At 42.7% G+C, this 142,177-nt stretch overlaps 6 protein-coding genes, 1 non-coding gene and 2 pseudogenes across 16 annotated transcripts; 5 read left to right on the forward strand and 4 right to left on the reverse strand.

The window, feature by feature from the left end:
• Positions 1 to 809: 809 nt before the first annotated feature.
• Positions 810 to 52,334, forward strand: POLE2 (DNA polymerase epsilon 2, accessory subunit). Of its 5 annotated transcripts, XM_050796906.1 has the most exons (19): positions 1,600 to 1,762; positions 6,209 to 6,309; positions 10,202 to 10,277; positions 15,557 to 15,634; positions 15,771 to 15,864; positions 20,366 to 20,440; positions 23,576 to 23,659; positions 24,824 to 24,880; positions 25,313 to 25,361; positions 26,566 to 26,638; positions 38,717 to 38,889; positions 39,445 to 39,534; positions 39,702 to 39,756; positions 40,648 to 40,707; positions 40,795 to 40,872; positions 43,603 to 43,711; positions 44,539 to 44,715; positions 47,950 to 48,017; positions 52,220 to 52,334. In XM_050796906.1, exons 1-19 carry the CDS (start codon positions 1,695 to 1,697, stop codon positions 52,236 to 52,238), a joined length of 1,584 nt encoding a protein of 527 aa, XP_050652863.1. In that variant the 5' UTR covers positions 1,600 to 1,694; the 3' UTR covers positions 52,239 to 52,334. The 5 variants fall into 5 exon arrangements, with proteins under 5 accessions (XP_050652865.1, XP_050652863.1, XP_050652866.1 ...); XM_050796908.1 differs by lacking the exon at positions 15,557 to 15,634 and having other exon boundaries at positions 810 to 1,762; XM_050796909.1 differs by lacking the exon at positions 23,576 to 23,659 and having other exon boundaries at positions 1,690 to 1,762.
• Positions 5,235 to 5,356, reverse strand: LOC126960445 (U6atac minor spliceosomal RNA). The gene has a single exon (XR_007727991.1). It is a non-coding gene; the product is annotated as a U6atac minor spliceosomal RNA (small nuclear RNA).
• On the reverse strand, positions 11,975 to 12,986 carry LOC126958529 (serine/threonine-protein kinase 16-like; annotated as a pseudogene).
• An 8,868-nt stretch (positions 52,335 to 61,202) lies between the features above and the next one.
• Positions 61,203 to 70,382, forward strand: DNAAF2 (dynein axonemal assembly factor 2). Of its 3 annotated transcripts, XM_050796877.1 has the most exons (3): positions 61,203 to 63,216; positions 68,028 to 68,171; positions 69,526 to 70,382. In XM_050796877.1, exons 1-3 carry the CDS (start codon positions 61,330 to 61,332, stop codon positions 70,030 to 70,032), a joined length of 2,538 nt encoding a protein of 845 aa, XP_050652834.1. In that variant the 5' UTR covers positions 61,203 to 61,329; the 3' UTR covers positions 70,033 to 70,382. The 3 variants fall into 3 exon arrangements, with proteins under 3 accessions (XP_050652834.1, XP_050652835.1, XP_050652836.1); XM_050796878.1 differs by lacking the exon at positions 68,028 to 68,171; XM_050796879.1 differs by lacking the exon at positions 68,028 to 68,171 and having other exon boundaries at positions 62,641 to 62,758.
• A 2,033-nt stretch (positions 70,383 to 72,415) lies between these two features.
• Positions 72,416 to 75,292, reverse strand: MGAT2 (alpha-1,6-mannosyl-glycoprotein 2-beta-N-acetylglucosaminyltransferase). Its single transcript, XM_050796914.1, has one exon. The coding sequence runs from the start codon at positions 74,634 to 74,636 to the stop codon at positions 73,293 to 73,295; it is 1,344 nt and encodes a 447-aa protein (XP_050652871.1). The 5' UTR covers positions 74,637 to 75,292; the 3' UTR covers positions 72,416 to 73,292.
• Positions 75,284 to 77,194, forward strand: RPL36AL (ribosomal protein L36a like). The gene is made up of 2 exons (XM_050796955.1): positions 75,284 to 75,327; positions 76,745 to 77,194. Exon 2 carries the CDS (start codon positions 76,779 to 76,781, stop codon positions 77,097 to 77,099), a length of 321 nt encoding a protein of 106 aa, XP_050652912.1. The 5' UTR covers positions 75,284 to 75,327; positions 76,745 to 76,778; the 3' UTR covers positions 77,100 to 77,194.
• A 4,049-nt stretch (positions 77,195 to 81,243) lies between these two features.
• LRR1 (leucine rich repeat protein 1) lies at positions 81,244 to 95,659 on the reverse strand. Of its 2 annotated transcripts, XM_050796921.1 has the most exons (4): positions 95,064 to 95,659; positions 93,412 to 93,510; positions 87,088 to 87,809; positions 81,244 to 81,656 (listed from the first exon to the last, which is right to left on the reverse strand). In XM_050796921.1, exons 1-4 carry the CDS (start codon positions 95,244 to 95,246, stop codon positions 81,416 to 81,418), a joined length of 1,245 nt encoding a protein of 414 aa, XP_050652878.1. In that variant the 5' UTR covers positions 95,247 to 95,659; the 3' UTR covers positions 81,244 to 81,415. The 2 variants fall into 2 exon arrangements, with proteins under 2 accessions (XP_050652878.1, XP_050652879.1); XM_050796922.1 differs by lacking the exon at positions 87,088 to 87,809.
• A 13,293-nt stretch (positions 95,660 to 108,952) lies between these two features.
• RPS29 (ribosomal protein S29) lies at positions 108,953 to 118,419 on the forward strand. Of its 3 annotated transcripts, none has more exons than XM_050796953.1 (3): positions 108,953 to 109,073; positions 109,309 to 109,408; positions 117,878 to 118,419. In XM_050796953.1, exons 1-3 carry the CDS (start codon positions 109,012 to 109,014, stop codon positions 117,905 to 117,907), a joined length of 192 nt encoding a protein of 63 aa, XP_050652910.1. In that variant the 5' UTR covers positions 108,953 to 109,011; the 3' UTR covers positions 117,908 to 118,419. The 3 variants fall into 3 exon arrangements, with proteins under 3 accessions (XP_050652910.1, XP_050652911.1, XP_050652909.1); XM_050796954.1 differs by lacking the exon at positions 117,878 to 118,419 and adding an exon at positions 111,649 to 111,856; XM_050796952.1 differs by lacking the exon at positions 117,878 to 118,419 and adding an exon at positions 109,981 to 111,748.
• Positions 117,911 to 118,419, forward strand: LOC126958543 (60S ribosomal protein L32-like; annotated as a pseudogene).
• Positions 118,420 to 142,177: the final 23,758 nt, after the last annotated feature.

The raw sequence follows: 142,177 nt of genomic DNA on the forward strand, positions 1-142,177 counted from the left end.
CCATACCCGGCTAATTTTTTTGTATTTTTGTAGAGATGGGGTTTCTCCATGTTGGTCAGGCTGGTCTCAAACTCCCGACCTCAGATGATCCTCCCACCTCGGCCTCCCAAAGTGCTGGGATTACAGGCGTGAACCACTGCGCCGGGCTTTTTTTGTTTTTGAGATAGAGTCTTGCTTTGTTGTCCAGGCTGGAGTGGTGGCATGATCTCGGCTCACTGCACCCTCCGCCCCCAAGGCTCAAGAGATTCTCCTGCCTCAGCCTCTCAGGAGCTGGGATTACAAGCACGCGCCACCACATCTGGCTAATTTTTGTGTTTTTTTGTATTTTCTTTTTTTGGTAGAGACGGGCTTTCACGATGTTGTCCCGGTTGTTCTCGAACTCTTGGCCTCAAGTGATCTGCCAGCGTCGGCCTCCCAAAGTTCTGGGATTACAGATGTGAGCCACTGCGCCCGGGCCCAGAGGTTTTTTAAAATGCAAAAACTAATACATATATTTTTGTTTCCCTTCCTTCATTAAACTGCGCTTTTTTAAAAAAGAAAAAAAAACCGTATACGTTGGAGGTCACTTTATATTGGTACTGCGAAATCATCCTCGTTTTATTTTTATTTTTTTATTTTTATTTTTTGAGACGGAGTCTCGCTCTGTCGCCCAGGCTGGAGTGCAGTGGCCGTTTCTCAGCTCACTGCAAGCTCTGCCTCCCGGGTTCACGCCATTCTCCTGCCTCAGCCTCCCGAGTAGCTGGGACTATAGGCGCCTGCCACCTCGCCCGGCTAGGTTTTTGTATTTTTTAGTAGAGACGGGGGTTTCACCGTGTTAGCCAGGATGGTCTCGATCTCCTGACCTCGTTATCCGCCCATCTCGGCCTCCCAAAGTGCTGGGATTACAGGCGTGAGCCACCGCGCCCGGCCTCATCCTCATGTTTTATAGGCCGCGTGTTTACTTATAAGTACTCCATGGTTTAGTCAACTCATTGGAGCAAGCGTTTTAAAGTGTGGCGGATTGACAGTCCACTTGGAATCAGAATACCTGAGTTCAGATCCTGACTCCACCACTTAACTCGTCGTTTCATCTTGAGCAAGTCCTTTACCATTTTTGTGTCTCAGTTTTCTCATCTGTAAAATGAGGCTGTTGTGGAAAAGACAGCACACAGCTCACCGGGCTGTCATGAGCAACACATCAATTCATACATTTAAAGTGCTTATGACAGTGCATGGCGCATACGAAGCCCTCAAGTTAAATAAAAATGGGGTAGGTGGGAGCGATGAAGATTTATAACAGCTTCCAGTAAATGTCGAGGCACAGTATTTCCAGAGCTTGTGCGAAGTAGGGAACCCAACAGCTCTCACGGCCTTCAAAGAAGGGGGATCCTGGGTCCGGGAAGCTCGGCCGCAGTCGTGGAATGTCTAGGGCAGCGGTGAGAGCGCTGTGGCTGGCTCAACGCAGCCCGACACCAGGGAAGACGCTCTGGCCCTCAATTTCCCGGCAGCAAAGGAGCGCGAGGTGATCTCCACTTTCAGCCTACTCGGTCCGGGGTTGCAAACTGCTAGGTGTGAGTGGCTGCGGCGCAGGGAGCCGGGACCAAGCAGGGATCGTAACAGGGTCGAGCGCGACCCAGGACAGGTCCGGAGGCGGAGCTGGGCCGGGGCTCGCCCGGGAAGGGGCGGAGCTGCGGCGGTGGCGCCAAATCGCGAATATGGCGCCGGAGCGGTTGCGGAGCCGGGCGCTCTCTGCCTTTAAGTTGCGGGGCTTGCTACTCCGGGGGTGAGTGGGCTTGGGCAGCTTGAGGGGCGAGAGGGAAGAGCTGGGGCCCGGCTGCCTCGTGCGGCAGCGGGACGCACCGCGGCGGCTCCCCGCGCGCGGAGAGGGGGCTTGATCTTAAATGACAGAGTTCTAAGAAGCGGCCGGGCGTGGTGGTTCACGCCAGTAATCCCACCACTTTGGGAGGTCGAGGCGGGCGGATCACGAGGTCAGGAGATCGAGACCATCCTGGCCAACGTGGTGAAGCCCCGTCTCTACTAAAAATACAAAAATTAGCTGGGCGTGGTGGCGCGCGCTTGTAGTCCCAGTTACTCGGGAGGCTGAGGCAGGAGAATCGCTTGAACCCAGGAGGAGGAGGTTGCGGTGAGCCGATATCGCGCGACTGCACTCCATCCTGGCGACAGAGAGAAACTCCATTAAAAAAAAAAAAAGTTCTAAGATCTTGAGGCTGCCGTGCCTTCTTTGGTTTCACCGACCCGTGCAAGGAGTTTAATGTTTCTTCTAGGCGGGCCCGGGCTCTTTTCACGTGTCAAACTGAGCCCGAGAAGCGGCAACCTGTCTATGGCAGCCGGTTATCAGCGTTGGTGACCCGGTCAGCTCTCAGGCTCCGGGGAAGGTTGCTGAGACATCAGATGAGAGACCCAAAACAGCCCGCTCGCACGTCTGCAGTTGCCAATTTATGTGAAAGTCAGGTTTCCTGGACATATCTGTGTTTCTGAGGACCTATAGAACATATTAACCTTTCCAAGATTTTTCTCATTAAATCTGTTACGTGTTTTAGAGTTCTCTGTGTGTGTGTGTGTGTGTGTGTGTGTGTGTGTGTGTATTTTTTTTTTTTTTTTTTTTTGAGACATGGTCTCACTGTCGCCGAAGCTGGAGGGCAGTGATGCGAACTTGACTTACTGCAGCCTCAACCTCCTGGGCTCAAGTAGCTGGGACTACAGGCGTGGGCCACCATACCTGGCTAATTTTTGTTGTATTTTTTGTAGAGACGGGGTCTGGCTATGTTGCCTAGCCTGGTCTTGAACTCCTGAGCTCAAGTAATCCTCCCGCTGTGGCCTCCCAGAATGCTGGAATTACAGGTGTGAACCACCGTGCCTGGCCTAGAACACAATATTTTATACATATTTAAATACCTGCTGAACTGGATATACCTCATTGTATCTGTTTTTATTGCTCTCGTGTGTGTAGATTTTTTGTTGGTTTTTGTGAGTTTTATGGGACTTTTAACTGTACTTTGGGTTAGTAATGGATATACCTTGGGGGAAAATAATGAGTTTTGTTCAATTGGTCCTTGACATTTTGAAAGCATGAGCAACTGATGAATTAACTTTCTTTTCACTTAGAATTTGACCTAATATTAAGCTTTTGTTCATTAATTATTTCAGTCATAAGTATACTTAAATCTGTTAGCTGCAAAGCACTGTGCTAGGGCAAGGGGGTGCAAGAGAGAGCAAGAGCTTTGTAGGGGGCAGATAGTGTATTCTATTGCTGCATGACAAATTACCCCACAACTTAGAGGCTAAAACAGTACACATTTATTATCTCACATTTTCTGTGGGTTAGGAATTCAGGTGTGGCTTCGTTGGGTCCTCAACTTCAGGGTCTTTTCACAAGGTTGCAGTCAAGATGGATCATCTCAAATGTTGACCAGGCAGCATTCGCTTCAAGCTCATTCAGTTGTTGGCAGGATTCAGTTCCTGATTGCCTTGCAGGCTGTTGGCTGGAGGCTACCCTCAGTCGCTTGCCATGTGTGCCCCCGACATGGCTTCATCAAGAGAGAGAGTCCGCTAGTAACTCTGAAGTAACCTAATCAAGGAAGTGACATCTTGTTATTTTTAAATTTTTTCTTTTCACTTTTAAATTTTACTTTCAAAATTACAATACAGTAAGTTTTTCTATCCCTTTTGCTATATTCTATTTTTAGAAACAAGTTACTAGGTCCAGCCCACACTTAAGGGCAGGGGATTACATAGGTGTAACTACTAGGAGTAATGGATTATTGGGGGCCATCTTAGAAGTCTGTCTACCATGGATATTAAATGACTATTTCACAGTTATTTAATCTCAATTGTGAAAGGGATTTCAGGAAAGAAGTGCTATGAGAGTGTATAATAACGTGTATAAACTGCTGTAGAGTCAGGGAAAAACTTCACTTCAGAAGTGGTTTGGGCTGACTGTTAAAGAATGAGCAGGACTTGGCCAGGTGTGGTGGTTCATGCCTGTAATCCCAGCACTTTGGGAGGCTGAGGCGGGTGGATCATGAGGTCAGGAATTCGAGACCAACCTGGACAACAAAGTGAAACCCCATCTCTACTAAAAATACAAAAATTAGCCGGGCCTGGTGTTGCGTGCCTGTAATCTCAGCTACTCAGGAGGCTGAGGCAGGAGAATAGCTTGAACCCGGGAGGTGGAGGTTGCAGTGAGCCGAGATTGCGCCACTGCACTTCAGCCTGAGTGAGAGAGCAAGACTCTATCTCAAAAAAGAAAGAAAAAAAAAAAAAAAAAAAAAAGAACAGGACCTGACTAGGTGGAGAGAAAAGTGGGAGAAAATGGCCATGTAAAGACCCCGAAGCAGGAGGAGAGTGCCAGGAAGGCCAGGGACATGGTATGAGCTTAATGGGATTTGGCAGGGGCAAGATCTTGTATGGCTTTGCAGGTTTTGGTCTATGCTAAGAACTGTCCCAAGATGTACCCAAAATGTATATGATTTTAGGGACTCAGTGATCAAATATTTATGGACCACTTTCAAGTGTATTTAGAACCCTGTGGAAGGATGGCACAGACTTCTAAGTTACAGTTTTAAAGTTATCTATAATAACTCAGTTCTCAGTTATCTATAATAAATTGGAGAGATGCAACACCTACACACAAAACAACTAATAAGCAACCCAACATATAGAACAATTAGTGTGATGAGTATAACAATAATATGTGAAATGTTAAGTTGTGTGCTACAAATACAGAATGGCATGTAATTAGCTAATTGTTTAATTCGGTAATCAGCAATAATATTGATGTGAGGTGTAAAGTTGTGTGCTGCAAATACAGAATGGCATGTAATGGCATGTAACTAGTTAATACTGTTCATTCTGATCATTATTGGGATTTAAGTCAGGAATTAATGTGATTTTATTTTATTTTATTTATTTATTTATTTTTTGAGACGGAGCCTCTCTCTGTCGCCCGGGTTGGAGTGCAGTGGCGCGATCTCTGCTCACTGTAAGCTCCGCCTCTCGGGTTCACGCCATTCTCTCGCCTCAGCCTCCGAGTAGCTGGGACTACAGGCGCCTGCCACCACGCCCAGCTAATTTTGTTTTTGTATTTTTAGTAGAGATGGGGTTTCACCGTGTTAGCCAGGATGGTCTCGATATCCTAACCTTGTGATCTGCCCACCTCGGCCTCCCAAAGTGCTGGGATTACAGGCGTGAGCCACTGCACGCCCAGCTGTGATTTTTTTTTTTTTTTTTTTTTTAATGATGGTCAGACTCATCCATGAAGCAGGTGGCAGTGCCTTAACAATATGCGTATTGTCAGGCCCGAGGGCCTCTTCCATCTTTGTCAAAGGGAGTGCCAACCTCTCTTTTCATATAACACAAATTCATGTGATTTTAATGAGTGTTGTTTCTATGATTATATTCAGATGTCATAGTTTTTTTAAGCCTTTTTCTTTTTTTGAGATGGAGTCTCGCTCTGTCGCCCAGGCTGGAGTGCAGTGGCACGATCTCGGCTCACTGCAAGCTCCGCCTCCCAGATTCACGGCATTCTCCTGCCTCAGCCTCCCGAGTGTCTGGGACTACAGGTGCCTGCCACCATGCCCGGCTAATTTTTTTGTATTTTTAGTAGAGATGGGGTTTCATCGTGTGTTAGCCAGGATGGTCTCCATCTCCTGACCTCGTGATCTGCCCGCCTTGGCCTCCCAAAGTGCGGGGATTACAGGCGTGAGCCACGGCACACGGCCAAGCCTATTTTTTTGTCTTATTTTATAATTGAAAACAGTGATTACTGGAATTTACTTTGAACAAGTGCATTATCAAATTAAATATATGAGTGTCTGTTATGTTCAGGATATGGTGCTTGACATTGAAACAGATGGACTCTTGCCTTAAATGTAGGGTAGTAAGTAGTACAAGGCTAATGTGATATATCAGATCTAAGGTATATGTAAATATGATTTTTAACAATTTCAGAAGAAAGGGAAGATTGCAGCAGGTAGAGCTGGTCTAGGAAGGCTTTTTAGAGGAACGATGTGATTTGAGGCTTTATGTTAGCAAGATATAGGAGGATGATTTTGTTCAGAAAGCACAGGAAAGATGAGTGCTATTTGAAGAGAGAAGTTAGTGTTCTTCCTTTCAGTGCCAGGTTGATGAGTGTTTGCCACTTTTTGGCAGAAAACTTTTAGCCTTTAATTACTAATGACCTGCCTCATTTTTTCTTTCCTTTTCTTAGTGAAGCTATTAAGTACCTCACAGAAGCTCTGCAGTCTATCAGTGAATTAGAGCTTGACGATAAACTGGAAAAGATAATTGATGCAGTTGAAAAGCAACCCTGTAAGTAATATTTTCTGATAACTCCTAAATTGTTAATATAGTTCTGCATCTTCAGTTAGATGTATAGATTTATAGTGAAGTTGAGGCTTCAGTATTAAGATGTCCCAGTGTTATAAGATGTATGCATGGTAGCATTTCTTCCCAAGGGGTAATACCTTTAGTTTATTTTAATTTTTTTTCTTTCTTTTTTGGGACGGAATCTCGCTCTGTTGCCCAGGCTGGAGTGCAACGGCGCTATCTCGACTCACTGCAACCCCTACCTCCCAGGTTCAAGCAATTCTCCTGTCTCAGCCTCCTGATTAGGTGGGATTACAGGCACACACCTCCATGTTGGGCTAATTTTTTGTATTTTAGTAGAGATGGGATTTCACTGTGTTGTTCAGCCTGGTCTCGAACTCCTGGGCTCACGCAGTCCACCTGCCTCAGCCTCCCAAAGTGCTAGGATTACAGGTGGGAGCCACCATGCCCGGCCTTCTTTTTTATTTTAACTGTTGAAGACATCCAAACCTTTAATTTAGTTGGAACCTCAAGATATTCCCCAAGGGCCCTTTTATAGTTCCTCTCCCCCAGTGGAGGTGTCACCACCGTGTTTCCTGCACTTGGCTTCTGATTTTGATCTGGTCCTTTACAGTCACTTTGTCTCTCCTAGTGGCTATTACCATGTCATATTTAAGTGAGGTACTCCTAAATGTTTGGGAGGAAAAAAGAGTGAAGTAAGCAGAGCTGCCATCTCTTCTTAATTTCTTCAGGGATTTTTTTTTTTTTTTAATAGAATGGCTAGTCATTTTAACTTAATTTTGTAAGTCTAAGTTAAAGGGCAGAGATAGTAACTTTTCAATAAAAAGCAATTCTACTAATGCACTGATAATGAATATACTAAACAGAGTTGGAAAGCATTTTACTGAAAGCAAACTATAGAAAATAGACTTTTTTTTTTTTTCCGAGGAGTCTTACACTGTCACCCAGGCTGGAGTGCAGTGGTGCAATTTCGGCTCACTGCAACCTCTGTCTCCTGGGTTCAAACGATTCTCCCGCCTCAGCCTCCCGAGTAGCTGGGATTACAGGTGTGCACCAATACACCTGGCTAATTTTTGTATTTTTAGTAGAGACAAGGTTTCACCATGTTGACCAGGCTGGTCTCGAACTGCTGACTTCAGGTGATCTCCCGCCTCAGCCTCCCAAAGTGCTGGGATTACAGGCGTGAGCCACCGCGCCCGGCGAAAACAGACATTTGTACAAAATTATATAATGCTTGTGATAAGTGGGGCCAGACATGGTGGCTCACACCTGTAATCCCAGCACTTTGGGAGACCGAGGCTGGTGGGAATGCCTGAGGTCAGGAGTTCAAGATCAGCCTGGCCAACATGGCAAACCCTGTCTCTACTGAAAATACAAAAATTAGCCAGACATGGTGGCAGGCGCCTATAATCCCAGCTCCTTGGGAGGCTGAGGCAGGAGAATCGCTGGAACCTGGGAGGCAGAGGTTGCAGTGAGCTGAGATTATGCCACTGCACTCCAGACCGGGTGACAGAATGAGATTCCGTCTAAAAAAAAAAAAAAAAAAGAATAAGTGGATTTCAAGAAAAGCACATTCTATAAAAGATGGTCGTTTTTTTCTTGAGTATACCAAAGTTATGAAACATAAGGTGACCCAGGAAGGTAGAGGTTTGGGAATTCCTTCAAGGCATTTCCTTTCTACACAGTGCTTCCTTCTTCTCCTTTTTTTTTTTTTTTTTTTTTTTTAGTAAGAGGGGGACAGTTTCACTCTGTCACCTAGGCTGGAGTGCAGTGGCACGATCTCGGTTCACTACAACCTCTGCCTCCTGGGTTCAAGTGATTTTCCTGGCCCAGCCTCCTAAATAGCTGGGACTACAGGTGCACGCCACCACACCCGTCTAATTTTTATATTTTTAGTAGAGACAAGGTTTCACCATATTGGTCAGGCTGGTCTTGAACTCCTGACCTCAGGTAATCCACCCACCTTGGCCCCCCAGAGTGCTGGGATTACAGGCGTGAGCCACCACGCCCGGCCCCTCCACTCCTTCTTCGTGTCCTTTTTTGGAAATTCACATCTGTTGAAACATGCCCAAAGGAGCTAGAATGGGACCACCAATACATGAACTAAACCTCTGTTCCACTGTTTTATAATTTGCAGTCCATTTCAGCCGTATACCTGGGGGAGTTTTCTGAGAGACCTCTCTATTCAACCTGTCAGTAAAACTGTATCAGCATGTTTCCTCCTGCCACTGCCACACTGCCATAGGGATTCAGGGACCTTTTTGTTAAATACTTAATACCACAAGCATGGGCATGGAAAGAAGAAATGCTCTTGCCCTCGGGAAAAAAGTCTGATATTTATAGCACCCTAAGGATAGAAGCGGGTATGGCTCACTCTCCACTTGATCTTGGTAGCCAAAAGGCTGAGAAGTGCTGAGTTCACTCTTAATGTTATATAGATGCTAGTCTCTTCAATTATATAGGAAGAAACATACTCCGTGATATAGGATAAATGGTTCTTATATCTCATTTTCATTCCTAAAGGCAGAATTTTACATATACCTTTGCTTGAAAATTCCTTTACATAAATTTAGAAAATGATACTTGTCTCACGCCTGTAATCTCAGCACTTTGGGAGGCCGAGGCAGGCAGATCACGAGGTCAGGAGATCGAGACCATCCTGGCTAACACGGTGAAACCCCTTCTCTCCTAAAAATACAAAAAATTAGCCGGGTGTGGTGGCGGGCGCCTGTAGTCCCAGCTACTTGGGAGGCTGAGGCAGGAGAATGGCGTGAACCCGGGAGGTGGAGCTTGCAATGAGCCAAGATCGCGCCACTGCACTCCTGCCTGGGTGACAGAGTAAGACTCCGTCTCAAAAAAAAAAAAAAGAAAAAGAAAATGATACTTGTCTCTGTGTACATTGATTTAAGATGGCACATGGTATTTTGCTTGACAGCATATCAAAGTGATTAAAAGAGCCCACTCTGGAATCAGACCTGGGTTTTTGTTGCTCTCTATCTCTTCTAGTTTTTGGGCAAAATTTTCAACCTCTTAAAGTTGTATTTTCCCTATCTATAAGATATGGGCATTTTAACATCAGTCTTACAGGACGTCTACCTAATGGAATAATGCTTGTAAATAAAGTACTGAGCATGGTGCCCCACATTTACTCAGTGCTTAATAAGTGGTAGCTGCTATTGTTATTATTGTTACTATCATGCTCATTGAAACTGAGCAGTTACAACGATAAAGTTATACTAATGTAACCTTATTAAAAGTGAGAGCTTAGGGAATTTTTTTTTTTTTTTTTTTGAGATCATGCCAGTGGCATGATCACAGCTCACTGCAGCCTCCACCTCCCTGGGCTCAGGTGATCCTCCCACCTTGGCCTCCTGAGTATCTGGGACTATAGGCGTGTGCCAACCCACCCAGCTAAGTTTTGTATTTTTTGTAGAGATGGGGTTTCACCACATTGCCTGGGCTGGTCTCAAACTCCTGGGCTCAAGCCATCCTCCTGCCTCAGCCTCCCAAAGTGTTAGGATTATAGGTATGAGCCACCGACCCTGGCTCAGAAATGTTCTTATAACTAAACAGGGTTTAGGAAATTAAGGCATTTGATTATATATTAAGGTATTGTAACTTTGAGTGTGGAAAACTTTGCAGTGAGCTGAGATTATGCTACCGCACTCCAGACTGGGAGTCTGGAGTGGAAAATTAAGGTATTTGAGATAAGGCTTTTGTTATTGTTCTGACCTAACACTTTTTTCCTCCAAAAACTGTATAATGAGAATCCCAGTATTAATATTTGCAAATTATTTTTGGGAAAAGAGCTGTCTGTGGAAAGAACTAATTTTTTTTTTGTTTTTAAAATTTGACTCTGCAATTCTCTTTTCAGTGTCATCAAGCATGATTGAACGATCTGTGGTGGAAGCAGCAGTCCAGGAATGCAGTCAGTCTGTTGATGAAACTATGTATGTGGGTACAGTTAACTTTATTCCTCATTGGAGGTGTTATTGAGCACTTAGTTTTAATTATTGTCTTGGAAAATTATTAGTGATCAACATTTCCACAGTGGTTGCTGTTGTTATTTCTGTATGTCTTTTTAAATAATGGCTTTCTTTGCAAACCTCATTATTAAATGATTCATCTTTACTGGTTTCTCCTAGGATTTGAAGTTACAATGTTGCTGTACCATTCATTACTAACTTTTGCTGCCTACCCAGCCAGTGGATCTGACTTTTTATTCTGTATGCTACAAATGAGTTGAATTGAAATGAATATTCAGAAGTATAGTTTACTTTGCTCTTAGGAAAGTACCATGCCCAGAGAAGTTCAGCAACTTTACTTGGTCACATGGTGAATGGCAAATGAGAGTAGGACCTCAGTTTTGTGACTCTACTATCTCATGTTTTTAGGTTTAAGAATTTATATGGCAGTAATTCTTCTGGGTTTTATTTCTGTGAATATCCCTCTTGATATGATACTTCTATCCAAATTCATGGCATTTTATTATGAATTGCCATGGAAAACACTGGGGAAAATGGGCTGAGAGACAGTTTTAACTTTGCCACTTCTTTCCTATTTGGGGTAATGGAGGTGACTGAAAGGAGTCATTATCTTTATTTTAGTCAGAAGTTGTAATCCTCTCCGTGTCAGAACTTATAACTGCTAAATAAATAAAGAAATACAGAAATTGAGGATTTTTAATTTTACCCTTGCAAACTCATTTAAAATACTAGTGTGACCAGGCACAGTGGCTCACGCCTATAATCCCAGCACTTTGGGAGGCCAAGGTGGTTGGATCACTTGAGGTCAGGAGTTCAAGACCAGCCTGGCCAATATGGTGAAACCCCGTCTCTACTAAAAATACAAAAATTAGCCGGGCAGTAGTGGGATGCACCTGTAATCCCAGGTACTTGGGAGGCTGAGACAGGAGAATCACTTGAGCCTGGGAGGTGGAGGTTGCAGTGAGCTGAGATCATGCCACTACAGTCCAGTCTGGGTGACAGAGTGAGACCCTGTCTCAAAAAATAAAATAAAATAAATACTAGAGTATAATGAATGTTCCTAAAGCAATCAATAGAAATTCAAAACGATTGTATTAAAGTTTAAGGATTATTATCCTAAAATAGACATTACTCATTGTTTACCCTAAAGTTACCTGTTATTTATTTATTTACTTACTTTCCCCCACATCAATCTGCATTCACTTTATTCTTCTGTTTATACATTCTCCTGCTCCCAGATTTGGAGGCAGAACATAATAATATGAGCTCAACAGTCCTGCACAGAGCCATGTACCATATCCCATCAGTTTTCCTTTTCCCAACCCCTGTCTCACCCCCACTCAGTAAAGCCCCTTGTCCAGGTGTTGCTCTTGGGGGTAAGAAAGCAGAAAATCAGGCTGGGCGCAGTGGCTCATGCTTGTAATCCCAGCACTTTGGGAGGCTGAGGTGGGCAGATCACCTGAGGTCAGGAGTTCGAGACCAGCCTGGCCAACATACAGTGAAACCGCATCTCTACTAAAAAATACAAAAATTAGCTGGGCATGGTGGTGTATGCCTGTAGTCTCAGCTATTTGGGAAGTTGAGGCAGGAGAATCACTTGAACCCGGGAGGCGGAGATTGCAGTGAGCCAAGATCGTGCCACTCTGCTCCAGCCTGGATGACAGACGAAAAAGAAAAAGAAAAAAAAAGAAAGAATGGGTAGAGAGTCCAGTGAGGGATGGGAGCCTCTTTCCAAGGCACAAGGGGCTACCTCCTCAACATGGCCACTGCTTTGTTCAGATTTGGGTAGTGTGCTGGCCAGGAGCTGGGGGCTGCAGTACCTCCAGCTGATTGAGGAGGCAAGCATTGTGAGGCTGCTGCAGCAGGTCCACAGTGATCACTGAGGCCAGGAGCTGCCACACTCCTGAAGAATGCATGGGGCTTTGTGGGATGCTGTGTTGGTTCTGCACAGCAAGGGCCACACTGTCACGTTTCCTGAACACCATTTCATAAGGGCCTTCCTCAAACATTGTGGCATGTATCACACAGCCCAGAGACCAGACACCAGTCTATTCATCAATGACACAGTGACTGCTCAGGGAAGAGCTCTAGGGCTCAGTAGGAGATGGTGTACTGGGTCGCCTAGTCCTGCAGGGTCAGGGCCTGGTGGGAGACCTTCACTCGAGGCATGCTTGATTCATGGCATCCAAGTCTATTAAAACTGGCTGCCCCTCATCTCCAAGCAAGATCCTGGTGGGCTTCAGGTCCCTGTGGGCCTAACCCTTGGCATGAATGGCCTCATGGCTGCTGTAGATACCCAGCAGCAGCTGAAAGATTTGATCATAAGTGAGGAAGTTGCCATCGTCCTTCGGCCTTTCTCTCCATTCCACAGTATACCTCTCTTAAAGAACGGAAGCAGCAGCCAGGCCTCATGCTCAGCACCCTGCTCCCTCAGACAGTAAGCCGTGAGGTAAAGGATTGAAGAGGCGATGCATGTTCGCTTCTTGGCTGGGCCTCCTCCTGGTCCTGCTGCTTGTGACGCAGGATTCACTTCAGGGCGTAGAAGTCTCCATCCTGTAACCTCTCCACTAGGTCCACAGAGCTGAACCCACCCTCCCCCAGGTTCTGGATGAAGAAATAGCTATTGTCAATGATGACATTTCCCTAAGAGAAGGCACACAGTGTGTGGCCCATGATGTCTCAGTCATCCTCCTCAAGGACTGTCTGAGGCTGCCAAAGGGCTGGTCCAGGGTGAGTGGGCTCTTCCAGAAAATGCACTACGTGCCCAGGGATCATGATTCTCATCAAGAGTAAACAGGTCCTAGTGACGCCAGTTCTAACAAGGATGGGGTCAGGTGCCCTAAAGCCTCAGGACACATAGCAACTACCAGGCTGCTTCCTCCAACCCCAGCCCACCTTTGGGCAGCCCCTGCTCCCACACCTGCCAGGCCTCAAAGGCAGGGCACAGTTTCAGAGGAGGTGCGAGCCTCAGGCCTATCCCTGGCCTCAGTGTGCAGTGCCAGGGTCAGCCAGCCCGCACTCCTCACTGACCTGGCTCGGCTATTTCTGTCAGGCTGTTTATATGTTACAGCCAACCCACATGGAGGTCCAGTGGGGACTGAACGGTAAAGGATTTTTGTACCTTCAGTTGTCAGAATCATTATATCATACCACAATAGAGGCTCTTGTTCTCATAGATGAAGAGAAGGCATGAGAAGTTCAATAACTTACTCAGACTGATCCACCAGAAAATAGTGGAGCAGTGTCTGGAGTCTAGAGTTTCCTCAAGTTCACTGATTCTCAGCTACTCCATACCTGTTACCTCTAGGGTAGCATTAACCTTTTTTGATCATTTTCAATTTGGGAGATAAACATATAATTTTAGGAAAGATTTTTAGGTTGGGATATTTATACAATAGTGCTGTGGAAATTTTTAACTTCTTTTAAACATGGTTGTATTATTAAAAGTGTCTGAAATTAAATATTTTTTTTTGGTTTTCCATCTCTAACACTATATACATATTGTATAAGTCTGAAAGATATGGCCAGAATTGGGGGGGGGGGGTTCTTTTTTTCATTGTATAACTTTTCCTGGGACACTTTTACATAACATTTTAGATTTGGCAGGATGCGGTGGCTCATGCCTGTAATCCTAGCACTTTGGGAGGCCAAAGCAAGCAGATGATGAGGTCAGGAGTTTAAGACCAGCCTGGCCAACACAGTGAAATCTCATCTCTACTAAAAATACAAAAATTAGCTGGGCGTGGTGGAGGGCACCTGTAATCCCAGCTACTTGGGAGGCTGAGGCAGGAGAATCGCTTGAACCCGGGAGGCAGAGGTTGCAGTGAGCCGAGATTGTACCACTGCACTCCAGCCTGGGTGACAGAAGTAGACTCCATCTCAGACAAACAAGCAAACAACAAACAAAAAAAATTTTAGATTTTTAAAATTGTTGGGGTTGGGCATGGTGGCTCATGACTGTAATTCCAGCACTTTGGGAGGCTGAGGCAGGCAGATCACTTGAGGTTAGGAGTTTGAGACCAGCCTGGCCACTATGGCAAAACTCTTTCTCTACTAAAAATACAAAAATTAGCTGGGTGTGGTGGCACATGCCTGTAATCCCAGCTACTTGAGAGGCGGGAGAATTGCTTGAGGCCAGGACGAAGAGGTTGCAGTGAGCCAAGATCACACCCCAGCCTGGGCATCAGAGTGAGACTGTCTCAAAAAACAAAACAAAAACAAAAAAATAAAAATTGTTCGAACTTAATCATATCCTTTAATAATACTGTAGCTCATGGCCGGGCACGGTGGCTCATGCCTATATTCCAGCACTTTGGGAGGCTGAGGCAGGCGGATCACCTGAGGTTGGGAGTTAGTGACCAGCCTGACCAACATGAAGAAACCCTGCCTTTGTTAGAAATACAAAATTAGCCGGGCGTGGTGGTGCATGCCTTAATCCCACCTACTCGGGAGGCTGAGGCAGCAGAATCTCTTGAACCCTGGAGGCGGAGGTTGTGATGAGCCAAGATCGAGACATTGTACTCCAGCCTGGGCAACAAGAACGAAACTCCGTCTCAAACAAAAACAAAAACACTGTAGCTCGTAAAAGTAGAGATTTCTTTAAGATGTGACTATTGTTTATATAATTGTTCTTTTTCAACAGATGAAATTCTTAACTGGAAGTTAACTTGATTAATTTTTTTTTCTTGTGAGTTTTGGCAATGCTTTCTTGTCCCTTGAGATGAAAATGCACAAGCTAAACCCCATAGTATTTTTGACACTATAAGAAATTGTGGGCCAGGCATGGTGGCTCACATCTGTAATCCCAGCACTTTGGGAGGCCGAGGTGAGTGGATCTCCTGAGGTCAGGAGTTCGAGACCAGCCTGACCAACATGGAGAAACCCCGTCTCTACTAAAAATACAAAATTAGCTGGACATGGTGGTGCATGCCTGTGATCCCAGCTACTGCGTGCCTGTGATCCCAGCTACTTGGGAGACTGAGGCAGGAGAATCACTTGAACCCGGGAGGCAGAGGTTGCAGTGAGCCAATATCACGCCATTGCACTCTAGCCTGGGTAACAATAGTGAAACTCTGTCTTAAAAAAAAAAAAAAAAGAAAGAAAAAGAGAAAGAAATTGTGTGCCTGGCCTAAGAAAATGTGAAAAGTGTGTTATTACAAAGACTTATAATGCAAGTTATCATGTTCACCTAGAGTACTTACGTTTTAGTAAATCAGGTCTGTGTTTTGTGGGATGTTTTTCAGAGAGCACGTTTTCAATATCATAGGAGCATTTGATATTCCACGCTTTGTGTACAATTCAGAAAGGAAAAAATTTCTTCCGTAAGTATGCCATCCACTGATTTTAAATTAATTTCAAATGTGCTTTTTTTTTCCAGAAGGTATATAGTCTCTTGCTTCACTTTTGGCTCACCTTTGTGTATTATGATAGTCAAAAATAGGCATTCTTTTTTTCTAGGCTGTTAATGACCAACCACCCTGCACCAAATTTATTTGGAACAGCAAGAGATAAAGCAGAGCTGTTTCGTGAGCGATATACCATTTTGCACCAGGTAAGTTTGGTAGCGGGCGGAGGGGAGGATATTAGGTAAACAGAGAAAAAAAGAGACTGTTTCAGTTTAGGGAAATCTCAGGGATGTTTAATGAATGGAATTTTGTGGTCCAAAATTGGTCATTCAATAAACTGTTACTGAGATTTCTGTAATTGAGACCATGTAGAAGATACAGAGCTGAAAAAGCTATTTTCCTCTTAACAACAATGATGGTGGTAAAAATAGTAGTTACCATTTAATACATGATATGCCAGTTAGCACTTAACATACATTATTTACCTCATTTAATCCTCATGATACTAATATATGTGTAAATGCTATTATTATCCCCATTTTACAGATGAGGAAACTGAGGCTTGAAGAAGTTTAGTAACTTGCCCATAGATCACATATAGTAAGACAGGATTTCAATCCAGCCTGACTCTAAAGCCCAGCCATTGCCTACTATACTTTACTACCTTCAAGTAGCTTACAGTCTATGAAGTTATAGACATTTGTGCAAATATATAAAGTAGAATTTTATATGTGCTATAACAGATACAAACAATGTATTCAATAAAAGAATCAGGGAGGGCTTCAAGGAAATGATGGCATTTGGCATGGACCTAGATTGCTTTAATCTTGTGGAAATGGGGAAAGGGTGGTGGTGATTGTGAACAAAGGTACAGCAAAAAATGGACTCTGTGCAGGAAATGATGAGAAAATCAGGAGTAGCATGGGATCAGTTTGGAAAGGCAAGTGGGAGCCAAATTGTAGGAGCACTTTGGATGCCACCCTTGGGAGTTGGGACTGTTCTCCTTGTGCCAGGTGCTTTGGAATACCAGAGAAAATCGCAGCCAGGTTTTTTGAGTGCTTCCTCCCCCAGCAGATATGGGGATGACTTAAGAGTGTGAGAGAAGCCTTCTAGAAGTCTGTGCTATTAGTCTTGGCATAAATGATAGCCGGGATGAAGGAAGTGGCAAGGGGTGTAGAATGAGGGCATCACCCTCAAGCAGCAGAAACTATAAGCACATGGTGACTGTCTGGATGTGAAGGAGAAGGGAGGGGGTGAAGAATCAGAGATGAGTAAGGCCTGGAGTCTGAGAGAGTAGAATATAGAATAATGCATTAAACAGGAAAAAGAGAATGTTTGTAGAAGGTGATGGCAGTTTCTGTTTTAAGCATTTGAGTTAAGATTGCCAGGAGAATATCAAGTGAAGTGTACATCTGGAGCTAAGGAAAGAGAGCTGGTAGCATGAGAGAGATTTGGGAGCATCTGCATAGAGTAAAAAATGGAACTACCAGGATGAGACCCTGGCAGAAAGAGAAGAGGGAGGCTAGGCGCGATGGCTCACGCCTGTAATCCCAGCACCCTGGGAGGCTGAGGCGGGTGGATCACCTGAGGTCGGGATCTCGAGACCTGTCTGACCAATATGGAGAAACCCTGTCTCTACTAAAAATACAAAATTAGCCAGGCATGGTGGCGCATGCCTGTAATTCCAGCTACTGGAGAGGAGGCAGGAGAATCGCTTGAACCCGGAAGGCAGAGGTTGTGGTGAGCCGAGATGGCGCCATTGCACTCCAGCCTGGGCAACAAGAGCGAAACTCCATTTCAAAAAAAAAAAAAAAAAAGAGAGAGAAGAGGGGAAGCGGATAGATAGAACTTGGGGGCCAGGCGAGGATGGTGTTATATGGTAGAAGCACAAGAAGGCTTCAAGGAGGAGCAGATGGTCAGCAGTAGGTTAAATAAAGGTTGAAAAGAATGATCCTTGAGGAAACAGTATCCTCTGCTGCTTTCATTGCTGACATAGTGTTGCCAGGTTAATCTGTCCAAAGTGTAGCTCTGACCACCTCATGGGTTTTGCACAGAAGTCTTTCAAGGAAATTCACTGCCTATTAAATGCAGATTATCCTTAATATGTAAGATCTTCTCTCACACATAATTGTCCTAATCTCTACTTTTCCTCTAGTCATACTCTGTGCTGGAGCCAAAACTGAAATATGGAATTCTTGTTTCTGTTTCTTTCACTACTTCTGTGACTTTGTTTATCCTGTAGACTGCTCTTCCCTCTTATCTCCACTGTTGAAACTGTCCTAATTTTGGAAGGCTCTTCTCAGATTCCTCCTTTCTGGAGCCCTTCTTGATCTTCAGTTGGATACAATCTTTTTCTTTTTTATTTATTTTATTTTTGAGATGAAGTCCCGCTCTGTTGCCTAGGCTAGAGTGCAGTGGTACAAACTTGGCTCACTGCAACCTCTGCCTCCTGGGTTCAAGTGATTCTTCTTCCTCAGACTCCCAAGTAGCTGGGATTATAGGCACATACCACTACACCCAGTTAACTTTTTTATTTTAGTAGAGACGGGGTTTCACCATGTTGGCCAGGCTGGGCTCGAACTCCTGACCTCAAGTGATCTGCCCACCTCAGCCTCCCAAAGTGCTGGGATTACAGGCCTGAGCCACCATGCCTAGCTGAATGCAATCTCTTTCTGCTCGAACCGAGTAGTACGTCCTTTTTTTTTTTTTTTTTCCTGAGGCAGAGTCTTACTCTGTTGCCCAGGCTGTAGTGCAGTGGCGCAATCTCGGTTTGCTGCAACCTCTGCCTCCCAGGTTCAAGAGATATTCCTGCCTCAGCCTCCTGAGTAGCTGGGACTACAGGCACATGCCACAACGCCCGGCTAATTTTTTGTATTTTTAGTAGAGACAGGGTTTCACTGTGTTAGCCAGGATGGTCTCAATCCCCTGACCTCGTGATCGATCCACCTGCCTTGGCCTCCCAAAGTGTTGGGATCACAGGCGTGAGCCACTGAGTCCAGCCGAGTAGTACGTCTTTTATGTCACTGACTGGACTTGGCCCTACCTTGCATTTGAGGTGTTTACCCTGTGATTAGACTGTGAATTCCTTGTTTATCTCCTCTGCCACATTTGGCACTGTCCTTTATACAAAGAAGGTGCTTAGTAAACACCATATTTCTTTTTTCTTAAGTATGTTTTGAAGTCTACTCTGTTATTGTGGGTGTGCCACTTATCCCTTTTGAGCCTCATTTATTCATCTGTGAAATAAACAGGTTGAAGTTCAGTCCATTCATATTTTCATTGCAGTTATCTTCCAGAAAATCAATCTGATGTTTTCATTATCCTACTTCAAAATATTTGTTTCTCATTGTCTATATGATAAACTTCTTGGCTGGGGATACAGTTTGTATTGTCAGGGCTTTTTGAGTTGGAGGTTACGGAAACTCAAATTGATTAAAACTGAAAAAGGAATATATTGGTTTAGCTTGTATTATGAAGTCTAGAAGTCCACCAGTTTCAAGCCTGGCTGGATCCAGGTGTTCACACAATATCAGGAGGCATCTGTCTCTTTCCATGTCCCAGCTCTTTTAAAAAATTGATTTTACTTTCAAATAGGTTCTCCCTATAAAGTGACAAAGATCTCCACTAGTAGCCTTAGCAACTCTTGGAAAGAGAGTTCCTCTTTTCTAATAGTTCTAGCAAAAGTCTTGAATCTGTCTTTTTTGAGCCTACCTTGAAGCACTTGCTCATCCTTGAACCAATCACTGGCCAAAAGGATGGAGTACTTTCATTTTCTAGGCCTTGAATTCCTATCTATAGAAAGGGGAAGGGGTATCAATCCTACCTAAACTATATGGACTGAGAGTTGGGGAGGGAAGTATCCCCACATGGATCTTACTAATCTCTGGCCTTGTCTGCACTCCATAATTCAACTGTGTTAAACTTTGCATAGCTTCCTAAATACTCTAACTCTTATGGTTTCTCTGCCTGAAATGCCGTTTTTTTTTTTTTTTTGAGACAGAGTTTCGGTCTTGTTGCCCAGGCAGGAGTGCAGTGGCACGATCTCAGCTCACTTAATCTCTGCCTCCCGGATTCAAGCAATTCTCCTACCTCAGCCTCCTGAGTAGCTGAAATTACAGGCACCTGCCACCATACCCAGCTAATTTTTGTATTTTTGGTACAGACGGAGTTTCACTATGTTGGCCAGGCTGGTCTCGAACTCCTGACCTCAGGTGATCCGCCCTCCTTGGCCTCCCAAAGTGCTGGGATTACAGGCGTGAGCCACTGTGCTTGGCCCTGAAATGTCTTATCTCAGGCTCCTTTTGTTTCTTACTACCCAAACCTTATTTATCATCTGGGCTGTTGTTCAATGGCCCCTTTGGCCTGGGGTACAGTCAGCCCTCACAGTACTTTGTTGTGTGGTGGCACTTCTCTTTCAGTAGCCCCAGTGCTCTCAGAGTGACACTTGGTTGTTCTTCATATCCTCAGCCCACTATGTGCTGCTGCCATATGTACAACAGACCTTTAAAATTTTTACTTTTATTTTTTTAATTTTAAAACTTATATTACTAGATATTTGTATGTTAAATTATGTGGGTTTTCAAATTTGTTGAGAATGAGTAATAGTGACATTAGTTTAAGGACAATGTTTCATCAGGACACTATTTTAGTGAATCTTACATTTAAATGTCTGTTTCAGGAATTCATGTGAATCTTTCTTTTTTATAGAGGACCCACAGGCATGAATTATTTACTCCTCCGGTGATAGGTTCTCACCCTGATGAAAGCGGAAGCAAATTCCAGGTTAGAACATTATCCTAGTTATGTAGGGGATATAAGTGTATAAGTTTAATATTTGTTGCTTAATTCTAATTTGTTGAATTTTAAATGAAAATAAACTACTGGTAACTGTTTAGCTAACTGGACTGGCTGCATGCCCACTTTTGATATAGTCCATTCCTAGAGTCCTGTGTCCCACAAATCTCTATCAGAAGCTACTGCTTCCTTTGAGAAGGCCCTGATACAATGCTAGCCCCAGATACACTGTGGCCTCCAAGATAGCTTTCTAGCCCATTTGGATACTACACTGGCTTTCTGATAACTTTTCAACATTTCTTTTCTTGCCCTCACTCATCCCTTAGTGACCATAGCACTAAGGAACTCAAATACTGGTTCCTTGCCCAACTCATCCCTCGTGACCACCACACACAGTTATTGAACTAGAATGTGTTACATTGGTTGAAGTGAAAACTTTACTTAACGTACTAAGGAAACAACATTTATAGAATGAATGTGAGAACACAAATGGATCCCACAACCTAGGCAACATAGCAAGACCTCATCTTTACAAACAATAAAAAACATTAGCTAGGCATGGTGGTGTGCACCTGTGGTCCCAGCTACCTGAGAGGCTGAGGTGGGAGGATGACTTGAGCTTGGGAGGTTGAGGCTGTAGTGAGCTGAGATCATGCCACTGTACTCCAGCCTGGGTGACAGTGTAAGGACCCCCTCAAACAAACAAAACTTTTATTAGAGTATAAATTAGGTTTTAGAAATTGGCATTACTTATATTTCCCTACCAAAGATCATCTATATGTTTTCTATATTAGGTTTTCTCTGGCAACTGAGATGCCCATAGCCCAGGAGCCTTTTCCCTCGTCTCCTCTTTGACAAAGTAATTTAAGGCTTAACTAAATAATTATTCTTTTCGAACTGTCTAATTCTGTATCTGTGATGGCACATTCCCTACTTAAATTACATTTATCTACCTGTATGATAATATCCCTTTACAGATTGCAAAAACGATGTGCTAAAAAATACTATTATTTTTACTTCTCCTGTGTTGTTTTAGGTTCTTTTTTTTTTTTTTTTTTGATAGAGACATGGGGTCTTGTGATGTTGCCCAGGCTGGTCTTGAATTCCTGGCCTCAAGTGATCCTCCTGCCCCAGCCTCCTGAGTAGCTGGGACAACAGGTGTGCACCACTACACTTGGCTAGGTTCTTTTCCCTTCCCTTCCCCCTTCACCCTTTCCCTTTTCTTTCCTTTCTTTCTGACAGTCTTGCTCTGTCACCCAGGCTGTAGTGCAGTAGTGCAATCTTGGCTCACTGCAACCTCCTCTTCCCAGGTTCAAGCAATTCTGCCTCAGCCTCTTGAGTAGCTGGGATTATACGTGCACACCACCATGCCTAACTAATTTTTTTGTATTTTTAGTAGAGATGGTGTTTTGCCATGTAGGCCAGGCTGGTCTTGAACTCCTGACCTCAAGTGATCCATCCACCTCAGCCTCCCAAAGTGCTGGGTTTACAGGCGTGAGCCACCACGCCCAGCCCTACGTTCAGATTTTTTAAGAGTAACTCCAGTATTAAATGTTAATGTGATTACTATGGAATGATAGGATTGTATAAGTTTTTATTTCTTTCTTGTCTATATTTTAAATTTTTTTCTATAGTATACATGAATTATTTGTAATAAGAAAACAAAGATAAAACGTAAAGATAAAAGAAGCTCTACTTGGTAATTTCTATAAATATGAAAACTTATATATCCTTTTATCTAGCAATTGTGTTTCTAGAATGTGTAGAACTTTATTCAACAATTATTATCTGTAGCTGGATGCAGTGGCTAGTGCCTGTAATCCTGGTGACTCAGGGGGCTGTGGTGGAAGGATCACTTGAGCCCAGTTGAAGGCTGCAGTGAGGTATGAGAGTGTCACTGCACTCTAGCCTGGGCAATGTGAGACCCCATTTCCAAAAAAAAAAGAAAAAAGTTTCTATCGCTGTAGTGGGCCAAAGAAAGGTGCACAGAAATATTAAAAATTGTTTTTATTAGTAGAAAACTGGGAACAATTTAAATGTCCTTTAATGGGAGTTTGGTGAAATAAATGGTCATATGTATAATATAGATATCTCTATTCTTTAAACAGAAGGAAATTTATATGTAGAAAAGTGGAAAGATATCTCAGATAATTAACTTCAAAAAGTTAAGTTGCAGAATAGTACATATACTATGATTTCATCTTTGTGAATAAACTGTATAGGTGTGTGTCATAAGTTATATATGTATGTATTTACATATATTTAGGATTACATACAGAAAAAGTTAGAAAGGATTTTTTATTTTATTTTATTTTATTTTTATTTTTATTTTTTTGAGATGTAATCTTGCTCTGTTGCCCAGGCTGGAGTGCAGTGGCGTGATATCAGCTCACTGCAAGCTCTGCCTCCTGGGTTCACGCCATTTTCCTGCCTCAGCCTCCTGAGTAGCTGGGACTACAGGCGCCCACCACCACGCCCGGCTAATTTTTTGTATTTTTAGGAGAGATGGGGTTTCACTGTGGTCTCGATCTCCTGACCTTGTGATCCGCCCGCCTTGGCCTCCCAAAGTGCTGGGATTACAGGTGTGAGCCACTGTGCCCGGGTGGCAAGGATTTTTTACAATGTTGTCCCAATTTTTACTACCTTAAACTTTCTGATTAGAAAAAAAGATCAGATTGAGAATGTAAATAATAATGAGAGCCTTTTAAAATACTAAGTAAAATTAGAATATATATTTTTAAATAGCTTGCTAATTTTCAAAAGGTACTGTTCAAATAAAATAAAATAGATATTCTTTTCTATATTTTAAAAATAAATGTACTTATCATTATTCGGAATGATATGGTGTGGATTCAGTCATTGGTAAGAGCCTGAGTTGATGTGGTGTTTCTTTAGGCATGATTCTTTCAGGCCATCATACACTTGATCTTACAGCTTTTTTGTAGGACAAAATTAAACATCCTAAGTTTAATTTTACAACTTTATTTCCATTTTATTTGATTTTCTACTGTAAAGTAGCTATAAATGCTGAAATGTGTACCCCAAATTTACTTACTTATAAAAAGTTTAGTTTCTTGAAAGAATATATTTATAGTCTTTAAAATTTATTTTGTTTTATTTTAGCTTAAAACAATAGAAACCTTATTGGGTAGTACAACCAAAATCGGAGATGTGATTGTTCTTGGAATGATAACGCAGTTAAAAGAGGTAACTTAATAAACATCAAACTTTTAGTTTTGGCCTTGGATTGATAAAATGTCGGTTACATAGAACATTTTTGTGGCGGGCACAGGAATGTACCCTTTATTGAAAACTTGCCTCACCAACAGAAAAATATTGGAATAGTGGTAATATAAGGAAATAGTATCATCATGTTAGAAGCCTTGGAATAAGGATAAATAATGGCTGTTGGCCAGGCATAGTGGCTCACGCCTGTAATCCCAGCCACTTTAGGAGTCCGAGGCAGGCGGATCACCTGAGGCCAGGAGTTCGAGACCAGCCTGACCAACATGGAGAAACCCTGTCTCTACTAAAAATACAAAATTAGCCGGGTGTGGTGGCGCATGCCTGTAATCCCAGCTACTCTGGAGGCTGAGGCAGGAGAATTGCTTGAACCCAGGAGGTGGAGGTTGCAGTGAGCCGAGATGGTGCCATTGCGCTCTAGCCTGGGCAACAAGAGCAAAACTTTGTCTCAAAATAAATAAATAAATAAAATAAAATAATGGCTGTTCAGCAGAGAAACCCATTTCCTCTCTCCATAGGGCCTGTTTTACAATGATGTAAAAATTAGGTCATGTTCATTTTCATATTAGACTTTTTGTTAAATAAACTTTTGTAATAGTCAAAAAAACCAGAAAACAAAAACACAAAAAACTTTTCTCAGTTACCAAGTGTCTTTTTCGTTTGTGGTTGGTTTCCTGAGTAGACATCAGGACAGTGTCTTGTCCGGGAGCCCAGTTTGCATAGCCTGAAATTAGGCCCCTAGTGACCTCTGGATAAACAGAGAGTACTGGGTTTCTGAAAAAGCAATCTGCAGAGTATGTCCTGGTCACTTGGAGATGCTGTTGGCTGTCTTAGAAGGTACCTGGGGAGACCCTCCGTATGGCAGACATTGAGTGTCCCTCTTGCCATTTTTTATCTGTAGGAGTCATTCTCCATTTTGTACCTGTGAGGAGTCAGAATCTCAGTTAAGTGATTAGTCTGGGGTTATCAAACTAGTAAATGGAAGAGCCTGGACTAGAAATAATAGCTGATTTTTAAAATCCACTTTTCTCCCTACTGTATTCTGTTGTCAAACTTGTAGTTTCATTTTTTGGTCATAGTTTTCATTGTTACATAAATGTGGATTTATTTCTTTTCATTTTTTTTTAGGGAAAATTTTTTCTGGAAGATCCTACTGGAACAGTACAACTAGACCTTAGTAAAGCTATATCCTTCACTTGTCTGTATTTTTTAAAATCTGCATTATGTGAATTGGGGAAATTGATTATATATCCTTCTAAAACTTACCTATTTGGGTTCTCAATGTAACTTCTCTATGTTGCTGGTATAGGAATATAGAGATATAATCCTAAACAGAGACAGAACAACTTTAATTTCCTCTTATTTGAAGAATCTAGACGAATGACTGACGAAGTTTATATCATGGTAAGAATGATCCACCCTGTCAATATTACCAAGAATTAAACATGAGGACATTTAAACCTAAATTTTTTAAAGCTCTTTCTAAGCTGTGGTCTATTCACAGTTTCAAATGGGAAGTCTTTGAATTTATTATTTAGAAGCCTTATTGGTCTCAAAATGTATGTTGACTTTATTACTGCCTCAAGAATAGAATTATTTTCCTCAGCTGTTGTATACCAGTTCCATAGTGGTTTATACACAGAGGCATGCTTTGTCTTAGCAGAAGGTAAGTCAGTATACTTTGTTACTGTCCTCCTTCTCATTCTCCAGTAAAACTATTTCTGCTTTGGGTAAAATATGTTAACATGATATAATTTGGGATACCATTAATTAGAAGAGCATATTTTTGGCAAAATAACTCTTAGACTGTTAATGGGCTAATAGATATCTTTTTGGGGTGATGAAAATGTTCTGAAATTAGATAGTAGTAATGGCTATACAACTTGTGAATATACTAAAAATCACCAAATGATACACTTTTTTTTTTTTTTTTTTTGAGACAGAGTCTCACTATGTCACCTAGGCTGGAGTGCAGTGGTGTGATCTCGGCTCACTGCAACCTCCGCCTCCTGGGTTCAAGTGATTCTTATGCCTCAGCCTTCCGAGTAGCTGGGATTATAGGTGCATGCCACCATGCCTGGCTAATTTTTTGTATTTTAGTAGAGACGGGGTTTCACCATGTTGCCCAGGCTGGTTTCAAACTCCTGAGCTCAGGCAATCCACCTGTCTTGGCCTCCCAAAGTGTTGGGATTACAGGCATGAGCCATGCCCGACCTGAATTATGCACTTTTTTTTTTGTTTTTTTTTTTGAGACGGAGTCTCACTCTGTCGCCCAGGCTGAAGTGCAATGGCACAATCTCGGCTCACTGCAAGCTCCACCTCCTGGGTTCACGCCATTCTCCTGCCTTGGCCTCCCTAGTAGCTGGGACTACAGTTGCCTGCCACTACACCTGTTTAATTTTTTTTTTATTTTTGTATTTTTAGTAGAGACGAGGTTTCACCATGTTAGCCAGGATGGTTTCTTGTGATCCGCCCACCTCAGCCTCCCAAAGTGCTGGGATTACAGGCATGAGCCACTGCGCCCGGCCCTGAATTATATACTTTTAAAGGGTGAATTGTATAGTATGTGAATGATATCTCAATAAAGTTGAAAAAAACACTTAATTTTATATAGGGCCATAAAATGAAACATTTCCTAATATGTATTTCAACACGTACTGCCAAACTGAAAAGCGAAAAGTTATGAATCTATTTCTATTTTATGAACTTTATAAGTTGAGACTCTGTGGATCTAAAGTTGAGTCTGGCAACCTCTGTAATTAGTTCACAGGGCATAAGACTAGCCTGACATTACTGCTTTGTTGTAACATAATTTTGTCCTTTCAAACACAGAGGATTAGACAAATGAAAGTGATGTTACTTTTTTTCAGGTTGGTTTGAAGATCAAGTGTTTCATGTCAATGCCTTTGGATTTCCACCCACTGAGCCCTCTAGCACTACTAGGTATTAAAATGTTTGGTTTATACTCTACGGGAATTTGGTAATGCTGGCAGGAGTGAATGTAAGATAGTACATCATATCTCAGTTACTACAAGGTGTCAGGCTTTGTGTCAGAATGGAAAGAGCAATGGAAAATGAGAATTAGAAGACTGGATTTTATATGTAATGTGAAAACTCACAGATTGGCCAAAGATTAGTTGCAATACCGTCTTTGTACTTCAGCTTTAACTGGGAAAGATTTCCAGTCTATCTGTTTTATTTATCTTTGGGGTTGAGGAGAGGTTCAAGGGAGATAAGAGAGATAGAATAACACTTAGAAGAATATAATTCCATGTTAATATAAAATTCTCACTTTTATATTCTAATGAATGAAAGTTATGTGAGGTAGCTTATAGCTCCTTAATATAAGTAAAAGCATCATAATACTAGAGCTATTCCAAAATGGCCTTCTCTTAGAGGAACTGAGCTCCCTGTCACTTGAGTTATTTGGGCAGAGGCTGTATGATAGTATAAAAGTTGTACTTGGTGGCTCATGGGTTGAAAGTAGTCTATAGACCTTTCTTTCCTTCTCCCCACTTTGAGGTGTTTAAAAACATTTTGAGTTAGTTTCCGTTGTATAAAAATTAGAAGATTTCTCATAAAGGTCTAGGTTTCGGAGTTCTCTTTTAACAGTAGGATCTGGCAATACAGTGCCTGAATTTTCACATGGCAAAAACTAAACTGCAGTGGTTGCCCACTTTGGGCAGGGCAGGTATGTCTGCCCTAGTTACTGTCAGTGGACTGCTGCTTTGCTATTTGGTGTTATCTTCTTGGAGCCTGTAAGCATTCGAATTTGCCACTTCTGGGGGAATTAAAGTAGTTGACTTCTAATCATGAGATTCTGTATGATGGTGATGATATCAAAAGGAAGCATAAGGATTAAGATTTTAGTTTTATCAGGAGGCAGAGGTTGCAGTGAGCTGAGATCGCGCCACTGCACTCCAGCCTGGCAACAGAGCGAGACTCCATCTCAACAACAACAACAACAAAGATTTTAGTTTTAGTATGCCTGTATAAATTCAGGGTGCAAAGGCAACATTTTCTGGCTGGGAGTTTACTGGCAGGGCAGCCTTTGCAGAGCATCTACTCTTCCTGTTGAAGTGACTGAGGGAAAGGTACTGATCTTGCTAAGGAGAACACAAGCCCTAATCAAGCCAAGCTCACCTCGAGCTTTTGGTGAGTGCTTTTGGTGCAGTTTGTGGCTTTTTCCAATATGGTAAGTTTCCTTTGGAATATGTTTAGAGCAAAATTCCCATTGTTGTGTGTGTTTTTTGTTTTTTTAAAATTATTATTATACTTTAAGGTCTAGTGTACATGTGCACAATGTGCAGGTTTGTTACATATGTATACATGTGCCATGTTGGTGTGCTGCACCCATTAACTTGTCATTTACATTAGGTATATCTCCTAATGCTATCCCTCCCCTAGCCCCCCACCCCACAACAGGCCCCAGTGTATGATGTTCCCCACCCTGGGTCCAAGTGTTCTCATTGTTCAATTCCCACCTATGAGTGAGAACATGCGGTGTTTGGTTTTCTGTCCTTGCGATAGTTTGCTGAGAATTATGGTTTCCAGCTTCATCCATGTCCCCAAAAAGGACATGAACTCATCCTTTTTTATGGCTACATAGTATTCCATGGCGTATATGTGCCACATTTTCTTAATCCAGCCTATCATTGATGGACATTTGGGTTGGTTCCAAGTCTTTGCTATTGTGAATAGTGCTGCAATAAACATACGTGTGCATGTGTCTTTATAGCAGCATGATTTATAATCCTTTGGATATATACCCAGTAATGGGATGGCTGGGTCTAATGGTATTTCTACTTCTAGATCCTTGAGGAATCGCCACACTGTCTTCCATAATGGTTGAACTAGTTTACAGTCCCATTAACAGTGTAAAAGTGTTCCTATTTTTCCACATCCTCTCCAGCACCTGTTGTTTCCTGAGTTTTTAATGATTGCCATTCTAACTGGTGTGAGATGGTATCTCATTGTGGTTTTGATTTGCATTTCTCTGATAGCCAGTGACGATGAGCATTTTTTCATGTGTCTGTTGGCTACATAAATATCTTCTTTTGAGAAGCGTCTGTTCATATCCTTCGCCCACTTTTTGATGGAGTTCTTTGATTTTTTTCTTGTAATTTGTTTAAGTTCTTTGTAGATTCTGGATATTAGCCCTTTGTCAGATGGGTAGATTGTAAACATTTTCTCCCATTCTGTAGGTTGCCTGTTCACTTGAATGGTAGTTTCTTTTGCTGTGCAGAAGCTCTTTAGTGTAATTAGATCCCATTTGTCAATTTTGGCTTTTGTTGCCATTGCTTTTGGTGTTTTAGTCATGAAGTCCTTGCCCATGCCTATGTCCTGAATGGTATTGCCTAGGTTTTCTTCTAGGGTTTTTATGGTTTTAAGTCTAACATTTAAGTCTTTAATCCATCTTGAATTAATTGTTGTATAAAGTGTAAGGAAGGGATCCAGTTTCAGCTTTCTACATACAGCTAGCCAGTTTTCCCAGCACCATTTATTAAATAGGGAATCCTTTCCCCATTTCTTGTTTTTGTCAGGTTTGTCAAAGACCAGCTGGTTGTAAATGTGTGGTATTATTGCTGAGGGCTTTGTTCTGTTCCATTGGTCTATATCTCTGTTTTGATACCAGTACCATGCTGTTTTGGTTACTGTAGCCTTGTAGTATAATTTGAAGTCAGGTAGCATGATGCTTCTAGCTTTCTTCTTTTGGCTTAGAATTGTCTTGGCAATGCAGGCTCTTTTTTGGTTCCATATGAACTTTAGTTTTTTCCAATTCTGTGAAGAAAGTCATTGGTAGCTTGATGGGGATGGCACTGAATCTATAAATTATCTTGGGCAGTATGGCCATTTTCACGATATTGATTCTTTCTATCCATGAGCATGGAATGTTCTTCCATTTGTTTGTGTCCTCTTTTATTTTGTTGAGCAGTGATTTGTAGTTCTCCTTGAAGAGGTCCTTCACATCCCACATAAGTTGGATTTCTAGATATTTTATTCTCTTTGAAGCAGTTGTGAATGGGAGTTCACGCATGATTTGGCTCTCGTTTGTCTGTTATTGGTGTATAGGAATGCGTGTGATTTTTGCACATTGATTTTGTATCCTGAGACTTTACTGAAGTTGCTTATCAGCTTAAGGAGATTTTAGGCTGGGACAGTGGGGTTTTCTAAATATATAATCATGTCATCTACAAACAGGGACAATTTGACTTCCTCTTTTCCTAATTGAATACCCTTTATTTCTTTATCCTGCCTGATTGCCCTGGCCAGAACTTCCAACACTATGTTGAATAGGAGTGGTGAGATAGGGCATCCCTGTCTTGTGCCAGTTTTCAAAGGGAATGCTTCCAGTTTTTGCCCATTCAGTATGATATGGGCTGTAGGTCTGTCATAAATAGCTCTTATTATTTTGAGATACGTCCCATCAATACCTAGTTTATTGAGAGTTTTTAGCATGAAGGCTGTTGAATTTTGTCGAAGGCCTTTTCTGCATCTATTGAGATAATCATGTGGTTTTTGTATTTGGTTCTGTTTAAATGATGGATTATGTTCATTGATTTGCATATGTTGAACCAGCCTTACATCCCAGGGATCAAGCCCACTTGATCATGGTGAATAAGCTTTCTGATGTGCTGCTGGATTCGGTTTGCCAGTATTTTATTGAGGATTTTTGCGTCAATGTTCATCAGGAATATTGGCCTGAAATTCTCTTTTTTTGTTGTGTCTTTGCCAGGCTTTGGTATCAGGATGATGCTGGCCTCATAAAATGAGTCAGGGAGGATTCCTTTTGTTTCTGTTGATTCAGTAGTTTCAGAAGGAATGGTACCAGCCCCTCTTTATACCTCTGGTAGAATTCGGCTGTGAATCCGTCTGGTCCTGGACTTTTTTTGGTTGGTAGGTTATTAATTATTGCTTCAATTTCAGAGCCTGTTATTGGTCTATTCAGGGATTCAACTTCTTCCTGGTTTAGTCTTGGGAGGCTGTATGTGTCCAGGAATATATCCATTTCTTCTAGATTTTCTAGTTTATTTGCGTAGAGGTATTTATAGTATTCTCTGATGGTAGTTTGTATTTCTGTGGGGTCGGTGGTGATATCCCCTTTATCATTTTTTAGTGCGTCTATTTGATTCTTCTCTCTTCTGTATTAGTCTTGCTAGCAGTCTATCAATTTTGTTGATCTTTTCAAAAAACCAGCTCCTGGATTCAATGATTTTTTTGAAGGGTTTTTTGTGTCTCTATCTCCTTCAGTTCTGCTCTGATCTTAGTTATTTCTTGCCTTCTGCTAACTTTTGAATGTGTTTGTTCTTGCTTCTCTAGTTCTTTTAATTGTGATGTTAGGGTGTCAATTTTAGATCTTTCCTGCTTTCTCTTGTGGGCATTTAGTGCTATAAATTTCCCGCTACACACTGCTTTAAATGTGTCCCAGATATTTTGGTATGTTGTATCTTTGTTCTCATTGGTTTTAAAGAACATCTTTATTTCTGCCTTCATTTTGTTACGTACCCAGTAGTCATTCAGGAGCAGATTGTTCAGTTTCCATGTAGTTGAGTGGTTTTGAGTGAGTTTCTTAATCCTGAGTTCTAGTTTAATTGCCCTGTAGTCTGAGAGACAGTTTGTTATAATTTCTATTCTTTTACATTTGGTGAGGAGGGCTTTACTTCCAACTATGTGGTCAATTTTGGAATAAGTGCGATGTGGTGCTGAGAATAATGTATATTCTGTGGATTTGGGGTGGAGAGTTCTGTAGATGTCTATTAGGTCTGCTTGGTGCAGAGCTGAGTTCAATTCCTGGGTATCCTTGTTAACTTTCTGTCTCATTGATCTGTCTAATGTTGACAGTGGGGTGTTAAAATCTCCCATTATTATTGTGTGGGAGTCTAAGTCTCTGTAGGTCTCTAAGGACTTGCTTTATGAATGTGGGTGCTCCTGTATTGGATGCATAAATACTTAGGATAGTTAGCTCTTCTTGTTGAATTGATCCCTTTACCATTATGTAATGGCCTTCTTTGTCTCTTTTGATCTTTGTTCGTTTAAAGTCTGTTTTATCAGAGACTAGGATTGCAACCCCTGCTTTTTTTTGTTTTCCATTTGCTTGGTAGATCTTCCTCCACCCCTTTATTTTGAGCCTGTGTGTGTCTCTGCACATGAGATGGGTCTCCTGAATACAGCACACTGATGGGTCTTGACTCATCAGTTTGCCAGTCTGTGTCTTTTAATTCAAGCATTTAGCCCATTTACATTTAAGGTTAATATTGTTATGTGTGAATTTCATCCTGTCCTTATGATGTTAGCTGGTTATTTTGCTCATTAGTTGATGCAGTTTCTTCCTAGCATCGAAGGTCTTTACAATTTGGTATGTTTTTGCAGTGGTTGGTACTGGTTGTTCCTTTCCATGTTTAGTGCTTCCTTCAGGAGCTCTTGTAAGGCAGGCCTGGTAGTGACAAAATCTCAGCATTTGTTTGTTTGTAAAGGATTTTATTTCTCCTTCACTTATGAAGCTTAGTTTGGCTGGATATGAAATTCTGGGTTGAAAATTCTTTTCTTTAAGAATGTTGAGTATTGGCCCCCACTCTCTTCTGGCTTGTAGGGTTTCTGCTGAGAGATCCGCTGTTAGTCTGATGAGTCGATGCCCCACCCCACTTCGGCTCACACTCCATGGGCTGCCCCACCCCACTTCGGCTCACACTCCATGGGCTGCACCCATTGTCTGACAAGCCCCAGTGAGATGAACCGAGTTCCTCAGTTGGAAATCCAGAAATCACCTGTCTTGTGCATCGCTCACGCTTGGAGCTGTAGACTGGAGCTGTTCCTATTCGGCCATCTTGGAACCTCAAGTGCTGTGGTGTTTTTGTTTTGTACAAGCTTCAAAATTACTACTTTGGAATGAGAGGTATATTTGAGTTGGCTGGCTGTCAGTTTACCATTTATTTCTCTTTAGCCAAGAGATCATTATTATAATGTTTCAAATAATTTTCCACTTAAATTATACCATTTTCTCTACATCCAGCTGTTCAGTATATGCTTAGTAAACCACAGGACTGGTAATGAGGTGTAATAAAGTACATTAAAATGAAATAATCATTTTATTCTTGTTAGGATTATAAATTACTTTTCTCTTAAAATACCTTCAAAATACAAAATTCAGGGCACTAAATCTGGTGGTAGACAACTCAACAACTAATATTTTACTGAGTTTTTTTATGTGAAAATACTGTTTTAGAAATAAGTGCAAATAGGTCTACAGTATGGTCCTATCCTAAAGAGATTTACACTGACTTAATACCCTCCCTACCATTGTGTAGTTAATGCAAATAATTTTTTTTAATGGAAGATGTGAGTAAGGCTTTTCTGAAGTTTAATTTCTCAATATTTAGCTTAATAGGTGTTTCTGTGATGCTCTGGTTTATGTTTGGGTATATGCTTAACTGAAATCATCATATAATTGCATCTACTTACTGCATTCCTCTAGCAACTGCAAAATTATTACTGTACCTTTGAAAATGCCAGTTGGTCCACTTGGTGGGAACAATATCAGTTACCATGTCTAAGGGCTTACAGTGTACTAAGTACTGTGCCCTATCTGCTTTCTGTACATTATCACTTTTATTCCTTCTAGTAAACCTGTGCAGTAGACATGAGTTTAGTTTTTTTGCATTTGAAGAGTTAGGTTAAGAAGTGTTGATTTGGGAGGCTGAGGTGGGTGGATTGCTTGAGCTGTGGAGTTCAGGACTAGCCTGGGCAACACGGTAAACCCTGTCTCTATTAAAAATACAAAAATTAGCCAGGTGTGCTGGCATGTGCTTATAGTCCCAGCTACTTGGGCGGGACAATCGCTTGAACTTTGGAGGTGGAGGCTGCAGTGAGCCGAGATCCTGCCACTGCACTCCAGCCTGGGCGACACACTGAGACTTTGTCCCTCTACCCCCCAAAAAAGAAAGGTTGGGTAATTTGTCCACGGTCACAAACTTTTTTTTAAGATGTAGTTTCACTCTTGTTGTCCAGGCTGGAGTGCAATGGCACCATCTCAGCTCACCACAACCTCTACCTCCCAGTTTCAAACGATTCTCCTGCCTCAGCCTCCCAAGTAGCTGGGATTAGAGGCATGTGCCACCTCACTCAGCTAATTTTGTATTTTTAGTAGAGACGGAGTTTTGCCATGTTAGTCAGGCTGGTCTTGAACTCCCGACTTCAGGCGATCCACCTGCCTCAGCCTTCCAGAGGGAGGCTGGGATTATAGGGATGAGCCACTGCGCCTGGCCCAAACTTTTTAGTGTTAGAGATGTGCTTTGATCCCAAGGTTTCTGACTCAAGCTGGTATGCTGCATTGGAAAAGTAGTTGGGTCTTTAAAAAAAAAAAGTTTTTTTTCTCATTAATAATGTAGTTCATGATTGCAAAAAAAAAAAATTAGAAAATATATAAAGGCACACAAAAGGAAAGGAAAATCACCTGTAATTTTACTAAACAGAGAAAACACTGTTAACATTACATTTTATATGTATATACAGTTGTGTATTACATAACAGGGATACATCGTGAGAAATGTGTTGTTAGGTGATTATGGCATTGTGCAAACATCACAGTGTACTTACACAAACCTAGATGATATAGCCCACTGCACACCAAGGCTGTATGGTACAGCCTGTTGCTTCTATGCTACAAACCTGTATGACATGTTGCTGTATTGAATACTATAGGCAACTGTAACACAATGATAAGTATTTGTCTATCTAGATTGTAGAAAAGATAAAGTAAAACTATGGTGTAAAAGATAAAATTGGTACACCTATATAGAGCACTTACCATGAATGGAACTTGCAGGACTGGAAGTTGCTCTGGGTGAGTTAGTAAGTGAGTAGTGAGTGAATCTGAAGGCCTAGGACATTACTGTACACTACTGTAGGCTATTAACACTGTACACTGAGGCTACACTAAATTTATTTAAAAAGAGTTTTTTTTTTGAGACGGAGTCTCGCTCTGTCGCCCAGGTTGGAGTGCAGTGGCGTGATCTCGGCTCACTGCAAGCTCCGCCTCCCAGGTTCACGTCATTCTCCTGCCTCGGCCTCCTGAGTAGCTGGGACTACCGGCGCCCGCCACCACGCCCGGCTAATTTTTTGTATTTTTAGTAGAGACGGGGTTTCACCGTGTTAGCCAGGATGGTCTCGATCTCCTACCTCGTGATCTGCCCGCCTCGGCCTCCCAAAGTGCTGGGATTACAGGCGTGAGCCACTGCGCCCGGCCAAAAAAGGTTCTCTTTCTTCAGTAAGAAATTAACCTAGGCTGGGCACAGTGGCTCACACCTGTAATCAATCCTAGCACTTTGGGAGGATGAAGTGAATATCCCTTAAGGCCAGGAGTTTGCGACCAGCCTAGACAGCATAACAAAACCTCATCTCTACCAACAACAACAACAACAGCAACAAAATTGGCTGGGTGTGGCAGTGTGTGCCTGTAGTCCTAGCTACTTGGTGAGCTGAAGTGGCAGCATTGCTCGAGCCCAGGAGTTCAGGGCTGCTGTCAATTATGATTGTGCCACTGTACTCCAGCCAGAGTGACAAAGCAAGACCCTGTCTCAGAAGAAAAATTTTTTAATGAAATTAACTGTAGTTTACTATAACATTCTTACTTTAGAAACTTTAAAAAACTTTAAACTTCTTGATTCTTTTGTAATAAACAGCTTAAAACAAACACATTGTACAGCTGCACAAAAATTGTTTCTTTATATCCTGATTTTGTAAGCTTTTTTCTTTCATTGATTAATTGACTTACTGACAGAATCTTACTCCTCTCTTCAGGCTGGATTATAGCTCACTGCAACCTCAAATTCCTGGACATAAGTGTTCCTCCTGCCTCAGCTTCCCAAGTAGCTAGGACTGCTAATTAAAAAAAATTTTTGTGTAGGGATTAGTGGGGGAGGGTCTCACTATGTTACTCAGGCTGGTCTCGAACTCTTGGCCTCAAGCAGTCCTCCTGTCTCAGCCTCCCAAAGTGCTGTGATTACATGCATGAGCCACTGTGCTCAGCCACTTTTTTCCATCTTTATATTTTCTAAAAATGTTTTTTGTTAAAAACTAAGACAAATGTATTAACCTATGCCTATACACAGTTAGTCATCAGTATCACTATCTTTCACCTCCACATCTTTTCCACTGGAGGGTCTTCAGGGGCAATAATTCATGGAGCTGCCATCTGTAGTAACAATGCGTTCTTCTTGAAAGACCTCCTGAAGGACCTGCCTGAGGCTGTTTTACAGTTAACTCAAAAAAAAAAAAAAAAGTAGAAGGAGTACACTCTAAAATAATGATTAAAAGTACAGTAAATGTTTACATATTTACTAGTAACATAGTCATTTATTATTGTTACCAAGTGCTACATATTGTACATTATTGTATGTGCTCTACTTTCCTGCAACTGGCAGCTCAGTAGGTTGTATACACCAGGGTTTCTACAAACACAGTAATGTATGGCACTAGGACATTTTGACAGCTAAGATGTCACTAGGCCATAAGAGCTTTTCAGTTCCATTGTCATTCTATGAAACCACTCATATATGCAGTCCGTAATTGCCAAAATGTTGTTATGCTGTGCATGACTGTCCATATATAGTAGATCCTCATTATTTACAGATTTGTGCTAAAATGTTTTTGTACCTCCTAAAGCCAATACTAAAGGTGCTTTAGTCATTTATGCTCAGCAGAACAGCAAAAAATTTTGAGTCACCTGGCATGCATGTTCCCAGCTGAAGTCGAACAAGGCCACACTGCCCTCTTGTTTCAGCTTCATTAAGAGATGACCAGAGGGGCCAGGCGCGGTGGCTCACGCCTGTAATCCCAGCACTTTGGGAGGCCAAGGCGGGCGGATCACTAGATCAGGAGATCGAGACCATCCTGGCTAACACGATGAAACCCCGTCTCTACTAAAAAAAGAAAAAAAAATTAGTGGGGGTGGTGGCGGACGCCTGTAGTCCAGCTACTCAGGAGGCTGGGGCTGGGGCAGGAGAATGGCATGAACCCAGGAGGCGGAGTTTGCAGTGAGCCAAGATCACGCCATTGCACTCCAGCCTGGGTGACAGAGCGAGACTCATCTCAAAAAGAAAAAAAAAAAAAAGAGATGACCAGAGGACAGAGACTGCAGGGAGCAGTACAGGGTAGTGCAAGAAGCTCTGGCCCTGGGGCCAGTTGTGAGTGGAGAGGGGGCATTTGAATCTCAGCTCTGGCACTTGTTTTTGGAGCAACCTGAGACAAGTCACTAAACTTTTCTCATTTGTAAATTAGAATCTACCAGGATAAACTGGTTTTAGGACTTAAGACTATAATCAATCCACGTATATATATGTACAAATTTTCCCATGGAGCAGTGGTTCAGTGTTTGCCAATTCATTGTGGAGATTTTATAGAACATAACTATCACTAATAACAAGAATCAACTGGCTGGGCATGGTGGCTCATGCCTGTAATCCCAGCACTTTGGGAGGCTGAGGAGGGCGAATCATTTGGGGTCAGGAGTTCAAGACCAGCCTGGCCAACATAGTGAAACCCCATCTGTACTAAAAATACAAAATTGGCTGGACGTGGTGGCACGTGCCTGTAATCTCAGCTACTTGGGAGACTAAGGCAGGAGAATTGCTTGAACCTGGGAGACGAAGGTTGCAGTGAGCTGAGATCGCACCATGCACCACTGCACTCCAGCCTGGGAGACAGTGAGACTCCGTCTTTTAAAAAAAAAAAAAAAAAAAAAAAAAAAGGAAATCAACTATAACAGGGTATGTATGTGTATCTAGAGAGTTTCTTTTTATGCATGAATGCAGAGGTCTATATTCCCTTTTTTTGGCACTATAAATGGATACATACTGTACCTTGCTTTGTACATGTTTTTCATCTAATAATATGCTATCAACATTTTCTATTACTGTGAAATATTGTTTTATAGCATGATTTGTGACATTTAGGAAATATGTTTTGAGCACATACTTTTTGCCACTAGGTGGGGGAGACAGACATGAAAGAATGCCCAATTACAATTGGCCAATTACAATTTTTTTTTTTTTTTTTTTTTGAGACTAAATCTTGCTTTGTCGCCCAAGCTGGAGTGCAGTGGCACGATCTTGGCTCACTACAACCTCCGTCTCCTAGGTTCAAGCGATCCTCCTGCCTCAGCCGCCCAAGTAGCTGGGATTATAGGTGCCTGCCACGACACCTGGTTAATTTTCATATTTTTAGTAGAGACTGGGTGGAGTTCACCATGTTGGTCAGGCTGGTTTTGAACTCCTGACCTCAAGCAATCCCCCCACCTCGGCCTCCCAAAGTGCTGGGATTACAGGTGTGAGCCACCCTGGCCTGATTACAAATTTGATAAGATCTGCAAAGGAGAAGCGCAGGTTCCTATGAGAGTGTATAATGGGAAAATCTAACCTCTTTTGGGATCCTCAGAGGAGGCCTCTGGGGTATTTGCATTTAAGCTGGGAACTGCAAGCTGTCAGTGTAGAGTGGGCAAGAGTGGTGGAGGCTGGGAGTGTGTAGATTACCCACTTTCCTACTGACCCTTGCTTGGTGAGCGTTGAATAAAACCAAGCTTTGAAGGAACCGTTGAATAATTTTTTTCACAGTTCTTGGATATAGGCTAGTCTCTGTATATATCCTTAATTCCTTAGGATTAACCATTCCAGAAGTGGAATTACTTGGGCAGATGGTTAGCACATATTTTGAGGTTTCTATTAGGTATTGTTCAAATGGTGTACTCATTTCTCTTTCAGCGACATAGGAAATTGTTATTTTAATGTTTGCTTTAGTCAGTTTTAAGACACAGATATAGCCTATTATTTTATTTACTGCTTCCATATTGCTTGTCTTATTTTAGAATATTTAGATAACCTTTGTACTTTTAAAGTATTACAAAGAGTACATTTTCACCTATTTACACTGGAAAATAACTTCATTAGATAAAAAGAAGCTAAATGTATAAAATTATTAGAAAAATATCTCTAGTAGTATATAGAAGATAATTATGTTATAATTATCTAGGGCATACTATGGAAATATTAATTTTTTTGGAGGTCCTTCTAATACATCTGTAAAGACTTCTGCAAAACTAAAACAACTACAAGAAGAGAATAAAGATGCTATGTTTGTGTTTTTATCTGATGTTTGGTTGGACCAGGTGGAAGTATTGGAAAAACTTCGCATAATGTTTGCTGGTAGGTCTTATTTTTTTTCTTCTTTCTTGAACTCTTATGAGGGTTCATGTCTTAAAACTTTTTGAGTATTATATTTATCTTTTTGAGTATTCTATTTAAAAAAAAATACTGAGTTAATGAGATAATTTAAATTAGATTTCATTTTAAAGACTTAAATTTTTACATTAAGAACAAAACCTGTGTGTGTGTGTGTTTATAGTCATGATAAATAAGAATTAGTCCTGAAGTTCAAGACCAGCTGGCCAACATAGTGAGACCCCATCTCTAAACAAAAACAAAAACAAACTGGGTTTAAGTGTGAGCCTATTACCTTGGGCATGTTACTTAACCTAAGTCTCAGATTATATGGACATTCTAAGGAGTAATTAAGCCAGTGCAGGCCTGGCCTATAGTAAGTGCCCAATAAATGAGTACGGTTATTAGTATTATTTTAATAAGTTATTAAAATGTTATTTTAATTAAAATAAATTTTTATTATTAAAAACTCATGGTTAAAGGTTTTTAACTTGATTTGTAGACTAGAAAAGTATTGTTCATTACTCTTTTATTCTTTAGGTTATTCACCAGCACCTCCAACCTGCTTTATTCTGTGTGGTAATTTTTCATCTGCACCATATGGAAAAAATCAAGTTCAAGCTTTGAAAGGTATTAAGGGTCTATTTAATAAGAAGTGTTTCTATAGTCATATAAACTAAAGTAATAAGGAATTATCCATAATATTTTAATTAAGAATATACAGAATTGTGTCTAATCAAATATAATTTTTATGGCATTATATGCAAATTTAATTCAATACCTTTTTAAAATTTTAGATTCCCTAAAAACTTTGGCAGATATAATATGTGAATACCCAGATATTCACCAAAGGTAATGATCTCACCACTGTATATCTTTTTCACCATTTTGCTTAAAAAAAAACAAAAAATGAATTTTGTTATATCATATCAGCAATAATTATTACAAAACTAAGGAAGAAAGATAAAGTTGAGAAAATTAAAAGAGCTAAGAGATAAAGTTATCCTCACATTGTACTAGAGGTTTATAATGAAAAGTATTGAAAGGGATAGAGGTAATTTCAGCCATACTTGGAATTTCTTTGTGACATTACTCTTAAGAGTCTAGAGCTTCGGCCGGGCGCGGTGGCTCAAGCCTGTAATCCCAGCACTTTGGGAGGCCGAGACGGGCGGATCACGAGGTCAGGAGATCGAGACCATCCTGGCGAACACGGTGAAACCCCGTCTCTACTAAAAAATACAAAAAAACTAGCCGGGCGAGGTGGCGGGCGCCTGTAGTCCCAGCTACTCGGGAGGCTGAGGCAGGAGAATGGCGTGAACCCGGGAGGCGGAGCTTGCAGTGAGCTGAGATCCGCCCACTACACTCCAGCCTGGGCCAGACTCCATCTCAAAAAAAAAAAAAAAAAAAAAGAGTCTAGAGCTTCACTCTCCCATATGAAAGTCACTGGCCACATGTCTCTTTAAATTTAAGTTTAATTGAAGTTAAATAAAATATAAAATTCAGTCCATCAGCTATGCTAGCCACAATTCAAGTGTTCAATTGGATAGTGCGGATATAGAACTTTTCTATCATCACATTACTAGACAGTGTTGGTCTGGAGACTTAATAGTTCATTTATTATAATGCATGAAATTTAAACATTTTTTAATTTTAAAGTGAAAACAAAGGGAATTACTTGTTTTTAAGCTATTGGATAGTGTTACAATAATATTTTGAAATGAATTGTGTTGAATTTTGCTACAGTAGTCGTTTTGTGTTTGTACCTGGTCCAGAGGATCCTGGATTTGGTTCCATCTTACCAAGGTAAGTTTTGTTCAAATTTTTGCAACAGTGTAGAAAATGTTGTAAAATTTAAAAAGATAAACTATATCACATAAATTGTTTTTATAGGCCACCACTTGCTGAAAGCATCACTAATGAATTCAGACAAAGGGTACCATTTTCAGTTTTTACTACTAATCCTTGCAGGTAAGAATTAGTATTTTGTGTTACACATTTTTCCTTTCATTTAAAAAATAATTCAGCCAGCTGCGGTGGCTCATACCTGTAATCTCAGCACTTTGGGAGGCCGAGGCAGGCAGGCTGCTTGAGCTCAGGAGTTCCAAGACCAGCTTGGGCAACACAGTGAAACCCATCTCTACAAAAAATACAAAAATTAGCTGGGCGTGGTGGCACACGCCTGTGGTTCTACTCAAGAGGTTGAGATGGGAGAATCGCTTGAGCTTGGTCGGTGGAGAGGTTGCAGTGAGCTGAGAGTGCACTACTGCATTCCAGCCTACAGCCTGGGCGACAGAGTGAGACCCTGTCTCAAACAAAAAAAAACAGCAAAAAAAACCTAACTTGATTCCTAAAGTGTGTCTCTGAATTTCAACAGAAAATTTATTTTTGTTTTAGGTTTCTCAAAACTTTGAAAATAGTTTAACTATATTTAAATAATTTATTGGTAGTGAATTCAGACTCTTGAATAATGGATAGCGATTTAAAAATAGATACTATTATTACACATCCTTTAAGAAAGGTTACAAAGGAAGAATACAAAGATTACTTATTTACTGTTGGTATTGCTCATTGTAATCATAAATTCTTCCTGTGGGAAGAGTCAGCCTTGGTTCGCCTCTCTTTTCTGCCTACATTCACTTCTTTGCTGGCCTTCTCCAGTGTCCTCTGGCTTTAAGTATCATCTGTGTATTGACACCTCCCACATTTATATTTCCACCTCAACCTACCTTCCAAACTCCAGACTCAGGTATCCAGTTGCCTACTTATCACCATCCCAACCTAAGTGAACTCCTGATCTTCCTCCCCACCAGTGCCCCTAACCTCTTCTGTAGACTTCTCCATCTTAGTTCGTGGCAACTTCATGGCCTGAATAACAATTATTCCAGTTGTTCAGGCCAAACACTTTAGGGTTTCTCTCACATGTTTTTTCAGGAAGTCCTATTAACTTCAAATTATATCCAGAATCTGCCACCTGTCTATACCTCCACCTCCACAACCCTCTACCACAGTGGTACCCAACCTTTTTGGCACCAGGGACTGGTTTTACAGGAGACAGTTTTTCCAGAGACCCCAGGGGGGTGGGGGTGATTTTGGGATGATTCAAGCGTATTACACTTATTGTGTACTTTATTTCTATTATTATTACATTGTAATATATAATAAAACAATTATACAACTTACTATAATATAGAATCAGTGGGAGCCCTGAGCCTGTTTTCCTGAAATTAGATGGTCCCATCTGGGGATGATGAGACAGTGACAGATCATCAGGCATTAGATTCTTATAAGGAGTGTGCAGCCTAGATCACTCACATGTGCAGTTCACAACCGGATTCGTGCTCCTGTGAGAATCGAATGCCCCTACCGATCTGACAGGAGGCAGAGGTCAGGATGTAATGCAACTGATGGGGAGCGGCTGTAGATACAGATGAAGCTTTGCTTGCTTGCAGCCTGCCGCTCACCTCCTGCTGTGTGGTCCAGTTCCTAACAGACCATGGACTGCTAGCAGTCCGTGGCCTGGGGGTTGAGGAGCCCCGCTCTGCCATCTGGTCGGCCTGGATTATTACAATAGCCTCCTAATTGGTCTCCAGCTTCTACCCCTTCCCCTCCATATTCTACTCTTTTTTTTTTTTTTTTTTTTTTTTTTGAGACGGAGTCTCGCTCTGTCGCCCAGGCTGGAGTGCAGTGGCCAGATGTCAGCTCACTGCAAGCTCCGCCTCCCGGGTTCACGCCATTCTCCTGCCTCAGCCTCCCGAGTAGCTGGGACTACAGGCGCCCGCCACCTCGCCCGGCTAGTTTTTTGTAGTTTTTAGTAGAGACGGCGTTTCACCGTGTTAGCCAGGATAGTCTCGATCTCCTGACCTCGTGATCCACCCGTCTCGGCCTCCCAAAGTGCTGGGATTACAGGCTTGAGCCACCGCGCCCGGCCCATATTCTACTCTTAATGCAGTGTGAAAGTGATCCTGTAAAGCATAAGACATATCCAGTCCATCTTCCTGATCCTGGAAAAAGGGCCCCCTCATGTGATTTAGTGACAGCCGTATCCTTGCAGTGGGAATCAAGGCCCTGTGTGATCTGGCCCCGTTCTCCCTCTGATTTCCTCTCCTCCCCATTTACTCCAGCCACCCTAGCTTCCCTTCTGTTCCTCAAGGATGCCAGGCAAGCTCCAGTCTGAGGGCCTGTGCTACATCTTCCCTTTGCCTGCAGTGCGCTTCCTCTAGATATCTGCTTGACTAAGTCCCTCTTCCGCTTCAAGCCTGTGCTCAAGTCACACTAAATTATGAGCCCTGCCTGTTCTGATCATCCTATTAATATGCCAGCCTTCTAGGCTCTCTCTTCCTACATATGTTATCCCTCTTAGCCTGTCTTTTTCTTTTTCTCATACACTTAATTATCTTAAAACATACTATATAATTATGTTTGCTTTTTATTTTCTTAGCCCCACTCTTCACTAGAATGTAAACTGTATGAGGGCTGGGATCTCTTGGTTCTGTTCGCTAATCCCTAGAAGGGGGTAGGCATATATTAAGAGCTCAATACATAGCTGTTAAATGAATGGATGAATAGACAGACTCTGGTTGAAGTTTTGTATGGTGAACAGTTGATGTGGGAATGGGCTTGTATTCTAAGAGATTTTACCTTTAAAATTAATCTCATTTTTTTCTGAGAAGTCAAATTCAACTACTGTTTTCATTTCAGAATTCAGTACTGTACACAGGAAATTATTGTCTTCCGTGAAGACTTAGTAAATAAAATGTGTAGAAACTGCGTCCGTTTTCCTAGTAGCAATTTGGCTATTCCTAATCATGTAAGTGAAACATCTTTTTTATTAAACTGTCTTACATGTTGCATTATATAAAATTTTATTAAGCCACTTAATAATTTGTCCTTGGGTTAGGACATTTATTTATGGTTCAAAATAGTTTGAACATACTTTTGTCAGTAAGTTAATTTTTGTTAGTGAAGTCAGTGTTTCGCAGCTTTCTACCAAAGTGTATACCCTAAAGGACAGAGAAAAGCTGAGAATAAGCAGAAAATTTCTTTCAAGCTTTGTGTTTTGTCTTTTAAACTCTTAAATCATACTTTAAAATATATGTATATTTGTTTTAATAAACTGTTCTTATTTATCCCATTGGTTACATATTTTATATAGTATGTCCATATCACAAGAATGTACAGTATTTATCTTGTAGCTTCAAGGTTCCCTCACATACAGTTATCAATCCCAGGTTACATATACCCCCATTTGAGAAGTATGGAAATAGATGTTACAGAGCATTTGTGTTATTCATTTTATAATATTTAAAGTTTATGGACCAGGCGCAGTGGCTTATGCCTGTAATCCCAGCACTTTGGGAGGCTTGTTTGAGGCCAGGAGTTTGAGACCAGCCTGGGCAGCATAATGATGTATATATATATGTTATTAAATGAAAACTCATAGATTTTTTTTCCCTAAAATACAGAATAGTTCATTTCATTTTTAAATTAGTGTCTCCCAAAGCTCTGTGAGTCAAAGCTTTCCTAGTTGTTTCTCAAATTTTCTGGTTCCTTTTGGTTTAATTTGAAATTATTTGTTTAGCTATTTTCACTTTTGCAAATGAATTGAAGTTTGTTTTGTTTTGTGCTCTTTTGTAGTTTGTAAAGACTATCTTATCCCAAGGACATCTGACTCCCCTACCTCTTTATGTCTGCCCAGTGTATTGGGCATATGACTATGCTTTGAGAGTGTATCCTGTGCCCGATCTACTTGTCATTGCAGACAAATACGATCCCTTCACTATCACGAATACTGAATGCCTCTGCATAAACCCTGTAAGAATGTAGTTAATCTTATATAGTCATTATTTGTCAAGATTAGAGTACATTTTTTAATTTAAAATATATATTTAATAAAATTATTGTTGAAATAAAAATATGCTATTAAGGAAACACTGAATTAAGTTTCTATACACAGAAAGTTGGTATACACAGAAAGTTCTTAAATTTTCAGTATAGTATGTGACTATAAAGTAATGTGACTTTTTAAAAAAAAAAAAAAAAAACCATACCAAAACATGAATCCAAAACAGTATTTTCTCCTCTTTAAAACTTATATTGGGATTCCCTTCTGGGAATTGCTTCGGAGTCTGTATATTGGTGGTACCTGTCCTTTGAAAATGATTTTGATTTTTAGAAATTGCACAGGTCCCAAAAATCTAAGCCTGATTAATGTAGAAACCTCATTGGTACACATTTTATTGCTTTTTATGTAGAACCTTGAAATTGCTTCAGAATCTTGACATTGCTTCAGAATTTCTACAGAAATATAATTGACTTTTAGGCTGGGCGTGCTGGCTCATGCCTGTAATCTTAGCACTTTCAGAGGCTGAGGCAGGTGGATCATGAGGTCAGGAGTTCAAGACCAGCCTGACCAACATGGTGAAACCCCGTCTCTACTAAAAATTACAAAAATTAGCTGGGCGTGGTGGCGCACAACTGTAATCCAGCTACTCGGGAGGCTGAGGCAGGAGAATTGCTTGAACCCGGGAGGCAGAGGTTACAGTGAGTGGAGATCACGCCATTGCACTCCAGCCTGGGCAACAGAGCGAGACTCCATCTCAAAAAAAAAAAAAAAAAAAAAGAAAAGAAATATAATTGACTTTTTGAACTTGGAGAATAAATACTGCATAAACAATGACATAAACACAGTTATGTCAAACAAAATATTATCTCCACTAGTGATTTTTGAATTGCATGCTTCCTTGATTCTTGTGAATTTTAGACTTTACTAATTTTTTGTTTCATCTGAGTAATTTCTAGAAACATCATGCCTTAGTTTTGGCATGATGCTGGACCTGTCATCCTAGCACTTTGGGAGGCCGAGGCAGGAAGATGGCTTGAGTCCAGGAGTTCACAACCAGCATGGGCAACATAGGAAGGGCCTGTCTCTACTTACTTTGCTTTCCACAAACACACAGTTTGTCCGGCTTCCTCTAAGACATGGCTTATCAACCTTGGCACTTTTGACATTTTGGACCAAGTAATTTTTGGTTGTGGGGGCTATCCTGTGTACTGTAAGCTGTTTAGCAGCACCCCTGGCCTCTATCCAATAAATGCCAGTAGCATCCCCCAGCTGTAACAATCAGAAGTGTTTCCAGACATTGGCCAAATATCCCCGAGGGACAAAGTAGCCCTGGTTAAGAACGTCTGCTTTGGCCAGGCACGGTGGCTCACGCCTGTAATCCCAGCACTTTGGGAGGCTGAGGCGGGCAGATCACGAGGTCAGGAGATCGAGACCATCCTGGCTAACAAGGAGACACCCCATCTCTACTAAAAATACAAAAAAAATTAGCTGGGCGTGGTGGCAGGCGCCTGTAGTCCCAGCTACTCGGGAAGCTGAGGCAGGAGAATGGCATGAACCCGGGAGGTGGAGCTTGCAGAGAGCCAAGATCCGCCACTGCACTCCAGCCTGGGGGACAGAGCGAGCCTCTGTCTCCAAAAAAAAAAAAAGAAAGAACGTCTGCTTTAAGGATGAACACAGTTAACTGATTTGGTTTTATTGCTTAGAAATTTATGACCTCATTTTTATTCACATTGAAATAGTCTTTCATAGTGATCCTATTTCCTTACTTAAACTTTGAGCATTCTCCTAGTTAATGCTCTATTTGAATACAACTTCTTTCTGAATTTTTCTACTTTTTCATTCCTGTGAGTAAACCACCACCTCCTACACCATCATTATATCTTTTTTACCTTATTTATACCTTTTGGGCAAGCTCAAAACTAGCTTTAGACATTACTTCATCCTTTCTTGATATTTATTCACATTAACGAATGCCTGCTATAGGCTAGGCGCTGGGTTCAGTGCTTGGGGCACAAAGACTGAAAAGACAGGGCCTCTGCTCAGCCACTTGAGTTTCATAGTAGACAACTGTATGTGTGATTATTGCTCAGTTGCTTTACAGGCACATAGGAAGGGAATCAAACAGGCACATAGGAATGCAAATCAGATTTGCATTAGAGGGAGGGGCAGGAAAGACTTCTTGAACTTGCTGATTGTCTCACATGCATATTTGGCATTACACAGTCTGTTTATTTCTTATACTAAGTAGGCTCCTCCTCAGCATTTCCAACCTCATCTTTTAGCATAAGACTGTCTAGCCAACTCGAAAGACTTGCTTCAAGTAGAGATATTTTATAGGAACAACTCTGTACAGAGATCATGTAAAAAATCTGTTGTGTTACTTTTTTTGTTGTTTTTTTTTTTTTTTTTTTTTTTTGAGACGGAGTCTCGCTGTGTCTCCCAGGCTGGAGTGCAGTGACGTGATCTCGGCTCACTGCAAGCTCCGCCTCCCGGGTTCACGCCATTCTCCCGCCTCAGCCTCCCAAGTAGCTGAGACTACAGGTGCCCGCCACCACGCCCGGCTAGTTTTTTGTATTTTTAGTAGAGACGGGGTTTCACCATGTTAGCCAGGATAGTCTTGATCTCCTGACCTCGTGATCCACCCGCCTCGGCCTCCCAAAGTGCTGGGATTACAGGCTTGAGCCACCGCGCCCAGCCTGTTGTGTTACTTTATAGTCACATCTTGTCATTTTTAAATCATAACCAAGGAACTTAATTTAAAAAACAGGGATTATTTTATAAAACTTGAGTATTCGGCGGGGCACGGTGGCTCATGCCTATAATCCCAGCACTCTGAGAGGCCGAGGTGGGCAGATCACATGTGCCCAGGTGTTCAAGACCATCCTGGGCAACACAGTGAAACCCCATCTGTCTTGACAAAAAATACAAAAATTAGCTAGGCATGGTGGCCCACGCCTGTGGTCCCAGCTACCTGGGAGGCTGAGGTGGGAAGATTGCTTGAATCCTGGAAATGGAGGTTGCAGTGAGATTGCCCCCACTGCACTCCAGCCTGGGTGATGAGAGTGAGACCGTGTCTCAAAAAAAAAAAAAAATAAATAAATAAATAAAATAAAATAAAAAATATATATATATATATTGTTTTTAAAAATTTATTTTAAAAAAAAGTTGGAATATTCACTTACAGACATTTTTCTTCCCCAAAGGGCTCTTTTCCAAGAAGTGGATTTTCATTCAAAGTTTTTTATCCTTCTAATAAGACAGTAGAAGATAGGTAAGTGTGTGCACAGACACAGTAAAAAAGATCTTTCTCTAGGTGTTAAATTACTGAAAATGAGATGTTCTATCAGTGTGTTGAGATTTTTCGAAAATGTCTACACTGGCCCGTAAGAAATATTATTGGCTGAGCTTATCATGGTTATGCTGTGTGACATAGAATTGTGCATACATGACAGTATGTTTGTGTTGAAATAGATCAAGAACTGTTTTTTGGGGGAAATCTCAGGCCAGCTGTGGAGGTGGGCTAGTTCTCTTACAGGCTGACTCCTGATGCTGTTCTCATTCTTCTGAGAGGTCAGCCCTACTTTCCCTTAAATTGACAGTGAAGGAGCTGTGTGTGAGTCTGGTGATGGTATGGGGTTGGAGTTACAGAAAGGTCTTGGGAGAGAAGAAAATAACCAGCTAGTGGGTAGTAGTTTTCAGAGTGATCTATATAGATCACCCACATCAGAATCCTCTGGGGTCCTTGTTAAAAATGTTAAGTTTTAGGATTTTACCCCAGACTCATCAAATGACTTTCTAATTGTAAAGAATAGGCATGTTAAATATTATTTCCCTTGATTTCAGACATCCTAACGTGATTTCTCAGATAACTATATTTTGAAAAAGCTCCCACCACTGGTTAAGAACAAGTGGCCAGGCAGGGCGCAGTGGCTCACACCTGTAATCCCAGGACTTTGGGAGGCCGAGGTGTGGGGATCACGAGGTTGGGAGTTCGAGACCAGCCTGACCAACATGCTGAAACCCCGTCTCTACTAAAAATACAAAAATTAGCCGGGCATGGTGGCATGTACCTGTAATCCCAGCTACTCAGGAGGAGGCGGCTACGGCAGAATTGCTTGAACCTGGCAGGTAGAGGTTGCAGTGAGCGGAGATGGTGCCACTGCACTCCAGCCTGGGCAACAGAGCGTCTCAAAAAACAAGAACAAGTGACCAAATCAAGTAACTCCCCTCCAGATTCTCGTCAGAGAATATAATCTTGAACACAGCCCAATTGTCTTTTTCTTTTTGGAATTAACATATTTATTTAAATAAAAGTGAATACAAAATGAATAACAAAATTTTCAAAATAATGCTTACAAATATAAAATTAAAAAGGAGGCCGGACACTGTGGCTCAAGTCTGTAATCCCAGCACTTTGGGAGGCTGAGGCGGGCAGATCACCTGAGGTCAGGTGTTTGAGACCAGCCTGGCCAACATAGTGAAACCCCATCTCTACTAAAAATACAAAAAACTAGCCAGGCATGGTGACACACGCCTGTAGTCCTAGCTACTCAGGAGGCTGAGGCAGGAGAATCTCTTGAACCCAGGAGGCTGAGGTTGCAGTGAGCTGAGATTGTGCCACTACACTCCAGCCTGGGTAACAGAGCGAGACTCTGTCTTAAAAAAAAAAGAGAAAAGGAAAAACACCTCTGTTTCCTAATCCTGAAACCATGATTAAGTTTCTTAAATATATTTATTTTAGAAAATTTTTATGCATATATTCTTGCTGCTTAATACTCATGGAAGATTTAAGTCCATTTATTCCATGATATATTCTAAATTTTATTCTTGAATTTGCTTATTTTACATACAGCTGATTCTTGCTGTATTCCAAGCACAGCTTAGTTCTTGGAATATAGGGGCAGATAGATATTCTCATAAAGGACATAAGATATTCTAGCCCCTAGTTTTATGAAAGCCTAATGTGTATTTGATTTTACCTAGCCCACACTGAATACTTAAAAAATTGATTTGGAATGCCTTTAGGTAAGAGACAGACATATGCTCTTTTCCAGCCCACCTGTCTATGCTGGATATCCTGAGGGCACTTGATTTTGTGACCTCAGGACTAAGTCAACTCTGAGGGCTGTCAGCCTGGAGCATATGGTCTTGTCCACTGTTAGAATGACTTTTACTAAAGTAAAATTTGGCATAAAACTTGTAGACATAAAACGGCCTGCAGCCATTCGTGGTGACTCACACCTGTAATCTAGCACTTTGGGAGGCTAAGGCAGGGAGATGGCTTAAATCAGGAGTTTAAGACCAGCCTGGGCAATATGGCAAGGCCCTTTCTCTACAAAAAATACAAAAAATTAGCTGGGCGTGGTGGCCCACAGCTGTAGTCCCAGTTACTGGGGAGACTGAGGTGGGAAGATCACTTGAGCTCAGGAGTCTGAAGTTGCAGTGAACTGTGATTGGTCCACATTGCACTCCAGCCTGGGTGACAGCTGTTAAGTACCCTGTCTCATGGTACTTGTAGTTGATGCTCACTCTTTGTCGAACTGAAATAGTTGCTTCCTTTATCTGCTGTGGCCTCAGATGCTGAAAGCCTTGACATAATTTCCAAACTATAATTTTGTATTGGTAACTGGGGAATCTTTTCAATGCTAGATCAAATAAATTGATCTGAGTTTATGTTTTGGGAAAACAGAAAATTTCAAGATATATTGAAATAATCTGGTCTTCTTGCCACTTAGTTTCTTCTAAGAAGCCTTCTGTTAGAATATTTGCGAAATTATATTGTGGAATTAATCACAGAAATGTAGTCAAAGTTGATAAAATTAACCCTGTTTCAACATGACTTTCAAGTAGTTTTATTTAAAGACAATGTTGGTGATGTAGTGGAGGAAATACACATTCTCACATGTACTTGGTCAGAATGAAAAATGGCAAAAACCTTTTCGGAGGACAATTTGACAAGATTTATTAATGCCTACACCAACAATTCTACTTTTAGGAATTTATCCTAAAAGGAATTTATCCTTAAGGTATACTTAAGCCTATGTATACAAGTACATCATGTAGAATTAGGTACAATTGGCTTTTTACTGCAGTTTTTTTTGTGAGATGGAGTCTTGCTCTGTTGTCCAGGCTAGAGTGCAGTGCCACAATCTCAGCTCACTGCAACCTCCATCTCTCGGGCTCAAGCAATTTTCCTGCCTCAGCCTCCCAAATAGCTGGGATCACAGGCACACACCACCACACCCAGCTATTTTTTGTATTTTCAGTAGAGATGGGGTTTCACCATGTTGACCAGGCTGGTCTTAAACTCCTGACCTCAGGTGATCCACCAGCCTTGGCCTCCCAAAGTGGCTGGGATTACAGGCATGAGCCACTGTGCCCAGCCTTTTTACTGCAGTTTTTATACCAAGAAATTTTAAAAATGTATATATATCTAAATGTACCTATTCAGAACTTTCTGATTTACTTAAATTTCAAAGCCTTAAAGAATTAAATATAGATAAATATAATGTATTTACTACTAATGGAAAAAAGGTGTAGAAAGTATGCATAATATCATATCACTTCTGTGTTTTTAAAGCATAAGACCACATATACATGTACTTACATATGATTAGACTTACTTTTTTTTTTTTTTTTTTTTTGGAGATAGAGTTTCGCTCTTGTTGCCCAGGCTGGAGTGCAGTGGTGCCATCTTGGCTCACCGCAGCCTCCGCCTCCCGGGTTCAAGAGATTCTCCTGCCTCAACCTCCTGAGTAGCTGGGATTACAGGCATGTACCACCACACCCGGCTAATTTTGTATTTTTAGTACAGACGGGGTTTCTCCAGGTTGGTCGGGCTGGTCTCAAACTCCAGATCTCAGGTGATCCATCTGCCTCTGTCCCCCAAAGTGCTGGATTATAGGCGTGAGCCACTGCGCCCGGCTACCTTTTTTTAAAATTAGTCTACCTTTATAAGAACATACAGTTGTCGGCCGGGCGCGATGGTTCATGCCTCTAATCCTAGCACTTTTTGGGAGGCCGAGGCAGGTGGATCACTTGAGGTCAGGAGTTCGAGACCAGTCTATCCAACATGGTGAAACCTCGTCTCTACTAAAAATACAAAAATTAGCTGGATGTGGTGGTGGGTGCCTGTAATCCCAGCTACTCAGGAGGCTGAGGCAGGAGAATCACTGGAACCCAGGAGGCAGAAGTTGCGGTGAGCCGAGACTACGCCATTGCACCCCAGCCTGGGCGACAGAGTGAGACTCCATCTCGAAAAAAAAAAAAAAGATATACACTTGCTTTTTGGGGAGCAGAAAAGGGGCGTGAGAATGACTTATTTTTTAGAGTCTCCTTTTGAATTTGAAACAGTATGTATGTATTGACCTACTTTTTAAAATCAATTATACCTATTTTTAAAAATTAACTACAACTAAGTATTAGTAAGTGTACAACTTAGGTTTCCAAATATTTTTCTTTTCCTATTTTCAGCAAACTTCAAGGCTTTTGAGATCTTGAAGACCATCTGAAGAAAATTCATCAGTTTTCTGCTTAACTCTGTATCTTATGTGATTTTGATATTACAATAAAATTATGGTAAACTTTAGGAGGTTCTGCTTAAATTTGTATTTTGTGAAATTTTGATACTAAGTGATAAATATGATGGTATACTTTAGAAAGTTTTCTAGGAAAAATATTTTCTGCGTATTTTTAAGAAAAATATAATGGGGGCCAGGCGTAGTGTCTCACACCTGTAATCCTAGTGCTCTGGGAGGCCGAGGCGGGTGATCACCTGAGGTCAGGAGGTCAAGACCAGCCTAGCCAAGATGGCAAAACCCTGTCTCTACTAAAAAAAAATACAAAAATTAGCTGGGCGTGGTGGCGGGCACCTGTAATCCCAACTACTCGGGAGGCTGAGGCAGGAGAATCACTTGAACCCAAGAGGTAGAGGTTACAGTGAGCCAAGATCGTGCCATTGTACTCCAGCCTGGGTAACAGAACAAGACTCCATCAAAAAAGAAAGAAAGAAAGAAAGAAAACTATGTGGATATGTGTTAAGATATACTCTTTTTTTTTTTTTGGAGACAGAGTCTTGCTCTGTCACCCAGGCTGGAGTGCAGGGAGAATTGCTTGAACCTGGGAGGCAGAGGTTGCAGTGAGCTGAGATCAGGCCACTGCACTCCAGTCTGGGTGACAGAATGAGACTCTGTCTCAAAAAAAAAAAACAAAAAAACGAAGAGCCTGGACTGGAAGACATTGCTTTCAAAGAGAATTAGCTTTTGAGAGAAAAGGTACTAATAAAAAAATATAAAAATGACACAGTGAACGGGAAATTCCTCAAGGAAATTTAATATGAATGCAGTGATAAGTGAATTTAGCAGCAAGGACATGACAATCTGACATGTGGTTTGGAGATGGAAAATTGGAAGGATGTTAGAAGGGGCCTAATGTTAGAAGAGCAAGGTTTAGCTTTAATTTCAAGAATAACCTGGTAAAATCAAAATTTAAAGACGAAGTCAAGACATAAATTTAAACAGGGCCTAGAAAGTAGCAGTAAAATAGACATGCAAGGCTGCTGGTCCAGTTATGAGAGTCACAGAGCTAAATATGAATGACGATGGGCAGAAGTTTATAAATGGAAATTGAAATCAAGGTGTCCTCTCATTCACTGGTTACATAATTGCTTCTATAATTAGAGGTATTTTGAGATCTTTTCAAGAACACAGTGAAAGCAGGGTGCATTTAGGGGTTAAACAAGATGAAGTGAAGTGAAACAAGGCAGTTAACCCAGAGCAGTAAATTGCCAGAAGCAGGCCATCAATAGAATAAGGTAAGGCAGGAGCTAGAACCAGGTGAGGATCAACATCGTTCAGAGATGGAAAAGAAAGCCAAGGTCTGTGAGATGAGACAGCAGAGGAGCCGGTGTGAAAGAACGTCTGGACTTGACTTTAGTAAAGAACAGAGACAGCGTGTTCCCAACTGGGTGTTCCCAAATGGGTGTTTAATCAGCTGAAGCCCGGCTGATCTCACTGCTGCAGTGTTTACGAGGCACCATTAAGTAAAGGTGCACCTCAGAGCAGAAGCCAGATTAACACACAAAAGATTTCTCTACTATAAAAGCAAACACGTAGTCTCTGTAGGGAAACCATGGAATGCCAGAGACTGGACAGACCGAATGAAGCATTCTTTAGCCACGGGCAGCCATGCAGGAAACCAGGCCTATAGGGCCATTTTAGAGAAATCTGGATTTTTCGGTACAATATCCTGACTTCGCAAGCACTAATTTAAATTGCAGTTTGCAACCAAGAAGACATGCTTACAGATTGGATTGTGCTCACGAACTGTTTTCTCTGCCTTATAGGCACAGGAATTTAATTTTGTGGTCCATAAGATATCCCTATTAAGCAAAATCAGGTGAGCCCCAATCATTCACCACCATCTGTAAAATTTAGTGTCCTCTTGTACTGGTGATGAGGGAAGGTAAACTTAAAATGGGACATTTCATTCTGATCCTGTGCCCACATACACGTTTTCTCTGGAGCTAAGGCTCCTACCCACTCTATTCAAAAGCTCCACTTTTATTTCTTTTATTGTGCTTACACTTTGGGCTTCATTTTTAGGCAGGTTTTCTGAATTAAAGGGCTGGGGGGGTTGTGGAAAGGGTTGCAAGACCGTTGCTCCAATTCCTTAATGCATGTATTAAATGTTTACTGTTAGGCACTGTGCTAAGTGCTTATTCATTGCGCAGTTTAATCCTCATTAGGTTCACTATTACCTTTAGTTATACATGAAGAAAACAGGCATAAGGAGGTTAAATAAGTTGCCCAAAGTCACACAGCTGGTAAGGGTCACAGCAGAGTTGATGCTGGGTTATCTGAATGGAGCCCAGGCGCCTCACCAGCATAGTATTGTCTTGCCTTCCTCTACTTCCTTACTGAACATGCTACTGAAGCTACAAAAGATCACTTATCTTGAGCAGTGTTTCAGACTGAAGGTCAAACTGATCCGTGGGTTGAAATATAAATAAGTCACGGCAGAATAGAAAATTCCAGTGCATTAAGTTTTGTCTCATGAAGCTGTTTGTTATGTATTAGGATCTGGCATGTGCTATCACAGTGTCTCACTTAAGTCAGTAGTTCTCAGCCATCTACTCTGGACCTCTACTTCCCAGTAAATAGAACAATGGCATCTGAAGAGAGCAAAAGCAGTATTTGTGGAAGGATAGGATAAGACAGGTTGCACAAAGGGGTTAATAACTGATAATGGCTCTAGTACTTAGGACCTTCTCCCTCCAAAAGGCATTAATTCTTTTTTTTTTTTTTTGAGACGGAGTCTCATTCTTGTCGCCCAGGCTGGAATGCAATGGCACAATCTCGGCTCACTGCAACCTCAGCCTCCTGGGTTCAAGCAATTCTCCTGCCTCAGCCTCCTAACTAGCTGGGATTACAGGTGCCCGCCACCACTCCTGGCTAATTTTTGTATTTTTAGTAGAAGTGGTGTTTCACCACGTTGGCCAGGCTGGTCTCAAACCCCTGACCTCAGGTGATCCACCCACCTCGGCCTCCCAAAGTGCTGGGATTATAGGTGTGGGCCACTGCGCCTGGCCCATTGTTTTTTTTAAGGACAGCTTTCTTTAATGGATGAATTTTAGGCAAGGGAACATTTGTCTTGGGCAAGGGGGCTCTTCCACAACTACACTGTCTTTTCCCAAAGAGATTCTTCTGGGAAAGAGAACATCACATAGTAAGAAATTTGGCAAAGCAGAGGGTAGGAACCCTCAGAAAATCTAATGAAAGCTACGGGCCCTATGGGCCTCTACTGAGACCCATGTCCCCCAGCCCCACATGAGCCTACCCCTACACATAATTTCAGAGGGTTCAGGAACCCTAAAGGCCATCATCACTTCTAAACAACCAGTTGTAGTTTGTTGTCTTTTGAGAAGTATGGTGTGTTCATGTTTGGAAATGCCTTTTTTAAGGTCAAACGTCCAGAATTTTGACATTACAAAGGTGAGTGAAAATAAGTTGACAATCCTTGGTTATGCTCACTGACCTCAGGGTTATAATAGAAAAGAGTGCAATTTTACACATCCCTCAGGTGCTTTAAACCCTTTGGAACTCATCTTTATGTCACAAAGCTATTTTAGATGCAAAGCTTTAAAACCTAACAGCAGGGTGTTCTAAGACTTTTTACTAAACAAGTTCATAGAAAATTATAAAATATAAGCAAGCATAAAGAAAATTTTTAACAACCTGCAATTCCACTATCAGAAATATTGTTAATATTTGGTAAATATGCTTCCGGATTTTTCTCTATGTATACATTTTTCCTATAAAAATATTTTGGGATCATACTATACATACTAAACTTGATTTTTTTCTTTACTATATTAATTCATCTGCCTGCCCAATAATGTTCTAGGCATCAGAGAATCCAGTGGTAAATCAGAAAGGCAAGGTCCTAGATTTCATGATGCTTCCCTTTTCAAATGGGGAGAGCCATACCCTATAACAAGAAAATACCAAATATAAACCATGGTTTAAAAAAAAAAAAAAAAAAAAAAAAAAGCCAAGCATGGTGCCTCATGGCCGTAATCCCAGCACTTTGGGAGGCTGAGGCGGGCAGATCACTTGAGGTCAGGAGTTCGAGACCAGCCTGGCCAACATGGAGACAACCTCATCTCTACTAATACAAAAAAAAAAAATTAGCTGGGCATGGTGGTACCTTCCTGTAGTCCCAGCTACTTGCAGGCCGGGGCACGAGAATTGCTTGAACCCAGGAGGCAGAGGTTGCAGTGAGCCGCCATCGCGCTGCTGCACTCCAGCCTGGGTGACAGAGTGAAACTCCATCTCAAAACAAGAACAACAAAAAACGTTGCTGGCCATAATTATATAAGGTGTTGGAGGTGGGAGAAGCATGTTGCAGGGAGTCACTAAGGTGACATCATTTAAGGTCTTGAGGTTCAATGGCCTGTACCCAGGCTGCAGAGGAGTCAAGAGTATTCTGACATTAGACTGATCTGGGGAAGAAAATTAGATGGTGAATATGAAGAGGGTTAGGGATTAAGTGTAGACACATGTAAGGAACCTGGATATGAAGCTACTAGGTTTTCAGCAGAGAATGATGTAAATTGATTTGATTTTAAAGATCACTAAAGCAATTGTGTGGAAAAGAGATTGTCAGAAGGGAAGAGCTGAAGAGAACAATTGGAAGCTATTGCACTAGTCTGCGATGGAGATGATGGTGGCTCACGGTAGAAATAGAAAGAAGTGGATATATTTGGAGTGTACAAGAAGAGGCAACAGGACTATGTAACTGAATGGCAGCAGGGTGAGGGAAAGAGGAATCGAGAATTATGCTTATGTTTTAGGTTTAAGTAGCTGGGCAGGCAGTATCATTTAGTGCGACTGGGGAGAGGACAAGTTCAAGATGTAAAAATCAAGATTTCTATGTAGAACTGTTAATGTGAGATGCCCATCAAACATCCAGGTGGAGAACTCTGCGGGGCAGTGGCATGTAAGTCTCTTAGAGTTCAGTGGTCAGACAGAACTGGAGATATCATTTTGGACTCACTAGTCTCACCCCAGATGAAATCCATGAGGGCAAAGTTTCTTTATTTTTTAACAAAAAAAAACCAAAGTTTTTTTTTTTAGGCTGAGTAAGGTGGCTCATTCCTGTAATCCCAGCTATTCAGGAGGCTGAGGCACAAGAATGGCTTGGACCTAGGAGGCGGAGGTTGCAGTGAGCTGAGATTGTGCCACTGCACTCCAGCCTAGATCACAGAGGGAGACTCTGTCTCCAAAAAAACAAAAAAAAGTACATTTTTTGACTTTAAAAGATACACAAAATCTATTGTCAGTGTACAGCACAATGAATTTCACAAATTGCATACCCAATGTAACCAAGATTAACAGACTCTCACCCCAGAAGCTCTCCCAAAATGGCCATCACTAGCTTGGCTTAACAGATTTATTTTGCCAAGTTTTGTCTATTATATGACAGAGTCATATGTATTATTTTACATCTGGTTTCTTTCAAGCACCATGATGTTAATGATATTCATCTATACTGTTGAGTAGTGCATTGTATGGGCGGGTATTTACCATTTATTTATCCATTCTACTATGAATGAGAATTTGGGTTGTTTCCAGAATTTGTCAGTTATGAATAGTGCCGCTATGAATACACACATTGTAGTACATGTCTTTTGGTGGGGATACGTGTTTCTGTTGAATGTGTATCTGGGAGTAGAATTTCATTGTCATAAGCATTATGTTAACAGTGTTCCAATACAGACTCCCAGGATATGAAAGTGTAATTGCTGGCTGGGCATGGTGGCTTGCACCTGTAATCTCAGCACTTTGGGAGGCTGATGTGGGCGGATCACCTGAGGTCAGGAATTCGAGACCAGCCTGACCAATATAGTGAAACCCCATCTCTACTAAATAATACAAATATTAGCCGGGCATGGTGGTGGGCCCCTGCAATCCCAGCTACTTGGGAGGCTGATGCAGGAGAATCGTTTGAACCCAGGAGGCGGAGGTTGCAGTGAGCCAAGATCGCGCCATTGCACTCCAGCCTAGGCGATAGAGCAAGACTCTGTCTCAAAGAAAAAAAAAAAAAAGGAAATGCAACTGCTTCACATCCTTGTTAATTACCTATATAATAAGTGCAATGAGCACACAATAAATATTTCTTGAAAGGACTAATTTGAACACAGATGGCATTTAAAACTATGGGCCTGCATAAGACATCTTGGAAGAAATATGATTAGGTAAGAGGGCTGATGAACAAAGCCTTGGGTGACTCCCACATTTGGAAAACTGGCAGGAGCATAAAGGAGGAGGAAAATGGGACAGTTTGGAGTTCTGCAAAACATGAGAAAGATGTGTTTCAAGGGGGCAGTCAACTGCTTTGAATGCTTCCAAGAGACCATAAGATGAGGCAGTGGTTTGGGAAGACAGTCAGGAGTTCTGCTGATCTTGATCATTTCAAGCCTGAGTAGCTTACGTATTAATCACTCAAATGGACACCTCGAATGTGCAGCTGGATATATGAGTGTAAAACCTGAGTGTAAGACAAGTATGTGTGAGTGTAAATATATTTCTGAAGGAGAATATAGATGGGTAACAGACTGGGTCCTAGTTTTGGGGCATTTCCATGTAGAAGTTGAAAAGAAGTAGATACCTACAGAGCAAAACTATGAGAGTGACTGATGAGATAGAAGAGAAATCTGGAAAGTGTCTTGTCACTGAGGTAATGCCAACATCAACTGTGTTAAATGTTGCTGAGAATAGAAAAATGATCACTGAATTGACCAATTACCAATGAATAAATAACTACTCCAGTAAATAAACATACTTCCATATGATCATTTTCAATGGTTGTACAAAATTCTGTTGTGTGGCTCTACCAAAACCTCCTCAATCAGTTCCATTGTTGAATTTGTAGATTCTTCTCAAACCTTTAGAATCATAAATGATGTCACCTTGAGAATGTTCTAAGAGTATTGTGTCAAATACTCTAAGGGCATTTGGGTGAAAAAAAAAAAGCACATTAGAAAGGTTTTAGGCCAGGCGCAGTGGCTCATGCCTGTAATCCCAGCACTTTGGGAGGCTGACGTGGGCAGATCACTTGAGGTCAAAGGTGGGAGACCAGCCTGGCCAACATGGTGAAACCCCATCTCTACTAAAAATACAAAACTTAGCCGGATGTGGTGGTGAGTGACTGTAATCCCAGCTACTTGGGAGGCTGAGGCAGCGAGAATTGCTTGAACCTGGGAGGCGGAGGTTGCAGTGAGCCATGATTGCACCACTGCACTCCAGCCTGGGCAAAAGAGTGAGATAGCCTCAAAAAAAAAAAAAAAAAAAAAGGGTTTTGGACCTGGTGTGGTGGCTCACGCCTATAATCCTATAATCCCAGCACTCTGGGAGGCCAAGGTGTGAGGATCATCTGAATCCAGGAGTTGGAGACCAGCCTGGGCAACACAGTGAGAACCCTATCTCTACAAAAACTTAAAAAATTAGCCAGGCATGGTGGCGCATGCCTGTAGTCCCAGTTACTTGGGAGGCTGAGGCAGGAGTACTGCTTGAGCCCCGGAGAGGTTGAAGCTGCACTCCAGCCTGGGCAACAGAGTGAGACCCTGTCTCAAAAATATATACATACATACACAAATGAATAAATGGTGTTGATACAATTGCACAACTGCTTTCTAAAAAGATTTTACTAAAGTCTACTCCCACCCCAAGGAAACACAGTAACTATAAGGATCTTTGCTATTTTGGTAGTTTAAATGTGGTATATTTGCATTTTTATTATTAATGTAGTCTTATATGTTCACGGGCCACTGGCAATTGTTTATGAACACCCTGCCCATATGTCTTGCCCTAAATGAGTTTTTACTGGGTAAATATTATAGTGGAATCGCCAGAAAATGCAAAGGGGGAACACTGAGATTGAAAGGTTGGCCGGGCGCCATCGCTCACGTCTGTAATCCCAGCATTTTGGGAGGCCGAGGAGGGTGGATCACCTGAGGTCAAGAGTTCAAGACCAGCCTGGCCAACATGGTAAAACCCCATCTCTACTAAAAATACAAAAATTAGCCCAGCGTGGTTGCAGGCACCTGTAATCCCAGCTACTTGGGAGGCTGAGGCAGGAGAATTGCTTGAACCCGGGAAGCTAAAGCTGCAGTGAGCCAAGATCTCGCTACCGCATGCCAGCCTGGGAGACAGAGTGAGACTCTATCTCAACAACAACAAAAAGGATTGAAATGTTGGTTTAGCAAAGTGAAAAACGCAGATAAACTTAGGTTTGGATTCGCCTGTTGAATACACTGGCTATGTGACCTTGGTTCAACTTCTCAGGTCCCATCTTCTTGTTTGTGAAAGGGGGATGAGGTTTTTATCTTTTAGTGGTGTGAGCAATGAATGGGATAATGCACGTAATGCTGGAAATTATGACAGTTACTACGATAGTTATTCTGCAGAAGTAAGTAACTGCACTATGGCACAGGAATCTATAAAACAGAGAAAGTACAGCGGTGAGTTAGTTTGAAGAATCTAAGAGGGCTATTTCTGGCATTTCCACTATTCCACCATTATTTCCTTTTTTTTTTTTTTGAGACGGAGTCTCGCTCTGTCGCCCAGGCTGGAGTGCAGTGGCGCGATCTCGGCTCACTGCAAGAGCTCCGCCTCCCGGGTTCACGCTATTCTCCTGCCTCAGTCTCCCACGTAGCTGGGACTACAGGCGCCCCCTAGCCCGGCTAATTTTTTTGTATTTTTAGTAGAGACGGGGTTTCACCGTTTTAGCCAGGATGGTCTCAATCTCCTGACTTCGTGATCCGCCCACCTCGGCCTCCCAAAGTGCTGGGATTACAGGCCTGAACCACGCGCCCAGCCTATTCCACCAAGATTTCTACCCCTCCTCCCGAATGTTAGTGGTGTCACTATGGCAACAAGCACGCGCTGCTCAAGGCTCAATTTTCCAGCCGTTACCGATCTCCACCGCGTCACTCTCGGCTGCCCAGAGACACTGAGGCGGATCCCCCAAGCCAGTCTCAGAGTGATCCCCCTTGGCCAGAGGGCGAGAAGCCACAGGGCAGTATGGCCAAAGCGGAGGCCTCCTCGTCGCTGGAGGACTTAGACCTGAGTGGAGAGGAGGTACAGCGGCTCACCTCCGCCTTCCAGGACCCGGAGTTCCGGCGAATGTTCTCCCAGTACGCCGAGGAGCTCACCAACCCGGAGAACCGGCGGCGCTACGAGGCGGAGATCACCGCGCTAGAGCGTGAGCGCGGGGTGGAGGTGCGGTTCGTGCACCCGGAGCCGGGGCACGTGCTGCGCACCAGCCTGGACGGGACACGGCGCTGCTTCGTGAACGTCTGCAGCAATGCGCTGGTGGGCGCGCCCAGCAGCCGGCCCGGCTCCGATGACGACCCGGGCGCAGCTCCTGGCAGTCACTGGTCCCTGCCCTACAGCTTGGCGCCAGGCCGTGAGTACGCGGGGCGCAACAGCAGCCGATACATGGTCTACGACGTGGTCTTCCATCCAGACGCGCTAGCGCTGGCCCGGCGGCACGAGGGCTTCCGCCAGATGCTGGACGCTACGGCCCTGGAGGCAGTCGAGAAGCAGTTCGGCGTGAAGCTGGACCGCAGGAATGCCAAGACCCTGAAAGCCAAGTATAAGGGGACCCCCGAGGCTGCGGTGCTGCGCACACCCCTGCCCGGGGTCATCCTGGCTAGGCCTGAGGAGGAGCCCAAGGGTCCTCTCCCGGACTTCCCCTACCCCTACCAGTACCCGGCAACCTCCGGGAACTCTGCAACCCACGGGCCCCGGGCGCCCTCCCCTCCGGAAGCGGCCTTGCAGCCCGCCCCCACTGAGCCCCGCTACAGCGTGGTGCAGCGCCACCACGTGGACCTCCAGGATTACCGCTGCTCCCGGGACTCAGCCCCGAGCCCCGTACCCCATGAGCTGGTGGTCACCATAGAACTGCCGCTGTTGCGCTCGGCCGCGCAGGCGGCGCTGGAGGTGACGGGAAAGCTGCTGTGCCTCGACTCAAAGAAACCCGACTACCGGCTGCGGCTATCGCTCCCGTACCCAGTGGACGACGGCCGCGGCAAGGCACAATTCAACAAGGCCCGGCGGCAGCTGGTGGTTACGCTGCCAGTGGTACTACCGGCCGCGCGCCGGGATCCCGCCGTCGCCGGCGCAGTCGCCGCCGCCACGCCGGAAGAGTCCTTGGACCCGTCCGGAACTGACGGCCAGGCCTGCACTTCCGTTCACGAGGGGGAGGCGGGACCCGCGGGGAGTCCCGCCGAGGACGGAGGCCGCGATACCTGCGTGGCTGGGGCTGCGAGCTCTGGGGTCACCACCGTGGGCGACCCCAAGGTGGCGTCCCCGCCGGCCGGCGCTGGAGAGGAACGTGTCCCCAAGCCGGGGGAACAGGACTTGAGCACGCACGCGGGGTCGCCGCCGGGCAGCGTGGAGGAACCATCTCCCGGAGGAGAGAACTCACCTGGTGGCGGAGGCTCCCTTTGTACGTCCTGCCGGGGCCTTGCCTGGGAGTCTTATGCGGGAAGAGAGAGTGCGCGCGGAGATACCGGTGTGGAGACGCGCGCGGAGTCGGAGGGCAAGCGCTGCGAGCCCTCAGCCCGCGCCATGGGTGGTCCCGGGACCAAGAGCGGGGAGCCTTTGTGTCCTCCGTTACTGTGTAATCAGGACAAAGAAACCTTGACTCTGCTCATTCAGGTGCCTCGGATCCAGCCGCAAAGTCTTCAAGGAGATTTGAATCCCCTCTGGTACAAATTACGCTTCTCCACACAAGACTTAGTTTATTCCTTCTTTTTGCAATTTGCTCCAGAGAATAAATTGAGTACCACAGAACCTGTGATTAGCATTTCTTCAAACAATGCAGTGATAGAACTGGCAAAATCTCCAGAGAGCCATGGACATTGGAGAGAGTGGTATTATGGTGTAAACAACGATTCTTTGGAGGTAACAGTTCTTTCCAGAGTCCTCATATTTGAAATATCCCATCTCACTTAAAAAATTTGCTATTACGGGCCGGGCGCGGTGGCTCACGCCTGTAATCCCAGCATTTTGGGAGGCCTAGGCGGGCGGATCACGAGGTCAGGAGTTCTGGACCAGCCTGGCCAATATGATGAAATCCCGTCTCTACTAAAAATACAAAATTAGCAGGGCATGGTAGCGGGCGCCTGTAGTCCTAGCTACTTGGGAGGCTGAGGCACGAGAATCGCTTGAACCCGGGAAGCGGAGGTTGCAGTGAGCCGAGATCGTGCCACTGCAGAACAGTCTGGGCGACAGAGCGAGACTCCATCTCAAAAAAAAAAAAAAAAAAAACTGCCATTACGGGCACCTTTTCAGTTTATCCTAAACAAAGCATTTTCCATTATAACTTTTCTTGTAATGACTTGCACTGATGCACATGATGAAAGATGTCAGTGCTTGTTAAGCGTATTTTGAAAAAAAAAAAACAACATGCATCGCGTCTGGTGGATGGGTTTCAGATCTTCCAAGTTACCTCGAATGCGTTGTTTCCTGAGGTCCATTGACTCGGAAGGAGACCTTAAATGAATTTTCAGGGAGCCGTAGACCTCTGGAATTGTATGCAAAAAGTAGGGAGTGATCTCTTCCGGGGAGAAGGGCTATAATTTTAGTTATGTTCTTAAAAGGGGTTTGTAACACAAAGAAGTTTAAAAAGCACTCTATAATGGGCATTTGAAGTTAGTAAATCATTTTTTCCGAGCTTAGAAAGTAGAGAAGAATAATTTACTTCCAGAGAGGAAAAGTAACTCAGCCAGTTACTTATCCAGTTACTCACACAGTTATTATGTTCAAATGCCCTTTGGGCCATATGGTGCTGCTTAATTTTAGTCTAAGATTTTGGCGGGATTGTCCTTGGGTTGGCGCTATATTAAATTGAGATTATGTCACTTTGCATCTCGTAATCATGCTTAGGTCCCTACTAATATTTAGCACAATGACTAGCATTTAACAAAGTGTGATAAATATTTGTTGAACCTAACAGTACATACGTTAACTGCACCTCTTCTGGGAAGAGGTTATTTTATTTATTTTGTTGTTATTGTTGAGACGGAGTCTCGCTCTGCCGCCCAGGCTGGAGTGCAGTGGCGCGATCTCGGCTCACTGCAACCTTCGCCTCCTGGGTTCAAAGGATTCTCCTGCCTCAGCCTCCCAAGTAGCTAGGATTACAAGTGCTCGCCACTACGTCCGGCTAATTTTTTGTATTTTTAGTAGAGAGGGGGTTTCACCGTGTTAGCCAGGATGGTCTTCATCTCCTGATCTCGTGATCCACCCGCCTCAGCCTCCCAAAGTGCTGGGATTACAGGCGTGAGCCACCGCGCCCGCCGCAAATCTTCTGTATTTTATTCATAACCATTTCTGTTATATATTCCTTGGGTTAACTAAAAATTAAAATATTTGGTGTATTATTTGCAATGAGTCAAAGATGATGTCTTTTTCTAGAGGCATGAACCTTAGAAATGCTTTTGATGGGGATGTTTCTGTAACACAGTGTTATTCTGGATCTTCAAATAATAGCAAGGCCAATTACTCTAAATGTAAAATCTTTCTATTCTCAAGGTTCACTTTTGTTTTGGTAGGTTTTCACGATTTTAAATACTGTTTAATGGAAGAAAAATATACAGCCAGGCGTGGTGGCTCACGCCTGTAATCCCGGCACTTTGGAAGGCTGAGGCAGGCAGATCACGAGGTCAGGAGATTGAGACCATCCTGGCCAACATGGTGAAACCCCGTCTCTACTAAAAATACAAAAATTAGCCGGGTGTGGTGATGCGCACCTATAGTCCCAGCTACTTGGGAGGCTGAGGCAGGAGAATTTGTTGAACCCGGGAAGTGGAGGTTGCAGTGAGCCGAGATGGCGCCATAGTACTCCAGTCTGGTGACAGAGGAAGACTCCGTCTCAAAGAAAAAACGGAGTGTGTGTGTGTGTAGAGAGAGTTTATTTGGGCCAAAATAGAGGACTGTAACCCGGGAGACACATATTCAAGTGGCCCTGAATATATGTTCCCAATAGAAGATAACTTGAAACTTGTTTCTTTCTGATATTTTCTACCTATTTGGACCAAACAATGAGCTGTGTTTATTTTGTAATTACAAAATTTGCTTATATAAAAGTACAGAGGAAAACATTTTTATTTGGGGCAACAATGAACTGCTTTTATAAATTAAGTAATTTAAAATATGGTTATTCTCCCCACACCCTAACTATATACCTGTATTCACTTGACGTGAACAAACTGCTTTGTGTTTGGAATTCAGGTAAAAGAGTGATTTTTGCATTTCCTAGTAATAATTTGGAAATCTTTTAGTGTCAGCATCTCGAAATCTATCTCATTCTTTATTTATTTATTTTTGGAGACAGGGTCTCAGTCTGTCTCATCCAGGCTGGAGTGCAGTGGTGCGATCATGGCTCACTGCAGCCTCAACCTCCCAGACTCAAGCCATCCTCCCAGCTTAGCCTCTGGAGTAGCTAGGACCACAGGTGCATGCCACCACGCCTGGCTAATTTTTGTATTTTTTGTAGAGCTGGGTTTTGCCATGTTGCCCAGGCTGGTCTCGAACTTCTGGCTCAAATAATCCACCCGCCTTGGCTTCCTAAAGTGCTGGAATTATAGGCATGAGCCACTGTGCCCAACCTATTTTTTTTCATAATTTACCTTTTCTCTGGAGCGTAGATTCAAAATGCCCTGAATATATGCACTCTACTTCATTCTTTTAATAACTATACAGTTTGCTAATGTCACACTGGAGTATCCCAGTGCTTAAAAATACAATACACTTCTTGACTGGGTGTAGTGGCTCACACCCGTAATCCTAGCACTTTGGGAGGCCAAGGTGGGAGGACAGCTTGAATCCAGGAGTTGGAGAGCAGCCTGGGCAACAAAGTGAGACCTGTCTCTACAAAAAACTTTAAAAAAAATTTTTTTTTCTTTTGAGACAGAGCCTCACTCTGTCACCCAGGCTGGACTCACTGCAGTCTCTGCCTCACGGGTTCAAGTGATCACAGTCTTAGTAGAGACAGGGTTTCACTATGTTGGCCAGGCTGGTCTTGAATTCCTGACCTCAAGTGATCCACCCGCCTTGGCCTCCCAAAGTGCTGGAATTACAGGTGTGAGCTGCCACACCCGGCCCAAAAAATGTAAAAATTAGTTGGGCATTATGGCATGCACCTGTAGTCCCAGGTACCTAGGTACTTGGGGGCACAGATGGGAGGATTGCTTGAGCCAGGGAGGTCAAGGCTGCAGGAAGCTATGAGTGCCACTGCATTCCAGCCTGGGCAACAAATCGAGACCCTGTCTCAAGGGGGGAAAAAAAAAAGGGCTGGGTGTGGTTGTGGCTCATGCCTGTAATCCCACCACTTCGGGAGGCCAAAGCAGGTGGATCACTTGAGTCCAGAAGTTTGAGGCCAGCCTGAGCAACATGGCAAAACCCTGTCTCTACAAAAAAATACAAAAATTAGCTGAGAATGGTGGCATGTTCTGTGGTCCCAGCTACTCTGGAGGCTGAGGTGGGGGAAGATCACTTGAGCCTAGAAGGTCAAGGCTGCTGCAATGAGCCGTGATTATGCCACTGCACTCCAGCCTGGGTGACAGAACAAGACTCTGTCTCAAAAACAAAAATAAACAAAAAAACACACCACTTCTTTTAAATAAAATACTGTAATTAGCTCTTACCTGCCCAAGAACTATAAGGCAAACTGGTCACACAAAATTGGAATAGATCCTTTCATGTATATTTCTTAGCCACCTCATTAGGAAATGTTTTAAAGCTGAATTATATTTTGTATCTGGGATCCCATTTATAGCCCTAGAGATGATGTTATTCTTATGAAATACTAAAAGAGGCCAGGTGCAGTGGCTCACACCTGTAATCCCAGCCCTTTGGGAGGCCAGGGCAGGTGGATAGCTTGAGGTCAGGAGTTCAAGACCAGCCTGGCCAACATGGTAAAACCCCGTCTCTACCAAAAACACAAAAATTATCCCGGCGTGGTGGCGGTTGCCTGTAATCCTAGCTACTTGGTAGTCTGGGGCAGGAGAATTGCTTGAACTTGGGAGGCGGAGGTTGCGGTGAGCCGAGATTGCACCACTGCACTCCAGCATAGGCAACAGAGTGAGACTATGTCTTAACAAAACAAAACAAACAAAAAAAGAAAGAAAAGAAATACTAAAAGGTCAGATTTAATAGACAAAGTACCAAGACCTCTTTCTTTTAGGTTCTTTTCCTATACATTTATGTTTGTCCTCAGTACAACTCTTACTGCTCTGTATAATACCAAACTTAAATTTTTCCAAGACAGCTCATAGGAATAACATTAAAATAAACATTTTTTTTTTTTTTGAGACAGAGTCTTGCTCTGTCGCCCAGGCTGGGGTGCAGTGGCCGGATCTCAGCTCACTGCAAGCTCCGCCTCCCGGGTTTAGACCATTCTCCTGCCTCAGCCTCCCGAGTAGCTGGGACTACAGGCGCCCGCCACCTCGCCCGGCTAGTTTTTTGTATTTTTTTAGTAGAGACGGGGTTTCACCGTGTTAGCCAGGATGGTCTCGATCTCCTGACCTCGTGATCCGCCCGTCTTGGCCTCCCAAAGTGCTGGGATTACAGGCTTGAGCCACTGCGCCCGGCCAAAATAAACATTTTAAAAAATATACCCCTGAACAATGTGAGAAATTTTGTGAGCTGCTTTGAGATACAACTGTGTCAAGTGTGACTTATAAGGCAGAATATTTTTTCCCTTTTTATTTTAGGAAAGGTTATTTGTCAATGAAGAAAATGTTAATGAGTTTCTTGAAGAGGTCCTGAGCTCTCCATTCAAACAGTGTATGTCCTTAACCCCACCATTAATTGAAGTTCTTCAAGTTACTGATAATAAGATTGAAATTAATGCAAAGGTAAGGAAGTTGGGGGGCTCTATAGAGGAGTAATGAAGCACAGAGTTAAAACCTAACAAATTATTCATTTCTAATGTCATAACTTTAAACAAAATGAACATAATGGTGGAGCAGAGTGATGTTGAGAGAAGAAAAGTCTTTTTTTTTTTTTTTTTGAGATAGAGTCTCGCTCTGTCACCCAGGCTGAAGTGCAGTAGCGTGATCTCGGCTCACTGCAACCTCTGCCTCTTGGGTTCAAGAGATTCTCCTGCCTCAGCCTCCTGAGTAGCTGGGACTACAGGAGCGTGCCACCATGGCCGGCTAATTTTTTGTATTTTTAGTAGAGATTGGGTGTCACCGTGTTAGCCAGGATGGCCTCGATCTCCTGACCTCATGATCCGCCTGCCTCGGCCTCCCAAAGTGCTGAGATTACAGGCGTGAGCCACTGCGCCCGGCCAAGGAAAGCCTTTTGTCTGTGTATTTATTATGTGCTACACACTTTGCTGTTCATTTTCACGTCATCTCATTTAATCCCAAAATAACCCTACAATGAGGAACAAAGAGAGAATAACACTTAGGAAGTTTGAGTACTAGTCCAGGGACATACAATCTTTTTTGACTCTCAAACCATGGGAACTATGTCGTAACATTCTTTCTAATTCAATCTTAATTTTGGTCATTTTTATAGTCTTCAGTATTGAAGATGCAAATAATTTAGTAACTACCACAATTGGCAGACATATGTATTAGAAGGGCGGCTCCGAAAAATTAAGAGGAATTCAAGAAAATTCAAGAAATTCAACAATGTGCTTATAAGAATAACTTAAATAGTTTTGTAGACCATGTTGAAAAGTATGGATTATTGTTGTGAAAGGATATAATCAGGATATCAATGCCAGGCTTACATTGTTAAAAAATGACTGGCAGTAGGCTGGGTGCAGTAGTTCACAACTGTAATCCCAGCACTTTGGGAGGCCAAGGTGTGCGGATCACCTGAGGTCAGGAGTTTGAGACCAGCCTGGCCAACATTGTGAAACCCCGTCTGTACTAAAAATATAAAAATTAGCTGGGTATGGTCGCGGGCGCCTGTAATCCCAGCTACTTTGGAGGCTGAAGCAGGAGAATCGCTTGAATCTGGGAGGCAAAGGTTGCAGTGAGCCAAGATTGTACCACTGCACTCCAGCCTGGGCGACAGAGCCAGACTCAATCTCAAAAAAAAAAAAAAGACTGGCAGCAAACCAGTTGTGGTGGTTCATGCCTGTAATCCCAGCACTTTGGGAGGCTAAGGAGGTGGATCATTTGAGGCCAGGAGGTAGTACAATTTAATTTTATATTATTTCAAATAATTATTAATTGGTTGTTTCTCTTGACATAGTTGCAAGAATGTGGTAACTCTGATCAGCTACAAGGAAAGGAAGAAAGAGTAAACGAAGAAAGTCATCAAACTAAAAAGGAATATATAGAACATTGTAACACCTCTACAACTGATTCTGATTCATCTATAGCAGTTAAAGCACTACAAATAGATAGCTTTGGTTCAGTTACATGCTTTCAACAAGAGTCTCTTGATGTTTCTCAAATGATACTTGGAAAATCTCAGCAACCTGAGTCAAAAATGCAATCTGAATTTATAAAAGAAAAAAGTGCTACTTGCTCAAATAAGGAAAAAGATAACTTAAACGAGTCAATAATAACTGAAGAGAAAGAAACAGATGGAGATCACCTATCTTCATTACTGAACAAAACTACAGTTCACAATATACCTGGATTTGACAGCATAAAAGAAACCAATATGCAGGATGGTAGTGTACAGGTCATTAAAGATCATGTGACCAATTGTGCATTCAATTTTCAGAATTCTTTGCTATATGATTTGGATTAATTCTATATAATTTTGGACTTTTAAATATTAAGGTTAAAAAATGCCTGTATCTAAAATTGATTCTGTTAACTGTTGTCTTAAAACTAAAGGCATTAAAGTATAAAATTAAAATTTGCAATTTTTTTTTTTTTTTTAAATTGCAGTTTTGATTCTCATGGGGGAAACTGGAGATTTTTATTTTTTTTACCTCTGGAGTTTAAAGTTTCCTTATGGAGATAAGTTTTGTGATTCCTGTAATAGATGTGTATATTTTTCTATTTGAGAGTTAAAACATTGTTTAATATAACCTGTGTATATATACTTCTGTGTTAAATTTTGCTTTGTGATTACTTTAATAAAATTTCAAAATAAATATTCACTAAGTTGTGTTTGTCACACAAAGTAATTCTCAAGAATGCAATTAACTGGAATTGTGAGTACATGTGTTGGGGGTAGAATTTCAAAACTGTTTCTCAGTCTCACTAAATAGGACATTTTTAAGCTTGAAATAGAACTTAGAGGGGAAAGAACTTTACTAACCAATATTAATCTAAATAATTAGGATACAAATACACCAGATAAAATATAGTATTTTTCATCAACTCTATATTTCACTTTGTCACACAAACTATATATATTTTTGTCACATAAAGTATATATAATAGATTTAGTTATTTAGTAATGATTTTGAAAATTCAATTTTGAAGAATTTCTTATAAGTTATTGAAATACTAAAACATCTTGTGGTTTTATAGAAATTTAAGAGTAAAACTGGAATTTTTTGAATCTGGCAATTTGCTCTGATAGGAAAATTGCCTTCATTATATTATTACACACACAAAAAAACAAAAAAAGCCAGTGTTTCCTAATCACTTTCTTTCTTTAAGAGATAGGGTCGGCCGGGCGCGGTGGCTCACGCCTGTAGTCCCAGCACTTTGGGAGGCCGAGGCGGGTGGATCACGAGGTAAGGAGATCGAGACCATCCTGGCTAACATGGTGAAACCCTGTCTCTACTAAAAATATAAAAAATTAGCCAGGCGTGGTGGCAGGCGCCTATAGTCCCAGCTATTCGGGAGGCTGAGGCAGGAGAATGGCATGAACCCGAGAGGCAGAGCTTGCAGTGAGCTGAGATCACACCACTGCACTCCAGCCTGGGTGACAAAGAGAGACTCCGTTTCAAAAAAAACAACAGATAGGGTCTTGCTATGTTGTCCAGGCTGGATTCAAACTCCTAGGCTCAAGCAAAGCTCTCATCTCAGCCTCCTGCATAATCAATTTCTTTTATAACACCTAAAATGTGAGGCAAAGAAGATCCTAACAGGTTTTTTTCTCACAAAAAATTTTAGGGCAAGAAAATTAAAGGAAGGAAATGCAGAAAGGAAAAGAAAATGCAGAAAGGAAAAGAAAATGCAGAAAGGAAAATATTTGTTGATCTAATCACTAACCCCCAAAGCCAGGAACTGATCTATTTGTTTCAAAAACAGCTGCTACTTCAGACTCTGGCCTTCTTAGCTCTGTCCTGGAAATAACCTAAGTTTTTAGTTCTTTGAACTAGTGATGTCAGGTCAGAGTACCAGAAATAGGTAAAAAGCCTCCTGATTCACCCTTATTTAACCCCCCCCAAATCTTGCACCAGATTGGGCTGTGAGGGTAAGTCTAAAGGTAGCTCGTAAAGCAAGAGAACTATTTACCTCACCTTGGATGAGCATATGTGCTCTTAAACCACTATGAATCTTAAATTGATGCAATAATTTTGAGACTACCATTTAATAGTTGTAAGTTGAAGTAACTTTTTTTTTTCTTGAGATGGAGGCTCACTCTGTTGCCCAGGCTGGAGTGCAGTGGCATGCTCTAGGCTCACTGCAACCTCTGCCTCCCAAACTCAAAGGATCCTCCCACCTCAGCCTCTCAAGTAGCTGGGACTACAGATGCACCACTACACCAGGCTAATTTTTTGTATTTTTGGTAGCAATGGGTTTTTGCCATGTTGCCCAGGCTGGTCTCAAACTCCTGAGTTCAAGCAATCTGCCTGCCTCAGACTCCCAGAGTGCTGAGATTACAGACATGAGCCACCACACCCAGCCCCTAATATCTTTACACAGAAATTAGTCTTTTATGAGGAATTTTTGGTTGAATGCAATTACAAATTAAGGGAAACTTCTACATTAAATATGGAGCAAAATTTAAGCCTGTTTCCTATAATTTTCTGTATCTGTCCTTTTAAAAAGTATGATTTAAGTTAAAGCCGGCACTAGAAAGTATTTCACTTTGGCATGACTGAACTTTGTACCATTTCTGGCTTTCAAAAACAATTTAGGCTGTATTTACCTTACACAGCAACATTTTATTGTTCATTATCTATGCCTGGGTAATTTGAAAGCCAAACAGTTTCTTGCACAGGGAATGCATTGTCATGAGCTGGGTTTTATTTCAAACTCAATTATACAATGTGGCAATAATAAATATTAAAATATAATGCTAACTCAAAACTTGTAGAATGCCTTCACTAAATTTGCTATAAAGAGTAAACAAAACTTATTCTGCAAAAGGATTAGGAACCTTTTTATGCAAAAATGAGTATTTTATTTTGTCAGCACTAAAAGAAAAAAAAAAAAAAAACAAAACCACTGTATTTCTACATTGAGGTGAAAACAATGTTTAAACTTTCTTATCAATCAAATACATTCCAAAAGAAAGTGTGTTCTATGAAGGTTCCAAAGCACACTCAAAACACAACAGTACAGGAATCTAATACTGAAAATGACTGTTCTGACAGGGTGTTTTAATAAACATAACTTTTTAATTATTAAACCAGTGAAGCAATCCCTTCCTAGTAAGTGTGTCAATAGAGGGAAACTGGGTTTGTTCCATTAATACCCTAACCATTTCATGGTAATACTTTTTACTGCTTTGACAGTTTTAAATAAATTTTGCTGTACTTAAAATAGGTTTTAAAGTGGAAAAGTGTACAAAGTTTCAGATAAAAAGATTAATAGATGCAATTTAAATCAAATTTCCCCTCTTCTATCAATCAACAATAATCAGTTTTAGCAGATACAGATTGAGCTTTAAAATCCTACTCCCAAAATGAAACCTTCAGTTTTAAATCTTAATCAGACATAATTGGAAAAGATTACTATGTATTTGGACACCTTTTACAAGATTTTGTTTTTGTATTAAAGCAGAAACCAGTTCCTAAACTCTTTTATTCAATTGTATGTCCTGTTTGGACAAATATCAAAAATAGAAGACTGTCACTTTTGCTTCTGTAATTGTGATTTTCACTGCAGTCTTCTATAACTTTTACAGAGTTCATGGTCCCTAATATCTCCCCACCCTCCATTTTTTCTAGGTGGAGAAATGGCTACCATAGTAAACTTCTCACTGATAGTTAGAGTTTCTGGAAACATGTATTGTTTGTTATTATTTAAGAGTGACTCAATTTGGGCACTCTGGGTGGATGGTCTACAGGTTTTCTTGTGATGCATACCACAGTCTCCAGCATGAAAAATCCTAGGAACTTGAGGAACCAGCACTTTCCAGAATTTTGGAAGACAAGATACAGTCAAGTATTGAAGAGTCCAGTCCCAGTTATAATCATCGTAAGTACAGAAAGTGTCTGTGCACTCGATCAGCTTCTGATAGGCATTCCGGGTCAAGGCTAGACCCATATTGTGCTCTGTGGACTTCCAAGTTTTCACATCTACCTTGTCAGCCATGCCATAGAAACTGCGACTGGCAGTATAGGTCCCCAGGGAGAGAACATCACATTCAGGGCACTCTTGCTGCTTCAGTTTCCACATCTTTTTGAAGACATGGTAAAAGTCTGGGGCTAAGTAGTGATCTTCTTCTAGGAAAAGTATAAGGCCAGCATAATCTCGAAGAATTTTGACTCTTTCCCACACAAAATGCAGCTTCCACCACCAGTGATGTTTGGTCTGGGAGAATTTGGCCTCTCTATAATGGCCGAAGGAGTCGGGATACTCAGCATTGATGCACCCCAATTTCAAAGCGGCATTCTTCGACAGGTCTCTGGGACAATCTCTAGGGTCACTGCCTGGAAACTCATTAGGGTACAACTGAATGCTGAAAGGAAAGAACACCTGCAGAACCGGACAGAAATCCACCCCGGCGATCAGCTGATTGATCTCGGTCGACCAGAAGTCGTGGCTAAAGATGACGAGGACGTTGTCAATTCCCTGGGCTTTTCGAAGTGAGTCCAGCAGTAGTCTGAGGTATTCGGGCCGGTTATGCACCTGGACCACCAGCACCAGCTCCCGGGGGGCCCAGTTGCCAGTCTTATCTACATTCCTCAGCGTCTGATCAAAGTTCAGCTGGTACACCAGGGACCGGTACCGCAGCGTCAGGTTGTCCGCCTCGGGCTGAGGGGCCGCCGGGACCAGGGGAGCCGCCGACTCGTTGGAGACCCTGCGGATGCCCACAGCCACAGAGGGGTGGTCCCCGCCACGGCTGCCGGCACCCCGCACGGGTTCGGCGTCCACCAACGGCGGGGCGAGGGCCTCGTTCTTCCTTTGTCGCCCATTGCTGCTCCAGAGGACGAAGCCGCAGGCGGCCACCACGAGCGTCAGGATTAGCACCTTCCGTTTGTAGATGCGGAACCTCATGGTCTCCAGGGCCGGGAGCGCGGGCGGGAGGGCGCGGAAAGGAGTAGCTGCTTCTGCACGGATGGGGCGGGCGGGCGGCGGCCGTCGCCTTGGCCTGTCACGGTCGGAACTGGCCCCCGCGGCTGCCCTCGCTAACTCATCCCGGACCCCGGGGGTCCTGAGGCCCGAGACCTCTCAGCTACCCCGCGCCGCCTGAGCTCCACACATCCTCGCCTGGCAGCTACAGCTCGGGCATCGGCGCCGCCGCTAGGAGCCGCGGCTCGGCTTCGTCTCGGTCCTCTCCATTCAGCACCACGGGTCCCGGAAGAAACCCAGCAGCTGCCCCACCGCACCCTAGCTTCGTTACCTGCGCCTCCAGCGGCCCTGCGTCCTCTGTGTTCTCATCCTTACGTGGGCCCTAGACGGCCAGGACTGAGCGACGCAGCCTCGCCCCACTCCGGTGGCGACAGTTCTGACAACCCGCAACTGGCCCGCGGAACACCGCGGCCCTCCGGCCCACACCCCTCCGGCCCGCCCCTTAGACCGTTGGTTGGTGCTTTCCAGACGCGACCGAAGGCGCCTGGCCGCCGTGACCGGCTGCCTATTGGTTCGCAGTACTGTCGCTCAGGTGCAGTTCCTACTTCCGCTTCTCTCTTCCCTTTCCTGTTAGGCGAGAGCTGCGCTACCCGAGGGTGTCGGACGCCGTTTCTCGGTAAGCTAAGAACGGAACTGTAGCGGTTCCAATAGGAGCCTCCGTTGCTCAGAATCCGGGGTAGGACTAGGCCTTCTTAGGAAAGGGAAGGCGAGACCCACGGCCCTCGTCGGCCTTAGTTGGAGAGCAGGCTTCTCCCTTCAGGCATGGCGGCTATAGGATCGCGAGGCGCGCTGGCTTGATAAAGACACGTCAGCCCTCTAGGCCGCTGACGGGTGACCGTGCTTCGGAGAGGAAAAGTGATACCACGCTGATGTGGTTCTCGGAGAAGGAACTGGGCGGGTCGTAACCGTAGCTACGACGTCGCGCACTGCCTCAGCCATTCTCTAGAGTTGGAAAATGGAGGAGGTGGTTGGGGGGAAGAGAGTCAAAGAAACTCTTCTTTTTCTGCGGAAGAAAATTAGATGAGCCGCACATTTCTTTTGGGGCAGCCACAATAAATTAAACCCATTTCGTACAGAAAACTGACTGTATTGGGCCTCCTAAAGCTGCTGCTCTTGATTTTCGTGAATCTTGTTCTATATGAGAAAAGAAAAATGGCTCGTAGCATTGTGAGTTCTTTGAGGTGTGCAAAATTTGCTGGGCCCAGAGAGACAGGAGTATGAGACTTCGGACACCTCCCCACTTCATGCCTGGCATTTTATTCCTGACTAGCTGCTTCACCCATTATGTCCGTGCTCCTGGAATTTGTCATAAAAAGAACGATGTATAGCCAGCCAATCGCTTGTGTTATTTTAATGTAAATTCTTGGTAAACAACTTAGCAACTGCCATTTTTTTCTCTAAAAACCCGCTTGCAACTGCTGCTATTCACGGCAATTTGAATTTGTGCTCCGGGTTGCAGTCCTCAAACTTGGCCCAAATAAACACTCTACTTATGAATTTTGCTCCAGTTGTGGTTTTTTTTTTTTTTTTGTTTTTGAGGCGGAATTCCGCTCTTGTTGCCCAGCCTGGAGTGCAATGGTGCGATCTTGGCTCACCGCAACCTCCGCGCCCCGCGTTCAAGCATTCTCTTGCCTCAGCCTCCCGAGTAGCTGGGATTACAGGCATGTACCACTACGCCCGTCTAATTTTGTATTTTTAGTAGAGACGGGGGTTTCTCCATGTTGGTCAGGCTGGTCTCGAACTCCTGACCTCAGGAGATCCACTCACCTCGGCCTCCCAAAGTGCTGGGATTACAGGCATGAGCCACCGCGCCCGGCCTTGCCTCAGTTCTTTAGGTTGACAAAAAATTAGTCCTCCAGTAATTTAAACGAAGTGTTTAAAAAAGGTATGCACTTGTATGTGCATTTATTCATATGGAAAATGAGTACGTGGTGGGTTTATATATTATTTATACGGTTTTCGTATATCTACTTGTATAGCACTTTCACTTTTCGGAATGTTTAATGTCCGCTATCTTAAATATTTTACTACAGTTTTCATCATATAGACAACAGCCCTGCTGCAAAGATGGTCAACGTGCCTAAAACCCGAAGAACCTTCTGTAAGAAGTGTGGCAAGCATCAGCCTCACAAAGTGACACAGTATAAGAAGGGCAAGGATTCTTTGTATGCCCAGGGAAAGAGGCGCTATGATCGGAAGCAGAGTGGCTATGGTGGGCAGACAAAGCCAATTTTCCGGAAGAAGGCTAAGACCACAAAGAAGATTGTGCTAAGGCTGGAATGTGTTGAGCCTAACTGCAGATCCAAGAGGATGCTGGCCATTAAGAGATGCAAGCATTTTGAACTGGGAGGAGATAAGAAGAGAAAGGGCCAAGTGATCCAGTTCTAAACTTTGGGATATTTTTCTTCTGATTTTGAAGAGAAAATGTTGAAGCCATAGGAAAATTACCTGAGGGAAAATAAATAGTGATATTCTTACGCAAACCTTTTGTCGTTTTTACTTATAAATAGAATTCCATGTTTAGTGTAGTCCCACCTCAAACTTTTCTAACAAGTTTATATATATATTTATCTATATAAACATATATATATATATATGAAGGGAAAATACTATATTGTTTTCTAGTCAATTTCAAATGTTGAGTGAATTCATAAACATTGAGCAGCTTAGAAGGGTCTATAAGATTTTGCAAGATAAGAAACAAGATATGCTAGGCTTGTGTATGTATAGCAGGCTGGGTTAGGCAGAGGATCGAAGTTGGGGGATAGTAAGAGCTGACGGCAAATGTTCTGTCTAGTAGGGGTAACTAGCCAGGTAATGTGCTGCTTGTTACACTAGTCACATTTAGTACTCAACAGCCACGTGTGGCTAGTTTATTGAACAACAAAGATGTAAAACCACTGCAGAAAGTTCTTTTGGACAGTATAGACCACGGCCTTGAATATAAAAGAATAGTTCAAAATTGACTTGACTTCAAACTAAAGTTAATCGAGTGAAAGTCCAAGATAGCATAAATTTTGTTTTTTGAACCTCTCAGAACACTCTAGGAGGTACGAAAATTTTTTAAGACAATCTGTCACTGTCACGCTGGAGTGCAGTGGCACATTCGTGGCTCACTGTGGCCTTTCAGGCTCTATAGGTCCTACCTTAGCCTTGGAGTAGTTGGGCACCACCATGCCTGGCAAATTTGCCTGGCATTTTTTTTAAGATGGGGTCTCACTATGTTGGTCTAGGCTGGTCTCAACTCTCGGGCTCAAGCAATTCTCCCAATCTCAGCCTCCCAAAGTGTTGGGATTACAGTGTCTGCTACTGTGCTTGGCCAGAACTTACTGACAGTTGGGAAGGTTTAGGAGTTATAAACTGAAAACAAAAAGGTTGAAATTCACAATGAAAAAAATTGAGCCTTGTAATTACGAAAGGCAAGAAAAGTTCAGCATCAAATGAAAAGCTGGGAAAAGGTATGGGTTATAAGAGGGCAATTTCTGCCTTTTGTATATGAATTTAAGTTGACTAAGATACATGGGAATGACTGAATAAGAGAATGCAAAGGGCTAGGGTGTCTAGGAGTAACATGGTTTGCACATAATCCCAATAACTGACGATTATAGCTGCATTTGTTGATTGTAAAAATCATGTATACAAGTTTATTTTTAAATACATCACCATCACTTTTTACTTTTTTGGAGACAGGGTCTTGCTCTGTTGCCCAGACTTGAGTGCAGTGGCTTACTCTGCTCACTGTAGCTTTGACCTCCCAGGCTCAAGCTATCCTCTCACCTCAGCCTTCCTAGTAGCTGGGACTGCAGGCACGCAGCACCATGCTCGGCTAATTTTTGTATTTTTTATAGAGAGGGAGTTTTGCCATGTGGCTCAGGCTGATCTCGAATTCCTGGGCTCAAAGGATCCACCCATTTCAGCCCAAAGTGTTGGGATTACAGGCGTGAACCACCTCACCTGGCCTCCCATCACTTTTTAAAGAACGTTTTAATGCAGCTGTTTTGTAATATTTATGGACAATCCCTCACCAACCTACAAGTTTAGAAAATCCTAAAATATTTTACTTAGAGAATTCTTGGTTTTAAAGACCAAAAGTGAATTAACTAGAAGACAGTAGCCTGGGCTTAAAATCTGATCTGGGTTCATAGTACTTCCTTCGTAGGATGATTTGTAAAGAATAAATGCTTATAAAACACCTGGAATGGCTGGGTGCAGTGGGTCATGCCTGTAACCCCAGCACTTTGTGAGGCCGAGGTGGGCAGATCACTTGAGGTCAGGAGTTCGAGACCAGCCTGACCAACATGGTGAAAACTCTACTAAACATACAAAAATTAGATGGCCAGGCGCGGTGGCTTATGCCTGTAACCCCAGCACTTTGGGAGGCCAAGGAGGGTGGATCACGAGGTCAGGAGTTCGAGACCGGCCTGGTCAACATAGTGAAACCCTGTCTCTACTAAAAATGCAAAAATTAGCCAGGCGTGGTGGCACATGCCTGTAATCCCAGCTACTTGGGAGGCTGAGGCAGGAGAATCACTTGAACTCGGGAGGCAGAGCGGAGGTTGCAGTAAGCCGAGACCATGCCATCACACTCCAGTCTGGGTGACAGAGCAAGACTCTATCTCAAAAAACAAAAACAAAAAGAAATTGCATCTACTCAGAAATATCTGAACTTTCAAAAAAGAAAAAAAAAATGCCTCAAATAAACATTTTAGGGAGACAAAGGCAGTTATTTTGTAAGAAATAATCTTACAGAGACCCTGCTAACAAGCTCAAAACAGCAATTATATTATGTTAACACTGGAGAGGGCTTTTCTCCAGTAACTTTTATTCTTTCCTTTGTTCACAAAAACCAGTCTGAGGTTATTGCAATGTTCTGGTGGAGAGGCTGACTTGAGGTAGGTCAGTGGGAATGAACAGAATGAAAAAGTTAATACTGGTTCTATTTTCCATGATAGGTCAGTGGGAATGAACAGAATGAAAAAGTTAATACTGGTTTTATTTTCCATGAGTCTTTCAAGTTGGTTATTTTTCCATTCCTCATGCTAGTTCACGTCATCTTTTGTTGAGACAGGGTCTCCATCTGTCACCCAGGTTGGAGTGCAGTGGCATGATCTTGGCTTACTGCAATCTCCCAGGCTCAAGTGATCCTCCTACTTCAGCCTCCAGAGTAGCTGGGACGACAGGCGTACGCCACAATGCTCAGTTAAGTTTTGTATTTTTTGTAGAGATAGGATTTTGTCTTGGTGCCCAGGCTGGTCTCGAATTCCTGGGCTCGAGCAATCTGCCCGCCTCGACCTCCTGAAGTGTTGGGATTACAGGAGTGAGGCACTGCACCGGGCCCAAATCACCATTTAGCTGGTATATTGCCACTCCTTTTAAAATTAAAAACATTAAACATTTTGTCATTTAATATGACAAAAATAATATATTAAACATTTTGTCATTAATATATTTTTGTCATGTGACAAAAATAATTTAAAAACCCACCCTAATAATACAAAATGTAATCAGCAAAACGTAGCAATTTTTCGCCGGGCGCGGTGGCTCACACCTGCAATCCCAGCACTTTGGGAGGCCGAGGCAGGCGGATCACGAGGTCAGGAGTTCGAGACCAGCCTGGCCATCATAGTGAAACCCTGTCTCCACTAAAAATACAAAAAAATTAGCTGAGTGTGGTGGCATACGCCTGTAGTCCCAGCTAATCGGGAGGCTGAGGCAGCAGAATCGCTTGAACCTGGGAGGCGGAGGTTGCAATGGGCCGAGACCATGCCACTGCACTCCAGCCTGGGTGACAGAGTGAGACTCTGTCTCAAAAAAAAAAAAGTAGCAATTTTCTGTTCCCGTTCCCATCCCACCCAATCCCAATGCACGGTGGCTCAAGCCTGTAATCCCAGCACTCTGGGATGCTCAGATAGGTGGATCATTTGAGGTCAGGAGTTCGAGACCAGCCTGGCCAACATGGTGAAACACCGTCTCTACTGAAAAATACAAAAAATTAGCTGGGTATGGTGGCGTGCACCTGCAACCCCAGCTATGCAGGAGGCTGAGGCAGAGGCTGCAGTAAGCCGAGATTGCGCCACTGCACTCCATCCTGGGAGACAGAGACTCCATCTCAGAAAAACAAAAACAAAAAAAGAAATCACAACAATTACTATGGGAACATTTTTAAAAATTATGAAAGCTGAAGTCTTTCCCGAAACAATTCCTATGTTTTGCTTGGTAAATGTAAATTCCACATGTAGAATAATGTATCTGAAACACACAAAAAGTGGCGTGCTTAAAAACTTACATATAATTTCATAATAAACAAGTTTTCACTATAATTTAGGACATATTAGCCCTCCAACAGATATTTTCTGCACACAGAAACTCAGATGTGTCTAACTGAAATGCAAGAAGAAAGTTGGTAAAATTCTTATCAACAGCGTAACTGGGATCAATATCTGTTTAACATTAAAACTCCACAACCCATCTTGGAAACTTTAGGCTGAAATAAACACAAGTACAATAAACTAAAAAAAAGTTAACCCCACAGTGAAATTAAAATTGGTTTTAATAAAAGTTTTGGAGTCAAATGAGTAACTATACACATTCCTCCACTCCAGCAACTATACAGAAATCTTCCCTTACTCCAATTTGACGTCGCAAAATCATACTTGCATCCCAAACTGATCTGTTATTGAAACTTCTTTTTCTGGTCTCACCCATTACTTTAACATATCAGAGGAATTTACATAACAGCCTAGAGAACAGAAATAAGAGACAATAGGTGCTTCAGTACCACCCATATTATCTACTAAGACCACAGTGTGGGCAACAGAATGCAGATTCATGGTAGTAGTTCCCTGAATGAAAGAGTTCAGACAGAATCTTCCACAAACACAGGTTTTTGCGGTATCCAAATCTTGGCAGAGATGGAATGGAATGATATGAGAGCCATATGGAATCCTATTGGAAAGAATGATAAAAATATTTTATAACATGTTACTAGATTCAGGACATGAATTATTAGGACATGGAATTGTAACAATGAAAAATAAAATTACTTTATTAAGTGATTAGTATATTTAAAATATACTAAAATACAGCATATGATGTATTGTAAACTTCAGATATGACACCATAAAATATCTTCCAGCACAACCACTTAATAGCATAACTTCCTAAACAGAATGAAAAAGTCACCTGTCCTTTATATAGGCTCTTTCAGGGATCAACTGTTCAAAAGGGAAATTTAAACTCTGTAAGACAAATTTAAAATACATGTTACTTGGGACATGAGTTTTACTTTAGTGGCTGGGCAAGTAAGGCTAACCTTACCTTGCTTAAGGCATTTCACTCTCACACTTAAAACCCTTCAATGGTGCCCAAGTCAAACTTTCTATTTTTATTTTTTGAGACATAGTCTCGCTTTGACACCCAGGCTAGAGTACAGTGGCGTGCCATCTCACTACAACCTCTGCCTCCTGGGTTCAAGCAATTCTTTTGCCTCAGCCTCCCAAGTAGCTAGGATTACAGGCGCCTACCATCACGCCCAGCTAATTTTTTTTTGTATTGTATTTTTAGTAGAGACAAGGTTTTACCATGATAGCCAGGCTGGTCTCAAACTCCCGACCTCAAGTGATCCGCCAGCCTCAGCCTCCAAAAGTGCTAGGATTACAAGTGTGAGCTACCGCGCCTGGCCTAAACTTTTTTTTTTGACATGGAGTCTCGTTTTGTTGCCCAGACTGGAGTGCAGTGGTGCAATCCCAGCTCACTGCAACCTCCACCTCGAGGGTTCAAGTGATTCTCCTTCCTCAGCCTCCCAAGTAGCTGGGATTACAGGCACACACCATCATTCCCGGCTAATTTTTGCATTTTTAGTAGAGACGGCGGTTAACCATGTTGGCCAGGCTGGTCTTGAACTCCTGACCTCAAGTGATTCGCCCACCTCGGCCTCCCAAAGTGCTGAGATTACAGGCAAGAGCCACTGCGCTGGGCCTCGAAGTTTTTAAATCACCCACAAGACACTAAAAGACAGTCTTGAGATTGCCTGCTCACTGCCCAAATGTCCCCGCTACACACAACCATGCCCCAGCCACTTTGCCTCCCACACATTGTCTTGCTCTTTGTTGTTTCTCTAGTATCTAGCTTAGGCTGGCACATAATAGGTGCTCAGATATTTTTCAAACAAGCAAGCCTAGCCTTATAACTTAAAATGAGAGTTTAAAACCCTATCAGAAAAGTCTGAAAAGATACACATTTCAAATAAAAACAGCGATTACCTTTGGTAGGGGATCTAGGATGGCCCTATTTGCAATTTTTAAATTTTTCATAAAAAACTGTATTAATCTGTTGCTTGTGTAAGTAACCATTTTTAAAAAAAACTCTGCCAGGGAATGTCTCTCACATGTTTATGTTAATCTCTTTCAGGATAGATGGTTCTAGTCTGAGGAAACAGATAATAGTTAAAAACTGTATTTTCTATCTGGCATAACTTAAATTCCCACATATTTTCCTAATAGATCATAACTGTATGCTTGTAACCAGTAGTTAGAGCCATTTATCAACAGCTAGATAATAGATATTGGTGTCACAGCTTTAAATCTATATACTTTTTAAAACAAGGGAGCTTAAAACATGCAAAATTATACTTCAGCAAAGGTTTGGTCATCTTACAAGAAAGCTATATTAATAGGGGTAAGATTTAAAAAGCAATATAAATGCTATAATGCAAAATCATTCAGCACTAATAAATTACTATTCTGCCAAATTTTGCCTTGCCAATTATACTATATTTTGATCTTTTTTTTCCTTCCAAATTTGTACTTTTTCGTGTTGGACTTTAGCATGTTTTTACCTGATCATTTAGCCAACTTGTTAGTCTTTTCAAATCAAAACTATAACATTTTTCATTTGGACATAATTTTCAAATTTGAATAAATACAATTCCTTTTTTTTTTTTTTTAGATGCAGTCTCGCTCTGTAGCCCAGGCTGGAGTGCAGGGGTACAATCTCGGCTCACTACAACCTCCACCTCCTGGGTTCAAGCAATTCTCCTGCCTCAGCCTCCCCAGTAGCTGAGATTACAGGTGCCTGCCATGACACCTGGCTAATTTTTATATTTTTAGTGGAGACAGGATTTCACCATATTAGTCCCGCTGGTCTCAAACTCCTGGCCTCAAGTGATCCACCCGCCTCGACCTCCCAAAGTGCTCAGATTATAGGCATGAGACACCACGCCCCGCCTTACAATTTCTTTTATGTATGGCTTAGAGAAACAATAGCCTCAGGTGCACCTCACTGCCAAAAGATACCATTTGGAGTTCCTTCAAATCCGTGGATTTACCCTGAATCATCAGTATCACTTCTGGTGATTTTATTAATTGATTGATTAAGATGGAGTCTCAATCTCCACTCCCAAGCTGGAGTGCAGTGGTGCCTTCTTGGCTCACTGCAACCTCTGCCTCCTGGATTCAAGTGATTCTCCCGCCTCAGCCTCCTGAGTAGCTGGGATTACAGGTGCACGCCACCACGCCTGGCTGATTTTTGTATTTTTAGTAGAGACAAGGTTTCACCATGTTGGTTAGGCTGGTCTCGAACTCCTGACCTCATGATCCGCCTGCCTTGGCCTCCCAAAATGTTGGGATTACAGGCGTGAGCCACTGCACCTGGCCTTCAGATGTTTTAAATGTTTCTCAGGTTATTCTAAATTTGAAGTAACGTCTGAGAACCATTGGTTTAGAATAAGCGTTCTTACACTGGGGATGGCAAGGAGATGACTGGACTGAGTTTCAGTGGGAACCAGGCTCATTTTATGCAACATTCTGTGTACTCATGTGTACAGTTTTCTGGATCCTTAACTTTGGTCAGTTTTAAGAGCCCCTTCCCCCTAAAAAAGTTAAGAATTTCTTATTTGAAATATGATCTTTCTACCATTTTATAGGCTCTCAGTAATACTTTGGTCCACATCTTAGCTTCCACACATGCATTCAAGAAGCCTAAACAGGCCGGGTGCGGTGGCTCACATCTGTAATCTCAGCACTTTGGGAGGCCGAGGCAGGTGGATCACAAGGTCAGGAGTTCGAGACTAGCCTGGCCAACATAATGAAACCCCGCCTCTAATAAAAATACAAAAAATTAGCCGGCCATAGTGGTGGGTGCCTGTAATCCCAGCTACTTGGGAGGCTGGGGCAGGAGAACTGCTTGAACCTGGGAGGCAGAGGCTGCAGTGAGCTGAGATCATGCCATTGCACTCCAGCCCAGGCAACAGTGAGAGAGATCGTCTCAAAAAATAAAAAGCAGCCTGAACAATGGCCGGACATGGTGGCTCACACCTGTAATCCTAGCACTTTGGGAGGCCGAGCCAGGTGGATTGCTTGAGGCCAAGAGTTCAAAACCAGCCTGGCCAACATGGTGAAACCCCATCTCTACTAAAAATACAAAAAATTAGCCGACCATGGTGGTGGGTGCCTGTAATCCCAGCTACTTGGGAGGCTGAGGCGGGAGAATCACTTGAACCCAGGAGGCACTCAAGCTTGGGCACTGCACTGCAGCTTGGGCAACAAGAGCGAAACTCTATCTCAAAAAAAAAAAAAAAAAAAAAAAAAAAAAAAATACAGAAAGCCTGAACAAAATGAATCTGGCGCTCAGGGTGTCATGAAACCAAATGCAGTTAGTGTTGTTTAAAGACAAAGAGAAGAGAACCAACAGCTACTGAATCCTACTATATGCCAAATGCTTTGGCATTACATTATCTCATTTATTGTCACAACTCTGTCAGGTGGGTATTATTGTTCCTGTTTCACAGCTGAGAAAATGGAATCAAAGAGGTTAAATAGGTCGGGCGTGGTGGCTCACGCCTGTAATCCCAGCACTTTGAGAGGCTCACACCTGTAATTCCAGCATTTTGAGAGACCGAGGCAGGCAGATCACCTGAGGTCAGGAGTTGGAGACCAGCCTGGTCAACATGGTGAAGCTCCGTCTCTACTAAAAATACAAAAATCAGCTGTGTGTGGTGGCACACGCTTGTAATCCCAGCTACTAGAGAGGCTGAGGCAGGAAAATTGCTGGAACTCAGAAGGCAGAGGTTATAGTTGAGCCAAGATCATGCCAATGCACTCCAACCTGGGCGACAGAACAAGCCTCCATCTCAAAAATTAAAACAATAAGGCTGGGCGTGGTGACTCACACCTGTAATCCCAGCACTTTGGGAGGCCAAGGTGGGCAGATCACGAGATCAGGAGTTCAAGACCAGCCTGAACAACATAGTGAAACCCCGTCTCTACTAAAAATACAAAAGAAATTAGCCAGGTGTGGTGGTGGGTGCCTGTAATCTCAGCTACTTAAGAGGCTGAGGCAGGAGAATCGCTTGAACTCGGGAGGCAGAGGTTGCAGTGAGCTGAGATGGCGCCATTGCACTCCACCCTCGGTGACACAGTGAGACTCTGTCTCAAACAAATAAATACAATGAAAATACAAAAATGAGCCAGGCATGGTGGCGGGCACCTGTAATCCCAGCTACTCAGGAGGCTGAGGCAGGAGATTCGCTTGAATCCGGGAGGCAGAAGTTGCAGTGAGCTGAGATTGGACCACTGCACTCCAGCCTGGGCAACAGAGTGAGACCCTGTCTCAAAAAAAAAGAGGTTAAAGTCATACAAAGTGGTGAAGCCAGGAATCAAACCCAAGTCTGACTCCAAAGACCATACTTCATCACTGTGCCAACTCTCTAATTTTACAGTACATGAAAATCATCTGGAGGACTCACTAAAACACAGACAGCTGGACCCCACTCAGTTTCTGATTCAGTAGGTCTGGAATGTTAGAACTTGCATCTCTAAGAAGTTCCTAGGTGATGCAGATCCTGCTGGTCTGGGGAGCACACTTTGAGAAACAATGTCATTCATTCCTTTAACTACTTATTGAGTGCTTAATATATGCTAGGAGCAGGGGATACAGTTTAGATCCCAGGGAAATAGTGGAGAATAAAACAACATCCACGTGCTCGTGGATCTTACATTCTAGTGGGGAAAACTGACAGTAAACCAAAAAAAAAAAAATGTTTAAAAATATATAATAGGCAATGAGTCCTATGACAAAAAAAAAAAAAAAATCAAGCAATGTAAGGAGGTAAGAAATAAAATTTAGATAGAATGGACAGGTAAGACCTTTCTGGGATGACACTTGGGCAGAGAACGGAATGAAGTGAGGGAGTGAGCTACGAGACTTCCTGGAGAAAAATCATTCTAAGTAGAGGTAAAGAACAGCAAGAAGACTATTACAGCAAAGGGTTAGACTGTGCATAGTATTGTAAGCAATGTTAGACTTTATTACTCTGAGTTTGATGAGAATATTAGAATGCTATCAAAGACACCACATTATATGACTATTAAAATCTTACCTATTATATAATATGGTTCGTGCAGAAGATTCCAATAAAGTTAATGGTGCTTGCAGCTTTATTACTGGAAGGATTTTTGGTTGTTCAAAAGTATTTCCAAAAAGATCCAAGTATTCAAGGGATAAATTTCTAAATTCACTAGGCAAAAATGGAAGCTTATTTCGAGCTGCTGACAAAAAGCGAAGGTTTATTAGTTGTCCTATCTTGCAAGGAAATTGAATCAATTCATTATCGTCAAGTTTTAAATTTGTAAGTTCCTGGAGCTGGCAAAACTGCACAGGGAGTGCCTTGATTTTGTTCTTGCTGAGGTCCAAAGTCCGAAGTGACTTCTGGAGTGTAGACTGACACAAAGCTACACTAAATGACTCCAAGTGATTGTCATTCAGGTTAAGTTCTTGAAGGTGTATGAGGTCTCCAATTGTAGCTGGAAGCTTTTTTATATGGTTGTGACTCAAGTCTAATTTCCTAAGGTTTTTTAAGCAAAGCATACGCATATCAACTCGGACAAGCCCACAGTAAGAAGTCTGAAGATGTTCCAAGGAATATGGAAAGTTCTTACTTAGAGGATAGTCTTTTTTGGATGTGATAACCATTTTAGTTTTAAAGTTTTCAAATTCTGAAGTCTTCACTGGTGTGAGTGTTGAAACTGGTATATCAACCTTACAGCCTCTATGAGCCAGTCTCACAGCTGAAAGGAAACCTTTTAAACTGCTGGAATTGGCCTGAATAAATAAAAGTTGTAGAACTATAAATTCCACTGGAGATAATGCATACATGCTAGTTCTTCCCATAACAAATTCTATAGCATTTCTTATGAATATGATACAATGATTTATTGAAATTGGCTGTAAAACTTTTCTTAGTACTTTGACTAAATTTCAAGTTTAAAAGTTTTTGAAAAAAAATTACATGGAGGGACACATTCTAAATAAAACTGTTCAAAGGGAAATCATGCCAACACTTTGGGAGGCTGAGGTGGGACGATCACCTAAGCCTAGGAAGTAGAGGCTGCAGTAAGCATGATAGTATCACTGCCCTCTTGCCTGGGCAACAGAGTAAGACTGTCTCAAAAAACAAAAATTAACAAAAATAAAGGGAAATCATAAGAGTATAAAATAAGACAGGAAAGGATTGAATATTCCACTTAAGATTTGAGTTTAGGTGGGGTGCAGTGGCTCACACCTGTAATCTCAGCACTTTGGGAGGCCGAGGCAGGTGGATCAATTGAGGTCAGGAATTTGAGACCAGCCGGGCCAACATGGTGAAGCCCCGATTTTACTAAAAATACAAAAATTAGCTGGGTGTGGTGGCGCGTGCCTGTAATCCCAGCTACTTCGGAGGCTGAGGAAGGAGAATCGCTTGAACCCAGGAGATGGAGGTTGCACTGAGTCAAGATCATGCCACTGCACTCCAGGCTGGGCAACAGAGCAATACTCCATCTGAAAAATTAAAAAAAAAAAAAAATTGAATTTAAGGCCAGGTGTAGTGACTCAACGCCTATAATCCTAAAACATTGGGAGGCTGAGGCAGGTAGATTACTTGAGGTCAGGAGTTTGAGACCAGCCTGGCCAACAAGGTGAAACCCCTTCTCTACTAATATATAAAAATTAGCCAGGCAATGTGGCACACGCCTGTAATCCCAGCTACTCAGGAAGCTGAAGCAGGAGAATGCTTGAACCTGGGAGACAGAGAGTGCAGTGAGCCAAGATCACACCACTGCACTCCAGCCTGGGTGACACAAGTCAAACTCCATTTCAAAACAAAAACAAACAAACAAACAAAAAGGCTGGGAGTGGTGGCTCACGCCTGTAATCCCAGCACTTTGGGAGGCTGAGGTGGGTGGATCACCTAAGGTTAGGAGTTCAAGACCAGCCTGGCCAACATGGTGAAACCCCGTCTCTACTAAAAATATAAAAATTAGCGGGGCATGGTGGCAGGCACCTGTAATCCCAGCTGCTCGGTAGGCTGAGGCAGAAGAGTTGCTTGAAACTGGGAGGCAGAGGTTGCAGTAAGCCATGATCATACTACTGCACGGCAGCCTGGGCAACAGAGCAAGACTCCATATCAAAAAAAAAAAAAAAAAAGCTAATTTTTGTTGGAATATGGAAGCCATGTAGAGCAAAAGATTGGAAATATAATATGAGGACAGATTGTAAATGAGCTCAGATGCCAGCATAAAGTGGAAGGATTTTAAGCATGAAAGTTACATGACAAGAGCTAAATACTATTTTGGTAGCACTGTACACAATGAACCAGGGTAGGGAAAAGTCTGGAGAAGACCTGGGTCAACTAGGTACTATAAAGCATACTGGCTCACAGACTTGGGAGTCACCCACATAACAGCTGAGCTATCAAACGGAAGGCAGGTATGACAGAAAACAGCAGAGGGCTGAAATAAAGCCTTTATGGCCGGGCGCGGTGGCTCAAGCCTGTAATCCCAGCACTTTGGGAGGCCGAGACGGGCGAATCACGAGGTCAGGAGATCGAGACCATCCTGGTTAACACGGTGAAACCTCGTCTCTACTAAAAATACAAAAAACTAGCCGGGCGAGGTGGCGGGCGCCTGTAGTCCCAGCTACTCGGGAGACTGAGGCAGGAGAATGGCGTAAACCTGGGAGGCGGAGCTTGCAGTGAGCTGAGATCCGGCCACTGTACTCCAACCTGGGCGGCAGAGCGAGACTCCGTCTCAAAAAAAAAAAAAAAAAAAAAGCCTTTATTCTGGGTATAGAAAAAAACATTGCTGGAAGCAGGAGACAAAGAAGTGACTAAGAAAACTGAAGGTAACCCATAGTGCCCTATCATAGATACCAAGAAAAGAGTTTTATTAAGAAAACGGTAATTATCATTGTCAAATTCTACAGAGTGCAAAAATAATGAGAAATGATACTGTGACAGACAAGTGAAAAGATCATTGATCTCTGAGGCAGTGTTTTCAGTAAACCAGTAAAAGTAAAGGTCAAAAGATAAAAAGTGGAGACAATGAATTCAGCCTTGTCTTTCTAGAAATTTGTTTTTTTTAAATCAGTCAGATCTCAGCTTGTTTTTAGATAGAAAGGAGGAATTAGTGAAAGAATAAGCTGCAAGTCAAGAAAAAAATAAAAATCACAAGGAGGATCAAATGGACAAAATGATCCCATTCAATCTAAACTCCTTAGTTATCAAACTTTTAATGTTGCAAAGCACTTTGCTTGGAGTTAAGAATAATGCACAGTTGGGCCAGATGTGGTGGATCATGCCTGTAATGTCACCACTTTGGGAGGCCACCATGGGCAGATTGCTTGAGCCCAGAAGTTTGAGACCAGCCTGTGCAACAAGCCGAAACCCTGTCTCTACCAACACAAAAAAAATTAGCCGGGCATGGTGTTGTGCCCCTATAGTCCCAGTTACTTGGGAGGCTGAGAAGGATGGATCACCTGAGCCTGGAAGGTCGAGGCTACAGTGAGCTGTGATGGTGTCACTGCACTCCAGCCTAAGTGACAGAGTGAGACCCTATCTCACAAAAAAAAAAAAAAAAAAAAAAAAGTAAGGTTGAATGAGACATTGTTTCCACCCACCGGGAAGGGAAAGAGGAAAAGGTGAGAGAGGGCAGAAAAACCCCACCAGTTTTAAAATTCTAAAGATCTATATATTTTTGTTTGAGAAAGGGTCTTGCTCTGTCACCCATGCTGGAGTACAGTGGCACAATCATAATTCACTGAAGCCTTGAACTTTTTTTTGAGACAGGGTCTTCCTCTATCAACCAGGATGGAGTGCAGTGACTGCAATCACAGTTCACTGCAGCCTTGACCTTCCAGGTTCAGGTGACCCTCCACCTTAGCCACCCAAGTAGCTGAGATTACAGGTGTACAACCACCGTGCCTGACTAATTTTTTTGTAGAGATGGGGTTTCACCATGTCACCCAGGCTGATCTTGAACACTTGGATTCAAGCAATCCATCCACCTAGGGCTCCCAAAGTGCTGGGATCATATACGTGAGCCACCCCATCTGGCCTCCAGCTTCTAACTTGTGGGATTAAGTGATCCTCCTGCCTCGGCCTCCCAGGTGTGAGCCACTGCACCCAACCAGTTTATGGTATTTTTGTTTTGTTTGAGACAGGGTCTGACTCTGTCGCCCAGGTTGGAGTGCAGTGGTGCTATCTTGGCACACTGTAACCTGTGCCTCCAAGGGTCAAGTGATCCTCCCACCTCTGGCTCCCAAGTAGCTGGGACTACAGATACGAAAACCACACCTGGCTTTTCTTTTTTTGTGTGTGGAAATAGGGTTTCACCATGTTGCCCAGGCTGGACTTGAACTCCTGAGGTCAAGTGATCCACCAGTCTTGGCCTTCCAAAGTGCTGGGATTAGAGGTGTGAGCTATGGCACCCAGCCTCAGTTTATGTTTTCATAAGAATGACTGGGCCAGGCGCGGTGGCTCAAGCCTGGCCTCCCAGCACTTTGGGAGGCCGAGACGGGCGGATCACGAGGTCAGGAGATCGAGACCATCCTGGCTAACACGGTGAAACCCCGTCTCTACTAAAAAATGCAAAAAAAACTAGCCAGGCGCGGTGGCAGGCGCCTGTAGTCCCAGCTACTCGGGAGGCTGAGGCAGGAGAATGGCGTAAACCCGGGAGGCGGAGCTTGCAGTGAGCTGAGATCCCGCCACTGCACTCCAGCCTGGGCGAGACTCCATCTCAAAAAAAAAAAAAAAAGAATGACTACAGTCTGGGCGCGGTGGCTCACGCCTATAATCCCAGCACTTTGGGCGGCTGAGGTGGGCGGATCGCAAGGTCAGGAGTTTGAAACCAGCTGGGCCAACATGGTGAAACCCATCTCTACTAAAGATACAAAAAGTTAGCTGGGCATAGTGGCACGTGCCTGTAATCCCAGCTACTCAGAGGCTGGGGCAGGAGAATCGCTTGAACCCAGGAGGCGAAGGTTGCAGTGAGCTGAGATCGCACCATTGCACTCCAGCCTGGGTGACAGGGAGAGACAGTCTCTCTGTCTCAAACAACAACAACAACAAAAAGTGATTACAGTAGGGGCCAGGCATGGTGGCTCACACTTGTAATCCCAGCCCTTTGGGAGGCTGAGGCAGGTGGACCGCCTGAGCTCAGTTCAAGATCAGCCTGGGCAATGTAGTGAAACCCCATCTCTACTAAAAATACAAAAATTCACCAGGAGTGGTGGCACCCAGCTGTGGGTTGCAGTGAGCCAAGCTCTTCCCACTGCACTCCAACCTGGGTGACAGAGTGAGACTCCATCTCAAAAAAAAAAAAAAAAAAAAAGTAAAAAGAATGATTACAGTAAATAAAATACAAGATAGTTCTAATTGAATTTTTTCCTCTTTTATTACACCAAACTTAAGGTTTGTAACCTGTGGTTTAGCTGGCAAAATGTAGACCTGTGCAGTTGTCTTATGGAGTTCCAGTCTAAGAATACCCTAGGGCTCCATCTTCAGCACAGAAGCAAACTCAGTTTTCTGCCCATCCTGGGAATCTTACTGAGGCAGACTTTGCCCTTTTAGAAGGCACACAAGCATATTTGGGAAGCTACCTCTTGTGCCATTGCCTCTTCAAACAAACCTGCAAGAGTCTGTCCCTGTTCAGCAAATGGAATATCAGAATGTGCAAACAGCCTTCTGTAAAGAAAATACACGCCAGGCCAGGCACAGTGGCTCACGCCTGTAATCCCAGCACTTTGGAAGGCTGAGGTGGGTGGATCGCCTGAGGTCAGAAGTTCAAAACCAGCCTGGTCAACATGGTGAAACCCTGTCTCTACTAAAGATACAAAAAAAAAAAAAAAAAAAAAAAAATCAGCCAGGCATGGTGGCAGATGTCTGTAATCCCAGCTATTCAGGAGGCTGAGGCAGGAGAATCACTTGAACCCAGGAGGCAGAGGTTGCAGTGAGCCAAAATCGTGCCACTGCACTCCAGCCTGGGAAGCAAGAGCGAAACTCCGTCTCAAAAAAAAAAAAAAAGAAAGAAAAAAAAAGAAAAAGAAGGAAAGAAAATACATGCCAGGCCGAGCATCGTGGCTCATGCTTGTAATTCCAACACTTTGGGAGGCTGAGGCAGGAGGATCGCTTGAGGCCAGAAGTTTGAGGGCAGCCTGGGCAACATCATATCAAGACTCTGTCTCTACAAAAAGTTATTTTAAAAAATTAGCCGGGAGTGGTGAGGTACATCTGTAGTCCCAGATATTTAGGAGGCTTGCTTGAGCCTAGGTGTTCGAGGCTGCAGTGAGCTATGACTGTGCCAATGTATTTCAGCTTGGGTGACAGAACAAGATTCTGTTTCTAGAAAATACAGCCAAACATTAACCATTAATGTTTTTAATACCATACCTTACTTAGACAGATATCCACAGGAGGCTCCTTTAACCGAACAGTGGCCTTCCCCTCATCTACAAATTTGGTGAAGAATTGCTCAATGTTCTCCCTTAGCTGCATAAAACCAGTGGGAAAAAAGAACAAAATTAACTATTGTTACTCAGTAACATTTATTACAACTAGAATGTGCCAGTCACTTTGCCAGACTTTGGTTTGGCTTTTAGTCCTTGAGTCTGAGTGTTTTCATAGTTTTAAGTTTTAAAGCTTTTTATCACACCACTGCACTCCAGGCTGGGCAACAGAATGAGACTCCTTCTCAAAACAAACAAACAAAAAACAGTTGTTTTGTTTTTTTTGAGATGGAGTCTCACTCTCGCCCAGGCTGGAGTGAAGTGGTGCCAATCTTGGCTCACTGCAACCTCCGCTTCCCAGGTTCAAGCAATTCTCCTGACTCAGCCTTCCTAGTAGCTCAGATTACAGGTGCATGCCACCATGCCCGGTTAATTTTTGTATTTTTAGTAGAAACAGGGTTTCATCATGTTGGCCAGGCTGGTCTAGAACTCTTGGCTTCAAGTGATCTGCCTGCCTGGGCCTCCCGAAGTGCTGGGATTACAGGCATGAGCCACAGCGCCTGGCCAAGTTTTAAAGTTTTTTTTTTTTTTTTTTAAGCAGTTGGGAAGTTATACTCCCCATCTAGCTGGTAGTGGATGTTACTGCTCTGTCTGTCCAGTAACTCTCCTTTGAGAACAGGATCACCATGTTTTGAGAGAATGCTCCTCTTCTCCCATTCCAACTATGTAATTGTAGGTAGAGTTGCCAATAGTAGTTACTTGCCTTCATAACTTCAGTCCATTAGCCTGGGGTGGGCACACCTCCCAGTAGATTATATACAAACTCCATGAGAGCAGGAATCTTGTCTCCTTTGCTATTCTATCCTGAGTGCAAGAACGGTGACTGACACATAATGGATGCTCAAAAAAATTTTAATGACTATCATCTATATAAATGGAATATTTAAAATTTTAAAAAATTAATGATTGCTGTTGCATCTGCTTTAGATTTCAACAACTATTGAGTCACAACCCACTATGTACCAGGTACTCTAATAGGGTCTTGGGACATAGCAATGAATAAGACTGACTGGGTAACTACACTTAGAGTTGACAATCTAATGAGAGAGCGTTATTAAACAAGTACTTATAACAAATATCAAGACAAGGGAAGTGCAGGATGCTATGACCTCCTTTTTTAAGCTAAGGAAAATACTGTGGGAGAAAGAATTCACTGAACAGAAGTGCAGTTATTTTACTGTTCCCCAATTGGACAGCGGCTTCATTTGCAGTTGTTTCACGCAAAATTTCAGAAGCTTGAAACAGGCGGGATTGCCATCCACTACTAAATAGCAACACTGTAAATTCAAAGTCGTAAAAGTTGGGAGGATAAATATCGAAAAGGTGCACTCTCAAAAGCTTTCTTCTTTCGGGTCCGTAGGAAGACGCACAGGACCCTGGGGTCCGGTTGGTAGTAGGTCTCAGGGCTGGGAGTTCAGGAACCCCCAAGGCGGGCTCTCGCCTCGGGAGCAGGCGAGAGCATGAGGACCGAGGGCGGCCCGCGTCTCGGCTTCCAAGAAGAACCCGAGGCTGACAGGGCCTGCCCACTTCACGCACCTCATAGCGGGTCCCGCGCTTGTCCTTCAGGGTGGAGATGAGCAGGAAGGCTCGGGCCGACGGCTGACTCCTGGAAGTCTGCTGACAGAGGCTCAACACGGCTCGGACGCCCTTGCCCCGGTTCCTAAGCCCCAAGGCGGGCAAGTGCCGGCTGATCACCTCCACCTCACAGTGTAGCTTCATCTCGCCCAGAGGCCACAACCAGGCCACCTGGCTTTGAAACTTCCTCCTTCCCGCCACCCAGCGCCGCCACCGGGGTCCTCGCGCACGCGGGCTGCCCGCGGATCCGCCTGCCTGTTGGACTTGTCCGCGACTGGGGCTGTCTTAATACGGTGGCTCTATGAAGCCCGCGGGAAACGGCTTCCCTTCTCCCTTCGCAGCGCCGGGTCCTCGCCGTGGCTGCGTACCGGGACTGACCACTTGAGATCCGGGCTCGCGCCCCCGGAAACCGGCAATCGGCGGGGGCGCAACGTCTTTTCCCCCGAGCGCGCAGCTGGCAGGGGTGGTTGTTTCTGTTTGGGGCGGATTCCGAGGGTTTCAGCTGTTGACGCTTTACGCGTTGCCGGCGCACGTTGGGCCGCTGTTTCCCAAGGGAAGGCAGGTGTGAGTCTGCGTTACTGGGAAAGGGATTTAGAACTGTCCGCGTGGCCCGCCAACCCAGCGAGGGCTCATTTCCCGGCGCGGACGGGCTTTTGGTGGTTTTGGTGGCTGCTCTCCGGAGGCAAACCTGGCACGTCGGAGGGGGGCTTTATATGGCTGTATTTGACTTGTTAATTCCTGCTGAACAAATAATTTTCCATGGCGAGTAGGGTGGATGGACTGTGACTGGCTTAACTGCACGTGAGACGTGGAAAGACCATCCAGACCGCACAAGGCCTTCGTACTCTTGATTTTCTTGATTGATTGAACTAGGGCGGGGCCCGGCTGGGGAGTGGGAAGCGCCTGGGGAGCAAGTGTTAAGGAGGCGTTCACTGTCGGGGTAGTAGTCTTGCCTCCTTAAAATTTGTGCTCTAGGCGCCTCTTTCGCCTTAACCTAGTCCTAGCTGTATAGTAAACATTTTATTTTGTTTGAGTTATACTTCCGTAATGGTAAAATGACGTTCAGAAATACCGATTTTTCAATACAACTGTGACAAAATGTGGCTTATTCTCAAATGAGCGTCCCTATTTACATGTTGAACCTGCGGTGTCGGTCAATTCCTCATTCTTTAAGACGTAATGGTTTCTGAAAAATAGTGATTAAAATAAAATTATGGCCGGCGGCGGTGGCTCACGCTTGTAATCCCAGCACTTTGGGGGGCTGAGGCAGGCAGGTCACTTGAGCCCAGGAGTTCAAGACCAGCTTGGGTAACATGGCAAAACCCCGTCTCTACGAAAAAATACAAAAAAATTAGCCGGGCATTGTGGCGCGTGTCTGTAGTACCAGCTACTCGGGAGGATCACTTGAGCCTAGGGAGGTCGACAGACTGCGGTGAGCCATAATCACGCACTGGCACTCCAGCTTGAGTGACACAGTGAGACCCCATCTCGACTCAAAAAAAAAATTAACTTCCCCTCCATTTAGTATTCTTACATGTACATCTAGTAGAGCATTAAAACGCTACTCAGCATTTAGCAAAACTTAACCTTATGCCTAAAGAGAAACGGACACTACAATTTTCAGACTATTAGACTTCATAGGAGTTACCTGCTTTTGTTCTTTGAGAGGGTAATAATATAGAAAAAATAAAACAGCCTAAATTATTACAAGTACATTAAATGGACTCTGAACTTCCAAGTACAGTTGGGAACTAGGAAAACTAAAAACTGTTCATTAGAAATGTTCTGCCAGGTGCGGTGGCTCACGCCTGTAAGCCCAACAATTTGGGAGGCCCGAGGCAGGCGGGTCGCTTAGCCCAGGAGTTCGAGATTAGCCTGGGCAATAGTGAGACCTCGTCTCCACAAAAAATTTAAATTAAAAAATTAGCTAGGCCGGCCGCCGTGGCTCACGTCTGTAAGCCCAACAATTTGGGAGGCCCGAGGCCGGAGGGTCGCTTAGCCCAGGAGTTCGAGATTAGCCTGGGCAATAGTGAGCCCTTTGCCTCCACAAAAAGTTTAAATTAAAAAATTAGCTAGGCTGGCCGCGGTGGCTCACGTCTGTAAGCCCAACAATTTGGGAGGCCCGAGGCAGGAGGGTCGCTTAGCCCAGGAGTTCGAGATTAGCCTGGGCAATAGTGAGCCCTTTGCCTCCACAAAAAGTTTAAATTAAAAAATTAGGCCGGGCGCGGTGGCTCACGCCTGTAATCCCAGCACTTTGGGAGGCCGAGGTGGGAGAATCGCCTGAGGTCGGGAGTTGGAGACCGGCCTGGCCAGCATGGTGAAACCCCGTCTCTACTAAAAATACAGAAATTTTCATTAGAGTAGAAATGTTCTGCCGGCGTGGTGCAGTGGCTCACGCCTGTAAGCCCAACAATTTGGGAGGCCCGAGGCAGGAGGATCGCTTAGCCCAGGAGTTCGAGATTAGCCTGGGCAATAGTGAGACCTTGTCTCCACGAAATATTTAAATTAAAAAATTAGCTAGGCCGGGCGCGGTGGCTCACACCTGAAGCCCAACAGTTTGGGAGGCAGGGCGTGGTGGCGCTGCCTGTAGTCCCAGCTACTCGGGAAGCTGAGGTAGGAGAATCGCTTGAACCCAGGACGCGGAAGTTGCAGTGAGCCGAGATCGTGCCACTGCACTCCAGCCTGGGCGACAGAGCAAGACTCTCAAAAAAAAAAAAAAAAAAAAAAGAAAGAAAAAAAAATTAGTTGGGCGGGGCGGCGCGCGCCTGTAGTCCCAGCTTGAGCCTGGGAGGCCGAAGTTGCCGTGAGCGGAAACTGCCTTCCAGCCTGGGCGACAGAGCGATACCTTGTCTCAAAAAAAAAAAAAAAAAAAGCTTCAATCTCAATCCTTTATTTGGTGTTACTTAGGCTTGGGTTGTTGAAGCATGGATTCCGTAATTAAATAAATAGGTGAAAGTTACATAACAGTTCAACGGTGATTTTCGAGTGAAACAGTGGTATATACGGCCGAAAACCTGTCTTCCTGTCAGTCTCAAAAAAGAGGTAGTTTCAAAACTACCTCTTTTTTAAACATCTATCAGTTTTTGATATCTCATTTCCCTTTCCACATCCTCCCCTTTGTCCACCCAAATTTAATGGTTTAAATACTTGGATCTGACACTCTAGAGTACACCTAAAGGTTTTGGTCTTAGTGGATTGCTTGTGAAGCAAAGAGCCCTTTGAACATTACCACCATACAAATAAAATCTGTTCTTTGATCTCTACCCTTAATTACCTCGAGTTAGTTTCCCTTGTAGACAGACTGAAAATGGAAATACATAAGGAGTTTAAAATAATTGGGTTACAAGTTTTTGACAAGAGAAATAAGAGATAAAACATTTAGATTTGTTTTTCTTCTATAAAATTAGTTTCTCTTCTACCTGGCCTACAAACTACATTCTTTTCTCTCTGTTTTGTTCATACTAATTAATATTATCAAATTCCAGTTCAGTTTCCGCTAAACCTTCTTTAGCATCTTGACCTTCCTTTTTGCAAGCTCCAATTGCACTTTTCGTTTATTTCCCTGGCTTTCTGGCACATACTAGGCATTCAACAGATAATGGATTCCCTTGGATTGAATCCCCTCCCCTCCTCTCCCCTCCTCTCCCCTCCCCTCCCCTCCCCTCTGTTTCCCAGGCTCGAGTGCAGTGGCAAGATCTCAGCTCACTGCAACCTCAGTCTCCTGGGCTCAAGCGATTCTCCTGCCTCATCCTCCCGAGTAGCTGGGACTACATGTGCCCGTCACCACGCCCGGTTAATTTTTGTGTTTTTAGTAGAGACGGGGTTTCACCATGTTGGCCAGGCTGGTCTCGAACTCCTGACCTCTGGTGATCCACCCTCCTCGGCCTCCCAAAGTGCTGGGATTACAGGTGTGAGCCACCGCGCCCTGGTGATAATGGATTTCTTTAACTTTTCATTTGTAGTCATAGTGAACTTTGCTCACATTGTAGCTTACTAGATTTGAGCTAATAAAATCACAGTCACATCAGAATTTTTTTTTTTAGTTTAGTTTTGGAGACAGGGTTTCACCCAGGCTGGAGTACAGTGGCAACATTCATAACTCACTGCAACCTCAAACTTCTGGGCTCAAGCCATCCTCCTGCCCTAGCCTCCCGAGTAGCTGAGACTACAGGTGCGTGCCACCATGGCCAGATGTGTGTGGTTTTCTTTTCTTTTTTTTTTTTTTTTTCACTTTTTGCTAGGGATGGGGGTTCTTGCTATGTTGCCTAGTCTGGTCTTGACCTCCTGGTCTCAAGGTGTCCTCCTGCCTCAGCCTCCCAAAGCACTCGGATTACAGGTATGAGCCACCATGCCCCGCCCACATCAGATTCTTAAAGAACTAGGTCAGAAGCTATGGACAATGTAGACTTGCTTGCCCTAGCACATTGGATCCAGATGTTGGAGTTAGTTTTTTTATTTTTTTTTTTTTATTTTAGTGGTAAAAATCATCTAAGACTCAGTACAGCTAAATAGTTAACAAATATGAACCTAAGCATCAGACCTCTTTCAATGTCAAGGAAAAAAAAGACTGGAGAAAAATGTCTCCAAATATGTTGAATTTATTCAGGAATGGGAAGAGAATATTAGAATTCAGGATGCATGAAATGGCAAGCCAAAAGTATGTCCGGTGAGGGAAGGGTAAAAGGAAGCTTTTATTGGCAAAAAGGGCAAGTTCAAATAAAGCTGCTTGGAAACAGAAGCAAGAGTTCTGTTCAATGAACAGAGTTCATTGGTTCCAGAGGCTCAGAGCCAGAGTTGTCATCATTTCATTAGTGGAGATGCTGTTACTGGGCAAGTGTTCTTTTAAGAGCATCTTATCTAAATTACTGCAGTCCTAAAGAATAATAAGCTTTGTCATAGAAACATGTATATGTCTGAAACCTGCCGACTGTGCAAAGGAGGACATGTGTGAAGGATGCGAACTGATCTCTTGTGGAGCTTTTAGAAAGTCTTCAGGAACAGTTCTTATCTCAGACATACAAACATGAGCCCCTTCCTTTGTGCCTTTCTGGCCCTATTTTGTTTGGTTCTGACAAAAGTGATTTCATCCTGGTATCTGCAAATTTCACTCCTCTCAGTGCTGCCTTTCTTCAGTGACACTCTTTGATTATGTCTTATAGATTGTGTTTCCATGATTATTTACTAATGAATGACCACCTTTCCATTCTTAGCACTGCCGTATCAATTCAGAGCTGCATTACTTTGCTACAGAGCTGTTGCAAAATTTACAAGGTCTTCTTGCTTCAATACATTTATTCATTCATTTAACACAGTATTTTTTTTTTTTTTTTTTTTTTTTTTTTTGAGACAGGTTCACACCCTGTCCCCCAGGCTCTGAAAGTTCTGGAAAACCTTTGAAAAATTTTAAAAAAGATAAAATTCAGACCTGATCAGGAAAGGTTCTTGTGGTCAGTAAAAAGATGATTTTGGAGGTAGAGCAAGCCTGAAAGCAGATGTATCAGGAGGCTGTTGTAATAATCCACCATCCATACTGCAGCCAAATTAAATTTGTAAAGGGATATCCTATCATAGAATCCTCAAGTTTTAGAGCTGAAATGTCGATTACAGATATTTTACTTCAATTCTCTCATTTCACACAAGAGGGAATGGAATTAAGAGTAAAGGTACACTATTTGACCATGACCTCATAGATAGTCAATGTTAGACTAAAGAGGTCTAGAACTCAAGTCTCAGATGCTGTATTTAATTTCTCCCAAAAACCTTCATGGATTTCTACTCTTCACAATTTAATTAAATACAAAGGTTTGTCTGTTGCCCAAAGGCTTGTCTCTTGCTCCCTTTGGAATCCAGGTTATATTTAATATTACTTAGCAGGACAAATCGCCCCAGGACAGCCTCTGGTTTTTCAGTTCCCACTTAGCACCTGCCCCCAGTATACCCCTTTCTTGTGAGTTCACCTCTGCATTTTAAAAGGTTTTTTTTTTTTTTTTTTTTTTTGAGACAGAGTCTTGCTCTGTCGCCCAGGCTGGAGTGCTGCAATGGCGCGATCTCAGCTCACTGCAACCTCCACTTCCCAGGTTCAAGTGATTCTCCTGCCTCAGCCTCCCGAGTAGCTGTGATTACACTATGCCTGGCTAATTTTTATATTTTTGGTACAGATGGGGTTTCACCATGTTAGGCTGGTCTCAAACTCCTAACCTCAGGTGATCCACCCACTTTGGCCTCCCAAAGTGCTGGGATTACAGGCGTGAGTCACTGCGCCCAGCCAAAATGTCGTATTTTATCCAGCACATTTGGGAGTTGACGGTAAGAGGAATTTTATTCTGTTCAAAATATTGCTATATGATTACTTATTTAATGCTTATCTTCACCTCTAGATGATATGCCTCCTGGCTTCCGAGTCACTGCTGTTATATGCAAAGCCTAGCATAGTGTTTATATGCAGTCGGTACTCAATGCATATTTGTAGAAAGAATAAACAAATACTGCTTTTCATTTATTCATTTAGCAAATATTTGTGAAAGCATGCATTGTGCTAGAATACAGCAGTCTTACATGCTTGTGTTGGGATAAGTAGCCATTTGGGAGGGGAAAAGAAGCTGAATTTCTCCCTCATTCCTGGGGAACAGTGACATCAATTTTAGGTGGTTTCAAGATTTAAAATAAAAACTTTAAAAATATCACAGGAAAACACATGTAACCTTTAAAGAATTTTGATGCAAAACCTAAAGGCAGTAGTATGACAAGTTAACACATTTAATACATGGACTTTTGTCCAGGCACGGTGCCTCATGCCTGTAATCCCAGCACTTTGGGAGGCTGAGGCGGGTGGATCACCTGAGGTCGGGAGTTCAAGACCAGCCTGACCAACCTGGAGAAACCCTGTCTCTATTGAAAATACAAAATTAGCTGGGGTGGTGGCGCATGCCTGTAATTCCAGCTACTCGGGAGGCTGAGGCAGGAGAATCGCTTGAACCCGGGAGACAGAGGTTGCAGTGAGGCAAGATCACGCCATTGCACTTCAGCCTGGGCAACAAGAGCGAAACTCCGTCTCAAAAAAAAAAAAAAAAAAAACATAGACTTTAAAACTTTTTGCATGGTGCTGGTCTGAGTGCAGTGGCGTTTACAACTAAACCAGTTACAGATTTATTTGTTCCTTCTCCACTCCCACTGCTTCACTTGACTAGCCTAAAAAACAAACAAACAAAAAATAAAAACTTGTTGCGTGGAAAAATATACTATAAACAAATTTAAAAAATAAATAAGAATCGGCCGGGCGCGGTGGCTCAAGCCTGTAATCCCAGCACTTTGGGAGGCCGAGACGGGCGGATCACAAGGTTAAGAGATCGAGACCATCCTGGCTAACACGGTGAAACCCCGTCTCTATTAAGAAATACAAAAAAAAAAAAAAAAAAAAAAAAAACTAGCCGGGCGAGGCGGCGGGCGCCTGTAGTCCCAGCTACTCGGGAGGCTGAGGCCGGAGAATGGCGTGAACCCGGGAGGCGGAGCTTGCAGTGAGCTGAGATCTGGCCACTGCACTCCAGCCTGGGTGACAGAGCGAGACTCCGTCTCAAAAAAAATAAATAAATAAATAAAAATAAATAAATAAATAAATAAGAATCTGGGATGGTGGCAAAGAAAATAACTTTGCATCTTATCTGAAGGTCAAAGATGTATTTCCTTATACATAAGTATTTATAAATATATAAACTCTAGATTACCAATGGATTAAAAAATTGGGCTATGGACTCAAAAAAGTTCCCAGATAAAGATACATGTCTGGCTTATAAACATAGGAAATTATGCTGTGTCTCATCAAAAAATCAAATTGAATCTTGCTAAATGGACTTCAAAAAATCAAATTGGGGTGAGGCACGGTGCCTCACGCCTGCAATCCCAGCACTTTGGGAGGCTGAGGCAGGCAGGCAAATCATGAGGTCAGGATATCGAGACCATTCTGGCTAACACGGTGAAACCCGGTCTCTACTAAAAATACACAAAATTAGCTGGGTGTGGTGGTGGGCACCTGTAATCTCAGCTACTCGGGAGGCTGAGGTAGGAGAATCATTTGAACCCGGGAGGCAGAGGTTGCAGTGAGCCGAGATCATACCACTGCACTCCATCCTGGGCGACACAGCAAGACTCCATCTCAAAAAAAAAAAAAAAAAAAAAAGTCAGATTGGGCCAGGCCTGACAGCTCATGCCTGTAATCCCAGCACTTTGGGAGGCTGAGGCAGGTGGATTACCTGAGGTCGGGAGTTCGAGACCAGCCTGGCCAACATGGTGAAAACCTGTGATTACTAAAAATACAAAAATTAGCTGAGTGTGGTGACCTGTGCCTGTAATCTTAGCTACTTGGGAGGCTGAGGCAGGAGAATCACTTGAGCCGGGATCCCGGCAGAGGTTGTCCTGAGCTGAGATTGAGATTGCATTGCGCCATTGCCCTCCAGCCTGGGCAACAGAGTGAGACTGTCAAAAAAACAAAAACAAAAACAAAAACAAAACAAAACAAAAAAACCTCTAAAAACTGCTAACTTGTTGGTTTGGATAGGGAGACTGGGAAAATAGGGGCCTGGGGTTAGAGAAAGACTTACTTTTAATAATATATTTAATGTATGCATGTATGTGTGTATTTTTTTTTCCTTTTTCTGAGTCCCCTTTCCCAAAGTATGTATGTTTTACTTTAAAATATAATACGTACAGTTAATTAAAATTTAATATTTGCTAAAATAGATATGGACAAACACATAACACTATTGAACAACTGGGCTTTTTTGAAGGGTTAATAATTTTTTTTTTTTTTTTTTTTTTTTTTTTTTTTTTTTGAGACGGAGTCTCACGCTGTTGCCCAGGCTGGAGTGCAGTGGCGCGATCTCGGCTCACTGCAAGCTCCGCCTCCTGGGTTCCCGCCATTCTCCTGCCTCAGCCTCCTGAGTAGCTGGGACTACAGGCGCCCGCCACCGCGCCCGGCTAATTTTTTTTTGTATTTTTAGTAGAGACGGGGTTTCACTGTGGTCTCGATCTCCTGACCTTGTGATCCGCCCGCCTCGGCCTCCCAAAGTGCTGGGATTACAGGCTTGAGCCACCGCGCCCGGCGGGTTAATAATTATTAATAAAGACCTAATTCTGGGTGGGCATGGTGGCTTACTCCTGTAATCCCAGCACTTTGGGAGGTCGAGGGGGGAAGATCACTAGAGGCCAGAAGTTCGAGACCAGCCTGGCCAACATGGCAAAACCCTGTCTTTAATAAAAACATAAAAATTAGCCAGGAGTGGTGGTGCACGCCTGTGATCCCAGCTACCCAGGAGACTGAGGCAGGAGAATCACTAATGCCCGGGATGTGGAGGTTGCAGTGAGCCTAGATGTTGCCACTGCACTCCAGCCTGGGTGACAGAGTAAGACTCCGTCTCCAAAAGAAAAGAAAAAAATAAGACCTCATTCTAACTGGGGCATGACACTGAAGTGTGCATATTGTAATAACCAAACATGCAAAACATGTATTTTAGACTCTGTCTCTGGTAAAACAGGTTTTGTAAAGTTTAGAGGAAAAGTATGATTCTATTCCTAAAGAATCTATTCTGTTTTTTTGTTTGTTTGTTTGTTTGTTTGTTTGTTTTTTTGAGACGGAGTCTTGCTCTGTCACCCAGGCTGGAGTGCAGTGACACCATCTCGGCTCACTGCAACCTCTGCCTCTTGGGTTGACGCCATTCTCCTGCCTCAGCCTCCCGAGTAGCTGGGACTATATGTGGTCGCCACTACGTCCAGCTAATTTTTTGTATTCTTTAGCAGAGATGGGGTTTCACTGTGTTAGCCAGGATGGTCTCGATCTGCCTCGTGATGCGCCTGCCTCGGCCTCCTAAAGTGCTGGGATTACAGGCGTGAGCCACCATGCCCAGCCTCCTAAAGGTTCTGAAATTGAAAGTAACTCAAGAGTGATGCAGGGTTTTTTGTTTTTTGGTTTTTTTTCGAGATGGAGTCTCACTCTGTTGCCCACACCAGAGTGCAGTGGTGCAATCTTGGCTCACTGCAACCTCCACGTCCTGGGTTTAAGCAATTCTTCTACCTCAGCCTCCAGAGTAGCTGGGACTACAGGCCACCGCCACCATGCCTGGCTAATTTTTGTATTTTTAGTGGAGACTGAGTTTCACCATATTGACCAGGCTGATCTTGAACTCCTGACCTTGTGATCCGCCTGCCTCAGCCTCCCAAAGTGCTGGGATTACAGGCATGAGCCACCACGCCCGGCCAGGTTTTTTCTTAAAAAAGTTTTAGTTTCAAGGGAACATGTACAGGTTGGTTCTATAGATAAACTATGTGTCACAGGAGAATGGCGTGAACCCGGGAGGCGGAGCTTGCAGTGAGCCGAGATCGCGCCACTGCACTCCAGCCTGGGCGACAGAGCGAGACTCCGTCTCAAAAAAAAAAAAAAAAAAAAAAAAAAAAAAAAAAAAAAAAGTTTTAGTTTCAAGGGAACATGTACAGGTTGGTTCTATAGATAAACTATGTGTCACAGGGGTTATTATTTCATCAACCAGGTAATAAGCTTAGTACCCAGTAGGTACTTTTCAAATCCTCACCCTCCTCCTACCCTCTACCCTCAAGTAGGCCCTGCTGCCTGTTACTTTCTTTGGGTGCATGTTTATTCAGTGTTTAGCTCTCACTTATAAGTGAGAACATGGTGTTTAGTTTTCTGTTCGTGTTAGCTTGTTTAGGATAATGGCCTCCAATTCCATCCATGTTGTTGCACAGGACATGATCTTGTTTTCTGTGGCTGTGTAGCATTCCATAGTGTATATGTACTACATTTTCTTTATCCAGTCTACTGTTGCCTAAAAAATTGCTATTTAGGTTGATTCAGTGTGTTTGCTATTGTGAATAGTGCTGCGATGAACATACACATGCATTTGTCTTTATTGTAGAATGATTTATATTCTTTTGGGTATATATTCAGTAATGAGATTGCTGGTCAAATGGCAGTTCTGTTTTAAGTTCTTTAAGAAATCACCTAACTGCTTTCCACAGTGCTGAAGTAGTTTACATTCCCGTCAGCAGTGTACACGCCTAAGATGAAGGTTTTTAAATGATTAAATTCTGGATAGACGATCACAGAAGATTGTAAGAATAATTTGAGAAAGAAAATTAAAGACATCTTGAATAATAGTGTCCTAATATGCATATTATTCCCATGTACTTAAAAATAAGATCTATACTCTGTAGTGTTAGAATGCTTCAATCTTACAGATATATTACTTTTATTTTTTCAAAAGAAAAATATTAGTAGGGTTATCTTGGCAAGGACATTGTGGCACTTTTTTCTTTTTTTTTCTTTGTACTTCATTGTACATTTTTTAAAAAACAAAGAACCCAACCCAAGAAATATCCTATTAAAGGAAAATGTGTTCTAAAAGAAGAGGCATTTCAAAGTTTCAAAGCCATGTATAAAAGAGAACTAAGATGGCTCACGCCTGTAATCCCAGCACTTCAGGAGGCCGAGGCGGGTGGATCATGAGGTCAGGAGATCGAGACCTGGCTAACATGGTGAAACCCTGTCTCTACTAAAAATACAAAAAGAAATTAGCCAGGCGTGGTGGTGGGCACCTGTAGTCCCAGCTACTTGGGAGGCTGAGGCAGGAGAATGGCGTGAACCCGGTAAGTGAGCCAAGATAGCGCCACTGCACTCCAGCCTGGGCGACAGAGCAAGACTCGGTCTCAAAACAAAAGGAAAAACAAAAACATAAAAGCTCTTAATAAACACTGAGTTAAAATGAACTTTTAAAGCTGTTCTCAGTTTATTGAAAAAGAAATGCATAATTCCATTGTTTGGGATAGATGATGTCACATTATCTTAAAACTGAAAGGAAGTACGACTTCTTAGCTGCACTTTTGCAATATCTCTATCAAAGAGAATAATCTATAGACTAGAATAAGCATTAAGAATTACTTAAGTATTCGGATTAAGATTGTTCAAGTGCAACTAGTTGCTTCTTATTTGTCTTTTTTTCTCTCCTAAATGAATTCACTTCTTTAGGTCCAAAGGATTATATATCAGAGTACTAAAAATATTTATGGAATTGATCTCAGAACCACTATAATCTTTTAAATATTATGGAGACCAACTAGGAGAGGCCTGAGAAAGTGTGGACAAATGTTAGATTAGCTTTTGTGAGGCAAACGGCTTTTAGAAACCACACATTAGTGAATGATATAAATTATAGGAAAGTTGTAGAAACTTGACATTGGATATTGCCCAGTGAGGCTTTAAAATAAAATACCTTTTCATTCTTATCACTAGGCCTTTTGTGCATCTTCTATTCTAGTTACACAAAGTTGTTTGCCTTACCTTGGCTCAAGTGCTTTCTTTCAACAGGCATTCCCTTCTGTCAAGTGCTGCCTGTAGAAATCCCATTCTTCAAGGTCTACCTCAAAGGTCTCTCAAATGTACCTCAAGCTGGAACTAATTTCTCTTCTTCGCTCCTCTCATACTTCATGAGCACACCCATCATTGAATACAGAATATTTTCCTTAGTTGTATACGTGTTGCTGGTGCACAAACGTTGTATGTTGAGGTCTTGGAGATCATCCTGTTTTCCACAGTAGATTAGATTAGAACATTTTGAGGGCAAGGAACAAGTTATATGTAGTTTACAAATCTCTGACTCCCCTCCTTCCTTAATCATATAATACAATGCCTAACTTAATGATTGGGTAGGGGGACCCCACTAGAACCCTGACATAACATACCTTAAAGAAGTGTTGTATTTCAATTTATAAGAGTTTATATGTAAAAGTTTCTTGAATTGTTGCACCCTGTGCTACATTTTATAAATCTACTTAAAGCTTTGATTTCAGAGCAGTTTTATCTGGAGGCATTATAAATGACCATATGGAATTTTAGGCATCTTTCAGCAGAAATTCGTTTATTGACATTTTTTTTTGCATTTTTGCATTTGCTTTTCATTAGTTGTTTTGTCACCAAATTATCTAGTCAAAGCAGCATACATTGCACATTACTTGCTTACTACTTTACATTCAGCCAATTACATTTAAGAATCAAATACACTAAATGCCAAAGAATCTCATTTTTTTTCTGGAATGGTGTAGGTGTATTTCTTGGAGGAGTGTGTCAAAAAAAATAAATTTGAAAAGGTACTCTGTTTAACAAAATAAAAGCAAACCCTACCGTTGACTCGTGATTATTACAGCTGATTTTAAGTTGTTTTGTAAATTTATTCCAGTAGGTGTCACTGGTGAGTCGAGGGAAAAATCCTTTCCCAAGTGTAACGTTTTAATGAAAAGAAAGTAAAAGATTTAATCAATAAAAGAGGCTATGAATATGCATTTCTTTAGAGTTCAAAATTAACGTATTTATTGTTCAAAAGAGACAGGGTCTCGCTATGTTGCCCAGGCTGGAGTGCAGTGGCTATTCACAGGCGCGATCCCACTACTGATCAGCACGGGAGTTTTGACCTGCTCCGTTTCCGACCTGGGCCGGTTCACCCCTCCTTAGGCAACCTGGTGGTCCCCCGCTCCCGGGAGGTCACCATATTGATGCCGAACTTAGTGCGGACACCCGATCGGCATAGCGCACTACAGCCCAGAACTCCTGGACTCAAGCGATCCTCCAGCCTCAGCCTCCCTAGTAGCTGGGACTACAGGCACGCGCCACCGCGCCCGGCGGTCGGATAGTGGCGCAGAATAGCACTAGAAGCTGTGGTATGGTGACGTCATCAACTGGGACGGCCCACAACGCCTCTAAGATTTCATTTTATTCACCCCGCGAAACAACCTGAGCACACTGCGCACGCGTTTCCTTTGAGCACTGCATTCTGGGTAAACTGTCTCAAAAGTTTGAAGAGCGCATGCGTGGGCGAGCTCATTCCTTTTACCTCGTTGCACTTCGGAGAGCAAGATGGGTCACCAGCAGCTGTACTGGAGCCACCCGCGAAAATTCGGCCAGGGTTCTCGCTCTTGGTGAGAAATAGTTTGTGATTTTGGGGAAGCGTTGCTATGGAGCGCTAGGCTGCTTAAAATCTCAAGTAGAGGGGATCACGGGCGGCACGAGGGAGCAGGCCGACTGGGAGCCGCTGGTGCCGCCATTACAGGCCTGTGCTGGGGCCTGGAAGTCCCGGGATGCGGGTAGTAGCCGTCTGAGTGCGGAGTCTTGTAATTTCTGTGATCTGCAAAGCCGCTGTCTTTTTTCTTACAGTCGCGTGTGTTCAAACCGGCACGGTCTGATCCGGAAATATGGCCTCAATATGTGCCGCCAGTGTTTCCGTCAGTACGCGAAGGATATCGGTTTCATTAAGGTAGGCGTCTGCAGGCGTTCTCCATGTTTGTGTGGGCGGAGGTCGTGGTGGTTCTTTATTTTTTCTGCGAAAGACAACCGACAGATCTTCCCTGGGGTGGTAAATCTGAGCTTTCGACCAAGAGCTTTTCCTCTTATTTAGTTGGTAGCTGGTGACAGTGTTGATGGTTTGGACAATCAGATTAATAGAATGGAGAAGGTGAAGGACTTAGTCATTCCTACCCACTTTTACATAGATAGCTTAGTCAGTTTTAGGTGCCATGTATTGTGTTGGGTGAAATTATTCACTTTACAGAGGCTACTAAAGTTGTTTTACATTTCTTTCACTTATCGATCTTATAAGTACCTATTCTCGAGACAGGGTCTCTCTCGGTCGCCCAGGTTGGAGTGCAGTGGTGGTGTTTTGGCTCACTGCAACCTCGAACTCCTGATCTCAGGCGATCCTACTGCCTTGGCGTTCCGAGTAGCTGGGACTAAAGGCTTTCGCCACCACGCGCGGCTTTACCTAGATATTTTCTAACCAAATAAATGTATTAACCACTGACCCCAAGTTTTTTTTTTTTTTTTTTTGAGACGAAGTCGCACTCACCCAACCTGGAGTGTAATGGCATGATCTCGGCTCACTGCAACCTTCGCCTCCCCGGTTCAAGCGATTCTCCTGCCTCAGCCTCCTGGGTAGCTGGGATTACAGGCGCTCACCACCATGCCCGGCTCATTTTAATTTTTATTTTTAGAAGAGGGTTTCGCCATATTGGTCAGGCTGGTCTCGAACTCTTGAGCTCCTGATCCGCCCGCCTCTCAGTGCTGGGATTACAGGTGTGAGCCACCGCGCCCGGCCACCCTAAGTGTTTGATAGGGTCATATACTGGAATGAACTAAAAGTTTGGGGTCAGAAAGCTATTAAGATTCAGCAAACAAGGGTCCGCTATTTAGTGCTTCTATCTCTTGATCACCTTAAGCAAATGTTTATATGAAACTTTTGGCTTCTAAAAATCTTTTAAATAGTAATTTGGGGTTTTTTAAAGGTGAAAACGAATTTATTATTGACTCCTTGAGATAAATTCACCAGCTTTTTGATTCTTAATTATTTTGTATTGGACAATACTGTTCTATAATGATGTAAATTTTTTTTTTTTTTTTTTTTTTGGAAACTGGGTCTCCGTCTTTTGCCCAGGCTGGAGTGCAGTGGTGTGATCTCAGCTCACTGCAACCTCCCCCTCCCGAGTTCAAGCAATTCTCCTGCCTCAGCCTCCCGAGGGGCTGGGATTACAGGCGTCTGCCACCACGCCCGGCCTGTTTTTATTTTTTGTGGAGATGGGATTTCGCCGTGTTGACCAAGCTGGTCTTGAGCTCCTGACCTCAGGAGATCAGCCGCCTTGACCCCTCAGAGTGCTGGTATTACAGGCGTGAGCCACTTGGCGCCCTGTTGTAAATTGTTAATATGGATTCTGCAATGCAGCAGGGACAGAGAAAGTACCTTTAAATTCAGGCTTGACAGCCTTGAACAAATACTTCAGTATATGCTTCTTGTTAAAATGAGAAGGTTCGCCTAATTCGAGAGGTATATTACACATAAGAAAATGGACCTTGGCCCACACCCTAGCTCTGTGTCCTAGATAAACTGTGGGCCAGGCGAGGTGCCCCACGCCTGAAATGCCAGCACTTTGGGAGGCTGACAAGGTGGGCGGATCTCTTGAGCCCAGGATTTCCGCGAGAAGCCTTGCCAACATGGCGAAAACCTGTCTCCACAAAGATTAGCCTTGTATGGTGGCCCGCACCTGTGGTCTCAGCTACTCACGAGGCGGAGATGGGAGAATCGCTTGAACCCAGGAGGCTTAGGTTGCAATCAGTGGAGATAACTCCATTGCACGCCAGTCCGGGAGACAGCGAGACTGTCTCAAAAAAATAAAAAGATGAACAGTGTAATTATAGTTGCCTACTGAAAAACTATCCTGTGCATTTGGTAAAGATCATTTATTTACTAGTGTTTTGTTTTGGGAAACATTACTTTGATGGAAGAAGCGGGATAGCATTACCAAAAATCATTTTAAAACATAGTTGATTTCTGGAGTAGGCATTCAGTAAATATTTAAACTATGTAGAACCTGGTGTGGTTAGTTTGGGTAGGTCAGAGATCCAGTTAAACATTCTATAATGAGCCATTTTTTTTTTTTTTGGGTGAGAATCAAGTAGAGATTAAAGCATTTTGAAATAAATCATTATCTGCTTTTTTTTTTTCAGTTGGACTAAATGATCTTCCTTCAAAGCATTATCCAAGGTCATCTACTCAGTGAAAAACTATGATAGTTCTTTGTACATAAAATAAACATTTGAAAAAACCCTTCCGTTTATGAGTGATCTTCCTTCAAAGGATTATCCAAGGCATCTACTCAATGAAAAACCATGATAGTTCTTTGTACATAAAATAAACATTTGAAAAAGCCCTTCAGTTTATGAGTGTTTTAATATGACTGGAATAGTTAATTGGTTATAGAAATTTTGTTTTGTTTTTTTTTTTTTGAGATGGAATCTTGCTCTGTGGCCAGGGAGGAGTGCAGTGGTGCGATCTCTGCTTACTATAACCTGGTTTCAAGCCATTCTCCTGCCTCAGCCCCCACGCTCAGCTAATTTTTGTATTTTTAGTAGAGATGGGGGTTTCATCATGTTGACCAGGATGGTGTCGGTCTCTTAGTGATCCGCCTGCCTTGGCCCCCCACGAAGTGATGGGATTTCAAGCGTGAGCCACCACGCCCGGCAAGAAATCTTTTAAAAATTTAAATTTTATTACGTTCTCAATATACTTGTCTCGATGACTTATTTTCCCTGAGTTAACATAAAATTGTAGCAGCCAGTAAACTGATAAATGCCAGTTTTATTTTTATACTTTGCAAAATGTGTCAGGTTCATGCCAGTAATCCCAGTACTTTCGGAGGCCAGAGTGGGAGGACTGCTTGAGCCCAGGAGAACACCCTGGGCAACATAGTGAGACCTTGTCTCTAAAGACATTTTTTTTTTTTTTTTGAGACAGAGTCTCGTTCTGTCACCCAGGCTGGAGTGCAGTGGCACCATCTCAGCTCCCTGCAAGCTCAGCCTCCCGGGTTCATGCTGTTCTCCTGCCTCAGCCTCCTGGGGACTACAGGTGCCCACCACCAAGCCCGGCTAATCTTATGTATTTTTAGTAGAAATGGGATTTCACTGTGTTAGGATGAGAAAAAAATGTTTTAAGGAATTTATATATGTTCACACAACTTTTGGAGATACAGGGTCTTATCTGTCAATGTGTGCATGTTCATATTTGTGGAGAAAAGCAGTTGGGAGTATTTGGAGGGGTTGTCCAAGTTGTAAAAAATCATGGTCCTGAAAGACGTCTACTGAGGGACTCAGTAAAAGGTGAAGTGTAGGTGTAGTGTGTGGTTGCTTTAACATTGGTAATGCAGGTGACTGACATGAGATGGAATAAATGAAGGTAGGTGAAAATTCTTGGGACTTGACATGCTGTCATCTGGAAGTCTATTAGAAATGCCCTGTTTGGGTATACCCTGTGCCTCCTGAATTGGTGTACATTTGAACAAGAGCCCCTATGTGATCCAGGTTTGGAAAGTAGTGTTCTATCACTTGTGGACAATAATTGTACAAATACTTGAGTTCCTATATGCCAGACAGAATTCTGTAGTGAATGAAAAGTTCTCTTTTGAATTTATGTGTTGATAGAGCAGCAATACATGATAATGTGCGGTATTTGAAGAAAAGCAGGGTAAAAGAGGTATATGTGCCAGATGTTGAGGTCAGAGAAGAAAGCCATACTTATATTTGGCTTTTGAACTTAATAGACGTGACAGCATAGATTGTGTGGGGAAGAGAATTCCTGAATGGAATCAGAAATGGCAAAGTTGTGGATGAAGAGTGAGAAAGTCGGTCAGGGTCTGTAGTAGCCTTGTAGGTTATAGTTAGATATTGTGAGATTAGCATCCATTTGGAAACTTATTTTCGTAGAGGTGGGGTATTACTGTGCTGTCCAGGTTAGTCTGAACTCTTGGGATCAAGTGATCCTCCTGCAGCCTCCCAAATAGCTGGGACAACAGGTGTGCACTACTGTGCCCAGCAGTGAACTAAGTTCTTAAGAACCAAACATATTTCAGTGAGGCAGAGGTAGAAATAAAGCTATTGCAATAGTCTAGGCAAGTGATTTTGGCTTGCATTAGGATAGATGGGAGTGGTTGAGATAGTCACTACTTTTTTTTTTTTTTTTTTAGACAGGGTCTTGCTCTATCACCCAGGCTGGAGTGCAGTGGTGCACTGCAGCCTCAATCTCCTGGGCTCAAGCTATCCTTCCACTTCAGCCTTTTGAGCAGCTGAGACTACAGGTGTTCACCACCATGCCGGGATAATATTTTGTGTTTTTAGTAGAGACGGGGTTTGTTGTCCAGGCTGGTCTTGAACTCCTGGGTTCAAGTGATCAGCCTGCCTTTGCCTCCCAAAGTGGATTACAGGCGAGCGCCACTGCAACCAGCCTTACCGTGGGAGACAAGGTTTGTTGAAGGAACCGATATGGGAGATAGGAGTAGATAATGACTCCTAGGGGCTGGGCGTAGTGGCTCACTCCTGTAATCCCAGCAGCTGGGGAGGCCTAGGCGGGAGTATAGCGAAAATTTAAAAGAGAAAATTAGCCGGGTGTGGTTGTGCATGCCTAGCTACTTGGGAGGCTTGTGCCACTGCACTCTACCTGGGCAACAGAATGAGACCCAGTCTAAGAATGACTCCAAGGATTTTGGCCTGAGCAACTGGAAGGATAGAATTACTGTTGAGATAGGTCTTCCCATTTGGGAAGAATAGAAAGTTCAGTTTGGACATGTTGACTTTGAGACATGTCTTATACATCCAAATAGAATCTGTTTTAAGCAGAGAGTGAGTGATCAACTATATTGTGTGCCTCTGATTAAGACAGAATTGGTAACCCCAGTTTCATCTGAGAGGAGGGGAAGTGTGACAGAAGAGAAGCTGGAATGAGCATCTTAACTGGCTGCAGCTAAATTATCTTTGCCAAATTTTGTTTGTTTGTTTGTTTGTTTGTTTTGAGATGGAGTTTTGCTCATGTTGCCCAGGCTGGAGTGCAGTGGTGTGATCTTGGCTCACTGCAACCTCCCCCTCCTGGGTTCAAGCAATTCTCCTGCCTCAGCCTCCTGAGTAGCTAGGATTACAGGCATGTGCCACCATGCTCGGCTCGTTTTGTATTTTTAGTAGAGACGGGGTTTCTCCATGCTGGTCAACGGCTGTTCTCGAATTCCAGACCTCAGGTGATCTGCCCATCTCAGCCTCCCAAAGTGCTGGGATTGTAGGCATGAGCCACCGCGCCCAGCCTTTTTTTTTTTTTCTTTTGAGATGGAGTGTTGCTCTGTTGCCTGGGTTGGAGTGCAGTGGCATGATTCCAGCTCACTGCAACCTCTGCCTCCCGGGTTCAAGCGATTCTCCTGCCTTAGCCTGCCAGGTAGCTGGGATTACAGGCATCTGCCAGTGTCTGGCTGATTTTTTGTATTTTTAGTAGAGGCAGGGTTTCACCATGTTGGCCAGGCTGCTCTCGAACTCCTGACCTGAGGTGATCCACCTGCCTCAGCCTCCCAAAGTGCTAGGATTACAGGCATGAACCACTGCACCTGGCCGCCAATTTTTTGAAAACATAATTGAACGCATTCCTAGTATGTTTCCCTTAGAAGGAGCTTGTAGAAGATAGGGACACTGGAGCTTAAGTTTCATAAGCTTCATAGTAAATCCACCTATGCGCCTAACCCTGAACCCCAGGTGTATGTGATGATAAAGTTGGTGTTGGGGAAGAGTCTAGGAAAGAACCAGGTTTCAGTCTGGGTAAGGAGGTGGGAAGAATATTGGGAGATGAGGTTGAGGATGTAAAAAACATTTATTGGTAATGGGATGAGCTGGTATTGCAGATAGAGTAGATGAGAAGCTGTGTCAGCTAAGCAAATGTAAAAAAAGTTTGGGAGATGTTGAGAGAAGCTTACATATGTAGTGGTAAGTTAGGTCCACAAGGGTGTGAGATGTGTTTGATTTGGTCATGAGAGTCTCTTGGATGAGCTGGGCTCTGGTCTAGTGGGATGGCCTGGTGTAAATTCCGTAAGAGACGTGCAGTGCCTTAGGTAATGGAAGGGAAACACCTCCTAGCCAGTCCTATCCCTGTGCGTACATGGTGGTAGTAAGTGGGAAGGCTGCTGTGGATAGGTGGTCTGGCTTTTCTAGTAGGGGTTGAATAATGCTTACTTGATAAATATTCTGTTTTAAAATTTGTCACGTGCCAGACATTATGCTAAGTGCTTTATGCACATTGCCTTTTTCAAGTCTTGGAGTACTTTTCAGTAGATGTTATCATCATTACATAACCAAGGAAACTGAGGCTTAGAGATTAAGTAATTTTCAAGGTCTCCCAAAGAAAGAGACAAAATGACTGGAACTGGCTCTGTCTGACATCAGTGCTTATGCTCTTAATATCCATAACACACTTATTGTAAGGTTAAAGGACTGTGCATCTCTTATTCCCAAAGATCACTTAGTTACTTGAGGGCAGGAGTAAATGTTTCCTTTCATATTTACATGTATACCAAGCACATAGCAAGATGCCTTGTAGATTAATAGGTCCTCATTTGTTGGGGAATTGAACTAAATTGCCTAGTAAAAGCTCAATAAGTGTTGATGGCAAAAGATAGTAGGTGCTATAGGAGAGACCCAAACAACCATTGGAACATAGAGGATCTATTCTTTCTTTTTCAAAATTTATTGTAGAGACAGGGTCTTGCAATGTTGCCCAGGTTGGCCTTATACTCCTGGCCTCAAGTGATCCTCTTGCTGGGACTACATGTGTGAGCCACTACTCTGGCAGAGGATATATTCTTAGGTTTGGATTCTGTCTTAGTGTCTTTGGGCCACTGTAACAAAATCGAGTAGACTGAGTGGCTTAAATAACAGACATTTATTTCTCACAGTTCTGGAGGCTGGGAAGTCCGAGATGAAGGTGCTGGTAGATTTCATGTCTGATGAGAGCTGTTTCCTGACTCATAAATGATGCCTTCTCATTGTGTCCTTACATGGTGGATAGGGCAAATGAGCTTTCCTGGGCTTATTTTATAAGGGGACTAATCCCATAAGGGTTGACCTCTCATGGCCTAATCTCTGTCCAAAATGCCCCACCTCCTAGAACCCATAGGCTAGGGTTTCAACATGTGGATTTTATGGGGAACACAAACATTTTGGCTATGGAATCTCCTTTAATACAACAACTCCCTGAGGTACAGTTCCCATTTTACAAGTGAGGTGACTGAGGCACAATGAATAAGTAACTTTCCCAAGATTGTATAACTAGTAAGAGAGATTCAACCAGGTAGTGTGTCTTGAAAACTGCTCTTACCACTAAACTGTAAATGTTCAACAAAAAGTGAAAGCTGACTGGGCGTGGTGGCTCACACCTGTAATCCCAGCACTTTGGGAGGCTAAGGCGGGTGGATCACAAGGCCAGGAGTTCGAGACCAGCCTGGTCAACATGGTGAAACCCTATCTCTGTTAAAAATACAAAAATCAGTTGAGCGTGGTGGTGTGCGCCTGTAATCCCAGCTACTTGGGAGGCTGAGGCACAAGAATCGCTTGAACCTGGGAAAGGGAGGTTGCAGTAAATCAAGATCATGCCACTGCACTCCAGCCTGGGAGACAGAGTGAGACCCTGTCTCAAAAAAAAAAAAAAAAAAAAAGTGAAAGCTTTGGTAAATATTGGTAGTCTACAAAATTGCCGAAAGAAATAATTTTTTATAAAAAGTGAAAGATTGTATATGTGCTACAATTTTATTATGTTAAACTACACAGGGAAAAAAAATCAGAAGGAAACATGTCATTATGTTAGCAGCATTTGACTTTGGGTGATGTGATTTAAGATTTGATTTGCAGCAGTGTCTGATTAAGACTCATTTAGAGATTGAGTATCCAGAGACTGCAGTATATAATGTCCCTGGTACCAATATTGCTAGCGAGGCTTCTGCTCCTCCTAAAAGAGCTCATTCTATTTTTAGATTGCTTTGATAGTAAGGTTTTTCTTAGGTTGCTATGATTTCATTCTACTGATTTTGACTGATACTCATTGATACTAATTCTGTGTTATCCTGTACAAACCAAGTGTACTCTCTGCCAAAAAAAAAAAAAAAAAAAAGGGGGGGGGGGCTAAATATTTAGGCATGAAGGCTCTCATATATTCCTAGAATCTTCTTATTTCCAGTATAACCATCTCTGATTATTTCAACTGTTTCTCTAAGACATGATTTAGAGTGATCTTTGGTGTTCTCTGAATTAATTCCACTCAATCTAGATCCTGATAGTGACATAACATGTTTCACAGGGCGGGCATGCAGTAAAAATTTATTGAATTTGGTTGGGCATCATTGCTTTTTCACTTTTTGTGGGTCCTCTTTTACCATTACAGAAAGACCTGAGCTCTTTTCTTTGGCACTAGCCTATGGAGGTGACACCCATCTCCTCCATCATGGCCATCCTCAGACCCCTTGTGAAGCCCAAGATCGTCAAAAAGAGCACCAAGAAGTTCACTGGGCACCAGTCAGACTGATATGTCAAAATTAAGTGTAACTGGTGGAAACACAGAGGTATTGGCAACATGGTTCATAGAAGGTTTGAGGGCCAGATCTATGCCCAACATTGGTTATGGGAGAAACAAAAAAAAAAGACAAAGCACATACTGACCAGTGGCTTCTGGAAGTTCCTGGTCCACAATGTTAAGGAACTAGAAGTACTGCTGATGTGTAACAAATCTTACTGTGTTGAGATCACTCATGATGTTTCCTCCAAGAACTGCAAAGCCATCTTAGAAAGAGCAGCTCAGGTGGTCATCAGAGTCACCAATGCCAGTGCCAGCCTACACAGTGCAGAAAGTGAATAGACAGCGAATGTGTTTGTTTTATTGGGATTTAAATAAGACCAATAAAACTGTAAAAACAAAAACAACAAAAACCAGAGACCCTGCCTTTTAGACAGTTATTTGTGTGGCTAATGCCCCCAACAGTTTTATTTTTTTAAATTTTATTATGTATTGTTTTTGAGATGAAGTCTTGCTCTGACTGGAATGCCGTGGATGCAAGCTCAGCTCACTGCAACCTCCACCTCCCAGGTTCAAGCGATTCTCCTGCCCCAGCCTCCCAAGTGGCTGGGATTACAGGTGCCCACCACCACACCTGGCTAATTTTTGTAGAGATGGAGTTTTACCATGTTGGCCAGGCTGGTCTCGAACTCCTGACCTCAAGGGATCCTCCCACCTCAGCTTCCCAAAGTGCTGGGATCACAGGTGTGTATTAGTTCATTTTCACACTGCTGATAAAGACATACCCAAGACTGGGAAAAAAAAATAGGTTTATTGGACTCACAGTTCCAAGTGGCTGGGGATGCCTCACAATTATGGTGGAAGGCGAAAGGCACTTCTTAGATGGCAGCGGCAAGCGAGAAATGAAGAAGACATGAAAGCAGAAATCCCTTATAAAACCATCAATTCTCGTGATACTTATTCACTGCCACGAGAAAGTATGGGGGAAACACTCCCATGATTCAGTTATCTCCCACCGGGTCCCTCTCACAACATGTGGGGATTATGGAAGTACATTTCAAGATGAGATTTGGGTGGGGACACAGAGCCCACAAACCATAATCAAGGCATGAGCCACCATGCCCGGCCTTCAACAGTTTTAAAGCAGACTGCTTGCGTAACCTCTGCTAGGACATCGTTCTTTAAAACTATCTTTAATGGTAATTGGTATATTAGGGATTTGGGTTTTTAGGTAGGCAGAGAAAAAGCACTTCTAGTAGTACGATTAAGAAGGGTATAATAAAGTATTTTAATTTCCTCAATATCCACAAAAATTGAAAAAAAGAGGCCAGGCACAGTGGCTCATGCCTGTAATCCTAGCCTTTTGGGAGGTTGAGGCAGGAGGATCGTTTGATGCCAGGAGTTCCAGATCAGTCTGGGCAACATCAGGAGACCCCATATCTACCAAAATTAAACAAAAGTACCCCAAAACAATTAGCCAGGCGTGGTGGTGCATGTCTGTAGTCTCAGCTACTCAGGAGGCTGAGGTGAGAGGATCACTTGAGCCCAAGAGGTCCAGGTTTCAATGAGTCGTGTTTGTACCACTTAAAAAAAAAAAAAAGGCTGTATTATTAGCTGTTTCTCAGGAAGGTTAATGTAGAACATAAAAGTCTCAGTTTGTAATATGTGTGTGTAGGAATCAAGGCTATACAGGGTCCAAAAATTAGCCTAGATTATGTGTGCTAGTTCCAGTTATCTTCTATCTTTTAGAATTTTAAAAGAATAGAGGCAGAAAGTCACAAGCTTAATCTAGATGAGGTAATTATCATTTAATGTCTTGAACATAAAGTCATTTGCTAAATTAGAATTTTTTTTTGGACATGGCCTTGCTCTGTCACCCAGACTGGCATTTAGTGGCACAAACATGGCTTATTGCAACCTCAACCTCCTGGGCTCAAGTAATCCTCCTACCTCAGACCCCAAGTAGCTAGGACCATAAGTGCGCACCACAATGCCCAGCTAATTTTTATAAAATTTTCCATAGAGATGGAAGTCTCACCATGTTGCCCAGGCTGGTCTGGAACTCCTGGGCTCATGCAATCCTCCCTCCCTGGCCTCCCAAAGTGTTGGGATCACAGGGGTGAGCCACTGTGCTCAGCCAGGAAATAATTTAGAGAAGCCAGAACTGGCTTCCTTTGGTGAAACTCCTTTTGTTAAATTCAGCCTATTATGTATGTCGATGGTGACCACACTTTGAGCAGATTCTAGACTAGACCTTCTGACTGCTATAAACAAATGGTGGATTCCCATTATTAGTTTATGGGACAGAAATATTGAAGGCCTGTAGAACTATAATGCCTTCCCCTTCTTCTTTCACTCACCCACTTCATTGCTCCTATTAGGCCCCTTAGAAAGAGATCCCTGATGCCACATACAGTGGCTCACACCTGTAATCCCAGCACTTTGGGAGGCTGAGGCGGGTGGATCACCTGAGGTCAGGAGTTCAAGACCAGCCTGGCCAACATAGTGAAACCCTGTCTCTACTAAAAATACAAAAAAATTAGCCAGGCATGGTGGGAGGTGCCTGTAATCCCAGCTACTCGGGAGGCTGAGGCAGGAGAATGGCGTGAACCTGGGAGGCAGAGCTTGCAGTGAGCGGAGATCGTGCTGCTGCACTCCAGCTTGGGCGACAGAGCGAGACTCCATTTCAAAAAAGAAAAAAAAGAAAAAGAAAGAGACCCCTGGCTGCCCGTATAGCTGTGTAGTTTGAGAACCACTGATCCTGGGGCAAGGACTCAAAGTCTCTGGCTCTAGAAGTGGCTGGTGTGGACCTCAAGTGGACCCTGTTCCAAGGGTCCAAAGGACACATTTCAGGAAGCTGTACTCTAAGCCTAAATGACCAACTTTGCCTTCACTTTGGACATATACAATCTGGTCATCTTCCTTGATTTCTGTTCTTTCCTCAGGCCTTCCAATTTCTTCGTGGGTGACCCCTCTTCACCAGTGATTTGTTCCGAGTCAGCTCACCAGACCCAGCAGGCTACCACTAAAGGTTTATTGTAAAACCATGATTAATTCAGATAACCTTGAAATACTTACATAACATCACTGACAAATAGGAAAGGGACTACATTTCCATTGATAGAGAGTATGGGCTAGAGTTGCTAAGGTCTGGAAAAAAGGCAGGAAAGTGAAGTATCTGGAGACGCAGGGAGAGAAAGAGACTGGTGTTAAGAGAAAAATCACACCTTTTTCCTGCTTGTATCTTACAGTGGTTCTACCACCAGTGATGCAGGATCCCTCTGGTCTCTCTGAACACATTTTAGGACAGGCCCGTATTCGGGAGCTGACTTTGTAACTTCTTACTGTATGTAATCTAGGTTCGAATGGGATCATCGTAGGTGTGTTTATGACCTGAACTGTAACAGCAATGAAATAGAAAAAAATGGTTTAGTTTAATAATAGTGTTGTAAGAGTATAAGTTCCAGTAGCTTCATGTACATTGTACAACCCAATAATAATTATGCTGACCATGTAAACAGCTCCCTCGTGTAGACTGAGACTCCATTGCCAAACATCAAGCATTAACAGCAAGTGCTAGAAAAATCAATAAGCCTTTACCCAGGGAACCTAAGATAAGTGGGTTACTAAAACCCCTAACAGTTGCCCACAAAGAGTAATATCTCATTATTTTAATGCCAAAGGAGGTTTTCATTTCATTTCCTAAATAATAACAAGATCGCATATTAAGGGACAAGTTGATGGAGTGATGAAATTCCTGGCAGCACAGACAAATCAATAAGAGGCTAAAATAAAAAGAAAAGAAACTTGTCTCTTGGCAGTCTATTTAGTTGAATTTCATAGACTGAGTCTGATTCACCCTGGATTTTCTTTTCACACACCCACACTTCCCATTTCATGATGACACTTGTGCATCTGTTCTTCCTTTGATGGTAATTAACTCTTATTAACATTCATGAAGACTAAGTGTGGGCCTCTAGCACAGATGACATATTCAGACAACCACAAAAAGATAGGGTTTATAAAAACTAATGCATATTTGGAACCGAGGCCAAAAGATGGTCCACTCCAATAGTGCTGACATGCTTGAGAAATCCAAGGGGTGCTGACCCAATGTAAAAAGGATATAGGAGCCAAACTTTACCATTGTATAATTTTGTCTTAGGCCAGTTCTGTTAAGTATAGCTTCTGAAATTCTGAATAGTCCTCTGCCCAGTGTGGTTTAATTGTTGGTGTTGTCAGGACTCTTGGGGAGAAGTCACCTTTCTCTTTTTTTTTTTTTTTTTTTTGATTCTAGCTCTGTCGTCCAGGCTGCAGTGCAGTGGTGCGATCTTGGCTCACTGCAGCCTCTGCCTCCTGGGTTCAAGAGATTCTCCTGCCTTAGCCTCCGGAGTAGCTGGGATTACAGGTGTGCACTATTACACCCAGCTAATTTTTATATTTTTAGTAGAGACGGGGTTTTGCCATGTTGACAAACCTCTGACCTCAAGTGATCCGTCTGCTTTGGTCTCCCAAAGTGCTGGGTTTACAGGCATAAGCCACCATGCCTGGCCTATTTTTTTTTTAGTTTTTGTATTTTCTTTTGGTAATTTTCTTTCTTTCTCTCTCTCTCTCTCTCTCTCTCTCTCTTCTTTCACAGGGTCTTACTGTGTCATGCAGGCTGGAGTGAAGTAGTGTGATCTTGGCTCACTGCAGCCTCAACCTCCCAGGCTCAATGCAATCGTCCCATCTCAGCCTCCCAAGTATCTGGGACCACAGGCATGCATCACCAGCCTGGCTAATTTTTGTATTTTTGGTGAGATAAAGTTTTGCCATGTTGCCCAGGTTGGCTTTAAATTCCTGGGCTCAACAGATCCACCTGCCTTGGCCTCCCAAAATGCTAGGACTACAGGCATGAGTCACCATGCCAGGCCAGGGTAATCTCTTTAAACACAATTTTCTTTAAAATTTTCTACATGGTCAGGAGACTTCAATATCTGATTTCTGAGCGCCATAGCTTCTTTACTGCCAAGGGAACAAAGCATGATGACAATGACCATTTCTCATTTGTGTCCTTCATTATAGATTTTTCTAAATACACTTGCTCCTTGTTAATGACTTTAATTTGTTCCTGAAAACTCCACCACCAAGTTAAAAGCTAATAAGTGAAAAAATTCCATTGAGTTTTCAGAAAAAAATTTTTTTTTCTATGACACTACAAGGTACTTGAGTACTTTTCACAAAAAGAAGAATATACTAGTTAAAATGAAAAAAAGCTAATAAAAGTAATGTACAATAATTTGAAAGTATTCTGACCCCAACTGGTATATTGAAATTCAATTCTTGCACTAACTAGGGTTAGAGAAGACCCCACAAGTTAAAGGGCATGATCCCAAACGAGGTTGTCCTCACTTTTGATGCCAGTCACACTTTGGGAGTCCCCAGTCAATTGGCTACAAATCTAGGGGTTTGGCCAGGCGTGGTGGCTCACACCTGTAATCCCAGCACTTTGGGAGGCTGAGGCAGGTGAATCACCTGAGGTTAGGAGTTCGAGAGCAGCCTGGTCAACATGGTGAAACCCCATATCTACTAAAAATACAAAAATTAGCAGGGCATGGTGGCTGTCGCCTGTAATCCCAGTTACTTGGGAGGCTGAGGCACGAGAATTGCTTGAACCTGGGAGGCAGAGGTTGCAGTGAGCTGAGATGGCGCCACTGCACTTCAGCCTGGGCAACAGAGTGAGACTTGGTCTCAATAAAACAAAACAAAGCAAACCCAAAAAAACTCAGGGGTTTCCTTCAGGTTTGCCGTTTTGCTAGAATGACTCACATTACTCAGGAAAATGCTGTATTTACAATTGTGTTGTATTATGAGATACAAGTTAGGACCAGCCAATGGAGAGACACATAAAGTAAGGTCTAGGAGGGCCCTGGATGTGAAGCTTTTATGTCCTGCATTGTGGAATCAGGGTGTGTCACCCTCTCAACACATTGATATGTTCACCAGCCAGGATGCTTCACCATGCTTCAGTATCTAAAGTTTTTATTGGGGTTTTATGATATATGTATAATTGATTGAATCACTGGGCAAGTGATTGAACTAAATCTCCACCCCTACCCCTTACTCTGGAGGTCAGGCTGACTCAAAGCACCAACTATCTAATCACATGGTTGGTCTTGCTGGTAACTGGCCTCCATCTTGAGTCATCTCATCTTCCAGCATAAATTCAGGTGTGATCCAAGAGGCTCATGAAAAACAAAGATATCCCTGTTAGTTAGGGAATTCCAATCATTTTGAGTCTGCCTCCTAGGAACCAGAGACAAAAGCCAGTAAATTCTTTACTATAAAACAGAAAGCATATGAAAAAATATTGTGCACACTATGTCACATCACAAACACAAGTTTATTGAACTTGCCAGTGGTGGAGTGTTGGTTGATAGGAGAGGTCTGAGAGCATCATTCTTCGCAAAGTGTATTCTTTCTGTACCATTTTCTTGACCAATTTTCACCTTTTCCAGGGATTATTACTGTTTTGCACTCAAACTACGGTTAAAAATAAAGTTACAGTACAGGAAAACTTCTTCAGGGCACAATAAAGGCTAAACTCATGGAAATGGTACTCATTCATCCACACAGAATGAAGTCTCTCAAGATGTTTCCTTTTATTCCTACTCAGTTGGTGCATGTACCCAAAACAAACATTTTGAGTTCATCCAAACACAGTTCACTTTTGTTCTATATGTCCTCTGTTTTGTTGTGTAAATTGGTGAGTGTCTCTTTGCCTGAAGTTGTAGTGTTGAAAGATCAGTTCTGATAGTGTATTTATTTAGAGCGTTTTAGAGCAAAAAAAATGTATATTGGTATCCTGGGGGTTCCTAAGACCACTTTCAGACTCAGTGATTTACTAGAAGGCCTCAAAGGACTCAGAAAAGCTATTATACTCACCGATATGGTTTATTACAGTGAAAGGATACAGGTTAAAATCAGCAAAGGGAAAAGGCACATAGGGTGGAATCCAGGAAAAATTGGGTGGAAACTTCCAGTTGTCCTCTCCAGTGGACTCACGCGGACACTGCCTACTTCCCCAGCAAGGATGTGTGACAGCGCGTGCAAAGTGTTGTTAATCAGGGAAGCTAACCCAAGCCTTGGCGTTTAGGGTTTTTATTGGGGTCAGTCACATAGACATGCAGCACCCACTGACCTCAGCTCCTCAGACACTGCTCCTCAGAACTCACATTGACACAAAATGACCCAAGGCTTCAGCAATAGAAAAACATTCTTAATAGGCTTGTTATTCCAAGGGCTCAGAGTTTATCTTTTTGGAATGAGTCAAGGGCCAGTCCTCCTGAAGACAGGACTTTCTTTGGAATGTGTAGTGCCTGAACCACCTGGGCCTGCTGACTTACTGCTTTACTGCATAACTGAGAAAGAAGGTATTTTTTTTTCTTTCTTTTTTCTTTTGAGATGGAGTTTTGCTCATTGCCCAGGCTGGAGTGCAATAGCGCGATCTCGGCTCACCGCAACCTCTGCCTCCCAGGTTCAAGCGATTCTCCTGCCTCAGCCTCCTGAGTAGCTGGGATAACAGGCATGCGTCACCACGCCCAGCTAATTTTGTATTTTTAGTAGAGATGGGGTTTCACCATGTTGGTCAGGCTGATCTCAAACTCCCGACCTCAGGTGATCTGCCTGCCTTGGCCTCCCAAAGTGTTGGGATTACAGGTGTGAGCCATGGTGCTCGGGCCAAAAGAAGGTATTTTCAAGAGCCATTACGGTGGAAAATCATTTATGAACAATTGATGTGCAGGATACATCTGTACTTTGTTTAGAAGCTGGAGTCAGTGGACCATTTGTGCTGTATAGAAAGAACTAAAAACACTGGTTTGGGAGTCAGGATACCCAACACTCCTGTCATAACCGTGGTGCGTGACCTTGACCTAGCCTCATTTGTATCTTCTGTGAAATGAAAAGGTTATTAGACCTTTAATAGCTAAGGTTCTTTCTGGCTACAAAAGTCTTTTTCTACAAAGCCTTGTGTTATGGTTGGAATGTATCCCCCAAAGTTCATATGTTGATCTCCAGTGCAGCAGTATTGGGAGCTTTAAGAAGTGTTTAAGTCACAAGGGCTCTACCCTCATGAATGGATTAATGCCATTATCTAGGGAGTGTGTTTGTTATCTTGGGGCTGGGCTCCTTATAACTGGGTTTGGCCCCCTCTTGCACTCTCTCTCTCTTTACCCTTCTGCCATGGTATGACATGGCATGAAGGCCCTTGCCAGATACTGGCACCCAGATCTTATACTTCCTAGATTCCTGAGCTGTGAGAAAATAAATTTATTTTCTTTATAGATTGCCCAATCTATGGTCTTCTGTTACACAGTACAAAACAGACCAAGATACCTTGCTAACTTGCTATATGCAATAATACCTCCTTCCTCTATACCAGATTTCTTACCTCTTTTTCGAAATTTAGAATAGCAGACCCAGGTGACTCATCAAGATTTCTATAACAGGCAGTTGTTAAACTTAGACTTTTCTGAGGCAAGAAAGTTACGACTCTACGACTCTGTGCTGGTTTATATCATGTTGCTCCTTTCTATTCTGTCTCTATGTGAAGAGCAAATGAACAGAATGGCTCTGAGGGTCTCACTATTTCCTGACTCTGTCATTCACTCTTTGTATGATCCATTTCTTAACCTCTGGGTGAAAAACATCAGGAAAATGGTGACTTCCTACTTCTTTTTTTTTTTTTTTTTGAGACAGAGTCTCACTCTGTCACCCAGACTGGAGTGCAGTGGTGGAATCTTGGCTCACTGCAACCTCCACCTCCCAGACTCATGCAGTTGCCATGCCTTAGCCTCCCGAATAGCTGGGGCTACAGGCGTGTGCCACTACAGCTGGCTAATTTTCGTATTTTCTTTTTAGCAGAGATGGGTTTTGCCATGTTGGCCAGGCTGGTCTTGAACTCCTGGCCTCAAGTGATCCACCCACCTTGGCCTCCCAAAGTGCTGGGATTACAGGTGTGAGCCACCGCACCTGGCCCCTACCTCTTTCAATACAATGTTGAAAAAAATGAGACAATATCTGTAAAGTTTCTTGAGAGTAATTGGCCTGTAAGTGCACATGCTCTGCCTTGTTATAATTGCAGGGGATGCTAGGTTTTGAGACCTTAACTAAACCTAATTGCATTATGTGGATGCCTGTGCCGAGAAGAATCCTCAGGCCTGCCTGGAATTAGTAGGTCTGCTTTTGGGCAAGACTGAAGGTGAATCTTCCTAGATGAGGGAGGGAAGGGTAGAGATGGGGAGCGGTGAAGATAGAGGAGTTGGGAGATGCAATAAGTGAAGCTCATTTCCTGAATTTCTGTAAGGCAGGATAGATCAGCATCTGATCCAGTGGGGGCAACCTTCAGGCAAGAATATTTATTAAACTTTCTCCTGGTTAGTCTGAGACCAGCCTGGCCAACATGGTGAAACCCTGTCTCTATTAAAAATATAAAAATTAGCCAGGTGTAGTGGTGCATGCCTGTAATTTCAGCTACTCAGGAGGCTAAGGCAGGAGAATTGCTTGAACCCGGAAGGCGGAGGTTGCATTGAGACGAGATTGCTCCACCGCACTCCAGCCTGAGCAACAGACAAACAAACAAACAAAACCCTCTCCTGGCTGATATTGAAAGCTTAACTTCTTTTTTTCTCTTTTTGGTCTGTATTTACACAAAGACTAGCTGGTTTACAGTTACCTAATCACTAAAATAATCCTTCTTGTCCTAGTGAAAAATTCCCAGTTGGATAGTTGTTTTCATAATACAATGTCAATGAAATGCGGGTCAGTCTAGAAGATAATCTCATGTATAAAATAAGCACCGAAGTGTTGCAAGTACCAAATGAATTAATGTGTAAGAAGGGCACAGATAGCTGACTGTGGATGGTTTTGATGGTGCAGGACCTTGAAGGCTGGGGACTTGAGGTATAAATCATCTCCAGGCATCTGAGGACTCAAGGGGAGGCTGTACACATGAGGAATAAACATCTCACCCTTGTTGTTTTGCCAGATAATCAGCTAGAATGGGAATTACTATGACTCTGGGGGCCTGAAGAGTATGTTGGTCCTCCTGGCAAATCTTCAGGGAGCACAATCTCAACCCACTATGGAATGAGTGCCTCGGTCACCCCAAGGAGTCACACTTTTTCCAGAGATGCCTTCCTATTTTCATTGCCGCTGTTCTCATTCCAGTGGTCCTTGCAACATCCAGGCTCCTGATCGGGAGTGTTAGGCCTGCAAATAAAGGGACTTAGCATTTACTAGACTGAAACACTGAGATGATGGACTACTCAATCTCAGGACAGCACACGGGGGAAAACCAAAAGTGAATGAAACCAAACTGTCAAGAGCTTGAAGTTGAAAACATTATTTATTGAGAAAGCTGTTGACAAGAACATTTTGAAAGCATTTGAACACAGGAAAATAGGGGGCTTAATTCGTTATTATTATTTTTATTTTAGAAATGGAGTCTCACTCTGTCATGCAGGCTGGAGTGCAGTTGTGAAATTGTAACTCAGTGTAATGAACCCCTGGGCTCAAAGGATCCTCCTGCCCAGCCTCCCCAGTAGCTGGGACTACAGTCGTGCAACACCACACCGGACTAATTTTTTTTTTTTTTTGAGACGGAGTCTCACTCTGCCGCCTGGGCTGTAGTGCAGTGACATGATCTTGGCTCACTGCAACCTCCACCTCCCAAGTTCAAGTGATTCTCCTGCCTCAGCCTCCCGAGTAGCTAGGATTACAGGTGCCCAGCACCACGCCCAGCTACTTTTTGTATTTTTAATAGAGACGGGATTTCACCATGTTGGCCAAGCTGGTCCTGAACTCCTGACCTCAGGTGATCCACCTGCCTCAGCCTCCCAAAGGGCTGGGATTACAGGTCTGAGCCACCTCTGTGCCTGACCTTCTTCTTCTTTTTTTTTTTTCTGAGACGGAGTTTCGCTCTTGTTGCCCAGGCTGGAGTGCAGTGGCACCATCTCAGCTCATTGCAATCTCTGCCTCCCAGGTTCAAGTGATTCTCCTGCCTCAGTCTCCTGAGTAGCTGGGATTACAGGTGCCCGCCACCATGCCTGGCTACTTCTTGTATTTTTAGCAGAGATGGGGTGTCACCACGTTGGCCAGGCTGGTCTCTAACCCTGACCTCAGCTGGTCCACCCTCCTCGGTCTCCCAAAGTGGTGGGATTACAGGCCTGAGCCACCTCTGTGCCCAGCCTTCTTTTTTTTTTTTTTTTTTTTGAGACAGAGTCTCACTCTGTCACCCAGGCTGGAGTGCAGTGGTGCAGTCTTGGCTCACTGCAACCTCCGCCCTCCAGATTCAAGCGATTCTCCTGCCTCAGCCTCCGGAGTAGCTGGGACTACAGGCGCCCACCACCATACCTGGCTAATTTTTGTGTTTCTAGTAGAGACGGGGTTTCACTATGAGCCACTGCGCCTGGCCTCTTTTTTTAAAGATGAGATCTCACTATGTTGCCCAGGCTGGTCTTAAATTTCTGTCCTCAAGTGATCCTCCCCCTTCATCCTTCTGAGTAGTATCATTTTACAATCTGTAAATATCTGTTGGTCTTTTGTTTGATGCTTTAAATCTGCAAGGGCTGTATAGGACCATATTGCTGCCACACCAGGGAGGTATTGCTCGGCATACTATAGACTGCCGTTGCCTAAACCAATGATTTCATCAGCTTATTCTATAAGTTCAATTTTGTTTCTTTCCATAGCTGACTAGAATAGACTCCCATTCCTCACAGCAGTGAGGCACAAAAAATTTCTTTAAAGCAAAATAAGTTAGAATCCAGAAACTGTTGTCTTCTCCAGTGCACATATCCTTTAAAATCTTCTACAAAGATGCCAGCAAGGTGCTGAAGAGGGTAAAAGTTTCTATATTTAGGATGAAAGAGAAAGAATGAGTGAGAGAGAGAAAGAGAAGGAACCAATATGAAAAAAAATTTTTTTTGCTTTGATTTAAAGAGCCAACATTTTTGATTACCCATTAGATGAAATTCCTGGACCAGGAACTTTCTAAGTACCATCTGCTTTTACTTTTTTTTTTTTTTTTTTTTTGAGACAGAGTCTTGCTCTGGCACCCAGGCTGGAGTGCAGTGGCATGATCTTGGCTCACTGCAACCTCCGCCTCCCGGGTTCAAGCAATTCTCCTGCCTCAGCCTCCTGAGTAGCTAGGATTACAGGTGTGTGCCACCATGCCCAGCTAATTTTTGTATTTTTAGTAGAGACGAGGTTTTGCTATGTTGGCCAGGCTGGTCTCGAACTCCTGACCTTGTGATCCACCTGCCTCAGCCTCCCAAAGTGTTGGGATTACAGGCGTGAACCACCGCGCCTGGCTTTCTGCTGATAAACATTTGAGTCAGGCCAAAGCAGGCCAATCGGTTGAGCTCAGACATTTGAGACCAGCCTAAGCAACATGATGAACTCCTGTCTCTATAAAAATGCAAAAATTAGCTGGGCATGGTGCCATGTGCCTGTAGTCACAGCTACTTAGGAGGCTGAGATGGGATATTAGCATGATTTTTTTCCAAGTCTTTTTGTGGACACATGTCTTTATTTCTCTTGGATAAATTTCCAGGAGTAGAATCACTGGCTCATATGATAAGTGTATATTTAATTTTTTTTTCAGAGATGGGGTCTTTCTCTGTTGCCCAGGCTGGAGTGCAGTGGCATGATCATGGCTCACTGCAGCCTCAAACTCGTGAGCTCAAGTAATCCTCCTGTCTCAGTCCCCCAAGTAGCTGAGACTACAGGTGTGTGCCACGACATCTACATAATTATTTTTGTTTTTGTTTTAAGTAGAGACAGTGTCTCACTTTGTTGGCCAGGCTGGTCTCGAACTCCTGGCCTCAAGTGATCCTCCCACCCTGGCATCCCAAAATGCTGGTATTACAGGCGTGAGTCACTGCATGCAACCTCCTCCTATACTTCAAAAAATAAGTGAATTATATAGGCGTGAGTCACTGCACGCAACCTACTCCTATACTTCAAAAAATAGATGAATTTGCGTATCTAAAGGTTGTGACCTGGTATAACTACTCTTCAGCTACATCTCAGCTTAAATGTCCAGTTTTGCTTATATTGCAGTTTAAGACATTTGGAATTAGAAACATTTAATGCGTCATCATCTTAAACAATTTTGACAACTTTTAAAAATATCGCTATGATTTATTCATATTTGTTGGGTGTTGCTATATGTCATCATTTATGACTGTTGTACAATGTTCCATTATGTGAATATATCCCAATTTATTTATCCAGGGTTTTTTGTTTGTTTTTTTGAAACAGTGCTTCACTCTGTTTCTCAGGCTGGAGTGCAGTGGCATGATCTCGACTGACTGCAACCTCTACTTCCTAGGTTCAAGCGATTCTCCTGCCTCAGCCTCCCAAGTAGTGAGGATTACAGGTGCCAGCCACAACACCCAGCTATTTTTTTTGTATTTTCAGTAGAGACGGGGTTTCACCATTTTGGCCAGGCTGGTCTCGAACTCCTAACCTCAAGTGATCCATCCGCCTTGGCCTCCCAAAGTGCTGGGATTACAGATATGAGCCACCACGTTCGGCCCATCTAGCATTTCTTGAAAGGCATTTGCTTCCTTAGCATGTTTTTGCCATTGTGGAGAGTACTGCTATGTACATTATCGTATGTGTTTTTTTTTTTTGGTGTACATTCTTTTGGGTCTATTCCTAATAGTGGATGGAATGCTCTTTAGCATATATATTTAGCTTTAGTAGATATTGTCAAGTGTTTTTCCAAAGTGATTGTATCAGTTTACACACCCACTCTTAAGCTTAAAGATATTCCATGGATCTACCTCTTCATCAACACTTGTAATTGTCAGTGTATTGTTTTAATTTTGCCAGTAAAACAGGCATAAAATGATACAACATTAGAGTCTTGATTGTTATTTTCCTGATAATCAGTAAAATTGAATATCTCTTCATATTTTTACTGTCCATATGTTTTTTACTGTTCTGTGAAATGCCTGTTCATGTTGTTAACCCAGTTTTCAATTGGGCTATTTGTCTTTTTCTTATTAATTATAGGAGTTCCTTATATATTATTATTATTTTTTTGAGACAGAGGACCCAGGCTGGAGTGCAATGGCACAATCTCAGCTCACTGCAATCTCTGCCTTCCAGGTTCAAGCAGTTCTCCTGCCTCAGCCTCTTGAGTAGCTGGGATTACAGGTGTGCATCACCACGCCCGGCTAATTTTTGTATTTTTAGTAGAGAGTATTTTTCACCATGTTGACCAGGCTGGCCCTGAACTCCTGACCTCAGGTGACCCTCCTGCTTTTGCCATCCAAAGTACTGGGATTACAGGCATGAGCCATGGTGCTGGACCCTTATATATTATTAATATTAATCCTTTTACAGTTATGCCCATTGAAAGTAATTCTCCCAGTTTATAATGTCACACTTTCTTTAAGATGTATTCAGTGAATGAAAGTGATGGTTTTAATATACTAAATTTGTTAATCTTTTATAGTTTGTACTTTTGGGTCTTGTTTAAGAAATCCTTGACTTCACTAAAGTATCAGGATACCAAATCAATGTACAAAAATCAGTAGCAGTTTTATATACCAAAAATATTCAAGCTGAGAGCCAAATCAAGAAGCAACCCCAGCCAGGAGCAGTGGCTCAAGCCTGTGATCCCAGCACTTTGGAAGGCCAAGGTGGGTAGATCATTGGAGGTCAGGAGTTTGACACCAGCCTGACCAATATGGTGAAACCCCATCTCTATTAAAAATACAAAAATTAGCCGGGCGTCATGGCACATACCTATAATCCCAGCTACTTGGGAGGTTGAGGCAGGAGAATCGCTTGAACCCGGGAGGTGGAGGTTGCAGTGAGCTGAAATTGTGCCATTGCACTCCAGCCTGGGACACATAAGCAAAACTCTGTCTCAAAAAAAAGAAAAAAGAAAAAAAAGAGAAGCAATCTCATTTACAACACACACACACACACACACACACACACACACACGCACAAAATACCTACGAATACATTTAACCAAGGAGGTGAAAGATCTTTACAAGGAGAACTATAAAATACTGCTAAAACAAATAATAGATGACACAAACAAATGAAAAAACATTCCATGCTCATTAATTGGAAGACTCAATATCATTAAAATGGCCATACTGCCCAAAGCAATCTATAGATTCGATTCCTATCAAACTACCAATAACATTTTTCAAAGAATTAGAAAAAAACCAATAATATGGAACAAAAGAAGAGGCTGATTAGCCAAAGCAATTCTAAACAAAAAGAACAAAGCTGGAGGCACCACATTACCCAAGTTCAAACTATACTACAAGGCAACAGTAACCAAAACAGCATGGTACTGGTACAAAAACAGACACATAGACAAATGGAACAGAATAGAGAGCCCAGAAATATAACTGCACACCTACAGCCATCTGATCTTTGACAAAGTAGACAAAAACAAGCAATAGGGAAAGAACTCCATATTCAATAAATAGTGCTGGGATAGCTTGCTAGCCATATGCAGAAGAAAAAGACTAGACGCCTACCTATCACCACATACAAAAATTTACTCAAGATGGATTAAGATGTAAATGTAAGACTCCAAACTATAAGAACCCTAGAAGCTAAATAGCTAATGTATGCAGGGCTTAATACCTAGGTGATGGGTTGATAGGTGCAGCAAACCACCATGACACATGTTTACCTATGTAAGAAACCTGTGCATCCTGCACATGTGTATTAGTCCATTTTCACACTGCTGATAAAAACAGACCCGAGTCTGGGCAATTTACAAAAGAGGTTTATAAATGGACTTACGGTTCCACATGGTTGGGGAAGCCTCACAATCATGGCAGAAGGCAAGGAGGAGCAAGTCACATCTTACTTGGATGGCAGCAGGCAAAGAGAGAGCTTGTGCAGGGAACCTCCCGTTTTTACAACTATCAGATCTCATGAGACTTATTCACTATCAGGAGAACAGCATGGGAAAAACCTGCCCTCATGATTCAATTACTTCCCACCAGGTCCCTCCCACAACATGTGGGAACTCAAGATGAGATTGGGGACACAGTCAAAATATATCAACATGTATCCCAGAACTTAAAAAAAAAAAAGAAGAATCCTAGAAGAAAACCTTGGAAATACCACTCTGGACATCAGCCTTGGGAAATAATTTATAACTAAGTTCTCAAAAGCAATAGCAACAAAAGCAAAAATAGACAAGTTGGACCAAATTAAACTACATAGTTTCCACACAACAAAAGAAGCTATCGACAGAGCAAATAAACCACCTACAGAATGGGAGAAAATATTCACAACTATGCAACTGACAAATTTCTAATATCCAGAGTCTATAAGAAACTTAAACAACTGAATAAGCAAACACCAAATAACCCCATTAGGCCGTGCGCAGTGGCTCATGCTTGTAACCCCAGCACTTTGGGAGGCCGAGGTGGGCAGATCATGAGGTCAGGAAATCGAGACGATCCTGACTAACAAGATGAAACCCCATCTCTACCATAAATAGGAAAAGAAATTAGCCGGGCGTGGTGGCGGGCGCCTGTATCCTAGCTACTCCGGAGGCTCAGGCAGGAGAATGGTGTGAACCCGGGAGGCGGAGCTTGCAGTGAGCCAAGATCACGCCACTGCACTCCAGCCTGGGCGACAGAGCGATACTCCGTCTCAAAAAAACAAAAAAACAAACAAACAAAAACCATTAAAAAGTGGCCAAAGACAGGAACAAACACTTCTCAAAGGAAGACATACAAATGTCCAACAAACATATGAGAAAATGCTCCACATCACTAACCATCAGTGAAATGTAAATTAAAACCACAGAGATACCATCTCACACAAGTTAGAATGGCTATTATTAAAGAGTCAAAAACCAGCACATGCTGGTGGGGCTGCAGAGAAAAGAGAATGCTTATGCACTGTTGGTGGGAATGTAAATTAGTTCAGCCACTGTGGAAAGCAGTTTGGGGAGTTTTAAAGAACTTAAGACAGAACTACAAATAGACCCAGCAATTCCATTATTGGATATGTATCTGAAAGAAAACAAATCTTTCTACTAAAAAGACACATGCACTCACGTGTTCATCACAACACTATTCACAATAATAGCAAAGACATGGAATCAACTGAGGTGTACATCTATGGTGGATTGGGTAAAAAAAAAAAATGTGGTGCTTATACACCATGGAATACTATGCAGCCATAAAAAACAATGAAATCATGTCCTTTGTATAGCATCATGGATGCAGCTGGAGGCCATTATCCTAAGCGAATTAATGGAGAAAGAGAAAACCAAATACTATATGTTATCACGAGTGGGAGCTAAACATTGGGTACTCATGGACATAAACATGATAACAATAGACACTGGGAACCACTAAAGAGGGAAGGGAAGGAGGGGGCCAAGGGTTGAAAAACTATTGGCTATTATGCTTAGTACCTGGGTGGTGGGATCATTCATAACCCAAACCTCAGCATTACCCAATATACCCGGGTAACAAACCTGCATATGTATTTTCTGAATGTAAAAGTTTGAAAAAATAAAAAAGAGATTCTTTAATTTGTATTTTCTGAATGTAAAAGTTTGAAAAAATAAAAAAGAGCTTCTTTAATTTCCCACATTCTAAAAGATATTCACCTATATTTAATACTTAGAGTGTTCAAGTTTGTTTTTGATACCTAAATTTTTACTTCATCTGGAGTTTATATGTATTTGTAGTTATTCATATGAAAAGAGATGAAATACCATATATGAATATATGGTATATATATACCATTTATATATGGTTCTTTTTATTTTATTAAATAGTTCTTTTTATTTTATTAAAGTCTCTTTTCTTCCCATTCATGTGTCAAAATAATTATTGAAATGTGGAAATAGCAGAAAGAGATTATTGGGAATCCTTCAAGTGAGGTTCTGGGCTTGATTCTGTAGCGGTTGAACAATTTACAACTGTAGGAAGAGAGATTAACTTACATATTTTTTTCTACTAGAGATGTAAATAATTTCTATCTAATATAACAAATAATCTTAGAGAAATAGGAACTGATTTTCCATAAACCCAAAACTACCTAAAATTTCTTTTTTTACATTGCCTCTATACACATCTAACTCATTAAATGTTCTTTGGGCTAATTTTAGCATCTGACAGATTTCCTCATTGATCAATGAATTGAATAAAATCTTTTGCATAATAGAATTTTTTTAATCCGTTAGAAAATTATACTTTAACAAATCTGATATGCAACCTCTCTCATATACCGAAGTTTCAAACATGCTTGGGTCTGTTTCTGAGCTCTATTTTCTATTTTAGTGCTCTATTGGTCTATTTTTGATCATACTGTTATAATTGCTACAGCTTCATAATAAGTCCTCACATTTGGTAGGGCAAGTCTCCCCCTGCATTTTCTTATTCAGAAATATTCTGGCTATTCTAAAATCTTTACTTTTCCATATACATTTAAAAATCAGCTAGTGAAGTTCAGTGAAAAATCCTGTTGAGATTTTGTTTGGAATTTCATTGAATCTGTGGATCAGTTTTGGGAAAATTAATATCTTTTTGAAGTTGTCCTATCAGCAAATATAGTATACATCTACTTTGGATCTTTTTTCATGTCTCTTAATAAGTTTTTATTTTTCCCTGTAGTGTTCTCGTACATCTCTCAGTAGAATGAATCTTAGGTACTTGATTTTCTCTAATTCTATTTTAAATGGTGTATTTCTTCAAATTACATTTTCCAGTTGTTTGTTGCTGCATATAGAAAAGAAATTCAGATTTTGCATAAAAATCTTATATGTAATCACTTCGTAAACCCTCCGGTTATTACTTATTTTAATGTAGTATGATTTATCAATATTTATGGTTTTTAAAAAAACTTACTTAAAAATATTTCCCTCATTGAAGATCATGAGAATGTTTTTCTGTATTATCTTCTGGAAGTTTTATTGTTGCTATGGTCTCAATGTTTGTTCCTGGCCCCTTTTTCCCTCCATCCATGTGTTGAAACCTAATCTGCAGTGTGATACAGTGTGATGGTATTAAGATGTGGGGCATTTGAGAGGTGATAAGGTCATGGGATTAGTGCCTATGTTAGTCTGTTTTGTGTTGCTATAACAGAATGCCATAGACTGGGTAATTTATGATGAACACAAGTTTGTTTGGCTCACAGTCCTCGAGGCTGGGAAGTCTAAGACCAAGGCACCAGCATATAGCATGGGCCTTTGCACTGCGTCATCCCATGCTGGAAGGACAAGAGAGGGTGTGAACAAGAAAGCAAGAGAGGGCTAACTTTGCTTTCATAAGAAACTCACTCCCTTGATAATGACATTAATCCATTCATGAGTGCAGAGCCCTCATGACCTAATCACCTCTTATTAGGCCCCACCTCCAATACTTGTTACGTTGGGGATTAACTTTCCAACCCTTAAACTTAGGGAGCACATTCAAATTATTGCAGTGACCTTATAAAAGAGGCTCCAGTGACTGGACCTTAGGAATGGGGCATGGGAGGGGTGGGCCTCAAAATGTAATGAAAAGTATTTGATCACAAAGCCTTCAGCCTCAACTCCTATCCTATTTACTACTGTAAGATAGTATAGTTATATGTTTGTTTGTTTTAAGATGGAGTCTCGCTCTGTCACCAGGCTGGAGTGCAGTGGTGCGATCTCAGCTCACTGCAACCTCCACCCCCTGGGTTCAAGCGATTCTCCTGCTTCAGCCTCTCGAGTAGCTGGGACTGCAGGCATGCACCCCACCATGCCCAGCTAATTTTTGTATTTTTAGCAGAGACGGGTTTCACCATGTTGGCCAGGATGGTCTCGATCTCTTGACCTTGTGACCTCGTGATCCGTCTGCCTCGGCCTTCCGAAGTGCTGGATTACAGGTGTAAGCCACCGTGCCTAGCCAGTTATATGTTTTATATAAAAGAAGTATAGAATATAATAACAGTAATAATAACTACCATTTGTTGAGGGTTTACTATGCATCTGTTCCTGCCAAACACTTTAAAATTCTCACCAAAACTCTGTGAGGGAATTATTATTAGTTTCATTTAACACATAAGGAAATTTGGGATCCAGAGAGGTTAGGTCAATTACTTCTACAGTGCTACAAAAAAGGTAGAAATGGGATTTGAATTCAGGCTGTCTGACTTCAAAGTTCAAGGTCTTAATTACACTGCCTGCGACAATGCACAAAGGGATGTTAAATAAACTGAGTATTTTTTTTCCTCAATTTTGTCTCAGTTTTTGGGAAACTCTGGTTACTGTATTGTATGAATGGTCATGGTCATGTCTTTGTTAAATAAGTAGTATGCTTTTGGAATACTCTTATTTAAGCTAAAGGGAAGTTATCATTGTGCTTAGTACATTGTCCACAATGTGATATCTGAGGTTCCTGACTCTTCTGGGAAAAGCCATGATTCATCCAAGCTGGTTTAATAAGAAAACTGGGAAATCAAAGGGATCCCTGAGCCTAGATGTGACCCCTTCAATGACACTCAGGCTGTGAGGCTCAGACCTGAGGCTGAAAGTCTGGGTGAATTGCTGTGTTGCCTCTTCTCTTATTTATTCATTTATTTATTTGTTTGTCTGTTTATTTTATTTTATTTTGAGATGGAGTCTTACTCTGTCTCCCAGGCCGGAGTGCAGTGGTGTGATCTTGGCTCACTGCTACCTCCGCCTCCCAAGTTCAAGGGATTCTCCTGCCTCAGCGCCCTGAGTAGCTGGGATTACAGGCATGCACCACCATGCCTCGCTAGTTTTTGTATTTTTATAGTAGAGATGAGGTTTCTCCATATTGGCCAGGCTGGTCTCAAACTCCTGACCTCAGGTGATTCGCCTGCCTCACCCTCTCAAAGTGCTGGGTTTACAGGCGTGAACCACCATGCCTGGCCTGTTTGTTTATTTAGACAGAGTCTCACTCTGTTGTCTAGACTGGAGTGCAGTGGCAAGATCATGGTTCACTGCAACCTCAACCTCCCAGACTCATGTGATCCTCCTACTTCAGCCTCTCAAGTAGCTGAGACTATAGATGTGCATCACTACATCTGACTAATTTTTTATTTATTTTTCTTTTTTTGTACAGACAGCATTTTGTTGAGATGTTGCCAGGGCTGGTCTCAAACTCCTGGGCCAAGAGATCCTCCTGCCTCGGCCTCCCAATGTATTGAAATTACAGGTGTGAGCCACTGCACCTGGCTGTCCCTTCTCTTTTAAACTGAGTCTGGGGACTTGAGAGAAACCCAGTGGAATATATAGCCCTTTATTCTCTTGCTACCTGATTTCCTCTTCTCTCCTAAAATGGCTGGTAAAAAAATAAGGTCTCTTAGAGGAAAATTAAAAAAAATAAATAAATGGGGCCGGGTGCGGTGGCTCATGCCTGTGATCCCAGCACTTTGGGAGGCCGAGGCAGGCCAATCATGAGGTCAGGAGATCGAGACCATCCTGGCGAACATGGTGAAACCCCATCTCTACTAAAAATACAAAAAATTAGCCAGGCGTGGTGGCGGGCGCCTGTAGTCCCAGCTACTCGGGAGGCTGAGGCAGGAAAATGGCGTGAACCCAGCAGGCAGAGCTTGCAGTGAGCCAAGATTGTGCCACTGCACTCCAGACTGGGTGACAGAGCGAGACTCCATCTCAAAAAAAAAAAAAAAAAGGTAAATTCGTGACTTTCTTACAGGCATAACTCATTAATTTATGAGGGAACCAGAAAGATTTTACAGCTATTTCAAAGACGAATTTGAAAGAGTAGAAACAAAAATAGGCCATGAAATAAATTTACAAATGAATGTAAAACTGGCTTTTCCTACTGACAAAAATTCTTTGCTTGACTAAACTTTAGTCAGGCTCTTGAAACTTCTCCTAGGCCCATTTATGCACTTGTAAAATCCAATTTTAGCAAGAACTCTGGTAAGGCATTTTAACAAAAACCCCCTACTCTCAATGTCTGATCATCTTCTACCTTTGATCCTCCATCATCCCCTAGGTGATGTCTGATCACCCTGGTCTGTCTTTAGCAAGACTCCTGTTAGGTGGGTTTATGCAGAGTCCCCTTTACACCTTGATGTTTCCTCATAGTAATTTTCCATCCACTGACCTCCACCCTGGTTCTTGACTGTAAATTTTCTCTTGCCTACACTGGATTTGGAATTGGGCACAATCTCTCTCCTTCACTACAAAATCCTGTTGTAGTGGTCCCTATATTTATCTCAATGGTTCTGAATCTGTATCTTTGCATATTTTAACAAGTATCATTGAATAATTTTTCTTTACTTCCCTCCACCCACAGTGTTAAAGAAAAAATTATGGTGCTTTAACAAGTATCACTGAATAATTTTTTCTTTCTTTTTTTTTTTTGTTGAGATGGAGTCTTGCTCTGTCGTCCAGGCTGGAGTGCAGTGGCACCATCTCAACTCACTGCAACCTTTGCCTCCCGGGTTCAAGCGATTCCCATGCCTCAGCCTCCTGAGTAGCAGGGATTACAGGCACCCACTACCACACTTAGCTAATTTTTGTTTTTTAGTAGACATGGGGTTTGCCATGTTGACCAGGCTGGTATCGAACTCCTGACCTCAGGTGATCTACCCACCTCAGCCTCCCAAAGTGCTGGGATTACAGGCATGAGCCACTGTGCCCGGCCATAATTTTTTCTTCAACACTATGGGTAGAGGGAAATCAGTGTTTCCTCCAAGCAGTCAGAATCTACTTGCATGTCTGTAGACAAGAATTTTTGCTTTGCTATCAGTTATTTACAGAGTTATGAGTAGGCCAAAGATAATAAAACCTAATAGTGAAGCGGCATCATCCATTTGGGGTAATACCTGAGGTACCTCTTGCCAAGGAAATCAAGGATGCAGACACACAAGGAGTGAGTTTAAGAGTGGAAGTTTAATAGGCAAAAAAGAAAAGCTCCCTTGTGCAGAGGGAGGTGGTTCCAAGCAGATCTCCTGGTTTGCAGCAAGAATTGGTTGGTTTTATAGATGTGTTTGAGGAGCCAGTGTCTAATTTACATATGGTGCAAAGGATTGGTTGGATCAGGTGTGCCATTTACATTGTACCCTAATCTTTCACCACCCTAATCCTTTATTATGCAGATAGGTTCTCTACCTCACCAGCGCCATGTTGTCTGCTTCTTTACTGCATACTTCGTGACAAAGAAAAGGGAAGATGGAGCTTTCTATTGGCACAGCTGCCAGCATTTACCTATGTGGATTCCAGCTTGCTTATCTGTCTGCAACTTGATTTTTCAGGCTGCTCTTTGTTAGAAAAGAAATGATTTTGGGGCTGCTTTTTATTAAAAGGGAAATCTTGCTGAGGACTCTCTTATCCTCACTATCTGCCTAAATAATTTTTTTCTAGCTCCTGTATCAATAGAATTAGATAAGCCAGGAGAGAGTACTGGACACAATACATTTTTTCTCATTGAAATGTTGATTTAAAAAAACCAAACTCTGGAATATATTTAAAGAGGTTTATTGTGAGCCGATACGAGTTACCATGGCCAAGGGAACAGTCTTAAGAGGTTCTGAGAAAGTTTGCCCAGAATGCTTGGGTTCCAGGTTGGTTTTATACATTTGAAGGAGAAAGGCATTACAGCTGAAATTATAAATCAATACGTGCAATGTGTACATTGGTTCAGCATACAGAGGTGAGATATATTGAAGAGGGGGAACTTACAGGTCATAGTTGGATTCAAAGATTTTCTAATTGGCAATTGGTTGAAGAGTTAAGCTTTGTCTAAAGACTACAGAAAGAAATGCTTTAGTTAAGATAAAAGGGGTTTAGGGGACTAGGTTCTTTTTTTTTCTTTTCGTGACTCAGCAGAAGAGACCAAGGTTCTTGCTATGTAGATGAAGCCTCCAGGTAACAGCCTTCAGAGAGAATAGATAGTAAATGTCTCCTTTTGAATCATAAAAGGTGTCACACTCTTAGTTAATCTCTTCTATATCCAGGAAAGGCCTGACTATATTAATAAAGATTCTCTAAGATGCAAATTTCTCCTGTGAATGATAGCTTTTCAGGGCCATTTCAAAATATGTCAAATAAATATGTTTGGGGGCAAAATATTTTCATTTTCTTTAGGGTCTGCTCTCTGTCATGTGATGCTATACCAGAGTCAGGCTGGAATTTGGTATCTTATTGCCACA

The sequence above is a fragment of the Macaca thibetana genome, chromosome 7, assembly GCF_024542745.1.
Source record: "Macaca thibetana thibetana isolate TM-01 chromosome 7, ASM2454274v1, whole genome shotgun sequence".
Classification (NCBI taxonomy): Eukaryota; Metazoa; Chordata; class Mammalia; order Primates; family Cercopithecidae; genus Macaca; species Macaca thibetana.

Coding starts and splice junctions, on each gene's coding strand:
- RPL36AL (XM_050796955.1), top strand. CDS start 76,779: ATGGTCAACGTGCCTAAAACCCGAAGAACCTTCTGTAAGAAGTGTGGC.
- DNAAF2 (XM_050796877.1), top strand. CDS start 61,330: ATGGCCAAAGCGGAGGCCTCCTCGTCGCTGGAGGACTTAGACCTGAGT. Junction 63,217..68,027: donor TAAACAACGATTCTTTGGAG/GTAACAGTTCTT, acceptor TTTTTATTTTAG/GAAAGGTTATTTGTCAATGA. Junction 68,172..69,525: donor AGATTGAAATTAATGCAAAG/GTAAGGAAGTTG, acceptor CTCTTGACATAG/TTGCAAGAATGTGGTAACTC.
- LRR1 (XM_050796921.1), bottom strand. CDS start 95,246: ATGAAGCTACACTGTGAGGTGGAGGTGATCAGCCGGCACTTGCCCGCC. Junction 93,511..95,063: donor AGCGCGGGACCCGCTATGAG/GTGCGTGAAGTG, acceptor GGTTTTATGCAG/CTAAGGGAGAACATTGAGCA. Junction 87,810..93,411: donor TGGATATCTGTCTAAGTAAG/GTATGGTATTAA, acceptor TTATTTATTCAG/GCCAATTCCAGCAGTTTAAA.
- RPS29 (XM_050796952.1), top strand. CDS start 109,012: ATGGGTCACCAGCAGCTGTACTGGAGCCACCCGCGAAAATTCGGCCAG. Junction 109,074..109,308: donor GGCCAGGGTTCTCGCTCTTG/GTGAGAAATAGT, acceptor TTTTTCTTACAG/TCGCGTGTGTTCAAACCGGC. Junction 109,409..109,980: donor AGGATATCGGTTTCATTAAG/GTAGGCGTCTGC, acceptor TTTTTTTTTGAG/ACGAAGTCGCACTCACCCAA.
- MGAT2 (XM_050796914.1), bottom strand. CDS start 74,636: ATGAGGTTCCGCATCTACAAACGGAAGGTGCTAATCCTGACGCTCGTG.
- POLE2 (XM_050796906.1), top strand. CDS start 1,695: ATGGCGCCGGAGCGGTTGCGGAGCCGGGCGCTCTCTGCCTTTAAGTTG. Junction 10,278..15,556: donor CAGTCTGTTGATGAAACTAT/GTATGTGGGTAC, acceptor GATGTTTTTCAG/AGAGCACGTTTTCAATATCA. Junction 23,660..24,823: donor TGATAACGCAGTTAAAAGAG/GTAACTTAATAA, acceptor ATTTTTTTTTAG/GGAAAATTTTTTCTGGAAGA.